The sequence below is a fragment of the Triticum urartu genome, chromosome 6A (genome assembly GCF_056163025.1).
Source record: "Triticum urartu cultivar PI428250 chromosome 6A, HENAU_Tu73, whole genome shotgun sequence".
Lineage (NCBI taxonomy): Eukaryota > Viridiplantae > Streptophyta > Magnoliopsida > Poales > Poaceae > Triticum > Triticum urartu.
This window is the reverse complement of record NC_141878.1, coordinates 77,235,456-77,379,634: the sequence shown is the minus strand read 5'-3', so window position 1 is coordinate 77,379,634 and position 144,179 is coordinate 77,235,456. Positions and strand designations below refer to the sequence as shown.

Below are 144,179 nucleotides of genomic sequence, written 5' to 3'. Positions count from 1 at the left end.
CTGCGTTTCTAGAGATTTCAACACGTGACTAGACTACACCCTAAATGAGTTGTACTAGTACATATGGAGCAAAAAGAGTGAATCTACACTGTAAATAAATACGTAGTACTCCTATATGACTAGCTGCTCTATCTACATGCGGGACATCAAAGCATCCGGGCCCGCAGGACATCCACCAAATCACATCGAGGTGCTACAGTCGAGACTCACCGGTCACCCCGGTGTGGCCGTCATGAACCGCCATATCACAAAACCCACACCTTTACCAGCAGTGGTAAAGTGGCCTCGAAGTTGGACTGGACGAAGCAACCATCATTACACTGGAACGCTCGTTGAAGCCCTTTCTCCCCTTTCTTGAAGAAAACTTCACTCTAGGCTACTCACTTCTGCCATTTTTCTTCTGTAACGACGAAGGAAAAGTGGGCGAATCAGTGATGCTACTATATTTTCATTCGAAGAATCATCTTTTTTGCGAAGCACCGATCGATTCTGACAGCCTATTCTTTTCTCGTTTCATTGCGATTGTCATTTGATACGTCTCCAACGTATCTATAATTTTTTATTGCTCCATGCTATATTATCTACTGTTTTGGACATTATTGGGCTTTATTATCCACTTTTATATTATTTTTGGGACTAACCTATTAACCGGAGGCCCAGCCCATAATTGCTATTTTTTGCCTGTTTTAGGGTTTCGAAGAAAAGGAATATCAAACGGAGTCCAAACAGAATGAAACCTTCGGGAACGTGATTTTCTCAACGAATAAGACCAAAGAGACTTGAACCCTACGTCAAGAAAAGAAACAGGAGGCCACGAGGTTGGGGGCGCGCCTGCTACCCTAGGCGCGCCCTCCACCCTCGTGGGCCCCTTGTTGCTCCACCGCTGTAACCCTAATTCTACCACCGTAACTTTCTGTATCCATGAGATCCCATCTTGGGGCCTGTTCTGGAGCTCCGTCGGAGGGGGCATGGATCACGGAGGGCTTCTACATCAACACCATAGCCTCTCCGATGAAGTGTGAGTAGTTTACCTCAGACCTATGGGTCCATAGTTAGTAGCTAGATGGCTTCTTCTCTCTTTTTGGATTTCAATACAACGTTCTCCCCCTCTCTTGTGGAGAACTATTCGATGTAATCTTCTTTTTGCGGTGTGTTTGTTGAGACCGATGAATTGTGGGTTTATGATCAAGTCTATCTATGAATAATATTTGAATCTTCTCTGAATTCTTTTATGTATGATTGGTTATCTTTGCAAGTCTCTTCGAATTATTAGTTTGGTTTGGCCTACTAGATTGATCTTTCTTGCAATGGGAGAAGTGCTTAGCTTTGGGTTCAATCTTGCGGTGTCCTTTCCCGGTGACAGTAAGGGAAACAAGGCACGTATTGTATTGTTGCCATCGAGGATAACAAGATGGGGTTTTCTTCATATTGCATGAGTCTATCCCTCTACATCATGTCATGTTGCTTAAGGCGTTACTCTGTTTTTTAACTTAATACTGTAGATGCATGCTGGATAGCGGTCGGTGAGTGGAGTAATAGTAGTAGATGCAAGCAGGAGTCGGTCTACTTGTCTCGGAGCTGATGCCTATATACATGATCATACCTAGATATTCTAATAACTATGCTCAATTCTGTCAAGTGCTCAACAGTAATTTGTTCACCCACCGTAGAATACTTATGCTCTCGAGAGAAGCCACTAGTGAAACCTATGGCCCCCGGGTTTATCTTTATCATATTGATCTCCTACTACTTAGTTATTTCCTTTGCTATTTACTTTGCCTTTATTTTACTTTGCATCTTTTATCATAAAAATACCAAAAATATTATCTTATCATATCTATCAGATCTCACTCTCATAAGTGGCCTTATAGGGATTGACTACCCCTATTTGCGTTGGTTGCGAGGATTTATTTGTTTTGTGCAGGTACGAGGGACTCGTGCGTAGCCTCCTACTGGATTGATACCTTGGTTCTCAAAAACTAAGGGAAATACTTACGCTACTTTGCTGCATCATCCCTTCCTCTTCGGGGAAAACCAAGCAGTGCTCAAGAGGTAGCAAGAAGGATTTCTGGCGCCGTAGCCGGGGAGGTCTACACAAAAATCAACATACCAAGTACCCATCACATACCCTTATCTCCCGCATTACATTATTTGCCATTTGCCTCTCGTTTTCCTCTCCCCCCACTTCACCCTTGCCGTTTTATTCGCCCTCTCTCTCTCTGTCCTTCCCCCTCTCTATTTGCCTCTTTTTTCCCGCTTGCTTTCTGCTTGCTTGTGTGTTAGTTTGCTTGCTTGTCACGATGGCTCAAGATAATACTAAATTGTGTGACTTCACCAATACCAACAACAATGATTTTATTAGCACTCTGATTGCTCCTCTTACCGATGCTGAATCTTGTGAAATTAATACTTCTTTGCTGAATCTTGTCATGAAAGATCCGTTTTCCGGCCTTCCTAGCGAAGATGCCGCTACCCATCTAAATAGCTTCATTGATTTGTGTGACATGCAAAAGAAGAAAGATGTGGATAATGATATTGTTAAATTGAAGCTATTTCCTTTTTCTCTTAGAGATCGTGCTAAAGCTTGGTTTTCGTCTTTGCCTAAAAATAGTATTGATTCATGGAACAAGTGCAAAGATGCTTTTATCTCTAAGTATTTTCCTCCCACTAAGATCATCTCTCTTAGAAACGATATTATGAATTTTAAGCAACTTGATCATGAACATGTTTCGTAAGCTTGGGAGAGAATGAAATTAATGATACATAATTGCTCTACTCATGGTTTAAATTTGTGGATGATTATACAAAAATTTATGCCGGTTTGAATTTTGCTTCTAAAAATCTTTTAGATTCGGCGGCGGGAGGCACTTTTATGGAAATCACTTTAGGATAAGCTACTAAACTCCTAGATAATATTATGGTTAATTATTCTCAATGGCATAATGAAAGATCTACTAATAAAAAGGTGCATGCGATAGAAGAAATTAATGTTTTGAGTGGGAAGATGGATGAACTTATGAAATTATTTGCTAATAAGAGTGTTTCTTCTGATCCTAATGATATGCCCTTGTCTACTTTGATTGAGAATAATAATGAATCTATGGATGTGAATTTTGTTGGTAGGAACAATTTTGGTAACAACGCGTATAGAGGAAATTTCAACTCTAGGCCTTATCCTAGTAATCCCTCTAATAATTATGGTAATTCCTACAACAATTCTTATGGAAATTGTAATAAGATTCCCTCTGATTTTGAATCTAATATTAAATAATTTATTACTATGCAAAATAAATTTAATGCTATGATTGAAGAAAAATTGCTTAAGATTGATGATTTGGCTAGGAACGTTGATAGAATCGCTCTTGATGTTGATTCTTTGAAAATTAGATCTATTCCACCTAAGCATGATATCAATGAGTCTCTCAAAGCCATGAGAATTTCCATTGATGAGTGCAAAGAAAGAACCACTAGGATGCGTGCTAAGAAAGATGCCTTTATAAGAGCGTTTTCTTCTAGTTGCTATGAAAATAAAGATGAAGATCTAAAAGTTATTGATGTGTCCCCTATTAAATCTTTGTTTTGCAATATGAATCTTGATAATGATGGGACTTAATATGATCCACCTTTACCTAGAAGGCGTTCCAAGAATTCGGAATTTTTTGATCTTGATGCTAAAATTGATAAAAGTGGGATTGAAGAAATTAAAACCCTAGATGTTGCTAAACCCACTATTATGTATTTCAAGGAATTTAACTATGAAAATTGCTCTTTGACTGATTGTATTTCCTTGTTGCAATCCGTGCTAAATTATCCTCATGCTTATAGTCAAAATAAAGCGTTTACTAAACATATCGTTGATGCCTTGATGCAATCTTATGAATAAAAACTTGAATTGGAAGTTTCTATCCCTAGAAAACTTTATGATGAGTGGGAACCAACTATTAAAATTAAAATTAAAGATCATGAATGCTATGCATTATGTGATTTGGGTGCTAGTGTTTCCACGATTCCAAAGACTTTCTCTGATTTGTTAGGTTTCCGTGATTTTGATGATTGCTCGCTAAACTTGCACCTTGCGGATTCCACTATTAAGAAACCTATGGGAAGAATTAATGATGTTATTATTGTTGCAAATAGAAATTATGTGCCTGTAGATTTTATTGTTCTTGACATAGATTGCAATCCTTCATGTCCTATTATTCTTGGTAGACCTTTCCTTAGAACGATTGGTGCAATTATTGATATGAAGGAAGAAAATATTAGATTCCAATTTCCATTAAGGAAAGGCATGGAACACTTTCCTAGAAAGAAAATTAAATTACCTTATGAATATATTATGAGATCCACTTATGGATTGCCTACCAAAGATGGCAATACCTAGATCTATTCTTGCTTGTTATGCCTAGCTAGGGGCGTTAAACGATAGTGCTTGTTGGGAAGCAACCCAATTTTATTTTTATTCCTTGCTTTTTGCTCCTGTTTAGTATAAATAAATTATCTAGCCTCTGTTTTGGTTGTTTTTTTCGTGTTTAATTAGTGTTTGTGCCAAGTAGAACCGTGGGGAAGACTTGGGGAAAGTCTTGTTGAACTTGCTGTAAAAAACAGAAACTTTAGCGATCACAAGAACTACTGCCATGTTTATTTGGAAAGTTCTATTTAGTTAATTATTTTTGAAGATGATTAATAGATAACTTCATCACGTCCAGAAATTTATTTTAGAATTTTTGGGGTTCAAGATCTTGTGCTAGCTACAGATTACTACAAACTGTTCTGTTTTTGACAGATTCTGTTTTTCGTGTGTTGTTTGCTTATTTTGATGAATATATGGCTAGTAAAATAGTTTATAAATCATAGAGAAGTTGGAATACAGTAGTTATAACACCAATATAAATAAAGAATGAGTTCATTACAGTACCTTGAAGTGGTCTTTTGTTTTCTTTCGCTAATGGAGCTCACGAGATTTTCTACTATAAGTTTTGTGTTGTGAAGTTTTCAAGTTTTGGGTAAAGATTTGATGGATTATGGAACATGGAGTGGCAAGAGCCTAAGCTTGGGGATGCCCATGGAACCCCCAATATAATCTAAGGACACCTAAAAGCCAAAGCTTGGGGATGCCCCGGAAGGCATCCCCTCTTTCGTCTATTTCTATCGGTAATTTTACTTGGAGCTATATTTTTATTCGCCACATGATATGTGTTTTGCTTGGAGCGTCTTGTATTATTTGAGTCTTTTCTTGTTAGTTTACCACAATCATCCTTGCTGTACACTCCTTTTTAGAGAGCCATACATGATTTAGAATTTGTTTGAATACTCTATGTGCTTCGCTTATATCTTTTGAGTTATATAATTTTGCTCTAGTACTTCACTTATATCTTTTAGAGCACGGTGGTGGATTTGTTTTATAGAAACTATTGATCTCTCATGCTTCACTTAGATTATTTTGAGAGTCTTAAATAGCATGGTAAGTTTCTTAAAATCTTAATATGCTTGGTATACAAGATTAATAATAAAACTTTCTTATGAGTGTGTTGAATACTATGATAAGTTTGATACTTGATAATTGTTTTGAGATATGGAGATGGTGATATTAAAGTCATGCTAGTTGAGTAGTTGTGAATTTGAGAAATACTTGTGTTGAAGCATGTGATTCCCGTAGCATGCACGTATGGTGAACCGTTATGTGAAGAAGTCGGAGCATGATTTATTTTTTGGTTGCCTTCCTTATGAGTGGTGGTCGGGGATGAGCGATGGTCTTTTCCTACCAATATATCCCCCTAGGAGCATGCGCGTAATACTTTGCTTTGATAACTTGTAGATTTTTGCAATAAGTATATGAGTTCTTTATGACTAATGTTGAGTCCATGAATTATACGCACTCTCACCCTTCCACCTTTTCTAGCCTCTCCAATACCGCGCACCTTTCGCCGGTATCATACACCCACCATATACCTTCCTCAAAACAGCCACCATACCTACCTATTATGGCATTTCCATAGCCATTCCAAGATATACTTCCATGCAACTTTCCACCGTTCCGTTTGTTATGACACACTCCATCATTGTCATATTACTAAGCATGATCATGTAGTTGACATCGTATTTGTGGCAAAGCCACCATTCATAATTCTATCATACGTGTCACTCTTGATTCATTGCATATCCCGGTATACCGCCGGAGGCATTCATATAGTCATATTTTGTTCTAAGTATCGAGTTGTAATTGGTGAGTTGTAAGAAAAATAAAAGTGTGATGATCATCATTATTAGAGCATTGTCCCAATGAGGAAATGATGATGGAGACTATGATTCCCCCACAAGTCGGGATGAGACTCCGGACGAAAAATAAAAAAAGGAAAGAAAGAAAAGAGGCCATAAAAAAGAGAAAAGGCCCAAATAAAAAAAAGAAAAAGAAAAAAATGAGAGAAAAAGAGTGAAGGGACAATGTTACTATCCTTTTACCACACTTGTGCTTCAAAGTAGCACCATGATCTTCATAGTAGAGAGTCTCTCATGTTATCATTTTCATATACTAGTGGGAATTTTTCATTATAGAACTTGGCTTGTATATTCCAATGATGGGCTTCCTCAAATTTCCCTAGGTCTTCATGAGCAACCAAGTTGGATGCACACCCACTTAGTTTCTTTTTGAGCTTTCATATACTTATAGCTCTAGTGCATCTGTTGCATGGCAATCCCTACTCACTCACATTGATATCTATTGATGGGCATCTCCATAGCCTGTTGATATGCCTAGTTGATGTGAGACTATCTTCTCCCTTTTTGTATTCTCCACAACCACCACTCTATTCCACCTATAGTGCTATATCCATGGCTCACGCTCATGTATTGCGTGAAGATTGAAAAAGTTTTGAGAATGTCAAAAGTATGAAACAATTGCTTGGCTTGTCATCGGGGTTGTGCATGATTTAAATATTTTGTGTGGTGAAGATAGAGCATAGCCAGACTATATAATTTTGTAGGGATAACTTTCTTTTGCCATATTATTTTGAGAAGACATAATTGCTTTGTTAGTATGCTTGAAGTATTATTATTTTTATGTCAATATTAAACTTTTGTCTTGAATCTTTCGGATCTGAATATTCATACCACAATTAATAAGAATTACACTAAAATGATGACAAGTAGCACTCCGCATCAAAAATTATGTTTTTATCATTTACCTACTCGAGGACGAGCAGGACTTAAGCTTGGGGATGCTTGATACGTCTCCAACGTATCTATAATTTTTGATTGCTCCATGCTATATTATCTACTGTTTTGGACATTATTGGCTTTATTATCCACTTTTATATTATTTTTGGGACTAACCTATTAACCGGAGGCCTAGCCCAGAATTGCTGTTTTTTGCCTGTTTTAGGGTTTCGAAGAAAAGGAATATCAAACGGAGTCCAAACGGAATGAAACCTTCGGGAACGTGATTTTCTCAATGAATAAGACCAGAGAGACTTCGACCCTACGTCAAGAAAACAAACAGGAGGCCACGAGGTAGGGAGGCGCGCCTGCCTACCCTAGGCACGCCCTCCACCCTCGTGGGCCCCCTGTTGCTCCACCAACGTACTCCTTCCTTCTATATATATCCACGTACCCCCAAACGATCAGATACGGAGCCAAAACCCTAATTCCACCGCCGTAACTTTCTGTATCCACGAGATCCCATCTTGGGGCCTGTTCCGGAGCTCCGCCGGAGGGGGCATCGATCACAAAGGGCTTCTACATCAACACCATAGCCTCTCCGATGAAGTGAGAGTAGTTTACCTCAGACCTATGAGTCCATAGTTAGTATCTAGATGGCCTCCTCTCTCTTTTTGGATCTCAATACTACGTTCTCCCCCTCTCTTGTGGAGAACTATTCGATGTAATCTTCTTTTTCCGGTGTGTTTGTTGAGACCGATGAATTGTGGGTTTATGATCAAGTCTATCTATGAATAATATTTGAATCTTCTCTGAATTCTTTTATGTATGATTGGTTATCTTTGCAAGTCTCTTCGAATTATCAGTTTGGTTTGGCCTACTAGATTGATCTTTCTTGCAATGGGAGAAGTGCTTAGCTTTGGGTTCAATCTTGCGGTGTCCTTTCCCGGTGACAGTAAGGGAAGCAAGGCACGTATTGTATTGTTGCCATCGAGGATAACAAGATAGGGTTTTCTTCATATTGCATGAGTCTATCCCTCTACATCATGTCATCTTGCTTATGGCGTTACTCTGTTTTTTAACTTAATACTCTAGATGCATGCTGGATAGCGGTCGATGAGTGGAGTAATAGTAGTAGATGCAAGCAGGAGTCGGTCTACTTGTCTCGGAGCTGATGCCTATATACATGATCATACCTAGATATTCTCATAACTATGCTCAATTCTGTCAATTGCTCAACAGTAATTTGTTCACCCACTGTAGAATACTTATGCTCTCGAGAGAAGCCACTAGTGAAACCTATGGCCCCCGGGTCTATCTTTATCATATTGATCTCCTACTACTTAGTTATTTCCTTTGCTATTTACTTTGCCTTTATTTTACTTTGCATATTTTATCATAAAAATACCAAAAATAGTATCTTATCATATCTACCAGATCTCACTCTCGTAAGTGGCCTTATAGGGATTGACAACCCCTATTTGCATTGGTTGCGAGGATTTATTTGTTTTGTGCAGGTACGAGGGACTCGCGCGTAGCCCCCTACTGGATTGATACCTTGGTTCTCAAAAACTAAGGGAAATACTTACGCTACTTTGGTGCATCATCCCTTCCTCTTCGGGGAAAACCAACCCAGTGCTCAAGAGGTAGCATCGTTTCCTTTCGGTTGCTTTTTGTTTGTCAGTTCATTGATGGATCCTGGAGCACTAGGCAAAGAGTTGCCGGTGGACAACCCATCGGAGACAACGATCTCCAGGAAGCGAACACCGACCAACGAGTTGACCACGTTGGCGGGCCAACCCATGGAGACGAAGGACTCCAAGAAACAAGCACTGGCCAAAGAGTTGAGGACGTTGGCGGACGAACTCCTCAAAGAAAGTTGGAAGAATAGCAAGGGCCCCATCGTGCCTACCCCAGAAACTCTAATGGCCACCTATGCGAGGCTCAAGGCCAACTTTGAGGAGATAGTCGTTATTGAGAAGCAGTATTCCCCTGGCAAGGTGATGGCCCCCATCGTGGACGAGGAGATGGCCCCTGGATGGATGGGATCCCCCGATGAGCTGCACAAGATAAAAAATAATGCCTTACCATAGTTGTGGTTTTTGATTATTTGCAATGTGCTTGCTAATATGTTAGGGTTGTGCAGGTGCCGGTGGACGTCCTTGATGATTCTTATGTCGCGACCCGTCATGTGGACAATGCCCCAGAGATCGTTTTCGATGTCGTGGTCTGTCCTGTTGACATCGCCCCGGAGATCGATTCCGATGCCGCTATCCATCCTGTGGACAACGCCCCAGAGATCGATTCCGATGTCACGGTCCATCCTGTGGACATCGCCCTAGAGATCAATTCTCATGCCGCTGTCTGTGCTGTGATCATTGCCCGAGAGATCGATGACAAGAAATAGTTGGTCGCGCTAATCCTTCAGGGTAGTTTGCATTGTGTTTAATTACCAGAAGGATGCGTGTTATCAAACCATGTTAGGGCTAGTGCACTGTCTTGTGTGGGCGGTACTTGCTACTTTTATTTGATAGCGAATCATGCGAACCCTCTCTGAGTTATGGAAACAGATGTATCCTCACCAGCTTTTGATGTAATATATGGCATGCTTAGATGTAAGTCTGAACTGTTTATCATATCAGCAGGGCTTGTTTGATGATTCTTGGTGTTAGTAGGCTAGCTACCGTGCGAGCTATAGTACTTGCAAATCACTCACCAAAGAGAAACGTTGGGTCTGATGAGCTCGTGGTATGCTTATATTGATCCGTTGTCGATCGGCCAATAGCCCAAGCTCCTAAAATTGTAGGCTTAGCGATCGATCAGACAATAGTTGACACGGATAAGCAAAAGTACAGAGACGTACAACACAAAATCATAGCAGTACAGAGACGTACTCCCTCCGTTCCAAAATAGATGACTCAACTTTGTACTACTAACTTTGAAACGGAGGGAGTACAAATCCTAGGTGGGCTAGTTTAGCCTAGTGGGTTGCAGTGATATGACGTGGTACAGTGCCGTCCAGTCTTCGCGTGTCGTAGCAGTATTGCGGGTATAGTAAGTTTTCTTGAAGAAGCGGAATTCAATGAAGTCATGATGGTTCCTTCGTCCAACCAACTTAAAATGGGAAAGGTTGGGCCTGCGCTACGACCAGGGTGGACAAGGATAATTTTATGCATGGCAGGTGGACCATGATGGTCGACGTCCCACATGTCGACGAATGAAAGTATTCTTTCCAATATAGGCCTCATTCGGTTTGGAGGAAACCAAAATGTATGATTTAGGAATAGTAAAGAAAATTGATAGGATGTCACTTGCCATCCTAAGGAATTGTCTTGCCTCGTTCCTACGCACAAAATGAGCTTTGAGTGGATGTGTAGATTCCTCCAAAAACATAGGAAATGAATGGTATTCCTATGAAAACCCCGTATGCGTTTCCTATGAACCGGATGCATCTATAGGAAATTTTCGTCTGGAATCTTTGTTCCTATGCTTTTTGTGTAAAAATCCTTTAAACCGAATGAGGCCATAGAGGACGAGCAACGAGTATTCATTGTTTATTTTTGATGAAAGTTATTGTCTCCACTGTTGCGACCGAGGAGTGTGAAACACGGCAGCCCAGTGAACTTGGCATGTTCTCCACTCCCTCCTTCCTCATGTAATACTACCATAGTGTTGACTATAAGGTTACAAGTTTTTCTCACTTTCTCTCTATCTATTTCCTCTCAAATGTTTTTAACCTTTCTTTTTTAGACACAATTGTTTTTGTGCCTCTCTTTTCTAGAATTAGTTTTTTCATACCTAGGAGCACGTGTAGAGACGAGCTCTTGCAGAGCCCACTCCTTGACTTTGTCAATGCCCTCTCTCCTCCACATAAGCGGGGTTATAGCCCAGTATTTTACTGGTACTACTTGCTATGAATGCGGCGACAGCTAGCGTCTGAGGGGGGGAGCGCAGGGGGGGTTCTGGTGGGCCAAGGCGGTCAGAAGAGGGCTTGGAAGCGGTCCAGACTCCCGCATGGCCCACCTCACATTATCACCATATATTTCTTGGAGTCCGTGCACCGCGGGCGGGCGATCTCTTCTCCCTCCCCCGTCTCTCTCTTCTCAGCCGACGCTCGCCGAGTGATTAGATTTCGGCTACCGACGGTTTATTGAATTGCATTCCCACATGTCAGTGAAAATACAAGACAACGTGTGTCCCCTCTGGTGAGCAGCGTGCGAGCCGGACTGTCAGGGGTGCGACACAAACGTGATGCGTATGAGTCGTAAGTGTGCCGCCTTTTCCTTTTGAACTTGCAAAGCGTAACATTTTTGTGCGATCGATCAATAGAAATCCTGAACAAAATGACGAGGGCGGTGCTTTCCTGCGCGTTAGGCGAGCTAGTTTGAGTGATATGACATACTACAATGTCGTCCACTTGCTCCATTTTTATGTAAGTAAGAGTCTACACTCTTACATGGTAGGAGTGTGATACGTCTCCATCGTATCTATAATTTTTGAATGTTCGATGCCAATATTCTAGAACTTTTACATACTTTTGGCAACTTTTTATACTACTTTTGGGACTAACATATTGATCCATTGCCCAGTTCTAGTTCCTGTTTCTTGCACGTTTTTGTTTCACACAAAATCCATATCAAACTGAGTCCAAACGGGATAAAAACTTCCGGAGATTTTTTTGGAATATATGTGAATTTTGGGAAGTGGAATGAATGCGAGACGATGCTCGAGGGGCCCACAAGGGTGAGGGGCGCGCCCCAGGGGGTAGGGCGCTCCCTGGGCCCTCGTGGCCACTCCATAAGGCGGTTGGTGCCCTTCTTTTGCAGCAAGAAAGCCAATATCTGGATAACAATTGTGTCAAAGTTTTAGCCCAATCAGAGTTTCGGATCTCTGGGAATTTAAGAAACGGTGAAAGGGCAGAAACGGGGAGCGTAGAAACAGAAGGAAACAGAGAGAGAGAGAGAGAGAGAAAGATCCAATCTCGGAGGGGCTCTCGCCCCTCCGCCGCCAGGAGGCCATGCACCAGAGGGGAAACCCTTCTCCCATATAGGGGGAAGGTCAAGTAAGAAGAAGAAGAAGAAGAAGGGCTCTCTCCCCCTCTCTCCTGGTGGCGCCGGAATGCCGTCGGGGCCATCATCGCGACAACGATCTACACCAAGAACTTCACCGCCGTCATCACCAACTCTTCCTCCTCTATGTAGCAGTGTAACCCCTCTTTTACCTGCTGTAATCTCTACTTAAACACGGTGCTCAACGCTATATATTATTTCCCAATGATGTATGGCTATCCTATGATGTTTGAGTAGGTCCGTTTTGTGCTATGGGTTAATTGATGATCGTGATTGGTTTGAGTAGCATGTTTTATTATTGGTGATGTCCTATGGTGCTCTCCGTGTCATGCAAGCGTGAGGGATCCCCGCTATAGAGTTTGCAATATGTTCATGATTTGCATATGGTGGGTGGCGTGAGTGACAGAAGCACAGACCCGAGTAAGTAGGTTGTTTCCGTATGGGAGTAAAAGAGGACTTGATGCCTTATAATGCTATGGTTGGGTTTTTACCTTAATGATCTTTAGTAGTTGTGGATGCTTGCTAGAGTTCCAATCATAAGTGCATATGATCCAAGAAGAGAAAGTATGTTAGCTTATGCCTCTCCCTGAAATAAAATTGCAATAATGATTACCGGTCTAGTTATCGACTGTCTAGGGACAAATAACTTTCTCGTGACCAAAAAGCTCTCTACTGAAACTAACTTAGTTGTGTCTTTATCTAAACAGCCCCTAGCTTTTATTTACGTGCTCTTTATTATCTTGCAAACCTATCCAACAACACCTACAAAGTACTTCTAGTTTCATACTCGTTCTAGGTAAAGCGAATGTTAAGCGTGCGTAGAGTTGTATCGGTGGTCGATAGAACTTGAGGGAATATTTGTTCTACCTTTAGCTCCTGTTGGGTTCGATACTCCTACTTATTGAAAGAGGCTACAATTGATCCCCTATACTTGTGGGTTATCAAGACCTTTTTCTGGCGCCGTTGCCAGGGAGCAATAGCGTGGGGTGAATATTCTCATGTGTGCTTGTTTGATTTATCACTAAGTGGATTTTATTTGATGTTCTAAGTTGTTCTCTATCTTTAGTTATGGATATGGAACACGAAATACAAAAAAATAGGTTTACTTGCTACTTATGGAGATGGGGAACCTCCTAAAACCCTCGATGCTCATTATGTGAAAGATATTATGCACTACTTTAATAATCCTAAGAAAACCCCATTCAATTATATAATGGGAGACACGTTGGATCAATGTGAATACTTTAGGGATTATCGCTTGACTCAAAAAGGGAAACTATTATGGGATCAAACTTATATGTTGCATTAGTAAGCTCGACAATTATGCTTGAGATATGATTATACTTGTTGCTCTAGGATGAAGGCTCCACACCTCCCTTTTCATGCAAATTTAATGATAATGAAACCTTAGCTTCTTATGCAAATGTTATATATGATTACTATGATGTGTAACGAATAGAAGAATTTTTTTCTTTTAAGGGTGTTTGTGAAATTGAATCTTTGTTTAAAGAGTTTGAAGTGATGATTCGGTTTATAGACCTGAAAATTTAGCTATCGTTAAATATTTCTATGAGAATTATAAATACAATTATGATATTGATGAATTTATTGAGAAGGTCTCTGCTGTCCGAGAAGAGATTAATATTTTGTAGGAGTCTATGGAAGAAGAAATTGATGAAACTATGAGCACATTGGATGAAAAATATGATGAGGAGAGCGAAGAAAAAAAGGAGAAAGATCGGATTAGCTACCCGTTCCCACCTTGTAATGAGAGCAACTCTCCAACTCATACATTATTTAATGTCCCTTCATTCTTACTGAAGGATGAATGCCATGATAATTGCTATGATCCCATTGATTCGTGTGAAATATCCCTTTTTGATGAACTTGATGCTTGCTATTCTTGTGGCCAAGATGCCAATATGAATTATGATTATGGAGATGAACTTGCTATTTTTCCTTATGTTAAACATGAAATTATTGCTATTGCACCCACACATGATAGTCATATTATCTTTTTGAATTCTCCAACTACACTATATCAGAGAAGTTTGCACTTATTAAGGATTATATTGATGGGTGGCCTTTTACCATTGCACATGATAATTTTGATGAATATAATATGCTTGTGCTTGCTGCTCCTACTTGCAATTATTATGAGAGAGGAACTACATCTCCGCCTGTCTATGTTTCCAACACGGTAAAATAGCAAGAAACTTATTATGCTATGCATTGGCCTTTACTTGATGTGCATGAATTGTTCTTGTATGACATGCCGATGCATACGAAGAGAGTTAGACTTCGTCATTTCTTGATATATGTTGCTTTTTGGTCACTGCTAAATGCCAAATCATTGCTAATTCAAATTGGCTTTTATATTCCTTGGGATCCGGGTGGATTCATTACTTGAGCACCTTATGCCTAGCTTAATGGCTTTAAAGAAAACGTTCCCAGGGAGACAACCCGGAAGTTTTAGAGAGTCATTTATTTCTATTGAGTGCTTTTATAGAGTTTAAAAACAAAAAAATAAAGAGGGGAACCCAAAACTTTTTAAAAAGGAATGTGAAAGTGAGAGAGACAAGCATTGTTGAAGTGAGGGAGCTCCTTGAACTTTGTTCATGCTCACGGAAACATTGTGAATCTTGATTGCATAATTTTTTTAAAAATAATAATTATCCCCTTGTGCAATTCCATTGTATTATAAAAATAATGAGCCAAGATTTGCCTTTAGGATGTTTATATTGCTTGTTGGTTTCTGCGGTGCAAAACAGAAACTTTGGCTGTAGTGCGCGGTTTTTACATTTTTACCGGAACATCAAACGGTTCTGAAACATTTTGCACTGTCTTTCTACACAAATTTTTTATTTTCCCTATTTTTTCAGAATTTTTTAAGTACCAGAAGTATGGTGAATGTTCAGATTACTACAGACTATCCCGTTTAAGACATATTCTGTTTTTGATGCATTGTTTGCTTGTTGTGATGAAACTATCGATTTCTATCAGTGGATTAATCCATGGAAAAGTTATATTATAGTAGCTACAATGCAAAAACAAAATATGATTTGGTTTGCAACAGTACATAGAGTAGTGATTTGCTTTTTATACTAATGGATCTTACCGAACTTTCTGTTGAGTTTTGTGTGGATGAGGTGATCAAAGATCGAGGAGGTTTTGATATGAGGAGAAGGAGGAGAGGCAAGAGCTCAAGCTTGGGGATGCCCAAGGCACCCCAAGTAAATATTCAAGGAGACTCAAGCGTCTAAGCTTGGGGATGCCCCGGAAGGCATCCCATCTTGCTTCAGCAAGTATCAGTATGTTTTCGTCTTCGTTTCGTTCATGTGATATGTGCAAATCTTGGAGCGTTTTTTGCATTCAGTTTTCACTTATCTTTGATGCACCATGCTGGTGTGAGATATTCCATGGTTGATTTATAGAATTCTCATTGCACTTCACTTATATCTTTTGAGTATGGCCTTATAGAATGCTTCATGTGCTTCACTTATATCATTTGAAGTTTGGATCACCTGTTTCTCTTCACTTAGACAACCGCCATTTGTAGAATGCTCTTTTGCTTCAATTATATTTGTTAGAGCGCGAGCATATCTTTTGTATAAAGAATTAAACTCTCTTGCTTCACTTATATATATTTAGAGAGATGACAGGAATTGGTCATTCAGATGGTTAGTCATAAAATCCTACTTAAAACTTGTAGATCACTGAATATGATATGTTTGATTCCTTGCAATAGTTTTGCGATATAAAGATGGTGATATTAGATTAATGCTAGTGGGTAGTTGTGGATTGTATAAATACTTGTGTTGAAGTTTGTGATTCCCGTAGCTTGCACCTATGGTGAAGCGTTATGTAACGAAGTTGGAGCATGAGGTATTTATTGATTGTCTTCCTTATCAATGGCAGTCGGGGACAAGCGATGGTCTTCTCCTACCAATCTATCCCCCTAGGAGCATGCACGTAGTACTTTGTTTCAATGACTAATAGATTTTTTGCAATAAGTATGTGAGTTCTTTATGACTAATGTTGTGTCCATGGATTATACGCACTCTCACCCTTCCATCATTGCTAGCCTCTTCGGTACCGTGCATTGCCCTTTCTCACCTTGAGAGTCGGTGCAACCTTCACCGGTGCATCCAAACCCCGTGATATGATACGCTCTATCACACATAAGACTCCTTATATCTTCCTCAAAACATCCACCATACCTACCTAGGCATTTCCATAGCCATTCTGAGTATATTGCCATGCAACTTCCATCATCATCATATACATGACTTGAGCATTTATCGTCATATTGCTTTGCATGATCGTAAGATATCTAGCATGATGTTTTCATGGCTTGTCCGTTTTTTGATGTCATTGCTACGCTAGATCGTTGCACATCCCGGTATACCGCCGGAGGCATTCATATAGAGTCATATCTTTGTTCTAGATCGAGTTATAATATTGAGTTGTAAGTAAATAAACGTGTGATGATCATCATTATTAGAACATTGTCCCATGTGAGGTTATCAAAATAAAAGTGGCCAAAGAAGCCCAAAAAAAGAGAAAGGCCAACAAAAAAGAGAAGGCCCAAAAAAATAAAAAAAATAAAAGAAAAAAACAAAAAAAATGAGAGAAAAAGAGAGAAGGGGCAATGTTACTATGCTTTTTCCACACTTTTGCTTCAGAGTAGCACCATGTTCTTCATATAGAGAGTCTCTTGAGTTATCACTTTCATATACTAGTGGGAATTTTCATTATAGAACTTGGCTTGTATATCCCAACGATGGGCTTCCTCAAATGCCCTAGGTCTTCATGAGCAAGCAAGTTGGATGCACACCCACTTAGTTTCAGTTTGAGCTTTCATATACTTATAGCTCTAGTGCATCCGTTGCATGGCAATCCCTACTCCTCACATTGACATCAATTGATGGCATCTCCATAGCCCGTTGATTAGCCGCGTTGATGTGAGACTTTCTCCTTTTTTGTCTTCTCCACACAACCTCCACCATCATATTCTATTCCACCTATAGTGCTATGTCCATGGCTCATGCTCATGTATTGAGTGAAAGTTGAAAAGGTCTGAGAACGTCAAAATTATGAAACAATTGCTTGGCTTGTCATCGGGGTTGTGCATGATGTGAATATTTTGTGTGAAGAAGATGGAGCATAGCCAGACTATATGATTTTGTAGGGATAACTTTCTTTGGCCTTGTTATTTTGAAAAGACATGATCGCTTTATTAGTAGGGTTGAAGTATTATTGTTTTTATGTCAAATGATAGACTATTTCTTTGAATCACTCGTGTCTTAATATTCATGCCATGATTAGATATGTGATCAAGATTATGCTAGGTAGCATTCCACATCAAAATTATCTTTTTTATCATTTACCTACTCGAGGATGAGCAGGTATTAAGCTTGGGGATGTTGATACGTCTCCGTCGTATCTATAATTTTTGATTGTTCCATGCTAATATTATACAACTTTCATATACTTTTGGCAACTTTTTATACTATTTTTGGGACTAACATATTGATCCAGTGCCCAGTGCCAGTTCCTGTTTGTTGCATGTTTTTTGTTTCACAGAATATCCATATCAAACGGAGTCCAAACGGGATAAAAACTGACAGAGATTTTTTTTGGAATATATATGATTTTTGGGAAGAAAAATCCACACGAGACGGTGCCCGAGGTGGCCACGAGGCAGGGGGCGCGTCTGCCCCCTAGGTGCGCCCCTGACCCTCGTGGGCCACCCGTAAGGCGGTTGATGCCCTTCTTTCGCCGCAGGAAAGCTAATATCCGGATAGAGATCGTGTTAAAATTTCAGCCCAATATGAGTTACGGATCTCCGGGAATATAAGAAACGGTGAAAGGGAAGAATCTGAGAACGCAGAAACAGAGAGAGACAGAGAGACAGATCCAATCTTGGAGGGGCTCTCACCCCTCACACTCCATGGAGGTCATGGACCAGAGGGGAAACCCTTCTCCCACCTAGGGAGGAGGTCAAGGAAGAATAAGAAGGAGGGGGGCTCTCTCCCCCTCGCTTCCGGTGGCACCGGAGTGCCACCGGGGGCCATCATCATCATCGCAATCTTCACCAACAACTTCACCGCCATCATCACCAACTTTTCCCCCCTCTATGCAGCAGTGTAACCTCTCTCTTACCCACTGTAATCTCTACTTAAACATGGTGCTCAATGCTATATATTATTTACCAATGATGTATGGCTATCATATGATGTTTGAGTAGATCTGTTTTGTCCTACGGGTTATTTGATGATCGTGATTGGTTTGAGTTGCATGTTTTATTATTGGTACTGTCCTATGGTGCTCTCCGTGTCACGCAAGCATGAGCGATCCCCGCTGTAGGGTGTTGCAATACGTTCATGATTCGCTTATAGTGGGTTGCGTGAGTGACTGAAACACAAACCCGAGTAAGGGGGTTGTTGCGTATGGGATAAAGAGGACTTGATGCTTTAATGCTATGGTTGGGTTTTACCTTAATGATCTTTAGTAGTTGCGGATGCTTGCTAGAGTTCCAATCATAAGTGCATATGATCCAAGTAGAGAAATTATGTTAGCTTATGCCTCTCCCTCATATAAAATTGCAATAATGATTACCGGTCTAGTTATCGTTTGCCTAGGGACAAATAACTTTCTTGTTTGACAACAAACACTCTTAACTAAAACTAATTTAGTTGTGTCTTTATCTAAGCAGCTCCTAACTTTTATTTACATGCTATTTATATTCTTGCAAACCTATCCAAAAACACCTACAAAGTACTTCTAGTTTCATACTTGTTCTAGGTAAAGCGAACATCAAGCGTGCGTAGAGTTGTATCGGTGGTCGATAGAACTTGAGGGAATATTTGTTCTGCCTTTAGCTCCTCACTGGGTTCGACACTCTTACTTATCAAAAACTATTGCGGTCCCCTATATTTGTGGGTTATCAGTGGTGCCGACAGAAGGAAGGGACCGGAGGAGAATGATTGTGGGTCTTTGGCTATGGCTGGGAGCTGGGGCTCAAGTTAATATAGCGGGCGAATGGCAATGAGCCATGGCAGACGGATGGACAGCTAGCGCCGGAGTAGGTTCGTTGGCAGCCAAGTGTCATTAATGTGGGCGGCGGGCGGAAGGATGGCCGTGGTGTCGTTAAAATGCGGAGCAGTCGCTTGCACCAGGATGCCGCGTGGGTGGCGCTCTCTCGGTCGTCGCGCTGCTACAATGCCGACGCCAGTGAGAGGTCGCGTCGAGCATGAATTCAGATGGTGCTCTAGTGACTTAACTGCAGGTGGATTGGGTCACTGACATGTGGGCCCAACGGACATCTGGCCCGTATGTCAGTGACACGCCGACTACACCTGCTGTTAAGTCTGGTGAATGCGGCATTGACGTTCGGGAGAGACAGTGACCGTTTCAGGTGGGAAGCACGCGCTAGCGATGGAAGGGGTTTCAGTAGGCCAGGGCAGTCAGACGCTAGCATGGTGGTAAAATGTGAACTCATGGATGATTAGCCTTTGAAGCGTATGCGCCATGTATTGACAACTAGGCGTCCATGCAACCGCTCTTGTCGCCAGCTAGCCTTCGGACTACCATTAGACACCACACAACCATGCATAACTTACAAATAATGGACGAATCGATCAGACACACACTCGTGTGTAGTGGCACTATGATTGGTCGCTCACGATAGTACATACTCCGTACCATAGTACCCTCTCAAGCTAGGCTGTTTTATAGATTTTCGTTGTGATGGACGATATACATGAGCAAGGTGCCGAGTCACGAGTATGACCGTTGGTGTTGAGCCAGGTGAATATATGCTTGGTGTTCGCGAAGGCCTCCAGCAAACATCTAAACCGTAATGTCAGGTACCACCAGGGCGCGCAGGTGACGGGTTCGCCGTTTGCATTGCGCCATGAGCAGGACTTTGATTGAGAGGGCGACGTGCATGCATTAGCATGGTTTGATAGCGTGAGCGTGAGTGTCTGCGTGCGTACATGCTACTTGCCTCTATGGACGGTGTGCTCTAATGTGTGCATCATGTATAATATAAAAAATCTGTTTGTGCATTTAACGCAAAGTATTTCATTTTCATTTGGCTGACGAGGGTGTGTTGCAGCGATGAGTCTGTGGTTTGATTCTTCACATACGCATAATTTTGGTTTTTATTTCTTTCTCCACTAACAGGTAGGCCCGCATAGATAGATAGATAAAGAACACGAGCTGATGAGGCGCATGCGGACTGTTTGACTAGTCAACCAGACAAATATGGAGCTATACGCTGAGCTAGTGACCGTATAATCACCATATCTCGTATACAATGATCAAAGTGAGCTATCAAGACAAGTTCGATGACCGCCAATGCATTTTACTCGTTAATAAATGACTAGGATTGAAGGGGAATCCAAATTTCCTTCGTCTTCTGTCCTTGAGCTCTTGAAAAACCAATGCACTATACAGTTGTCCGGCCACTCCACCCCAGAGCTGTCACCAAGTGTCGTTCGTGCCACCGCGCCACACACTAACCGGTAAGGGAGCACTGGCATCCCGCCGCGCCGAGTTCCTTGCCGCCCACGACCGCACACAAAATGGTAGGGAAGCGATGGCATCCTGCCGTGCCGAGTTCATCGCCGCTCGCGAACTCACACCTACGTGGGCGGAATTTGAAGAGGCCAAGGCCGAATGGGCGGTAGAGCAAGAGGCGGCCAAAGCCACAAAGAGGGAGCGGAAATGTCAGAAAGCACTCAATAAGAGAGAGGCTCGCTGCCGCAAGAAAGAAGAGGATGCAAGCGCTGCTGTGGAGAGGTCGGCGGAGATCCAAGCACGGTGGGGTGTCGCCGACAAAGCCGGGAAGGAGAACAACGACGTCTGGCCAGCATGTGAGAAGTAGTAGTACTAGTAGTAGTTAGTGTGTGTGTATGTGTCACCCGTACGTTTGTTTAATTAATTACGAGCATGTAACAATACTAGTTACTACTGTAGTTTTTAGAGCAAATGACCAGTACATTAGCCTAGACTCAATGGAAAAATTCCTATCCTATGCATCAAATGGCATCTCTTTCTCTATAGGAATTGAGATGCATGTCATCTCACTTCCTATGATTTTCATATTCCTATAAAATTCCTATCATATGAACCAAAGGAGGCCTCTGCTAAGTAACTACTGTACTTAGCTAGAAGTACTGCTGGTATAGTAGTTTTGTTCAAGAAGCGGAATTCAACGAAGTCATGATGATTCCTTCGTCCAAGAAACTTCACAGTGAGAAAGGTTGGGCATGTGATTTGACATCTCATTAGTCATTATTACTATGGCGCGATGACCGGGGTGACTCTCCCTTGGAGTTCTGCGTGCATGGCAAGTGGACCAGGATGGTCGACGTCCCACATGTTGGTGAACGGAAGTATTCTTTCCGATATCGAGGAGCAAGGAAGCGTGCACTGGCAAGGGAGGGGGGTTGGGTCGGCCAGGGCGGTCAGACACGGGCATGGTGGTGGTATTGGTTTTGAACCGTTTCAGGTGTAGTACTGGCAGTTTGCAAAACTACTCAATTATTGCACCCAGTTTCCTAAGAAATTGTGGTAAAAAATGTTACTCGACAGCCCGCTTCCCTTCTCCTTCCTCTTCCACCGCCCGCGCACGTCAGCGGGAAGCGACCGGTCAACCCTTATATAGGAGTGCTAGCACAAATATAAGCATGCATGACCACTAAAATTTCCAGATTAAAGCGCCGCTTCGGCGGGAGTATGGCGTATGTTGTTACCTTCGGCCGTGCCATGGCTACCGGGCGACGGCGACCTGAGAAGAGGCGGCGGGAGGGGAATGAATGCAGCTACTGTTTGGGTTCGCCGTCCGGCTTAAATAAATGTGCACCATCATGTGTACCCGCGGGTGCACAAATTGTAACATACGTGTCTGCTTAAGTGGGCGTCCCGTAACTGGTGTGTGTGAGAGATTCTAAGAGACAGAGTGCGTGTGTGCGACTCTACTCTTCGGACATGTACTCAACCTTTTGCATCGGGATATATGTATAATGGTATTACACTTTAGCTAGTGATTTACGTGGCCATGTTAACGTGGTTGTGTAAAAAAAATGTCACTTCCTGCTCATGATTTGTGTTATATAATTACTAGCAAGATGCTCATGCATTGCATGGAACATCAATATGAATTTTTTTACAAAACACCTATTGTGATTGACCCATGCAGGAGTAATCCCATGTGTAAAAACTAATGATATCTTGAGAATTTTATCGGAAAACTGGTATCTCGACCATTTCATCAAAAAAAGATGAGAGATAAGGTGAGGAGGAGTGGAGCGTGGTGGTGAATGGCGGTCGGACTGGGCGGAGGCATGGGGATGGACGGAGCCGGTAGGCGGCAGCGGCCACCATGCTAGATTGTTCCAGAGACTTCCTTTTTTAATTGCTCAGCAATGAGATTGTGGGAGAGAGGTGCGGGTATCTTTTGTAAAATTGTCATAGTTTGCTTTCTATCCATCAGATATAGATCGGACGGTCTATATTACAAGATGGCAGGCACACCATCATCACCAACTCAGTTTTTTATATGAGTAGAGATGATAAGTTTGCTAACTACTAAAGTAAAGTGGAATTTGTCCATGTTATACAAGTAAATTAAGGTGATTGTTTATCATACAGGTAAGGTTGGACGAAGGGTGGTAGGAACAAATGCTCCGCCTAGAGCATGTGTGTGTGAGATGGAGTCTTAGTGTGTGTGTGGGGGGGGTGGGTGCGTGCGTGCGTGTGCGTGTGTGTGTGTGTGTGACATGGGGTCCTCAATGGCGGATGTAATTTAAGTGTGCGTGGCTTCATCACAGAGAGGTTATTTGTATGATAGAGGCTACCAACGAGGGGGTGCGAGAGATAAAAGGCTTGTAGAGAGGGAAGAGAAGGCGTGTGCGCGTGAGAGGAGTCGACATCGAGAGAGCGTGTTTGTTCAAGATACACCGAGGAAGACTACTATATATCGATGGTGCATGTAGGCGGGAATTAAACGAAGGGATGGTCTTATTGGTTTCGGCGATATAGGGGAAGAGTGAGAGAGGGGGGTAGCTAGAAGGAGATTGTTAAGTGTGAGTGTGTGTTTTACCCATCCAGGTGGAAGTTATGCGCACACAAGAAGAGAACGATTCGATGCGGCATTAGCGCTGAGGGTAATTAACTAAGTATGGAAAAATAGAAGACCTTGAACGTGCATGTGTGAGAGGTATACATGTATACGTGGGATGTGTGTGTGTGCGCACGCGCTTGATCGAGATAAAAGAAAGAAGACATATATAAGTCATAAGATCAACGACATGGGAGAGAAGGATCGGTATGACAATATGCATGCATGTGAGAGTGGAGGGATGAAGGCCCGATAATAGAGCATGTTTTTTCTTTCAGAGAGGGGGGTAGCTAGAAGGAGATTGTTAAGTGTGAGTGTGTGTTTTACCCATCCAGGCGGAAGTTATGCACACATAAGAAGAGAACGAGTCGATGTGGCATTAGCGCTGAGGGTACTTAACTAAGTATGGAGAAATAGAAGACCTTAAACGTGCCTGTGTGAGAGGTATACATGTATACGTGGGATGTGTGTGTGCGCGCGCGCTTGATCGAGATAAAAGAAAGAAGACATATATAAGTCATAAGATAAACGACATGGGATAGAAGGATCGGTATGACAATATGCATGCATGTGAGAGTGGAGGGATGAAGGCCCGATAATAGAGCATGTTTTTTTTCATAGATAGTGGCGTGGGCTCGAGCATGCTATATGGCGAGCATAGGGAGCGAGACACAACGATTGTGCAAAAGAGATCAACGTATAAATGCATGTATGGAGAGTCATATATAGTGTGGGTGGTAGGAAGCAAGAGTGCATGCGAGAAAGAAATGTTGAAGGAGAAACTACAGATAGATACAAAGATAGAGATGCTAGCTAGAGGGACATCGGCTAGTTTTGAGTGTTAGATGACCGCCGGGTGGTTCAGAGGGTGAAGTTATGTGTGTGTGAGAGAAAGACAAAAGGAGGGCACATGACTGCATGTATAGAGAGAAACATATATAGTATGCGTGATAGGAAGCAAGAGTGAGTGCGAGAAACAAGGTTGATGGAGAAACAGATAAATAGAAAGATAAAGATGCATGCTAGTGTTTGTTAGACATAGGAGTCGAGTGGATCAGAAGGCTGAGTTATGTGTGTGGGTGTGAGATAGATAGAAGAGAGGGTGCATGTGAGTCACATACAAACAAATATCAGAGAGAAATGAGATCCCGAGACACGGAGTTTTGTGTCCGCGAGAGAGAAAGATATTTCACAACAAGAGTGATAGCTAGAGAGACATATGAGGGAATGCAAGATATCTCTAGGGAGAGAGTGTGTGTGAGCAACATACAAGAGAATGGTGGAGAGATATGAAACCCTGGGAGACAGAGTTTGTGTTTGTGTGTGAGAAAGAGATATTTAAGAGGAAGAGTCCTAGCTTCTCATACCTAAGGAGCGAAAGACATCTCTGTGTGAGAGGGGGTGTGCGAGTAGCACACAGGGGAATAGTAGAGAGAAATGAGACCCTGGGAGACGAAGTTTGTGTTTGTGTGAGAGAAAGAGATTCACATGGAGAATCATAGTTAGGGACACATAGCTGGGAGTGATAATCCCCAAGTGCAGGGAATCATCGTAGCAATTTCCAAAGGTGGAAGTGATAAGTATGGAGTGTCGAACCCACAAGGAGCTAAAGGTAAGATCAATATTCTCTCGAGCCCTATCTGCCACTGATACGACTCTACGTACACCGAACATTTCCTTCCAACTTGAAACGAGAAATAAAACTACGTTGTGGGTAGAAGAGGATAACTTTGCATGATATTGGAGAGCTAAAATATGAAAGTGGGTGCTGTTATCATAAATTTACAATATATTACTAAATATTATAAATAGCGAGTGTGGAATAATGATGGGTCGGTGTGCGGAATTGTCTTAGGCAATTGTTAACAAGACCGGTAATCAATATTGCAATTTCATATGAGGGAGAGGCATAAGCTAACATACTTTCTCATCTTGGATCATATGCACTTATGAATGGAACTCTAGCAAGCATCCGCAACTACTAAAGATCATTAAGGTAAAACCCAACCATTAAAGCGTCAAGTCCCCTTTATCCCATACGCAACAACCCCCTTACTCGGGTTTATGCTTCTGTCACTCAAGCAAGCCACTATAAGCGAATTATGAATGTATTGCAACACCCTATAGCGGGAATCCCTCACGCTTGCGCGACACGGAGGGCACAATAGGACAACACCAAAATAAAACATACAACTCATATCTATCTAGATCATCAATCAACCCAAAGACAAAGGATATCTACTCAAAACATCACAGGATGGCAACACATCATTGGATCATAATATGTGGCATAAAGCACCATGTTCAAGTAGGGATTACAGTGGGGTGCGGGAGAGTGGACCGCGTAAAAGAGATGATGATGGTGATGTTGATGAAGACAATCAACGAGGCAATGATTCCCCTCCTGATGGCACTCCGGCGCCACCGAGAGAGAGGAGGAGAGGTTCTCCCCCTTGTGCTTCCTCCTCCTCCCCCTTGGATGGGGAGAGGTTCTCCCTCTGGTCCTTGGCCTTCATGACGACGATGGCCCCTCCGGGATCCTCCTCCATGCCCTCCGGTGATGATGGCCCCCTCCGGCAGGGTGCCAGAGAGGGCCTAGATTGATTTCTCGTGGCTACAGAGGCTTGCGGTGGCGGAACTTCCGATCTAGGTTAATGTCTGGAGGTTTCTGTATATATAAGAGGTTTTGGCGTCGAGAACAAGTCAGGGGGGTCTCCGGGCTGTCCACGAGGTAGGGGGGCGCGCCCAGGGGTGCGCGCCTCCCACCCTTGTGGGCAGCCCGGGACTCTTCTGGCCCAACTCTTTTACTCCACGGCCTTCCTCTAGTCCAAAAATAAGCTCCATCAAGTTTCAGGTCAATTGGACTCAGCTTGGTTTTCCTTTTCTGCGATTCTCTAAAACAAGGAAAAAATAGAAACTGGCACTGGGCTATAGGTTAATAGATTAGTCCCAAAAATCATATAAAATAGCATATAAATGCATATAAAACATCCAAGGTTGATAATATAATAGCATGAATACTTCATAAATTATAGATACGTTGGAGATGTATCAGGGAGCGAGATATACTTATAGAGAGATAGAGTGATGAAGGTCGAGGGAGAGAGTACCGTCAGTGTGTTACGAAGATAAAAGATCATTGTCGACATACAGGTAGCACGAGAGATACCCGAGAGACGATGAACATGTATAGGTCTAGAGAGATACTCCTATATAAGCATTAGTGATAGCTATATGAGACAAATATCTGGATTAAAGGGGATTCAAATATTTAAACTAGAGATCACAACATCGATAATATCATAACACAAATTGGTGTATCAAACATGCATATTCATTTAAATTTGGTGACACGTGTAATGTTATATAGTTTATCAATATTAGTGTTCCATAGATTCTTTAATTAGAGATAATGCATGGTTTATATGCAATTAATGTCTAAACGGGATTACACTATATGTTGCGTGTGTGAAACACATTATACATGTTTGAGAAGTAAAAAAACCGCATGAAACACACATCAATTGGAGACAGTTAGCGAGGAATGCATTCATTGGATTTCAACATAAAGTGGTTTCAAATATTTGAAAATACAAATTAAGATGGATACAACCTTATGAATCTCAGATCATGCCATTTGTAAACCATATTTATGTATAAAGGGTGTTGTGCCTTTGAAAGCATATATAAAAAAATTTATGTATATAGAACTTTATTCCAATCGAAAATGGATGCTGGCCGAACAAAAATAGAGTACAAATTGGATTCGAATTGAGTTGGCACGGTAAACGTGCACTCTTGCTCTGCAAAAATTTGAACGAAGTAGGGAAATTTGCATTAACCGCCCGAAACCAAAATCCGCGAGATGTAAATTACTTCCTATCCCTGACACGCAAAGCCTATCGGCTCGATTTTTATAGGTTTCGATAGGGGTAGGTTTGTAATTTTACTCAAACGTGACATAACCGCCTCTCACCCGTATCCATACATGGTGGGCGCCAAAACAAAGTGTCTCCTCAGCCGAAATTGACTCCCTCCCCGATTCATACACGGTGGGCACCAAAAACAAACTCTCGTCGGCAAATATTCGGTGTATGCGAGATTACCGTCCTATCCCCAACCATCTCATATTGTTGTGATGTAGGAAATTTTAAACGAGGGCTAAGTTTGTAAATTTCCTCGCATTTGAGACAAGCGCGCCCTGAAGACATGGTTCCCCCTTCCTCTCTCCCTCCATTTACCCATTCGTACTCCGTGGGCGCCAAAACACCCTCTCCACCCTAGCCTCCTCCGTCCGCCACCCCATCCACCGCCGTCTTCCTCCACCATGCCCGGGCTGATACCCCGATGCCGTCGTCCATTACAAGGGCTCTAGGTTAATAGGTTGGTGCCAAAAATCATATAAAATAGCATATAAATGCATATAAAACATCCAAGATTGATAATATAATAGCATGAATACTTTATAAATTATAGATGCGTTGGAGACATATCAACATCACCAAGCTTAATTCCTGCTCGTCCTTGAGTAGGTAAATCATAAAATAAATAATTTATGAAGTATGAATGCTAGCAAGTGCATAAGTTTCATCAATGATAGTTTCGATCACTTTTTCTAGCATCATTATATATCATAACAATAGCTCATCTTCATAAAACTTTTCATGATCAAGTAACAAGCTATTCACATGTTAAAGTATAGATCATAAACTTTCTTGAAACTAAGAAACTATATTCGCAGTCATCAAACAATTACAATTCATCATATTTTCAGGAAGGGTCTATGTCAGAGCTTTGATTTAGCAAATTCCACATACTCAACTATCATTTAATCTTTCACAATTGCTAACACTCTCGTGATATTTATGGGTTCAAAGTTTTAATCGGACACAGAGAAAGATAGGGGCTTATAGATTCGCCTCCCAACCTTTTACCTCAAGGGTAATGTCAACAATAATAGTTCATGATAACTTACATCCAATTGGATATATATATATATCAGGATCTTTCCAAGACAATGTGCTTGCCAAAGGATAAAATGTAAAAAGAAAGGTGAAGATCACCAAGACTCTTGCATAAGGGTAGAAGATAAAAGTAAGAGATAGGCACTTCGCAGAGGGAAGGAGAGGTTGTCATGCGCTTTTATGGTTGGATGCACAAAATCTTAATGCAAAAGAACGTTACTTTATATTGCCACTTGTGATATGGACCTTTATTATGTAGTCCGTCGCTTTTATTTCTTCCACATCACAAGATCGTATAAAGCTTATTTTCTCCACATTAATAGATCATACATATTTAGAAGGCAATTTGTATTGCATGCACCGATGACAACTTACTTGAAGGATCTTACTCAATCCATAGGTAGGTACGGTGGACTCTCATGGCAAAACTGGTTTAAGGAATGTTTGGAAGCACAAGTAGTATATCTACTTGGTGCAAAGAATTTGGCTAGCATGAGGGGGAAAAGCAAGCTCAACATGTTGGATGATCCAAGACAATATACTTTATTTCAGATATAAGACAACATAACCCATTACGTTGTCTTCCTTGTCCGACGTCAACCTTTTAGCATGTCATATTTTAATGAGTGCTCATAATTACCAAAGATGTCCAAGATAGTATATTTATATGTGAAATCTCTCTTCCTTCAATATTCTTTCATGAATTGTTCAAGTGACCAATTCTACATTTGCTAACTTTCAATAAGTTTACTACCTATACTTATTCTGTGTGAAGTCATTACTCCCCATGGTATAAGCATATGAAACATATATAAATTCAGATTTATGATATTCAATTATTCAACCATTTACTCATAGGATATACGTGAAGCACGTGAGTAAATGACAAACTACTCCAAAAGATATAAGTGAAGGACACTGATTAGTCAAATAATTAACTAGCCATGGGAGGATTCTTTTTCATTTCAGACTTTAGATCCAATGATTTTATTCAAACAGCAAGTAAAATTGAAAATATGCTCCAAGCAAAACACATATCATGTGACGAATAAAAATATAACTCTGAGTAAGGTATACCGATAGTTTTTGAAGACGAAAGAGGGGATGCCATCCGGGGCATCCCCAAGCTTAGGTACTTGAGTCTTCCTTGAATATTACCTTGGGGTGCCTTTGGAATCCCCAAGCTTAGGGTATTTCCACTCCTTATTCTCCTCATATCGATATCTCACCCAAAGCTTGAAAACTTCAATCACACAAAACTTAACGGAACTTCGTGAGATAGGTTAGTATGATAAGGAGTAAACCATTCACTTTGGTACTGTCAAAGACAAGGATCATAATTTTCACACAGAATTCCTACTGTACCATATCATTTCTACAATTTATATTTAGGAATATAAGCCATAGAAACTAGAAAACACGCAAACTATGCAATGAAAACAGAATCTGTCAGAAACAGAACAGTCTGTAATGATCTGAACACCAACCATACTTCTGCTACTTAAAAAATTCTGAAATAAATTTCTGTACGTGAGGAATTTTTTTATTAATATTCTGAAAAAAGAAACAACTCAATCTCACTCTTCTGTAAAAAAATGTCAGCTAATCTCGTGAGCGCAAAGTTTCTGTTTTTTACAGCAAGATCACATTAACTTTCACCCAAGTCTTCCCAAATGTCTTACTTGGCACTTTATTGAAACAAAAGCTATAATACATGATTAATACAGTAGCTTAATCATGAGAACACACAAAAACAGTAAGGGTAAATATTGGGTTGTCTCCCAACAAGCGCTTTTCTTTAATGCCTTTTAGCAAGGCATGGTGATTTCAATGATGCTCACATAAAAGATAAGAATTTAAACATAAAGAGAGCATCATGAATAATATGACTATCACATTTAAACCTAACCCACTTCCTATGCCTAGGGATTTTGTGAGCACACAATTTATAGGAACAAGGATCAACTAGCATAGGAAGGAAAAAAACAAGGGTAACTTCAAAACTTTAAGCACATAGAGAGGAAACTTGATATTATTGTAACTCCTACAAGCATATATTCCCGCCTCATAATAATTTTCAGTAGCATCATGAATGAATTCAACAATATAACCATCACACAAAGCATTATTTTCATCATCTACAAGAATAGAAATTTTACTACTCTCCACATAAGCAAGATTCTTCTCATTCGGAATAGTGGAATCATTACTAACTAAATTTGACACTCTTCCAGATCCACTTTAGATTGTAGTATTATTCATACCTCAAAAGATATAAGTGAAGTTCATGGAGCATTCTACAATTAATATAGACTAACCAATATCCAAGCTCAAAATATATAAGTGAAGCACACGAAGCATTCTATAAAACCATACTCAAAAGATTTAAGTGAGGCACAAAGAGCAATTCTATAAGATCATACTTAAATAATATAAGGGAAGCACATGAATTATTCTATAAATTGATGAAGGGACATCTCATACTAGCATGGTTCTTAAAGAAAAAGAAAAACACAAAGGACACAAATCATGTGAACAAAACAAAAACCAAGGTATACCGATATTTGTTGAAGAAGAGAGATGGGATGCCAACCAGGGTATCCCCAAGCTTAGATGCTTGAGTATCCTCTGAAATATTTACTTGGGGTGCCTTGGGAATCCCCAAGCTTGAACTCTTGACTCTCTTTATTCTTCTCATCTTTATAGCTCCTCGATCTTCGAACACTTTATCCACACAAAACTGTAACAAAAACTTTGTGAGATCCGTTAGTATAATAAAGCAAATCACTACCATTAGGTACTGTTTAAAACTCATTCCAATTTCATATTAGAATTATATCTACTGTATTCCAACTTCTCTATGGTTCATACCCTCCGATACTAGCCATAGATGCATCAAAATAAGCAAACAACACACGAAAAACAGAATCTGTATAAAACAGGACAGTCTGTGCTAATCTGGAGGTTTAGTAAACTTATGTAACTCCAAAAATTATGAAATAAATTTGATAATTTGAAAATTTTGTGCAGAATTAATTTTCAAAATGTTTGAGACCCATTTTACTTTCCAGTAAAAAATGTAAAAGCACGCGCTACAGCCAAAGTTTCTGTTTTTGTTCTGCACATAGTAAACAAGCAATCTAATCATCCTAAAACCAAAGCTTGGCACATTATTTCTATAATACAATGGATATATATAAGGGGATTGTCGGCGTCCTGGGAACGGGGGTCCCCAGACTTGCCTGCCTGCGGCCCGCGGTGTGGCTGAGCCAGCAGGCCGTACGGCCCATCTTCATCAACAAGGCATCCAAGACCCTCGCGAGGGGCCAAGCCTCGCGAGGAGGACGCCACGAGACCTCCTATGGAGCGGCCTAGTCAGGAAGCCTCACGAGGAGCGGAGATATCAAGGCGAGGCCAACCTCACGAGGCTCTCGTGACGTGAGCCATGACGATCGACACCAGGCGGGCGCCAGCACGCGCAGCGTCCTTGTTTCCTCTTTGGTGCTAAGGAAACAGCGCACGCGAGGAGTACCGAGGCATCAGGAAAAGGTTGCCATTTTGGTGCAACAAGACAAAGACCAGAAGGATGACAAGACGGAGGTCATTGTGGGGCCCAAGACGGTGTCACCACCAGAGGCTTTCGCAGGCGCAGACCACCTTTTGTCAGGATGGCTTGTACTAGCTGCCCCCTTCAAATTAGCCCGCCGTTGTTGGCTCCCTTCCCGCTCAATAATTTGGGAAGAGGACCAGGGCCTCTATAAGTAGGGCTAGCCACCACCATAGAAAAGGGGGGCGAGGAGACGGCATCTTAGATCACTCTCTCACCCACACAAGTTAGCCACACACAAGAACACCTCAACCTCAGGAGGCTGTTCTTCTCCTTGTATTGTTCATCATCAGCCCAAGAGGCAATCCACCACCACACTGGAGTAGGGTCTTACACCAAAACGGTGGCCCGAACCAGTATAAATCCTGTGTCTTTCTATGTTGCGAGTTCGTTGAGTTCGTCCACGAGATCTTAGAGAGCTAGGGCGTAGATCGGTAGGAGGGAAAGACTTCGCGCGCACCCCAGTCACTACAAAAAAATACACTTCCGTGATGATACGTGTTTGTCACACTAGGTCGCATTTTCTGTCATGCATGTACATCCATGACGATTTTATGACAGAATCAAGATAGTCATACCTGTGTTGTCGTAGAAGTGTGTTCCATGACATTACCAAAATTATCATCACGGAAGTGTCCACTTCCATGACGATAAATCCCGCATCACAGAAGTGCTTTCGTCAAGGGTGACCGACACGTGGCATCCACCGTAACGGAATGCCGTTAAGCTATCGAGTCGGGTTTTGGATCCGATAACCCATTAAGAACCCCGACCAATGGGGATTTTCCACGTGTAAAATCACATTGGCTGGAGGAAACACGTGTCGACTCATCATTGGGACAGATGTCATCCACTCATTGGACAGAAGGCGCCTATGATACGTAGACACGTGGCACGGCCCAACAGAGGCCCATTCCTGTGAAAAGGCCGGCCTGTTTGACTTGGTCAAAAGGTGGCGGGCCGGCCCATGTAAAGCCCGTTAACGGCCTGTTCGCATATAGCCCATTTACAGCCTGCTAACCCAAGGCCCATTACGCCCTATCCGAATTAGGCCCAGTAGCGTCATCTAGGCCGCCCAATATGATTCCAACCCATTTTCACTTCTGGCCCATGTATGGTCCATGACGTCTTTCGGACCATATGAGTCCCTATGTAACTCTTGGCCTAATAACGGCCCGTGGTGAAACTGGCCCGTAATGAATAGTGTATCACTTTACACCCATTAACGGCCCGTGGTGAAACTGGCCCGTAATGAACAGTGTATCACTTTATACCCATTAACGGCCCGTTATTCCGTTGCCCATTTCCAGCCCATGTTATCTTTCGGCCTTCTCAGAGCTCATTTATTCTTGGGCTCATTTCCAACATTCGTTTACTTACGGCCGTTTACTGTCATTTTCTGCTTGTGGGCCAAATTCAACCCGTGGTTACAGTCGGCCCATTTGTGGTCGGTTAATACGTTGGGCCGTTTTCATAGCGTCATCAAATATGGCCTATTAACGATGGCCCGTTATGGTTGGCCCATGAACGGACGATTCCAACTCTAGCCCGTTTACGGCCATAATGCGGTCTGTTTGGCCCATGTTTGGCCAATCGATCATACGGCCCGTATAAGGCCAATTGATGATACGGCCCGCAGAAGGCCCATTGTTTCTACGGCCCGTAGAAGGCCCATTGTTTCTACGTCCAATAGAAGGCCCACTGTTTCTACAACCAGTAGGAGGCCCAGTGTCACTACAGTAAATATTAGCCCATGGTTATTGTGGCCTAGTTTTAAAAAATAGGTTATTGCAGCCACTAGCTAACCGCGGAAAAAGAACTGCAATGACTACAAGCAAACAAATAAACAAGACAACAAGGAAATAAATAAGCAAGCAACTAACGCTAGGCTATGACAGCTATTACACATATTACATCCACTAGGCATCAAAGTTCGCCACCAGTGCAAATATAGGGAACAAAGCAGCATATCATATACACTGGTTTTCAAAGTTGGCGACCAGCGCAAATAAACGCCGTAGCAAAACAAATCCAGATCTGAAACCACTTCAGAAGATCTCAAGAAACAATATCCTGGGTACCCATAATGTTGGCAAGATGCTTTGCAAGCTTATTAACTTTCTCTTGTTTGGCGCTTAAATCCTCCAGCGCTTGCTGTTGCACCAGAAAATATGCATCTGAATTCTGCAGGGACTTCCTTAGTCCTTTAGCTTCCTGTCACAGCACATCTGATCGATGTCTTTCAACTTGAAGTTGAGACTCAAGAAGACGAACTGATTCAGGCAGCGAGTTCGAAGAGCTTGTGCCAGCAGTAGTGGCCAGTAACTCGAACACTACATCAAGACAGGACTTTTGGGTTCCCTCACTGTCGTCAAGATAGTTTTTATCAGCTTTCTTGGAGACCAACAGGGATGTCTCACTATCTTTAACCTTATCTGCATTACTTCCTTTACCATTGGATAGCGCGGTACTGTTCTCCAATATTTTGTCCACATTCTACAAGAGAAACAACCAGACACATCACATGTTTACCATGTTGTATATGAAACTCATTTAGGTAAATGAGTTCAGTAGTAAAGTGGATAGGATAACAGCATGAAACAAACATATATCTATGTACCATGGTCACTTTATGGTCTATATCATTCTAGTTTTTGTTGCTAAATCAAGATAGAGACACAGTTCAAATAATATTTGTTCAAGACAAAGCGGAATAGAGAGAATATAAGTGTGGGTAACTATAGAGCAATAACAACACTCATAATGTGCATGACATGAGAACATAACTGTTTATTCAATTGAAACTGAAATCAACATAGAGCAGGATACAACAGCAAACCAGTTAAAGAAACAGGTTTAAAACATACCTGTTGCGCCATTGGAGTTTCAATTCCATCCTTCAAATTTGAAAATAGTTGGTATGAGTAAATACAGTAATGCAAGAGCAAAGGAGTATGAACCATAGCTACAGAACCTGACCTGAGAACAAATCTTCTTCTCCTTTAAGCGTTGAGTTGGGATTTGGAGTGGTGGTCCTCGTGCTTTGGGCATTGCAGTTCCCTTACTAACTGCTCGTGTTTGGGTGCTCTGTGGTGGAGACGGTGATGTGTCAACTGGAACTGGGTTACTATCTGCCGGGGTTGGGGTTAGAAGGGGTGTAGCTGGTTCTCTGTCTAACTGTGTAGGGGTACAATCTGCGAGAGTCTAGGTTATGTGTGGTGGATCTGGTCCTTGGGCAAGTACAACCATGGTTCTATCTGCATCAACTGGTAGCACTATCTTTTCTGAAGACTGTGTTGTTACTCCCTTAGATACTGCCATCACGCTATCCAATTCAAATGGCTGATAAACAATAAAACTAATTGAAAGTATAGACATTGTATGATAGACAGGTGCAATGGATAGTGGGGAATAAAAGAGGGCATGAAATAATTCATATTTGTGTTGTCTAACCAAACAGGATAGCATGACACAATTTCACATATATGATGGCTAACTAAACAGGATAGCATGACACAATTTCACATTATGATGGCTAACTAAAAAAATATGGAAAGACATAGTTCAAAATATGAGACTGTGTAAACAGGATGACATGACATAACTATATAATGTGTTTATTAAATAGGTTGGCATGCCATAATTCACATACATTCACGGATAGAATGCTATAATTCAAAACATGATGACTGTAAGCACTAAACAGGATGAGATGATATAACTATATGATGTCTTTATTAAATGGGTTGCCATGCCATAATTCAGATAGATGATGTGTATGTACTATGTAAACATGATGGCATGATATAATTCAAATATATGATTTATATAGTAAGCAAGTAAGCAGATGGCAATCCATATATGATGTAAAAACTAAGCAATGCAAGACAACATGCATGACATGGGTTATATAACCCTGCCAAGTTTGAGCATAGACCTCAGGGGGGAAATAGGACTGGTCATCAGTCTCTGAATCCTCCTCTGAGGAGCTCTCTGTAACTAGCAAGATGTCTGCTTCAGCAGGTAGCATTGTCTGCTCTAAATACCTTGTTTTCACTCCAGATACTTCCATCACCGCTTCAAATGGCTGATGCACAGGAAGAGTAGTTGAATATACAAACGCCGTAGACAAATGGAACATGTAATACAAAAAAATGATAGCATGATATAATTCACATACATGATGATTGGCTAAACAGCATGGCATTGCATAATTCACATATATAATGTCTTTGCAACAAGATAGCATTATATAATTCATATATATAATGTCTTACAACAAGATGGCAATGCATAATTCACATATATGGTAATTAGACACTCAACAGGTGGCATTCACACAAAGCATGTCTAAACTAATCAAATGACATAGCAATGCGAGACACCATACGCACGATATGAGCAACATAACCCTCAAGCATACACCTCAGGGGGGCGAATAGGACTGATCATCTGTCTCTGAATCCTCCTCTGAGGAGCTATCCATAACCAGCGAGATATGTGCTTCGTTAAATAGCATAGTCTGCTCTGAAGACCTTGTTTTCACTGCAGAATTTGCCATCACCGTGTCAAATGGCTGATGCACACGAAGAGCAGTTGAATGTACTAACATTGTTGACAAATGTAATATGTAACGAAAAAAAGGATGTCCTGATATAATTTACATATAAGATGACTGGCTAAGCAGGATGGCATTGCAAAATTCACATATATGATGCCTGGCTAAACAAGATGGTGTTGCATAATTCACATAAACGATGAATAAACTAAATAGATGGCATTCGCACAAAGGATGTCTAAACTAAGCAGATGACATATTTGATGTATAAAGTAAGCAATGCAAGACACCATATGCATGATATAACCAACATCAGCATGCCAAGTTAGAGCAAAGACCTCAGGGGGTAAATAGGAGTTGTCTTCTCCTTCTGAATCCCCCTCAGAACAGATATCTTCCTCTCGATTACAATCCGAAATGCATGGAGGGGGCTGCCTTTGCGCCTACCATGGAGCGACCTGCATGAAATTTTATTGCCACGCAAGGCTCGTCTCTTTTGCTCTACATGTTCAGTTCCATTGTTTACAATAACTGTCATGCATAGGAATAAAACATAGTGAGATTATGTAAGGAGTGCATGCAAAAATCCAGAGTGATGGTAGCCACCTGTGAATAGACCCAAAACCAATAATAGCAGGAAGATAATGGCTTCAGTTAAAAAATACAGATAATGGCTTCTTTACTGTTTGTTTCCCACCCAACATGAAACTCATAGTAGACACCGGAGATTAACCAGATAGTAGATAGATACTATTGATAGCGGCCCCGATATGTACCCCACAACCATTTAAAAACTCAAGTTTGACCATTAGTTTGGAGCTGACTTAGAGTCTAATCGGTGAACATGACAATAAAGTAGCATGTAATATTAAGCGATGCATAACGTAAGCAGACACGAAAGAGTGCGACCTCTGTTGCGGACCCGTGTAGTCCTCGGGGTCATCTGCTCGGTTGATGATGGTAATGTAGTTTTCATGGCTGCCAGTGGCAGGGCAGAAGATCTGAGGCGGCGAAAGATAGTCTGGAGGCCGGATCCCTGCTGTGCTGGACCCTTCTATCATTGGAGCAGCTGAGCTGGGGTGGACGATGGCGCAGCAGGAGCGGGACAAACCACGCAAGGTTTTATTTGACAACTATCTGTAAGAGAAGTAATTCTGTAAGGGCTCGTTGAATTGGAGGATTCCAACAATGCAGGGATAGGAAATAGACATGAATAGGATAGGAATGCATGTGCAAAATAGATAATTTAAAAACATAGGATTTCTGCCAATCTGGGTGTTTGATTCACAACAATTGGAAGATCACAGGATGCAAAGAAGCATGGTGAGATTAAGTCAAACCACAAGAAACTGTACGGTTATAATGCTATTATGCTACTATCTCTTAGTCTTGTGCTTCATGAATAGGAATTTGAAAAGGAGGACAAGTGAAAATTAAAATTCCTACGTTTTTTCTTTCAAGGAGACACTAAAGGAACAAATCCGTGTGCTCAGTGGACAACATATATAGCATGTAGAGTAAAAAAGAGATGCAACAAGTGTACAACCTCTTTGGCGAAGCCATGTCAATCTCAGCGTGATTGGGTTGGCCGGTGAGGATGCTCTGGCTGACTTTCCTGTCGGAGGAGGGGAAGAAGATCTTAGGCGTCTGGAGATGGATCCCGAGGTACTGCTCCGTTGTGATGGAGGGTTTCGTCGTTGGAGCAGCTCCGGTGAGTTGTACGACGCCGAGGCTGAAGCAGGACAAGAGGGACAACGAACAACATTAACCTGAGTGGAATTCTAATAGAATCTCCAATACATGACGTAAAATACATAAACACAAAGTGCTAGATGTAAAATACATCAGCCGCTCATCTATGAACTTAACTGTCAAAACTGAACTTAACTGTCGAAACTGAACTTAACTGTCGAAACTGAATTTTGCTGTCGAAACTGAACGCACTAGCAAGGTGAGGCTACAAGTCGGTCGACTGACTTTTTCATCTCTGGTCAGTCGATTTTGCAGCCATTGGATACAAAATCAAGGGCATGCGGTTCATCTTCAACCTCCACCCTCCTGAGCCGCCAGCCACCACCGGCCAAACAGCAGCCCCCCGCCGCCCGCGGCCGGCGGTGCGCCGCCCCGCCCGCCCCAAAAACACTCCCCACCGCCGGTCCGCCGCCACCGCGGCCATCCCTCTAGCCCCCCTCCCCCCCCCCCCGTGCCGAGCTTTTTCTCTGGCGATCCCCACGCCAACGCCCCGACACCGCCGGCGACCACCGCCCCCATCCCAAACCCTAAGATAGATAGTGGGGTACCTCTCCGGTGAGCCCCCTCCCCGCTGCGGCTGGTTCTTCCTTCACCCTAGCGAGCCCCCCACCCCCTGAAAATCGACTGACCCAAAAGTCGATTCAGTCGACTAAAGTGTAGCTAAATCGGAGCAGCATCGCAAGCAAGAGAAGCACCGCGAGCAAGAGCAGACCAGGCAGGGGACCGAGAGCAAGAGCAGAGCAGTAGCGCGAGCGAGAGCTAAAGCAGCAACAACTCCTACTGATGTGGACGTTGCCACCGAGGGAGCGACACCGTGGAGGAAGTGGCCGGCGATGCCGCCGTGGATGGAGCCGCACCGTGTTGGCTCGGGACCGAGCGCCGGTAGCACCGTGAGATCGAATCAAGAAGAAAATGCGGCAATTAGTGTACAACCTCTTTGGTGGCGCCGATTAGGCCGCAGCTTCATCCGAGGAAACGGTGATGATGGTGCTCTTCCGGTGGTGCAGGTGAAGACGGCGGTGTGGGAATGGAGGTGGTGCGGAAGACAAGGGGAATGTCGGGGCAGCTCCTTGGAGGTGGAGGACGGGGTGCCTGAACCGGCGGGACGATGAGATCGACGACGGATCCTCATCCAGTACGGTGGATGAGGGATGTCGAGGTGTTGCTGTGGACGACATCGTCGGGGAACAGGCTCCGGCTGGGTGGCGGACGGAGCAGGGTGTGGGGTTTCGTCGCGGGTTTTCGCGGCCTCGGTGTATGAATGGGTGGGCGGATGGGATGGCAGTGGGGAACCATGGCTTAGAGACGCGCTTGTCCGAAATGTGGGGTAAGTTACGAAAGTACCCCCACCAATTTGAGGCGGTTCTTTCGGTTCAGGGGTACCACGGGCATTTCGCATGTCGGGATTTCACAGGAGGTGGGAGTTTTCGCGCACGTTGTAATTTCGGAATAGCAAGGCGCGGGTTGAGATGGAGGGAGTTGTCGGAGCACAACGAGACAAAGATATATCTTAAATATTTCGGGCTAACAAGGCGCGGGTTGAAATTTCTGGACAAGCCTAACGTGTACTGTACCAAATCAATGCGCACTAAATGTCATTGAAAACTTTGAATTCATGTTATGTTGAATTAAAATATTTTGCTACGTGTATAATGCATGCAACCTACTACTCAAATGAACATTTTAGTGCATTCAAACGTATATACTACCACTTCAATATGAACTAAATTTGAATTCGTTTCTCTATTTGAATAAGATCTACAGTAATGATTGTTGTGAAGTCAAAGCATTTGAATTCGTTTCTCTGTTTTAATAAGATCTACAATCATCATTATAGTCAAGTTAAACCATAGTTTGTGTATTATCTTCACAGCACACCACATGATTAGTCTCGAGTTACATATGAACTATGTGTACTATATGAAGTCAAACTGGATTCTTTGAATCCACTTTATTTTGATTTCAAATCACATTACATTTCTAGCTCTAGCTAGATCTTCATAATCTAAACCATGTCTCATATGTATAATGTGTTTATCACATTATGTATGGTGCCCCGCCCCCTATGCCTACAAGTATTTAGATGTGAGTTGCAAACACCACACATTACCACAAATTCAAATAAAATGTGAGAATGATCGATATATAGTATTGTTTAGATTGTTCGATATTTAGTTGTAAGCTGCAAACGCCACACATTATCACAAATTCAAATAAAATGTGAGATTGTTTGATGTATAGTATGGTTTAGATTGTTTGGCATTTAGCTGTGAGTTGCAAACGCCATGCATTATCACATTATGGTATAACATGTGCACAACACGTGTATCACCGCTATATTCATGCATGCAATGTTTAAAACACTATGATCTCCTATTTAAATAGATGAATCCGCTTTCATATCAAATTATGATCTTTGTTAGTCTCTTACACCCACACAATCCTCTAACCTTTGTAGCTACCACTAACTTTCTCTCGTGCATGCACACGCCCTCCTCGCCCTCCCCCTCCCTCAGCATTCTATACACCGGGCACGTTCATTTTTTTATTTAGGTCATTCTCCCAGAGTCTCCACAACTCCTTTCCGACACACACCGATCGATAAACTTCTCCAGCGATGCCTGCCTACAACATACACACACACCTTCAATCTCCTCCTTTATGTGTCCTTGCCTCGTGTCTCCCATATGGTTAGACACACGTGTAAACTCTGGCCCCCTCTTTTCATCATTCTCACAACCGCACACTCCTCCCCCTATCTAGCTAGTAGTTGGGCCTCTCGCACCACCTCCTAGCTCCATTCTCTCTGTCTATCCGTCTCGCTGGGCCTTATTTGCCTCTAACAAATGGACGTACACCGACCGATCTCTCGCTATACATATAGCTAGCTAGGTCCTTATAACTCGTTTTTACCCACACGTCAATCAATCTACCTCATTAGTTGTGTCTCTCCCTTCCTCCGACAAACAACAATTGATCTACCGATCTAGTTAGGTTTTCTTACCAAACACATGGTTCCCCTTCATCATCCATGGATGCGTCCCAACATATCTATCACACACAGGCACACACAGCAACACATCCTCACTCTTATTGATAACATTGCAGTTCCACCCTCAGTTTGTCTAGTTGGCCTCTCCCACCATCTTCGAGAAGCAACTCCATCACCCATCTAGCACTCTACCGCTCTCCCTCCCTCTCCCTCCCTCTCTCTCTCCTCTATCTCTCTGTCCCATCATATTTCCCGTCCTTCAGTTATGTATGGATGCCGACTGATCTCCCTCAAGACATAGTTGGGTCTCTCCTTCTCAACACATATACGAGTCGTTCTACCTCTATAGTAAGGCCTCTGCCTACCCCTCCCCCCACCCCCTCCCCCCACACACACCGATACATCGAGCGCTCTAGTCATGTCTCCCTGCCTAACACAAACTTGACATGTTCCCTCTAACGTTTTGGTAGGCCAGTCACCCTATATCTTTGACTTGCACACACACACAATTTCGATGGCTCTCTTCATCGATCTCGCACCCACCCACTTGATCCTCTCTTCGACTCTGTCGATAGCTATGACCCCTCCCTCTCTTCTCGTGGATTGCCCGACCCTCTATGTATGATATGGATAGGCCTCCATTTCACACACATTGCATGCAAAATTTTGTTTTAGATGTCATCGACACATATTCCCACAAATAATTAACGAAATCAACCCCCCACCCCACCCCCACCCCCACCCCAAACAAAAAACACTCACGAACGCGGTTTGTATCTCTTAGACACACCCACGTAGGTGGGGGACGTGCACGAAGAGAAGAGGTGCATGCACGGCACACGTACTCCCGTCTCTTTCCCAACCACATCCGCGCGGGTACACAGTGGAGCTCATTTCTGTACGAAAAAGGCAGACCACGTGGTAATTTGGCTCGTGTACTAGTTCTCCACTTGGTGGAGGGAGGATCGTCTACCACGGGTGAACAAACAAATTGCGACTTGACGTGTTATGTTAAAAAAAAGAGGCAAACCATGTGGGGCCTACCTTAGAGGCAAGGCTCTATACACTGGAGTACTTTTGATGTGCACCGTCAACTCGCAGAACGAGGAGAAGCTTGCTTAGTACGCCATCTCCCCCGTTCCTAAATATAAGTCTTTGTAGATATTTCACCATGAACCACATGCGGATGTATATAGATGCATTTTAAGTGTAGATTCATTCATTTTGTTCCGTGTGTAGTGGAATCTCTACAAAGACTTATCTACTAGTAATAGCTAGCCACCACTACTAGGAATTCTCTATCCTCTCCTTGAGCCACATCATCAAAATTGATTTAGCCGTTAGATGAAGTAAATCAGTCCATAATAGCCTTCTGATCTAGACGTTGAGAGGTTCCGCACTAAGCCACATGCAAGCATGCAAAAATACCATGGCACATGCATGTGAGTGGGTTTTAAATCACATCAACATGTCTGCATGCAAGCATCCACCGGTAGCATGCATGTAAGTGAGCTTTTAAGTCCCATTAACATGTCAAAAAGAAAAATATAATCCCATTATGCAGTAGGAGTTGGCTGATCTTTTTTCCTTATGTGGGATGATCTAAATGATGATGGGAGTTTATTTAGTTTGGCTACCACATTTGTCATGCGGTTATAGAGTTTTTTTAGTTCTATGAAATCGATAATTTTGCGCAGAGAGATAAACCGCTATTCCGCGGCAATGCGCGGGCACTCATCTAGTAATATTTAGGAACGGAGGGAGTACTATGTAAAGAGTTAGGTGTCGCATGGTGATAGTGTGAGGTGGGCCATGTAATCAATGAGCTTGCGTGTTTTCACTACTCTTGCACGCCTCCGCTGTAAGAATGGAGAAAATTGTAATCTAGTAGTAGTACCTCCTTTCGCCAATAGCGTGGGACATCCAGCAGTCCTACCACCTTAGTAATAAAGACCAATGAGCCGTCAAATCACATAGACCCAGCAGTAAGTTGGACGGACGAAGCAACCATCACTCTTGCGCCAGTGAGAGGTCGCGTCCGCTCTGCCCGGGCATGAATGCGGCACCGATTCTTTGGAGCGACGCTGACCGTTTCGGGCGGGAAGCACGCGCGGGCGATGGAGGGGCTTTGGGTGAGCCATGCTGGTCAGGAGCGGGCGTGGCAGCTGTCCGCATGTCCCTACTAGACACGCCTGGAAACGAGAGGATGCACCGACTCTCGCGGCTAAAATCGTATACTACACAACATCTCTCTGTAGGAGTAGGTCGATCTGTCGCTCTCTCTAACACACACATGATGTTAAACACACACACACACACACACATGCACGCACCTTGGTCCCGTTGCACCTTCTAACGTGACTTATTACACCTAGATGGAGGGAGTAGTAAGTATACGAGATACGGTGGCACACTGACTTAAGTCGAATACAAGTGCCCAAAATTTGTGTGCATGATATAATAAGGATTCACTTAAAATAGTACGTGAGCGAACAGAGGGATCAATTGGACAGTGTTCCCGAGCAGTAGCGAGATGTGTGAGGTAAGAAACACCGCTGGCGCTTTTAATTTTTCTTATTAATTTGTTTGTCTCACCCTTTGACTGGTGGGACCCAACGTACTACGTGGAGAGAGGTAAGGTGACTAAGGCTGCATTATTTCTGCACCACTGTGGATAGTCTTACCACCAAAGCCACATGACACGATTATGATTAAAATCCCAATGAATCCCACACAAAAAAACATGCCATGCTTGTCACACAAATGCAGGAATGTATAAAAGGTTATTTCCCTCTCGTTGAACATAACGGGAGGGTTGTGTAGCTGGTTAGCCTGTTCGCTCATCAAACTTGAGGTCTCGGGTTCGATAACTACACAAAGTAGCTGGTTAGCCTGCTACTTTTGACCATATAAATTTGACATGCAAACTCAAGAACAGGGTCACCTAAGCAGAAAAAATATGCAATGAATAAAACACTAGAACAAAAACTAATTGGACCATTGGAGGAGTTACATACCAAGGAACAATCCCCCAAAGCAGTTTTTTGAATGGAGCTTTGAGCAAGGAGATCGAAAATGGCAGCAAAATGAGCTCGGACTCGGGTTTGAGCTGGTTGGTGATTTTTGTGGGAGGAAGGAGTGTGTGGTAGGTGGAATAAGTGGAGGGGAGCCACCATGGGCCCACGAGGCAGGATCGCGCCCTCCACCCTCGTGGCCAGGTGCTTGCTCCCCCTGCTGTGTTTTCAGTGCCAGATATTCTCAAATATTCCATAAAAAATATATTTAAATATCAGGGCATTTGGAGAACTTTTATTTTCGAATTATTTTTATTATATGGATAACTCAGAAAACAGACAGAAATTACTATTTTTGCTTTATTTAATATAAATAACAAAAAGTAAAAAAAGAGGGTACTGAGAGTTGTGTTTTCTAAATTCATCCATCTCATGCTCATCAAAAGGAATTCACTAACAAGGTTGATCGGGTCTTGTTAACAAACTCATTCCGAGTAACATGGAACCGGAGAATTTTCAAATAACACTAGGTTACCTCAACGGGGATATGCACATCCCCAACAAGAAGAATATCATATTTCTTCTTGACAGTAGGAAGAGGAAATTCTAAACCTCCAATAGTAATTGTTGAAATTTTTCCAATAGAATTGATACTGTGGACTTGAAGTTGTTTCCTCGGAAAATGTAATGTATGCTCATTACCATTAACATGAAAAGTGACATTGCCTTTGGTGCAATCAATAACAGCCCCTGTAGTATTCAAAAAGGGTCTTCCATGAATAATAGACATATTATCGTCCTCGGGGATATCAAGAATAACAAAGCCCGTTAAAATAGTAACGTTTGCAACCACAACAGGCACATACTCACAAATACCGACAGGTATAGCATTTGATTTATCAGTCATTTGCAAAGATATTTCAGTAGGTGTCAACTTATTCAAATCAAGTCTACGATATAAAGAGAGAGGCATAACACTAACACCGGCTCCAAGATCACATAAAGTAGTCTTAACATAGTTTCTTTTAATGGAGCATGGTATAGTTGGTACTCCTGGATCTCCAAGTTTCTTTGGTATTCCACCCTTAAAAGTATAATTAGCAAGCATGGTGGAAATTTCAGCTTCTGGTATCTTTCTTTTATTAGTAACAATATCTTTCATATATTTAGCATAAGGATTCATTTTAAGCATATCAGTCAAACACATACGCAAAAAAGATAGGTCTAATCATTTCAGCAAAACGCTCAAAATCCTCATCATCATTTTTCTTGGATGGTTTGGGAGGAAAAGGCATGGGTTTATGAACCCATGGTTCTCTTTCCTTACCGTGCTTCCTAGCAACAAAGTCTCTCTTATCATAACGTTGATTCTTTGATTGTGGGTTATCAAGATCAACAGCGGGTTCAATCTCTACATCATTATTGTTGCTAGGTTGAGCATCGACATGAACATCATCATTAACATTATCACTAGGTTCATGTGTCATTACCAGATTGTGTTTCAACATCAGAAATAGAAATATCATTAGGATTCTCAGGTGTGTCATCAACAGGTTCACTAGAAGCATGCAAAGTCCTGCCATTTTTATTTTTCTTCCTTTTAGAAGGACTAGGTGCATCAATATTAGTTCTCCGAGAATCTTGCTCAATTCTCTTAGGATGGCCCTCGGGATACAAAGGTTCTTGAGTCATTTTACCACCTCTAGTCATAACTCTAAAAACATTATCATTTTTCTTACTCTTTAATTCATTGAGCAAATCATTCTGAGCTTTAAGTACTTGTTCTACTTGAGTGGTAACCATAAAAGCATGTTTACTAATAAGTTTTAGTTCACCTTTAACATTAGCCATATAATCACTCAAGTGTCCAATCATATAAGCATTATGTTTCAATTGTCTACCAACATAAGCATTTAAATCTTCTTGCTTAACCATAAAGTTATCAAACTCATCTAAGCATTAGCTAGCAAACTTAGTAGGAGGGATTTCAGCTTTATCATATCTATAGAGAGAATTTACCTTTACTACATGTGCCGGGTTATCAAGACCATGTACTTCTTCAACATGCGGTAAATTAAGACCATGTATTTCTTCAATAGGAAGTAAATTCTTAACATCTTCAGCTTTAATGCCTTTTCTTTCATAGATTTCTTTGCCTCTTGCATATCTTTAGGAATGAGAAATAGAATACCCCTTTTCTTCGGAGTTGGCTCAGGAGTTGGTTCAGGAATTGGATCAGGAAGTGTCCAATTATTTTCATTAGTCAACTTATTATTCAATAGAATTTCAGCTTCATCTGGTGTTGTTTCCCTGAAAACACAACCAACACAACTATCCAGGTGGTCTCTGGAAGCATCGGTTAGTACATTATAAAAGATATCAAGTATTTCATTTTTCTTAAGAGGATGATCAAGCAAAGCATTAAGTAATTGGAGAAGCCTCCCGCAAGCTTGTGGGAGACTCTCTTCTTCAATTTGCACAAAATTATATATTTCCCTTAAAGCAGCTTGTTTCTTATGAGCGGGGAAATATTTAGCAGAGAAGTAATAAATCATATCCTGGGGACTACGCACACAACCAGGATCAAGAGAATTAAACCATGTCTTAGCATCACCCTTTAATGAGAATGGAAATAATTTAAGGATATAATAATAGCAAGTTTTCTCATCGTTAGTGAACAGGGTGGCTATATCATTTAATTTAGTAAGATGTGCCACAATAGTTTCAGATTCATAGCCATAGAAAGGATCAGATTCAACTAAAGTAACTATCTCAGGGTCGACAGAGAAATCATAATACTTATCTGTAACAAAGATAGGTGAAGAAGCATAAGAAGGATCATATTTCATTCTAGCATTCGGAGTTTTTTGTTTCAGCTTAGCTAAAATCTTCTTAAGATCACACCTATCATTACAAGCAAGAAAGTCTCTAGCAGTTTCTTCATCCATAACATAACCTTCAAGAACAACAGGCAATTCAAATCGAGGGGGAGAATCTTCATCATCACTTTCATCAATATTATCAGTTTCAATAATTTCATTCTCTCTAGCCCTAGCAAGTTGTTCATCAAGAAATGCACCAAGTGGCACAGTAGTATCAAGCATAGAAGTAGTTTCATCATAAGTATCATGCATAGCAGAAGTGGCATCATCAATAACATGCGACATATCAGAATTAATAGCAGAAGCAGGTTTAGGTGTTGCAAGCTTACTCAAAACAGAAGGTGAATCGAGTGCAGAGCTAGATGGCAGCTCCTTACCTCCCCTCGTAGTTGAGGGATAAATCTTGGTTCTTGGATCTTTCAAGTTCTTCATAATGATACGCAGATATAAATCCCAAGTGACTCAAAGAATAGAGCTATGCTCCCTGGCAACGGCGCCAGAAAATAGTCTTGATAACCCACAAGTATAGGGGATCGCAACAGTTTTCGAGGGTAGAGTATTCAACCCAAATTTGTTGATTCGACACAAGGGGAGCCAAAGAATATTCTAAAGTATTAGCAGCTGAGTTGTCAATTCAACCACACCTGGAAACTTAGTATCTACAGCAAAGTGTTTAGTAGCAAAGTAATATGATAGTAGTGGTAACGATGGTAAAAGGTAATGGTATCAAAAGTAATATTTTTGGTGTTTTGTAGTGATGATAACAATAGCAACGGAAAAGTAAATAAGCGAAGAACAATATATGGAAAGCTCGTAGGCAATGGATCGGTGATAGAGAATTATGCCGGATGTGATCGATCATGTAACAGTCATAACCTAGGGTGACACAGAACTAGCTCCAATTCATCAATGTAAGGTAGGCATGTATTCCAAATATAGTCATACGTGCTTATACAAAAGAACTTGCATGACATCTTTTGTCCTACCCTCCCGTGGCAGCGGGGTCCTAGCGGAAACTAAGGGATATTAAGGCCTCCTTTTAATAGAGTACCAGAATAAAGCATTAACACATAGTGAATACATGAACTCCTCAAACTATGGTCATCACCGGGAGTGGTCCCGATTATTGTCACTTCGGGGTTGCCGGATCATAACACATAGTAGGTGACTATAGACTTGCAAGATAGGATCAAGAACTCTCATATATTGATGAAAACATAATAGGTTCAGATCTGAAATCATGGCACTCGGGCCCTAGTGACAAGCATTAAGCATAGCAAAGTCATAGCAACATTAATCTCAGAACATAGTAGATACTAGGGATCAAACCCTTACAAAACTAACTCGATTACATGATAAATCTCATCCAACCCATCACCGTCCAGCAAGCCTACGATGGAATTACTCACGCACAGCTATGAGCATCATGAAATTGGTGATGTAGGATGGTTGATGATGACGATGGCGACGAATTCCCCTCTCCGGAGCCCCGAACGGACTCCAGATCAGCCCTCGGGAGAGAGTTTAGGGCTTGGCGGCGGCTCCGTATCGTAAAACGTGATGAATCCTTCTCCCTGGTTTTTTCACCCCGAAAGTGAATATATGGAGTCAGGGTTGAGGGCGGTGGAGCGTCAGGGGGGCCACGAGGCAGGGGGCGTGCCAAGGGGGTAGGGCCCCCCCCACACATACCCTCGTGGACAGGTGGAGCCCCCCTGACGTGGATCTTCCTTCCAGTATTTTTTATATATTCCAAAATAATTCTCCGTTGATTTTCAGGTCATTCCGAGAAATTTTATTTCTACACAAAAATAACACCATGGCAATTCTGCTGAAAACAGCGTCAGTCCGGGTTAGTGCCATTCAAATCATGGAAGTTAAAGTCCAAAACAAGGGCAAAAGTGTTTGGAAAAGTGGATGCGACGGAGACGTATCATTTACTGGTTTTTATTTCACGTGTATTTCATATATTGCACCGGTATATATCTGACAAAGATGATTGCAAATATTTACATGCATGCTAGGGGTGTTAAAATGGTTCTTCTATCTTGTAGCTATAAAAAATATGTAAAGTGTAATTCCCGCGATAATAGATTCTTACGTCTTTGTCCAATTCTTATTGCCATGCAGCTCATAGTTCCGTTCATGTCTCAGCTGTCAAAGGTTTTTAAATGAAGTATCAGAATTGTTGGTTCTCTTCTTGCTAAAGATATTTCAAGTGAGAAGAATGCTCGCTAGCTTAGCCGTAAAGTATTGGACCGAAACTATTTTTCGCGAATACGCAAAAGGCTTGCTTATCATTGCATTGATAGGTAGAAGTAGTGATATGTAGAAGAAGTAGCATATAGCAATTACAGAAACCACCTCTGACAAGCACGAACACGCAGTGCGGCATGAGTAAGAAGGTGGGGCTTACAAATAGAATAATGGGGTGTACGCGCCCCCAAGGCGGAAAAAACTATGTCTCCGGCAAAATGGTGCAAATTCCTTTGGCGCCCGCCCGGGCCCAGGCTCTAGCCTCGTCCTTGATCATCGACGAGAGGTGTGGGACAGATGCCCTGTCCCCGTCGAAGACGCAGACGTTGTGTTGCTTCCAGATCCACCAAGCAATGGGCAGGACAACTGAAGTGATCTACAAGAAATATGTCAACTTGTGACATTGACTATTGGTCACTGAATGGTCATTATTTTCCATTTGTAACCTTTCTGTGACCAAAAACAGATGGTCAAAAGCTGGCGGTCGTAAACTGAAATTAACGACCTTCTGTGTGAGAAGGTCGTAGACGTTTACGACCAAAATATGCCTACTATTTTTTTTTTGGTCACTAGCAGCCTCCCCAGGCCACGTAGGCATCCGACATGGCAATCTGATGTGGCACAAAAATCAGCCCGATCCAATTCGGTATTTATATGGGCCAAGCCCATTAATTTGGCCTTTTTAATATTTATTTTTCCTAGCTACATGGGCTGGCCCAGCAATTCAACCTTTTTGCGATCCATTTCAAATTTGGGCCTCACCATTTTTACAGTGCATTTAATTTTGGGGCCTTGGCCTTTTTGCAATCCGATTTTTGGGCCTTGGCCTCTTTGTGATCCATTCTTTTTGGGCTGTAGCCATTTCCACCAGTTTTTCATTTGGTCCAATAGACATTTCGGCCAGTTTTTAATTTGGGCCACGCCTCTTTGTTTCAAATACAATTTACAGCAGAGACATAGAATCAACCCAAATTCAATACAAATATATTCTCTTTTTGACCACTTTCAGTCCAAGAATACATTTCAAGTAAACATAGAATAATATTCCAACGATTTGTACATATATCCTAGCATTTGAACAATAAGTTCAGCAAGCAAATATACACCAAATTCCCAGCAAGATCAACAATACATCCAAATTCCCTAAAAATACGGCATTACAACAAACATATAAAGCAAGTCGTTGACTTGGACTTCCAGCTTCTTCAAAAAAATCAGCACATAACTCTCCTGTAGATGAGAAGAAAAGCCACATGTTCAGTCTTGATATGGGTAATATATGCTAAAAATAAATCCAAGAACCGTGCAAGAGCCCTAGGTTTTACTATCATTTGGACATCCAGATTGGCGATCCTTCCTTACCTAATGTGTGCAAGTCCAAATAAATTAATAAACAATCCATTTGATAGAGCAAATGATACGCCCCCTTTTATCTAAAACTGTAATGTATGCTAGTGACAGAACAAGGGATAAGACTGTTATGATATCCCAGATTGCTAGCAACAGTGCTTACATGCATCTTCATATTTCAAAAGGTAACATGCATCACATCAAAAAATTGTAAGCATTGAACCTGCATCATATCTACAGTAATATCACCAATCAGGTTGCGTGTGTATGCTAGAAATCAAGAATCAAAAGGACTTCAGCTTGTTTCGAATATCTTGCCTTTGTTGCTCCCAGTTCAGTAAAGAAATAGTCGAGCGGTGAGCGCTTCGCCTCATGGACTTGGCAGTGCACAATAGATTTCAGAATGGAGCATAAATAGAATACCTGAAAAAGAACAATAAAGAGCTATACAGTTAAGTAAGCATCCTTGGTTGTTCAAATAAGTGGAGAGAACAATAAAAAGCTATAGTCTAGAATTTCTGTTAAGAAACAGTAACTTGATGTAAAGTCGCTTGAAAATAGAAAACACCTTACAAGCTTGTAAAGCTTACCATGATTTCAAAAGCATGGGTTATATAATCTTTTATGCCATCCTCCCAAAATTTGGCTAGATGATTCTGCAACTGTAGTTGTACCCAGCTGCTCAAAATATAAACATATAGATGAGTGCTTCACACATGTCACCAGAGGTAAATAGCAATACACATTGTCGGGTGGTAGGTGCGACATATGCCAACGGGTGGCTTATCATTGCGAGAGCCAGTAAGACGTCGCCGGTGCCTGGAAGCGGGATGAGGCGAAGACATGCACGCCGGCGTATCTTACCCAGCTTCGGGGCTCTCCGTGGAGATAACACCCCGACTGCTGCTCTGCGGGGTCTCCGCATGATCACTAGATGAATGAGTGGCTACAAGATGCTCCTTGAGCTGTTTGGCGAGAGGAGGAAGAAGGGCACGGCTGTAACGCCCCAGTTATAACTTTCCCAATTTGTACTCCAACTCTTGCCGTTTCCGGCATTAAGTTATATTTATTTCTCGGGTTCGGGTCTTTGTCTTCGTGTGTTGTTTTCGTTTTCATGCATCTCATATCATGTCATCATGTGCATTGCATTTGCATACGTGTTCATCTCATGCATTCGAGCATTTTCCCCGTTGTCCGTTTTGCATTCCGGCGCTTCGTTCTCCTCCGGTGGCCATTTCTAGCTTTCCTTCGTGTGTGGGGATTAAACATTTCCGGATTGGACCGAGACTTGTTATGCGGCCTTGGTTTACTACCGGTAGACCGCCTGTCAAGTTTCGTATCATTGGGACTTCGTTTGATAATCCAACGGTTAACCGAGGGACCGAAAAGGCCTCGTGTGTGTTGCAGCCCAACACCCCTCCAATTTGGCCCAAGAACCACCAAACTCTGCTCTATGCCCTAAAGCGTTCGATCACGATCGCGTGGCCGAAAACCGCACCTCATTTGGACTCTCCTAGCTCTACTTATGCCTATATATACCCCCTCCATTTTGGGATCTCGTCTTCCCCGTCCAAACCCTACCCTAAAAAAAACAGAAACCTCCGCCGACGGACGTGTTCGCCCCCGGCCGGACAGCGTCCGCCGACGCTCGCAGCCACCCACCGCCTGACACGTGGCAAGGCCACGCCGCCGCCGCCTGCGGCCCGGCTGGCCCGAAGCCGGCCCGCACCGCCGCCCGAGCGGGCCACACCCTCCGCCGCCGCTCCGCTTCTTCTTCCTCGTCGCCGGGCCGCCGCCGCCCGTCCTCGGGCATGCACCGCCGCCTGCATCGCCGGCGCCCCGCCGCTGCACCGCCCACCGCCGCCCCGCGCGTCCCGCGCCCGCGCCCCGAGAACCCCGCCGGCCGCTGCCACCACCTCCGCCGCCGGATCCGGCCGGGGCTGGCCGGATCTACCTCTCCGGCGACCTCCGGCGTCTTCCCCGACAACTCCGGCGAGCTTCCCCAGCCGACCTCGGTTCCCGTGCAAATCTGGATCTGAGATCCGTTTTGACCTAACGGTTGACTTTTCCCTCTCCTTCCAGATTTTTATGCCTACTTTGACCGCCCATAACTTTGCATCCGTAGCTCCGATTTGGGCATATAATATATCAAAATCTTCATCTCGACGAGTACATCATTTCATTCCATTGCATCATTTTCATTTGAGTTCATCTTGGTGCCCAAAATGCTGTCAGAAGGAGGCTTCGTGAGTTAATTGTCAGATCTGCTAGTTCATCTTAGACTTTTGTCATTTTTGCCATGATTATTGTGTGCATGATATGCCTGTGAGTCCTTCATATGTTTTGTTAAGGATTTTGTCTTCTTTCCATAGGTGCAACACATGCATTTTTAGGATGTGTGTGGTGACTTGTGCAAGCTTGCAAAGTGAGGCACCCGGGAATCTGTTTTCAGGGACTTAGTTGTTTTCACTAAGTCTGGGATATTTTAGTTCATGATGCCATATGTTCAGCTTGTTTCCTAGTGATCCGTGCCTCTTTTGAGGATGATCATTAAAGGAGTTTTGTTAATCATGTTATTCTCTATCCATCCATGTCTTTGTTTGCAATTATGGAGCACCCTAGCTTGAGTCAATCGAGCTCTACTTTTGCTTCGTGGTGAATCTGGGCAGATCGTCAACTCGTTTGCGGTTTTGCCGATGTTATTGTAGTTGATCCGTACATGCTATGCCATTGTTCTTGCCATGTCTAGCTTGTATTTTGTGCCTTATTTATGGATGTATGCTTGCCTTGCTGTGACTTGCACCATGGTGAGTGCATCGAGCTCGTTTACATGCCTTCGTGAGTTATATTTCAGCATGTCTCAGTTTTCACAAAGTCTGAAAACTGATTGCGTTTTAGCTATGTCCGTGTGCCCGTTAATATATTTTGTGAACCCTTTTGGCCCCAGGTCACTTTGGGTCTTTTGTTAAGCTTGTTGAGTAGCTCCATGCCATGTTCTTATTTGTCTTAATCAACTCATGTATCATGTTGTTTTTCTGCTCCGAAGAGGGCTTCGTGATCTGAAATTTCAGACAAGTGTTAATTTCACTAAGTCTGGAATCTGTTTTGCATTTGCGTTTTTGCCATGCTTGTTTGAACCTCATAATGGATGAATTAGCCGTGGCTCAGTGCTAGTATTTTGTTAAGAATCTTGTGTGCATCCCTTCCATGTATTTTTTTGTCTTGTTTGGTGGCTGTAGCATGTTCATTTTGTTGCATTTAGATGCCTACTTGCTGTAAATCGCAGACCGGTGTCATATCTTAAAACGCTTGCCATTTCCAAACCGTAACTCCGATTCCAATGATCTTTATATCGTTTTCAAGCGATTTCATCCCCTCTATCCAGTGGCACCCTTGGAATTCCATGTTGAGGCTAGGTTCATGCATTTCCTGTCATATCTTGCATTCTGCATCCCGCATCGCATCCCGCATAGCATATCTTCATTTCATCATATTGCTTGGTCTTGCACGTGGTTGATTGTATCCTTGTTGCTTGTTTGTCTTGTTGGGTAGAGCCGGGAGACGAGTTCGCTACCGAGGAGCCCATTGAGTTTGCTTGTGAGGATCCAGTCAACTCTGACAACTGTGCAGGCAAGATGATCATACCCTCGAAATCACTACTATCTTTGCTATGCTAGTTTGCTCGCTCTTGCTTTGCCAATGCTACGATGCCTACCTTTTGCTTGTCAGCCTCCTAATTGCCATGTCAAACCTCTAACCCACCACGTCCTAGCAAACCGTTGATTGGCTATGTTACCGTTTTGCTCAGCCCCTCTTATAGCGTTGCTAGTTGCAGGTGAAGTTTGGAGGCCGTTCCTTGTTGGAACATTTATTTACTTGTTGGGATATCATTATATTGCTATGTTATATTAATGCATCTATATATTTGGTAAAGGGTGGAAGGCTCGGCCTCTCGCCTAGTGTTTTGTTCCACTCTTGCCGCCCTAGTTTCCGTCATATCGGTGTTATGTTCCCGTATTTGCGTTCCTTACGCGGTTGGGTTATAATGGGAACCCCTTGATAGTTCGCCTTGATTAAAGGTTTTCCAGCAATGCCCAACATTGGTCTTACCATTTGCCACCTAGCCTTTTCCTTCCCTTGGGTTCTGCAGACTCAAGGGTCATCTTATTTTAACCCCCCCGGGCCAGTGCTCCTCTAAGTGTTGGTCCAAACTAGAGTCCTGTGCAGCGCCCCCTCGGGGAAACTCGAGGTTTGGTTTTAGTTGTATGGAGCGCTCATCTGAGTGTGCCCTGAGAAAGAGATATGTGCAGCTCCTATCGGGATTTGTCGGCACATTCGGGCGGTGTTGCTGGTCTTGTTTTAACCTGTCGAATTGTCTTGTTGTACCGGGTTACCGAGTCTGATCGGTGTGTCTCGGGTGGAGGTCTATTCCTTCGTTGACCATGAGAGCTTGTCATGGGCTAAGTTGGGACTCCCCTGCAGGGATTGAACTTTCAAAAACCGTGCCCGCGGTTATGGGCAGATGGGAATTTGTTAATGTCCGGTTGTAGATAACTTAAACCTTAATTAATTAAAATGAATCAACTGTGTGTGTTGCCGTGATGGCCTCTTCTCGGCGGAGTCCGGGAAGTGGACACGGTGTTGGAGTTATGCTTGCGCAGGTTGTTTCTCTAGATTCTCGCTTGCGCTTTGCCTCCTCTTCTCGCTCTCTTTTGCGTATAAGTTAGCCACCACATATGCTAGTCGCTTGCTGCAGCTCCACTTATATTTGCCTTATCCATTCCTATAAGCTTAAATAGTCTTGATCGCGAGGGTGCGAGATTGCTGAGTCCCCGTGGCTCACAGATACTACCACTCCAGATGCAGGTCCAGGTGATTCCGCTCCAGGTGACGAGTACGAGCTCAAGTGGGAGTTCGACGAGGACTCTCAGCGTTATTATGTTTCATTCCCCGATGATCAGTAGTGGTGCCTAGTTGTGGTTTGATTCAGGGCCTTGTCGCATGTTGGGTTCTTTTCTATTTTGGCGCCGTAGTCGGGCCATGAGTGTCTGTTTGATGGATGTTATTTATGTACTCTGATGTGACGTGGCGAGTGTAAGCCAACTATGTATCTCCCCCTTTTATCATATATTACATGGGATGTTGTAATGATTGCCTAACTTGCGACATTGTTTTCAATGCGGTTATGTCTCCAAGTCGTGCCTCGACACGTGGGAGCTATAGCCGCATCGAGGGCGTTACAACGGCTCGCTCTCTTCTCCTCCCTATGTGGTGTCTAAAACTAGCATGGATCCACCCTTTGCATGGGTGCCCCGGGGGGCTTATATAGGCTCACCCCCCGGGGGTACAATGGTAATCCGGCTGGGCGTGGGCCCCAGCCGTCTGTGTCTACGCTCGCCGGCTTCTGCGCCGGCTGGTGGGTCCCGCCGGCTGCCGGCTCCTTGGTTGACAGGCAGGCCCCACTGTCCAGGGCCTTGTCGGTGGCTGGTTACTGTTGCCTCGACCTGGTGACGAGGGCTTCGCTGAGGTGGGCGTGGCTACAGCGCCGCCGCCCGGCGGGCGATCGCTGTAGCCTCACCGCGTCTTGCCTCCTTAATGGGGCGTCTCCCTCGAGGGAGGGGGCAAGCCGGCTGCGGGGAGCCGGCCCCGTCTCGGGCCGACTTGGGGAGGCCTGGCCGCCTTCGGGCGTCTCTCTGCCTGAAGGGGCCCACCGCCCATGGGCCGCGCTGGCAGCCCGTCGTGGGTGACATCAGGGTCAACATGGCAACAGTGCCGCGCCGGACGGGTCATGGCCACCCCGTACGGCGCACCGTGCCAGGCGTGCTCCGGGATTTGGGGGCGGCAGGCTTTACTGTAGCCACGCCCCATCACATCGCCGTTATGTGGATGCAGACTTCGAGGGTACGATAGTCGGCCTGGGCCCTGGACAGAGCTGAGGTGGGCCTGGGCCCTCGCTCCGCCCCTCCTCGCCTTCCTTCTTCCCTACGCCGCCGCAGCAACCCATTGCCGCGCCGCTCCGCCGTCGGACCTCTCGGTTCCTTTGGTCCCGCCGTAGCGGGGTCGTGCGCGTCTCCGCCGTCGCATCGTCTTGCTCCTCGCCGCGTCGCTCCCATGGCGTTGTCAAGCTCGTGGGATGGCTCTAACGTCCACGAGGACCACGTCGAGTTCCTCCGCCGGACGCGGCGCCTGCCGGGCGAGAACTACGTGCGGGTTCGTCAAGCGCCGGCGAGGGAGATTTCGCCGGCATCGGAGGAGGGCGAGCGGGTGATCTTCCGCTCGCACTGCCTGCGCGGCTTCGGCCTCCCGGCGAGCGGATTCCTTCGAGCTTTCCTTGAATTCTACCACCTCCAGCCGCATCACCTCACGCCCAACGCGGTGATGCTACTGTCGGCTTTCGTCACCCTGTGCGAGGCCTTTCTTGGGGTTCTCCCCACTCTCGAGCTCTGGGGAGAATTCTTCCAGAGCAAGCTCGGCACCGTTGTCGCGGGCGTGCCCGCCCCCTGCGAAACCTTCATTTCCATGAGGCGGACGGGCGAGAACAATCCGTTCCCGCCCATCCCGCTGATCCAGTCGGTGAAGCTCTGGCAGAAGTCCTACTTTTACGTGAAGAACGTCACTCAGCAAGGCGACTACGTCAACCTGCCGGCTTACGTAGCCAGCCCGCCGGCTGGGAGGCAACCTTCGTGGAGCTACCGGGCCAGGTCGTTGTCTCAGGCCGGGAATGCAGCCGTCTCCCGGCTCCGGGTGATGATCCAGTCGGAGGGCCTGACCGGAGCCGACCTGGTGGCCGCCTTCGTGGAGCGCCGAGTACTTCCGCTCCAAGGCCGGCCTCACATGATTTGCCAGATGAGCGACCGCTTCGACTCGTGCCGGCTGAGCACCAGGGAGATGCCTCATGCAGAGGTGTCTTACATGGTGAACTACATCTCGAACTGCAAGCTCACCGAGGATTGGCGATACGGCAAGGGGCCGTATTCTCGTGCCAACCCTCCGCCTGCCGTAAGTTTTTCTTCTTTTCTTCCTTTTTGTAGCCGGCCTCATGATGGCCGACTTCTGATCAGTTGGTTTACCCTTAGCAGAACCCTCTTCTTCCGCCGACGGTCGGGGCCGCAGGGTTAGAGCGCCAGCTCCTCCCCGACCGCATGGTGGACGACGCCGATGATCCGGACCTGGGAGCGGCCGCCATGGAAGATGCCATCATGGGGAAGGCGACGAGGCAGGAGGCGCGGGGCTCGGGGCCGGCCTAGAGAATTGGGCAGACGACGACGAGGTTGAAGCCGCCCCGCCCCGCCAGCCGGCGCTTGATCATCAAGGCGCGGGCCCGTCTGCCGCGCCAGCTGCACGTGGCGGCGCGCAGAAGCGTCGGGCCGCATCGACCTTTTTCGGCAGCCAGCCGAAGAAATCCAAGGCTTCCACGGCGGCGACCAAGTGGGATGAGGTGGCCGTGAAGGCGGCCCGCTTCCGCAAGGCGGTGAAACAGTCGCAGGCGATCTCGGCGTAAGTCGTCGAACGTCTTGCATATTTTGTTGTTGTCCTCTTCGATTGAAGCTCTTCTAAACCTTTCTTTGCTCACCGGGAAGGGCACCGCTTTCCCTTGAGCGAGGTCCTGGCGGCTCCGTAGTCGGGCTGACTGGAGGGTTCTCAGGCTCCCGCCGCGTGAATCCCCGCGCCGACCTTAGGGAGGCCACGGAGCGGAACGCACGGGAGGCGCGGGAAGAGCGGGAGGCGGCGAAGCGAAGGACCGCCCAGGCGGCGAAGGAGCAGGCCGACGCGACGGCCAAGGCTCGGGCGGAGGCGGAGGCCTCGCACAACCAGCCTCCGCTGCTCGTCGTTCCCCTCCGCGCCGTGGCCCCCGACATCCCCGTGCCCCCGGCGAAGGAGGTTGACCAAGACCCGCCGGTGATGGAGAGGAGGGAGGACCACGTGGTCTTCGTGGAGGGGGCGCCGCAGACGGCGCCGACTGGAGCAGGCCAAAGCGGCCAACCAGCCGCGGCGCCAGAGCAGCCGACCGGGTGCGAGCCGGAGGCAGGGGCCGGCTTCGAGGTGCAGCCGGCATTGCGCCGGCGCGCAGGGGGAGGCACCTCCGCGCCGGAGCCGCACCGAGCTGCGGGCGCCAGCCAGACGGCGGAGGCCCTGGAGGCGGCCAGCGCCAGCACGTCCGAGTGGACTCCTGGCGGGGGAACGGGCGAGCTGAACGCGGCGGCCTAGGAGGTCCGGAACCGGCTTCAAGCCCAGGCCGCTTCGCTGCAGCGATACACCCAAGAGTTCCTCACGACGCGGGCCGTCATCCGGGTGAGCCTTCTGGCCTTGGTTGTTTTGCTCTTTTGATTTCTTCCGTGGGGGTGCATCAGCGCGCCCACTGGGTGTAGTCCCCGAGTTCCGAGTCGGCTGCTACGCAGGCGGCTTGGAACTTACTAGGTCCTGACAACTATCTTATCCTCGCCTCCTGTCTGATCTTCCAGGAGTATCATAACCTCCGCGCTGCTGCCTTCAACTCCCAGGCTCAGGAGCTGGGCCGGAAAACCAAGGACCTGACCAGCAGCCGGAGTGCGTGCTTTGTTTCGTTCATCTCCTGTGGGGGCGCGTCAGCGCACTCATTGGGTGTAGTCCCCGAGATTCGGGCCGACTGCTGAGCAGTCGGGTCGGATCTTTCTTGACGACTTCTTCCTTATTGATTTTTCCTTTGTCTTCATGCTTGCAGGAGCCAATGCCGACTTGAGGGGGCAGCTTAGCGGGGCCCAGGCCGCCCTTCGCGCCAAGGAAGCCGAGTACAACGCCTTGGTCCTGGAGCGTGACCGCCTGGCCAAGAAGTTGGCCGACCAGGAGGAGAGCCACAAGGCGGCCCTGAAGAGGGCGCAAGACAGCGAGGACGCCCTGAAGGCCGAGTTCGAGACCGAAGCGGCGGGCTGGGCTGAGGCAAAACAAGCGCTGAGCGAGGGCTTCGGTCGTATTGAGGATCTGATCGATGGTAAGCCGCCTTCCTCACTCCTTGCTTGCCCCTTGCCCCCTGATTTGTGTTCTGACTTGTGCTGCTTTTTGTTCTCTGTGCAGACTACTTTCCTGGCTACTCCGTCTTCGCCATCGAAACCATCGAGGCCCATCACGAGGCGCGCCGGCAGACGGGGGTTGATATCGCGCCGGACACGAGCCGAACGCTTGAGGAGCAACTCTTGGCGGTCCAAACCCGGCTGCAGCCGGCTCACCGCATGCTCCGCCGCCTCCAGCGCGCCGGGGCGCAGGTGTTGGCCGCCCTCTGGCCAGGCGAAACGATTCCCCGCACCCCGAGTCGGACTGCCGACTGGCTGGAGGTTGCGATTGGCCGCTTCAAGGCTTGAAAGGCATCGGCGGCCCAGCTTGGAGCTGGGCGGGCGCTGGAGTTCGTCCGAGCCTGGTATCCCGGGCTGAACCTGAACCAGCTGCGCACCTGGCGGCTAGAGGCCGACGAGGAGATGGAGGTGCGGCCGGCTATCGCTCAGCGTGCCTCGACGATCGCCGAGTGCACTAACATCAGCGTCTTCGCACCTGAAATAAATGACAACGGCGTTGCCCAGCCGGAGGAGTGGTTCGGGCTGGACCGGGCGGCGGGTGAGGACTCGGCAGAGGAGATCGCTTCCAGTGATGAAGGTGAAGACGACGAAGGGGAGGAAGGCGAAGACATCGAGCCGGCCAGTGAAGCGGCCAGCCAGCCCCAGCCTGACCGTGCCTCCAGCAACGAGGCGCGTGCTAGCGTGCCCTCTGCAGGAGGTGGTGATCATGCCAAGGTTCGCCAGCCGGCCACTCCTCCAGCCAGCGCTGCCGTCTCCACCGACCTGCCCGACTCGCCAGTCGCTCCCTTGGCTTAATCTGCCGTCCTTGCTTTTCCTGCTTGTTACTTTTTGAACAATTTTTATTAGACTTGCGCAGTTCCACCCACTGGGGGTTTATTCAAACTATGTTGAATGCTAGCCTTACGAAGGTCTTTTGTGTAAATATGATCATGTGTGTGTTTGGCTTCCATTCGCATATGCTTTTTATCATTATGTTGTTTTCTTTGCCGCCTTCCCGTTTTGGGAAGGCAAGTACTCGAGCTTTCTTAGATTGAAGCGAGGTGAATGGAAGCCGGCCGGCCGGCTACTCTGGTAGTCGGTCGGTGATGGGAGAAAAACCGGCTCTTGTTATATTAGTCCGTTAGTCCCTAGCCGTTTTCGTGTGAGCATCCTTTCCTGCCTTTAACTCTTGCCAGTCGGACAGCCGGTTTCTTCAAACTGCGACTTTTGGCAAGAGAAGGCTTGGGTGCTGGCACACTACTTGTCTGACCGTGGGTAACATTTCTAATATAACTCGAGGCAGCCAGTCCCCGGGCCGACTAGTCGAACCCAGTGCTGGACGAAAAAAGTGGATGTAATGACATGATCATAAGCATGACACTCTTCATTTATAGATAAAAGACGGCAGTCCCCGAGCTCTCCTCGGGGGGCGTATTGTCTCGTACTTAGTACAAAAGTTAGCGTGATACATACTGCATTTCAACTATAAATTCTTCGGAGGAGGTTGGCGTTCCATGGTCGTTCCGACTCCTTGCCGGAGTCGTCTCTCTTTCGTGCCTTCGGCTTCTGCGCGTCGATCAGGTAGTAGGAGTCGTTGCCTAAAGCTCTGCTGATGACGAAGGGGCCCTCCCAAGGGGCCGAGCGCTTGTGTTGGCCGGCTGTTCGCTGGATCGGCCGGAGCACAAGATCGCCCTCTTGGAAGGATCTTGGCTTGACCTTCCGGCTGTGGTAGCGGCGCAGGCCCTGCTGATAGATGGCGGACCGGCTGAGGGCTAACAGCCGGCCTTCTTCCAGCAGGTCGACGCCGTCTTCTCGTGCTTCCTTGGCCTCCGCCTCCGTGTACATGGTTACCCGAGGCGAGTCGAACTCGATGTCAGTTGGGATGACCGCCTCGGCACCATACACAAGGAAAAAAGGAGTGAAGCCGGTTGACTTATTTGGGGTAGTGCGCAGACTCCAGAGGACGGCCGGCAGCTCATCGAGCCAACAGCCGACCGAGCGTTCTAATGGTACGACCAGTCGGGGCTTGATGCCGGAAAGGATGAGGCCGTTGGCTCGCTTGACTTGGCCGTTTTACTGCGGGTGGGCAACGGACGCTAAGTCCAACCGGATGCCCCGCGTCACGCAGAAACGTGCCAATGCTCCCTTGACAAAATTCGTGCCGTTGTCGGTCATGATGCTGTGTGGCACGCCGTACCGAGTTGTTATATCTGCAATGAATGTCACGGCAGTCGGCCCATTCAGCTTCTTGATCGGCTTTGCCTCAATCCATTTGGTGAATTTGTCCACGACGACAAGCAGATGTGTCATGCCGCCGCGCGCCGTCTTGAATGGACCCACCATGTCCAGTCCCCAAAGCGAAGGGCCAAGTGAGGGGAATGGTCTTGAGTGCCGAAGCCGGCATGTGTTGCTTGGAGATGAAGAGTTGGCACCCATTGCAATGTTTAACTAACTCCTTGGCGTCATCCAAGGCAGTCGGCCAAAAGAAACCATGGCGGAAAGCTTTGGCGACGAGTGATTTTGAGGCTGCATGGTGGCCGCATTCTCCTTGGTGGATGTCTCTGAGGATTGCAATCCCCTTCTCTTGCTCGACGCATCGCTGGAGGACTCCAGTGACACTGCACTTGACGAGTTCTCTGTTGACGATTGTGTATGCTCTGGCTCGGCGTTGGACTTGTCTTGCCTCTGTTTCGTCAGCCGATAGATCTTGGTTTATTAGGAAGTTGAGCATGGACTGAGCCCATGAAGGAGCTGCGACTTTTTCTATTGCCAACACGGCTACTGCGACCAGGGCGGGCGGGCTGGGTGGTGAAATGCTGGAGTCGGCCGCCGCCTGTTGTGTTGGTGCAGTCTCCGGGCCGACTATCGCGGTCCCCGAGCCGGGTGTGGCAGTCCCCGGGTCGGGCGTAACTACGGAAGTCCCCGAGCTGTCTATTGACGTCCCCGGGCCGACTATCGAAGTCCCCGGGTCACCTGCTTGGTTCTTCGAGCCGGATCCGGCCGCGTCGAGGTCAGGCGGCACGAAGATGGAATCGGACTCTGGAGACGGCTTGATAGACAGCTTGAGGAGACGTTGCAGAGAGACACCGGTTGGTATTGTCTGCCGAGTGGAGCCTATTCGAGCCAGGGTATCAGCTGGCTCATTGTCGGCTCGCGGTACGTGGAGGAACTCACATCCTTCAAAGTACCTGCTGATCTGCTGAACGAGGAAGCGGTAGCTTGCCATATTTGCGTCCTTGGCGTCCCAGTCGCCGGATGATTGCTGGACTACCAAGTCCGAGTCGCCGTAACATAGGATCCGGCGTATGCCGAGCTCTTTGGCAAGCCGGAGCCCGTGTATGAGCGCCTCGTACTCGGCCACATTGTTGGAAGCGGCAAAGTGAATTTGCAGCATGTATCTGAGCTTGTCGTCTTTGGGAGAGGTGAGGACGACGCCGGCTCCCAAGCCGGTGCGCATCTTGGACCCGTCAAAGTGCATGCGCCAATGAGTGGAGTCGGGAGCTGGCGGTAGGTACTGGGTCTCGGCCCAGTCGACGAGGAAGTCGGCCAATGCTTGGGACTTGATGGCGGTGCGAGGCTGGTAGAAGATCGTGTAGGGGGCCAGCTCGATGGCCCATTTCGCCACCCGGCCGGATGCATCCCGACTGCCTATGATTTCGGCAAGCGGGGCGATGCATACAACCATGATGGGGTGCTCATGGAAGTAGGGCTTCAGCTTCTTCGCGGCGAAGTACACGCCATAGCACATCTTCTGCTAGTGCAGATAGTTCTGCTTCAAGGTAGACAGCACCTCGCTCAAATAGTACACCGGCCTCTGGACCGGTTGGGCTCGGCCCTCTTCTGGGCGCTGGACTACGATGACGGTGCTGACCACTCGGCTGTTTGCGGCAATGTAGAGGAGCATGGGCTCTTTCTCAGTCGGAGCCGCCAGGACAGGCGGCGTGGCCAACATCTTCTTCAGCTCGTGAAAAGCTTGGTCGGCTTGGTCGTTCCACTCGAAGTGAGTGGTCTTCTTCATGAGGCGGTAGAGGGGGAGAGCTTTCTCTCCGAGCCGGCTGATGAAGCGGTTCAGGGAGGCCAAGCACCCGGTGAACTTCTGGACGTCTCGAAGTTTGGTGGGGATCGCCATTCTCTCAATGGCCTTGATCTTTACTGGGTTGCATTCGATGCCGCGTTCAGAGACCAGGAAGCCTAGGAGCTGGCCGGCTGGCACTCCGAACACGCATTTCTCGGGGTTGACCTTGATCTGGAACCGGCGTAGGTTATCAAATGTTTCCTTGAGGTCCTCCAACAAGGTGTCGCGCTTCTCCGTCTTCACCACAATGTCGTTACATAGACATGGGCATTTCTGCCGAGCTGCTTGAGGAGGCACTTCTGCATGCAACGCTGAAATTGGCACCGGCATTTCTTAAGCCGAATGTCATAGTCAGGTAGAAGAAAGCTCCGAACGGCGTGATAAAGGCGGTCTTCAGGCGATCAGCCGGATCTAGCTTTATCTGGTGGTATCCTGAGTAAGCATCCAAGAAACTCAACAGCTCGCATCCGGCCGTGGAGTCTATCACTTGATCAATCCTTGGCAGGGTAAAGGGATCTTTGGGGCAGGCCTTGTTGAGGCTCGTGTAGTCTACGCACATGCGCCATTTGTTGTTCTTCTTTAACACGAGGACCGGGTTGGCGAGCCATTCTGGAAAGAAAACCTCCATAATGAAGCCGGCTGCCAGAAGCCGGGCTATCTCCTCTCCCCCAATCCTTCTTTTCTCCTCCGACAGTCGGCGAAGGGGTTGTTTGACTGGTTTTGCGTCTTCTCGGACGTGTAGCTTGTGCTCGGCGAATTCCTTCGGAACACCCGGCATGTCCTTGAGGGACCATGCAAAGATGTCCCGATTCTCACGGAGGAAATCGGCGAGCTCGCCTTCCTATTTACTGTTTAGGTTTGCCCTGATGACGGCAAACCTCTCTGGGTGCTCGGGGTCAAGAGGTATCTTCTTCGTCTCCTTGGCCGGCTGGAAAGATCCTTGGGCATCATACTCCTTGGGATCGGGGGACAAGGCCGACTGTTTGCCGGCCATGGCCACGACTTGGTCCAACATCTTCTTTTCTTCGGCAATCACAAGGGACTCGACCAGCCGGCTGCTGGCTGCTGCGCACTCGGAGGACTTCTTGTAATCGCCGGCTATGGTGATGACGCCCTTGGTGCTCGGCATCTTCATCTTGAGCTAAGCATAGTGGGGAACTGCCATGAACCTGGCCAAGGCAGGGCGGCCAAGCAATGCATGGTAGGGGCTCTCCAAGTCCACCACTTCAAACAAGATCGCTTCCTGGCGAAAATGATCCTTATCCCCAAAGAGTACATCAATCTTGATCTTGCCAATGGGAGCGCAGAATAGGCCAGGTACAATGCCATGGAATACAGTCCAAGTAGGCATGAGTTGCCTCGTCTTGACGTTCAGCTTCTCCAGGGTGTCACAGTACAGGATGTTGATGCTGCTCCCGCCGTCTATCAGCACACGGGAGAAACGGGCGGCACGTCTGTCCGTTGCAAGGGTGGCATCCAAAACCAACGCATAAGAGCCGGGAGATGGCATCACCTCTGGGTTGTCGGCCCGACTCCAGCTGATAGGTTGTTCTGACCAGTGCATGTGCTCGGCGGGGTTGGCCGCGACCATGCTGACTTCCTGGTGCTCTCGGCGTCTGCAGCGCCGGTCTTCGGGTTGGCTCGTAAAGATGTTATAAGCGGCATGCTCGTCGGGGAACTCATCGTGCACGGCTCCGACTGCAGGCCGAGCGGTCGGTGGCTGCGGAGCCGGAGGCGGCGGACCGACAGGCGGAGGCGGCGCGAGCCCTTCGCCTTTGGAGATTCGGTTGAGCCAGTGGCACTTCCGGGTTGTGTGGTTGGACGGCTTCGCGCCGCTGTGGAACTTGCACGAGGCGTCGAGAGTTTGCTCGTAGGAAAAGGCCGGCTGCCAAGCCGGCTTGCCGCCCCTCTGCTTCTTCGGTGCGGGCCGGCCTTCGGGCTACTCGTCTTCGACTGTGGACACCTGCCGACTGGTGGAGGGCGGCACGGGGCCCTTGCGCTTGTGGTCGTTCTGGTGTGGGCGTCGGCCGGAGTCCCCAGCCGGCGTCTTGGGCACCGGGTTGAGTACCTTCCCGGACGCGTCTACCCGGAGTTCGGTCTTCATTGAGGAGTCGGCGGTGGCGTACTTGTCCGCTATGACCAGAAACTCGTCGAGGGTAGTCGGCTCGTCGCAGAGGAGCTTGTGCTTGAGGAGGGTGCCTTCTCGGCACCCGGCAGTGAAGTATTCTATGGCTTGCACCTCGTGCACCCCTTCGCAAGAGTTGCGGAGTTCGGCCCAACGCGTGAGGTAGTCGCGAGTGGACTCAGCGGGGCCTTGTACACACAAGGAGAGCTGTCTGGGCTTGGGAGCCCGCTTGTAGGTGCTGGTGAAGTTGCGGACGAAGGCTTCTGTGAAGTCTAGCCAGCTGTTGATGCTGTATGGCTTGAGGCTGTTGAGCCAGGTCCACGTCGTGCCTTGCAGCATGAGGGGCACGTACTTCACGACAACGCACCTGTTGCCGTTTGCTATGCTAACCGCCATGGAGTAGTCGATCCACCAATCTTCCAGCTTCACGGAGCCGTTGTACTTGGGCGTGTCTCTTGGGAGCGAGAACCCTTTGGGGAAAAGCTCGTCGCGGATGCGGGGGCCGAAGCAAGGCGGGCCGACATCATCTTCTTCTTCTAGCGCCAGGGATCGCGCTAGGCGGTCGATCCGATGGCGGGCGTCATTCTCGCCGACTCCTTCGCGGAGACCTAGTCGGCCGCTGAGAGTCGAATGCGTGACAGGCGGCGGGGTGGGATATCTCTCCCCGCGAGGCGGGGGCGGAGGCGGGTTGCCCCGCTGCTCCACGCCCCGGGGACGGCCTTCTGCGTCTCGCTCGATGGAGATTCGGGTTCGGGTTCGGCTTCGGCTGGCAGCCGACTCTTTCTCGTGCCGCGCGCGGGTTTTACCCGTAGTCGGCGTCCGACACGTCGCGCCATGATCTCGGCGTGGGGGAGGGCTTTCCGCACAAGCGTCGGCTTCGTGCCGCTGCGCGGCTGCATCGATTAGCTGCTGGATGCGTCTGGTCATGTGGGGGAGTTCTTCGGCCCCCAGTCCGTCTAACTCGTCTACGGCCGCCTGGGCGGCGCGTAGATTCTCGAGTGGAGTGGCGTAGACTGGGCGGTCGACTCCTAGCGTGTCGGTGAGGGCAGCGCCATGCTGTCTGACAACGTCGGCCCGGCTTGGCCCGCCTGGGGGCGGCGTGCCAAAGGCGGCGCGGTCGGCTTCGCGTCGATGGGCCTAAGTGAGGCGTCTTATGGAAGCCAACTTCCGGCCCTCCGCGAGGAGGGCGAGGCGGCGAGCTTCCAGTGCTTCGGCGTCGGCATCGGCCGGGAAGGGGATGGACAAGTCATGGGCCGCCGCATGCGGGGCGTCGTGGGTGTTTTCGCCAAAAGCGCCGCCGTGGCCGATGACCATCACCTCGGTGGTGTCAGCGTCGCAGCCATCGACCCGGGAAAGCAGGTCGTTGAAGATCGCGACGTTGGTGGGGAAAGTGTCGAGCGAGGCCGTGTCGGAGTCGACAGGCATCGGATCGGTGGAGCCAACAGACTCCAAGTCCACAGCAGGCTCGCCGGAGACGTGGAGCTGGCCGAGGAGGTTGACGAGGTGGTCAATGCCCGCATCAGAGGCGAGCTTGTCAAAGATGAGGGTCTTGTCAAGGAGATCGGCGAGGCCGCTCGCTGCGCAGACGTTGGTGACGCCTTGCAGCGCGTCGCGGCAAGCGCCATCGGGCGTGCCGGGCTGGCTACGCTTGCTGGGGAGGAAGAGGATTCCCGTCCAGAACAGGTCTCCGGACGACGGTGCACCTGGCCCCACGGTGGGCGCCAAATGTCGGGTGGTAGGTGCGACATATGCCAACAGGTGGCTTATCATTGCGGGAGCCAGTAAGACGTCGCCGGTGCCTGGAAGCGGGATGAGGCAAAGACATGCACGTCGGCGAATCTTACCCAGCTTCGGGGCTCTCCGTGGAGATAACACCCCTACTGCTGCTCTGCGGGGTCTCCGCATGATCACTAGATGAATGAGTGGCTACAAGATGCTCCTTGAGCTGTTTGGCGAGAGGAGGAAGAAGGGCACGGCTCGCTTTCTTCTCCTCCCTATGTGGTGTCTAAAACTAGCATGGATCCACCTTTTGCATGGGTGCCCCGGGGGGCTTATATAGGCTCACCCCCCGGGGTACAATGGTAATCCGGCTGGGCCTGGGCCCCAGCCGTCTGTGTCTACGCTCGCCGGCTTCTGCGCCAGCTGCTGGGGCCCGCCGGCTGCCGGCTCCTTGGTCGACAAGCAGGCCCCACTGTCCAGGGCCTTGTCAGTGGCTGGTTACTGTTGCCTCGACTTGGTGACGAGGGCTTCGCTGAAGTGGGCGTGGCTACAGCGCCGCCGCCCGGCGGGCGATCGCTGTAGCCTCACCGCGTCTTGCCTCCTTAATGAGGCGTCTCCCTCAAGGGAGGGGGCAAGCCGGCTGCGGGGAGCCGGCCCCGTCTCGGGCCGACTGGGGAGGCCTGGCCGCCTTCGGCGTCTCTCTGCCTGAAGGGGCCCACCGCCCGTGGGCCGCGCTGGCAGCCCGTCATGGGTGACATCAGGGTCAACATGGCAACAGTGCCGCGCCGGACGGGTCATGGCCACCCCGTACGACGCACTATGCCAGGCGTACTCCGGGATTCGGGGGCGGCAGGCTTTACTGTAGCCACGCCCCGTCACATCGCCGTTATGTGGATGCAGACTTCGAGGGTACGATGTTGACCGCTTGGCGGGAGCCGGCTTCTTGAAGTCGGCCTTCTCGTGGCCGGCTTCTCAGAGCCGGCCCTCCTACGGTTTTCTTCATGAGGGCTAAAGTAGGGCCGCCTTCCGATAGTCGGCCTAGGAGACAGCCGGCAAGAGGAAGACGGCCCCACATCTTGAATTCTTGAGGGCCGGATCGGCTCGTAATTTTTTCAAAAGGGCCAGGGGGAGCCGGCTAGGCTATCCGTGGCTAGGCTACACACATATTCTACAACAAGATGAACCAACAGAAATATATCTTGTAGCCTACAACAATCAAGTTAGAAATCACATCCATTTTCTAATTAACCAGCACCTAAATATATACATGCACTACTTCAGGAAATTTATGACTAGGAGATGTATTAATAGCAGATTACGAACTAATGTACTTGTACTTGATCTAGTTGAATAACTGCAGATTAAGTTCCAGGTACAACCAGCTCCAACGTATGCTACTAGCTATTGACAGAAAAACATAGAGAGAGAGGGGGGGAGGAGATCTAGCGACAGTATGACTATAGCAGGCGACCCCGAGGGAAGATCTGGCGCCCCGTGGATTAGCCATGAATAATCCTGAATTAGCCATGAATAATCCTGAATTTAAAGTGATCCAGGTATCATAGTGCATATGCATCATTTCATGTCTGGTATTCTCACATTGAAAAGACAAGTAGAAAATGTGGCTCAAGATACAAATCAAAAGGTTGTCAAAAATGACGAGAAAGACCAGGCATCCAACAAACAAACCAACTGAACCTATAGCTCATGATGAGCTATCATGAGCTAACTTAAATAAAGACACATAAATCCATAGAAAAGTTCAGCATTATGATTCAGGAAAAGTATGGAAGACAGCAATCAATATAATTTTGCCTTCTCATTTGATTGAAGTTTCATCTTCTGAAATTGTATCCACCCACATTAGTACAGTGTCTATAAGCTAGGATTTTGACATTTTTTTCATCCATGATTGAGATGCACCATAAGCCAGATGAACTTTTAGATCTAGACATGGCAGCTGAACCATATGTGCAGAAATCAATGGCAAGAAAAGATACTCATTATGATTCAGGACAAAGATGTGAACTGCAGTTCCGTGTATACATCATGTGAATATCCACTGATTCCAACCAACAGGCTAGTGGATCTGAGGGGAGGAGGGAGCGAGCATTCGGACATAACCTGGAGGGCAGTGGAGTCGTGGGCGAGCTTGGAGCCTTTGTAGATGAAGTAGCCTACGACGACAGCCGCGGATGCCGCCCTAGTAGACATGACTCGACGTTCCCGAGCGTATTCTTACAGCCACTGCACCACCCGAGCCCTGAACCATCAGTAAGACACAAAAAACATCATATCTGAGCCGTCTGTGCTATGGACAAGCACAAGAAGAAGATGGAGGAGTGGAGGAATTTAAACAGAGCAAACGATGGGAGCTCACCCTAGCCCTCTCCCTCAGCTTGGCAAAGGGAAAGAAAGTTAAGACCAGGTGGTGCAGCGGGCGTTCTATCGAGCACCTGGGGCGCGCTCTGGTTGGCGTAGGACACCCGAACCGGCGCTACGCTCTCCCGGACCGGTGGCTGCAGGGTGCGGAGCCGTTGTACTCGAAGATCTGCGCGGGGGCGAGGAGAGCGAGCCGACAGGCGGGCTGGGAAATCAATATCTTCCCCACCATGTTTGCATCAGTGGTTGTGGAGAGGAAGAACACCAGAGGTAGGTAGAAGAAGAAGAAGAAGGTGAGGGGTCTCACCTGCTGCTGCACCTCTTGCAGGCTCGCCATGGCCATGGCCATGGGAGGAAGAGATGGGCCGCCTAGGCGGCGTCGAGGAGGTTGGACGCGACAGACCTCCACGGCGACCGGAGAGGAGAAGAGGCGGGGCTCCAGCCGGCGGCTGCCTCGACGACGGTGGCTCCTCCGCACTCACCGAAGAGGAGACAGCAGCGGCATCAGGGGCGAGGAAGAAGGCCGGCGTGGGAGAAGCCATCTCTGTAGCCGGATTGGGGATCGAAGAGAGGAAGGCCGCGTGCTGGATCTTGCCGGAGGGGAGGGGAGGGAGGGAGGAGCAGAGCGTGGGTATCTTGGAGCACGCTGGATCTTGGAGAGAGATGGGAGGGGTGGGTGGCGGCGAGGGGAGGGGAGGTGAGAGGGATCGCTAGGGTCCGCTAGGGTGTGCGGGGGACGAGGGAGGAGTGCGGGCTGTGGCCTGTGGGTTGTTGGGATGAGGTGAGAAGGTGAGGGGGAGCGCTGTCGTTGGACCCAGGTGGATCGGACGGTGGTCGATCCATGATCCACGGGTCATGCTTCTGAACCAATCAAAACAGAGTATATGTGTGTGACGTTCATGACCATACAAGTAGGTCATAATTGGCTAAAAATAAAGTGCAGATCTTTTTGTCTAAGAGAACCGACTCTTTTGGCGCCATCTTTCGGCGGGTCCCCTCCGCCGGTGACTTCTTGGTCGTCGGTGATGAGGAGGGTCGTCGGATTTCACGTGTGTGCATCATTTTAACTTTTGATTTTAGGGTCCTAGTAGTTTAGGTTTTTGGATCATTCGACGTCTCTGGATTTTTATCCGGCAAGGCCGCCAGCAAGGACCTCGGCACGTAGAAGAGCAGGGCATCGAGGAGGTGGTCGCAAGCACGGAGGTCGTCATCGTCACCTTCCCGGTGACAGGAGACCAGTAGTCATACCCGCCGTTTTGACAGCATTTTCAAAGAAATTCAAAAAAAGAAGAAAAAAAATAAAACTTTCGCATTGTGACATTATATCTGACCTAGTTTACAGGAAAAATAATAAACTTTGACTATGGTAAATGTCTTAATAATAAACTTTCAAGCCAAATGATCAATTTTATGGCCACTTTCATGGCATAGTTTGTTCAAATAATCTCATATTATGCACAAGGGTGCATATTGGAATGGCAAACAATGTTGCCTAAGAGAGTTTTCATTTTCTTTGCATGGAAAATTCATTTTCCATTTTTTGAGTGCCCGGATTGAGTTCTTTTTGTGAAGGACCTACCATATATTTGTTGCAAAATTTGAACTGCAGCTGCCTCATAGTTTGCTCTTTATTTTTTCACAATTTTCTAAAATACTAGGCCATATGGTTGCTCTTTATTTGCCTCATATAAATTTTCTAAAATACTAGGCCATATTTGATTCACAATTGATCAAATGGTTGGGTGTCAAAAGAGTTGATCCACCTCTCGTGAAAAAGACAAATTTCCGCTGATTCAGTAGGAAGCGGGTCAAATTTGAACTGCAGCTACCTCATAGTTTGCTCTTTATTTTTTCAAAAAATCATTTCTAGATACATACGTATCTATTTAATCAGAGAAACATCAAAAGTTTTCCAAGATTCAACCACTAGCTAGGAACAGTCAAACCCGCTGTTTTGATCGCATTTTGAAACGGGCATAAAAAATTAAAAAAAACAAAAATTTAGAAAACCTTCGCGTTGTACCATTATATGTGAGCAAGTTTCCAGGAAAAATAATAAACTTGTAATACGGCAATTATTTTAAAAAAGTGTTCTCAAAAATGAGCTATCATGCGTGAAGATTCATGGCTTTCAAGCCAAATGATCAATCTTATGACCACATTCATGGCATAGTTTGTTCAAATGATCTCATATTATGCACAAGGGTGCATATTGGAATGGCAAACAATGTTGCCTAAGGGAATTTTTATTTTCTTTGCACGGAAAATTCATTTTCCATTTTCCGAGTGCCCGGATTGAGTTCTTTTTGTGAAGGACCTACCATATATTTGTTGCAAAATTGGACCAAATAAATTTTCTAAAATACTAGGCCATATTTGATTCACAATTGACCAAATGGTTGGGTGTCAAAAAATTTGATCCACCGCTCGTGAAAAAGACAAATTTCCACCGATTCAGTAGGAAGCGGGTCAAATTTGAACTGCAGCTGCTTCATAGTTTGCTCTTTATTTTTTCAAAAAATCATTTCTAGATACATAAGTATCTATTTAATCAGAGAAACATCAAAAGTTTTCCAAGATTCAACCACTATCTAGGAATGGTGAAACCCGCCGTTTTGACCGCATTTCGAAACGGGCATAAAAAATTCAAAAAAAATCAAAAATTTGGAAAACCTTCACATTGTGTCAGTATATGTGACCAAGTTTCCAGGAAAAACAATAAACTTGTAATATGGCAATTATTTAAAAAAAAATGTTCTCAGAAATGAGCTATCATGCGTGAAGATTCATGGCTTTCAAGCCAAATGATCAATCTTATGGCCACATTCATGGCATAGTTTGTTCAAATGATCTCATATTATGCACAAGGGTGCATATTGGAATGGCAAACAATGTTGCCTAAGGGACTTTTTATTTTCTTTGCACGGAAAATTCATTTTCCATTTTCCGAGTGCCCGAATTGAGTTCTTTTTGTGAAGGACCTACCATATATTTTTTGCAAAATTGGACCAAATAATTTTTATAAAATATTAGGCCATATTTAATGCATAATTGACAAAATGGTTTGGTGTCAAAAGTTTTGACCCACCACTTGTGAAAAAGAAAAATTTCTGCCGATTCAGTAGGAAGCGGGTCAATTTTGAACTGCATCTACCTTATTGTTTGCTCTTTGTTTTTTTCCAAAAATCATTTCTAGTTACATAAGTATCTATTTAATCATAAATACATGGTTTGGTGGCGATACGTCGAGGTTTGGATGTGGCCCAGGGCCCCAACTCCAAAGCGCGTAAACTCGCATGCCCGTCGCGTGGTCACCGCGTGACCTTGGCGTTGACATGCTTTCTGGGAGGCCTAGCCATGTCTAGTGGGTTGGGCACTCTCCAGGTAGGTGCTAGGAAGAAAATTACAACATAAGAATCTCACGAGGAGATTGACCTATGCTCAAAGATAAATTAGCAGCCATGTGTTTGATTAGCGGTATGGGAAATGCACATGGCCAATGGGCGTGAGTTTTGGCTGAGGATGATCATCTACTAAGGAGAATGTCTTCACAAATTTTTAGCTCAAAAGGAGGATCCTAGGTGGTACTTGCTTTGCAAAGTACCACGCTGGACAAAAATATGAATGTTGAAGCTGGGCTCAAAATAATGAATGGATTGAGCTGAAATTTGGTGGAGGATGGTTATTTGGGCATAGGAAAGCATTGTAGAAAATTGATACCATTTGGACATGCCAAAGTAGTATTTCCTTCACAATGCTCTTCTATGGACAAAAACTTGGGAAAACTAGTGGGAGAGATTGGATGAATGAAATGAGCTAAAAATTGGTGTAGGTAAGTTGCATAGGTATGGTCATGCGCTGGTAAATTTTCAGATCATTTGGGTAAGCCTAGCTAGTACTTACTTCACAAAGCTTCTCTCGAGGTAGAAACTTTGGAAATTTCCTGAGAAAGATTTACTAGGAAAATTGAGCTGAATATCATCATGTGGCAATCATTTGGGTATGGAAGAGTGCCCGAAAGTTTGAGGGTAATAGGAGGGGTCTATATAACACTTGCTTTGCAATGTGCCAATTTGGCCATAAAATATAAATTGAACCTGGGCTCACATAGATGATTTGACTAAGCTGCAATTTGGAGGAGGGTGATAAATTGGGCATATGAAGGAACTGTATAAATTTCATGTCATTTCGATATATAAAAAAGGTACTTCCTTCACAATGCTTCTAGGTGGAATTTTTTTTTGGAAATTTGCCGAGGAAGATTTGCTAGGCAAATGGAGCTGAATTTTATCATGCGGTAATGATTTGGATAGGAAAGAGTGCCCAAAAATTCCGAGGGCAATCAAGAATATATAAATAGCACTTCCTTCATAAAGTGCTATTGTGAACAGAATAGAAAAATGAATATTTTTGAACTAGGCAAGGAAGGATTTTTACATATTTGATGAAGATATGACCCAAAGAATTTATGCGATTTTTTTGGGAATTTTGGGAATGACAGAAATATAGGTTGCTTCACAACCTAGGGCAAAAACTGCCACATGGACATGACACATAGGCAAAACTGATGAGGTGGCGCCTAGTCATAGCAACCCACCACAATTTACAAGGTTATGACCATCTATATTGGTCATGATCAGCTAGAAATAAGGCAACAGACCAGTGCTATCTTTTTTATGACCATTTCGTGTAAGGAAATTACGAGCTTTCTGACCAAAATGGTCGTTATAGTTTAGGGTTTGGAGCCCCCGAACAGCTTTTGACCAGTTGGTCTGAAATGGTCATAGATCTATGACCAATTCTTCCAGAGTCACTGACAGAAGGTCACTAGTTGACATATTTCTTATAGTGTGAAGCCTCGACGTAGACAATGCGGGGAGCTAGCAGTGGATGAAGTGAGCCAGTCGAGGAAGGGGACGTTTGCAGAAGGAATGGAGACCGGAAGCCGACACCAACTCAAGATAGCTTTTGGCATCAATAAGTATCGAGCACGATCGATGTGGTGGGCCGCCTACATTTGATTAGCTAAGAGAAGATCTCATGGAATAAGAGACAATGGCTAGCTGTCGGGTACAGCCCCAACAACACGGTGATTACGAGATGCCACTAAGACGCTTCTGTTTCATGTATGAAGCTTGCAATCTCATTTTGTAAGTCATCTACTTGCCTACCTCTTCACCGCGAGGCATTCCTTTCAAAAAAAACTTGCCTACCTCTTCTACTTGCACTAAATTGTCTCTTGCTGAGCATGCATCATATGATGTAGGGAGTAGCAAATGAATTAAATTGCCGCTATACCATAGAGATATTGAAAGCTAGTGTTTTTTTTGGAAATGAAAGCTGGTGTGTGCAGCTGCATTGTCTGTACCATTGATTTTATAATGATGCTATCAGCTTGTAACAACAGTAGTTCATCCTGATGTTTTCAGATGTTTCTTGAAGTTCCCTGATGCTCACATATCACTGGTCCAAGGTGCGAAATGGGTTGTGCTGGAAATGAAAGCTAGCTGTGGGTGCTGCCCCGGGATTGTGCTGGAACTCAGCTCTATTCTTCTGATTGGTTGCACACCATATTCATGGATTGCAAATTTGGGCCATGAAATGTTTGGCCTTGGTACTTCTGTAAGAATAGCGTAGGATTGGTACACAGATCAGTCGTAGAATCAAGATAGGGTAAAAACTATCACTGGACATGAAACTGTAGAAAGACAAGTAAACATGGTGGTGAAGAATATGAAATGAGAATTTTAGAATGTTTTGAGGAGACAACAAGCTTACAACCATAAAGCCATAGATCTCCTGGAGCAGAGCAGCCTAAACAACATCCTCAATAATAACATGGAATTGTAAGCACATGAAAAAGAAGTAGGTTGTAATCAAGTAAAAATCAAGGATGAAGCTAGTGAATGGGTTTAGACAAGTAACCTGCATTTCAGGCTTCCGGTTGTATCTAGCTGATTTTTTTTTCTATCTCATTTTCGTTTCGGGTTGTTGGATGATCTGGACTTAAGACTTAACCCTCGGCCGCAGTGTCATACCTTTGTTCGCTACATTTTAGTACACAGACCTCAAGAAGCTCAACCTAAAATCCATTGTCAATACCCTCCTGGAGTGAACTCATCGCATTGTACTAAAATATGTACTATTGCGTCCATTTGTCATTTTTGTACAGGTCGCATATAGTCACCTTTAAGATTCAAATTTTATACACAGAAACTTGTATCCATCCTCTATGAGCATATTTCTTTTTTATTTCTTAATCGAAAAACGAGCATGACTTATTTTATTTTTAAACATATGAAGCGTATTTGTGAGGCATATGACAGTATAGGCTTTAGATGTCCTTAGGTTCAGAAAATTATTTCTAAACAGAAGAGTAGAAGTAATGAATGCTAACAGTCTCTGAATGCCTAAATGTAGAGTGCCAGCCACTTGCTATTTGTTTCTCAGTCATAAGAGGGTTATCATTAACCACATGTATAATGATCAATTACAGAGCACTGCATCAAAATAATAATGACACGATGCAGCTACGCGACTACACCTACTACTGAGCACATAGTTTACGCACAAAAATAAGAGGAGGCTGGAATAGAAAAAAGACCACACAACAGGTCAATCATCCACCCTGTACATTAAGCAACAACATTTAACTTCTTCATGCCCTCTACTTGGTCTTGTCCAGACCATGATTGTGAAGCTTATGATTGATCTTGATTGCAAATGATCTTGTCGGCTGAATTTCTACAAAACTTCCAGCAACTGGTTTTGCAAATAAAAAAGTGCATTTTTCTGTTCCGTAAGGTAAACGGTGTATCTTGAAGTAATAATTTAGGTCAGTGGTAGTGGGGGCAGGTGAGATTTGATTAGTGAGGCCAGTAAGAGAAGTGATGTCAGGGCAAGTAAACCAAGGCATGTTGTAGAAATTTACCAAGGATTGAGTCAAGGATGACTAGAAATCCACAATGCATTTCATGTAGATTGGGCAATTGACTTCTTGCAGCATGGGACCAATAGTGAAGCACTGAAACATCAGCGTAAACTACTTGGAAGCTACCCATTGGGTTGGGGGTAGTTGGGAAAAAAAATCCAATTTTCCTGAGCCAGAATTTTTTGTGGTGACTAGGACTATAAGGGACAGAACAAATAGGAGCAAGATCTGCTTCTTTCTTTCATGATTAGATCACCTTGATGCTTTACCCAGCCAAGGAACAACATAAGCTCCAGTCCCCGTGCTAGTTCCACCAAAAAATAACATGCAGCCACTCCATTTTTCCAACAAGACATACAACAAGATATTGCAGCTTGGCTTTGCTCTTGTGCTGCTGAACTGCTTGGCCTCTCCTACCAGTTCCTGCACGGAGCAGGAGAAGGGCTCCCTTCTCTGTTTCCTCGTCGGGCTCTCACAACACGGTGACCTCGCTGCGTCTTGGCAGCATGGCACGGATTGCTGCCACTGGGAAGGGATCACCTGCATTACGGATGAGATTGTTACGGATGTCTTGTTGGCTTCTAGGGGTCTTCAAGGGCACATAGCTCCTTCCCTTGGGAAGCTCCCTGGATTACTGCGCGTCAACCTGTCAAACAACCTGCTGTCTGGTGGTCTCCCGCAAGAATTGGTCTCCTCTAGCAGCATCCTCAACCTTGACATCAGCTTTGACCGCCTAGAAGGAGACCTGCATGAGCTGTCATCTACCCCTGCCTGGCCACTAAAGGTGCTGAACATCTCGAGATATTTGTTTACAGGACAGTTTCCACCCTCCACATGGGAGGCCATAAAAGAGTCGGTCGCAGTCAACGCCAGCAACAACAGCTTTACTGGGCAACTACCAACTCATTTCTGCACCATCTTTCCATCCTTGGTTGTGCTTGAGCTCTCTTACAACCAATTCAGTGGGAGCATCCCCCCCGGAACTAGGTAGCTGCTCCATGCTCAGAGTGCTCAAGGTTGGCCACAATAACCTGAGGGGGACTCTCCTAGATGAACTCTTCGATGCTACCTCATTGGAGTTCCTCTCTTTCCCAGGAGTGGTTTACAAGGAACACTTGAAGAAACGAATATTGCCAAACTCACCAATTTGGATACCCTTGATCTAGGAGAGAACAACTTCAGTGGCCAGATTCTGGAGTCTATAGGTCATCTCAAGAGATTGGAGGGGCTCCATTTGAACAATAATAACATGTATGGGCAGCTGCCATCAGCTTTGGCCAACTGCACAAATCTCATAATCATCGACCTCAGCTACAACAATTTGAACGGGCAACTCACCAAGGTAAATTTTTCCAACCTACGAAATCTCATGTCTTTAGATCTTATACAGAACAACTTCAATGGCACAATTCCAGAAAGTATTTACACTTGCATAAATCTAGTCGCACTGCGACTATCTTACAACAATTTCCATGGCCAACTAGCCAAAGGGCTCGGCAATCTGAAGTCCCTGTCGTTCCTATCACTTTACTATAACAATCTTACAAACATCAAACATGCACTTCAGATTCTTGGGAGCTCCAAAAACCTCACCACTATTGGGCGCAACTTCCAGCATGAGACCATGCTAGTCGATGACATCATTGGCAGTTTTGAAAATCTTAGGTTTCTTGCTATAGGTAATTGCCCAATATCTAGAAAAATACCTTTCTGGATATCAAAGACAGAAAATTTAGAGATACTAATACTGTCTAACAATCAACTCACCGGAACAATACCAGCCTGGATCCAAGCTCTACGCCATGTCTTCTATCTTGACATATCAAACAACAGCCTCATAGGGGAAATTCCGGCAGCATTGATGGATATGCCAATGCTAAAGTCAGCAAACCCAAGGGTCTTCATATTGCCTGTTTATCCAGCTCAAACACACCAATATCGCCAAGCCTTCGCTTTCCCTATATTGTTGAATCTAAGCAACAATAAGTTCACTAGTGAGATTCCCTTGGAGATCGGTCAGTTGAAATCCCTCCATTCACTTAATTTGAGCTTCAATGACTTAACATGACAGATCCCGAAACCAATATTCAATCTCATAGACCTGCAAGTTCTAGACTTGTCCAATAACAATCTCACAGGTGCAATCCCAGCTATGTTGAACAACATGCACTTCCTTGCAGTGTTTAATTTTTCTAACAATGATCTAGAAGGTCCTATTCCATCTGGAGGCCATTTTAACACATTTGGGGCTTCGAGCTTTGATGGGAATGCAAAGCTCTTTGGGTCTATGCTCATTCATGAATGTGGTTCAGCAGAAGCACCTCCAGCCACTGTTCTATCAACAGAACAAACTGATTACAAGGTGGCATTTGTGATTGCCTTCAGTGCGTTCTTTGGTGTAGGGGTGTTGTATGATCATATAGTCCTATTGAGGTATTTTGGCTAGTACCCCTAGTTGGGTATCTGTTTATATCAACTTCGGCAGTAAATAAGCTTCTCCTCTAGGTACGATTCATAAAATCATAATTAGGTCTACATAATTTTCCAAGATTAAGGGTTATTGTATTTCTTGGAAATGTACAAATATGTAATATGTGGGACAATTTAAACTGAAGCGGTATAAACTCGTCATTTTCGACTCTGTGCATCTCTGAAATCTTTTAGAACAGAAAATGCATTGCAATTTTCATTTTGTTATTTAATCTCATCTTTTAGTTAGTTAATTAGCTAGCTTTTTGTTTCTAGAAAATGACCGCAAGTTTACCCATGAACGTTGCTGGTTGTGGCATGCATGTAGTGCCCAGACCAATTCTTTAGCTCCCAGTTAGCATACCGAAAAGGCTTTCGACCCGCTTTATTATATATAAAGCACCGAACCTCATACATCCGAACCATACAACATGACACCCCAAACACACACACCCAGAGGAAGATACAAAGGTGTCGAAGATCAGCTAAGCCAACTCGAAGCAAACAACAGATGTACAACAAGCATCACTACGAAGATGACGGAGCCCTCCACCGAGAACAAGCCACCGTGAAGGACGTAGCTGACCGCCGACGAACCTTGCGCCCCAAGGTAGTGCCTTCAGGAAGGACACGACACCATTGCGCCGCCACCACCCGATCCAAAGGATCAAGATTTTCATCGAGAGCAACACGGGGGATCAGGAGAGACCACGACGGAGCCTACAAGAAGGGGATGACGCCCGCGGACGCCACCATCGTTGGTCTGACCATAGTCAGACAGGGATTTCACCCCGGCATGCCACTCCACCACTGACCAGGGTGCACCACTGCAACAGATCGCCATGCCAGAGCCACCCCACCGCCTACGGGACCGGGGCCGCCAGTCCGCACCCGAGATGCGAGCTCCGCCCATGAACATCGCAGCTCCCACCGCAGAGCCACCGCCCTGCCACCCGACACCCCCAATGGCCGCCCAAAGGAGCGAATCTCCACCACCAGTAGACCCCTAACAACATCAGAGCAGCCAGTGCCGACAAGCCTTGACAGATGGGGCCGGAGGCAACCAGGCCAGGGGAAAGAGGAAGGGGCGGAGCGGTGTGAGACCTCGACCAGCACACCCCCAGGACGGTGACGGGTGGGTAGACCACCCATCCCTCCAGTCAGCTTCCTCACGTTGCCCCCTGCAACGCCCCACCACGGCATCCAGACAGATCGCAAAGAGCATGCCGGACACCCGCCGGACGATGAGGACGCCCGGATGGTATAGATCGGCCCCATAGACGGTGACAGGAGGTGCCCCGCCGGGCCTCACACACTGGCCACCGACAGCCGCACGAGCAGCAGTAGACACGCCCGCGCCCCGCCGGCAGGCGCCCCGCGCCGTCCGTGGCCACCAGGCAGCAGTTCTGGCCGAGCCAGACCAGGCCACTTTCGCTCCTACCAAGGACGCGCGCGTGCCCACGAAGCCCACCACGCCGCCGCAACCCCGCCGCTAGCGCCCACCGCCGCGCCCCTCGTCAGCACGACACCACGCCCGCCGCCGTCGGCCCGCACCAGCCGCCACCGAGAGAAGGGAGGAAGGGCCCCGCTTCTACCGACGCTGGCGGGCTTCGCTCGTCATCGCGCCCCAGCGGCGGCGAGGAGAGGAGGGAGGGCTGAGGCAGCGGCTAGGGTTTCCCTCCCGGGTCGCTCGTGGGAGCGACACGGGAGGGGGAGGGGGAAGGGTCCCTTCTCTTATGTTTTATTTCCTTCCAGTTAGCATAGAGAAAGGTGTCGACAAGTTGGTCGTGTGATGGCGCGACAATGGCGGATCATGACCGAATAAGTAGGGCAACTGGCAAATTTTAGTTCTTGCACTGAATAAACGGAGAAGAAAATAGAAAAGTAGCAATTCAGTATGCTACGCAAAACCACTCGTGCCCTTGTTGTCTTCATCGAGCTAGAGCACCACTTCAACTACAAGTGGTATCAAAACTCCATTTGGGTCCATGGTGGGCTAGTGGTTAACACACTCCAGCCCACGAACTCGCTCTCGAGCTGGCGGGTCATTCACCCTGGCGCCGGTTACAGGCCGATGCAGATCATCGCCATCTCCAGTTGCACATCACAGATGCGGTCCGACGTGTTGCAGCAGGCATGAACTGATGGTGTGCAAGGGAGTAGTGATGCTGTGAGGGAAAGTTGTAGGGTTGCTCAATACCCAACGCTCACGCGCACCAGCTACACAGATGATGTCTACTACACAACCTTCTTCTTGTAGACGTTGTTGGGCCTCCAAGTGCAGAGGTTTGTAGGACAGTAGCAAATTTCCCTCAAGTGGATGACCTAAGGTTTATCAATCCGTAGGAGACGTAGGATGAAGATGGTCTCTCTCAAGCAACCCTGCAACCAAATAACAAAGAGTCTCTTGTGTCCCCAACACACCCAATACAATGGTAAATTGTATTGGTGCACCAGTTCGGCGAAGGGATGGTGTTACAAGTGGTATATGGATGGTAGATAAAGGTTTTTGTAGTCTGAAAATATAAAAACAACAAGGTAACTAATGATAAAAGTGAGCACAAACGGTATTGCAATGATAGCAAACAAGGCCTAGGGTTCATACTTTCACTAGTGCAAGTTCTCTCAACAATAATTACATAATTGGATCATATAACTATCCCTCAACATGCAACAAAGAGTCACTCCAAAGGCACTAATAGCGAAGAACAAACGAAGAGATTATGGTAGGGTACGAAACCACCTCAAAGTTATCCTTTCTGATCGATCTATTCAAGAGTCCGTAGTAAAATAACACGAAGCTATACTTTCCGTTCAATATATCATAGAGTTCATACTAGAATAACACCTTAAGACACAAATCAACCAAAACCCTAATGTCACCTAGATACTCCAATGTCACGTCAAGTATCCGTGGGTATGATTATACGATATGCATCACACAATCTCAGATTCATCTATTCAAACCAACACAAAGTACTTCAAAGAGTGCCCCAAAGTTTATACCGGAGAGTCAAGACGAAAACGTGTGCCAACCCCTATGCGTAGGTTCATGGGCGGAACCCGCAAGTTGATCACCAAAACATACATCAAGTGGATCAATAGAATACCCCATTGTCACCACGGGTATCCCACGCAAGACATACACCAAGTGTTCTCAAATCCTTAAAGACTCAATCGGACAAGATAACTTCAAACGGAAAACTCAATCCATTACAGGAGAGTAGTGGGGGAGAAACATCATAAGATCCAACTATAATGGCAAAGCTCGCGATACATCAAGATCGTACCACCTCAAAAACATGAGAGAGAGAGAGAGATCAAACACATAGCTACTCGTACATACCCTCAGCCCCGAGGGAGAACTACTCCCTCCTCGTCATGGAGAGCGCCGGGATGATGAAGATGGCCACTGGTGAGGCGTTCCCCCTCCGGCAGGGTGCCGGAACGGGTCTAGATTGGTTTTCGGTGGCTACGGAGGCTTCTGGCGGCGGAACTCACGATCTATTGTGCTCCTCGAAGTTTTTAGGGTATATGGGTATATATAGGAGGAAGAAGCACGCTGGTGGATATTTGGGCTGTCCACGTGGCAGGAGGGCGTGCCTAGGGGGTGGGCGCGCCCCCCACCCTTGTGGGCAGCCCGGGACTGTCCTGGTCCATCTCCAATACTCCGTGGGCTTCTTCTGGTCCAAAAATAATTTCCGTGAAGTTTCAGGTCAATTGGACTCCGTTTGATTTTCCTTTTCTGCGATACTCTAAAACAAGGAAAACACAGAAACTGGCACTGGCTCTGGGTTAATAGGTTAGTCCCAAAAATAATATAAAAGTGCATAATAAAGCCCATAAACGTCCAAAACAGATAATATAATAGCATGGAACAATCAAAATTATAGATACGTTGGAGACGTATCAGCATCCCCAAGCTTAATTCCTGCTCGTCCTCGAGTAGGTAAATGATAAAAACAGAATTTTTGATGTGGAATGCTACCTAACATATGTATCCATGTAGTTCTATTTATTGTGGCAAGAATATTCAGATCCATAAGATTCAAGACAAAAGTTTAATATTCACATAAAAATAATAATACTTCAATCAAACTAACAAAGTAATCATGTCTTCTCAAAATAACATGGCCAAAGAAAGCTATCCCTACAAAATCATATAGTCTGGCTATGCTCCATCCTCACCACACAACGTATTTAAATCATGCACAACCCCAATGACAAGCCAAGAAATTGTTTCATACTTTTGATGTTCTCAAACTTTTTCAATCTTCATGCAATATATGAGCGTGAGCCATGGATATAGCACTATATGTGGAATAGAAGGGTGGTTGTGGAGAAGACAAAAAGGGAGAAGATAGTATCACATCAACTAGGAGTATCAACGGGCTATGGAGATGCCCATCAATAGATATCAATGTGAGTGAGTAGGGATTGCCATGCAACGGATGCACTAGAGCTATAAGTATATGAAAGCTCAACAAAAGAAACTAGTGGGTGTGCATCCAACTTCTTGCTCACGACGACCTAGGGCATTTTGAGGAAGCCCATCATTGGAATATACAAGCCAAGTTCTATAATGAAAGATTCCCACTAGTATATGAAAGTAACGACATAGGAGACTCTCTATCATGAAGATCATGGTGCTACTTTGAAGCACAAGTGTGGTAAAAGGATAGTAGCATTGCCCCCTCTCTCTTTTTCTCTCATTTTTTTTGTTTTTTTGGGGCCTTCTCTTTTTTATGGGCTTTCTTTTTTTTCGTCCGGAGTCTCATCCCGACTTGTGGGGGAATCATAGTCTCCATCATCCTTTCCTCACTGGGACAATGTTCTAATAATGATGATCATCACACTTTTATTTACATACAACTCAAGAATTACAACTCGATACTTATAACAAAATATGACTCTATATGAATGCCTCCGGCGGTGTGCCGGGATGTGCAATGAATCAAGAGTGACATGTATGGAAGACTTATGAACGGTGGCTTTGCTACAAATACGATGTCAACTACATGATCATGCAAAGCAATATGACAATGATGGAGCGTGTCATAATAAATGGAATGGTGGTAAGTTGCATGGCAATATATCTCGGAATGGCTATGGAAATGCCATGATAGGTAGGTATGGTGGCTGTTTTGAGTAAGGTATATGGTGGGTTTAAGGTACCAGCAAAAGTTGCGCGATACTAAAGAGGCTAGCAATGGTGGAAGGGTGAGAGTGCGTATAATCCATGGACTCAACATAAGTAATAAAGAACTCACATACTTATTGCAAAAATCTATTAGTTATCTAAACAAAGTACTACGCGCATGCTCCTAGGGGGATAGATTGGTAGGAAAAGACCATCGCTCATCCCCGACCGCCACTCATAAGGAAGACAATCAATAAATAAATCATGCTCCGACTTCATCATGTAACGGTTCACCATACGTGCATGCTACGGGAATCATAAACTTTAACACAAGTATCTCTCAAATTCACAACTACTCAACTAGCATGACTCTAATACCACCATCTTCATATCTCAAAACAATCATCAAGTATCAAACTTCTCATAGTATTCAATGCACTTTATATGAAAGTTTTTATTATATCCCTCTTGGATGCCTATCATATAAGGAGTAAATTCATAACCAAAGCAAATTACCATGCTGTTCTAAAAGACTCCCAAAATAATATAAGTGACGCATGAGATTTCATCTATTTCTATAAAATAAAACCACGCCACTATGCTCTAAAAATATATAAGTGAAGCACTAGAGCAACAACAAACTACTCCGAAAGATATAACTGAAGATCAATGAGTAGTCGAATAATTATGCAACTATATGAAGACTCTCTAACATTTAAGAATTTGAGATCTTTGTATTTTATTCAAACAGCAAGCAAAACAAAAGAAAATAAAATGACGCTCTAAGCAAAATACATATCATGTGGTGAATGAAAATATAGCTCCAAGTAAAGTTACCGATGAACGAAGACGAAAGAGGGGATGCCTTCCGGGGCATCCCCAAGCTTAGGCTCTTGGTTGTCCTTGAATATTACCTTGGGGTGCCTTGGGAATCCCCAAGCTTAGGCTCTTTCCACTCCTTATTCCATAGTCCATCGAATCTTTACCCAAAACTTGAAAACTTCACAACACAAAACTTAACAGAAAACTCGTAAGCTCCGTTAGTATAAGAAAATAAATCACCACTTAGGTACTGTTGCGAAATCATTCTAAATTCATATTGGTGTAATATCTACTTTATTACAACTTCTCTATGGTTCATACGCTCCGATACTACTCATAGATTCATGAAAATAAGCAAACAACACACGGAAAACATAATCTATCAAAAACAGAACATTCTATAGTAATCTGGATCAAACGTATACTTTTAGAACTCATAAAATTCTCAAATAAATTGATGGATGTGAGGAATTTATCTATTAATCATCTGCAAAAATAATTAACTAAACAGCACTCTCCAATAAAAAATGGCAGCAATTCTCGTGAGCGCTAAAGTTTTTGTTTTTTACAGCAAGATCGCAAAGACTTTCCCCAAGTCTTCCCAATTGTTCTACTTGGCACAAACACTAATTAAAAGCATAAAACCACATATAACAGAGGCTAGATGAATTATTTATTACTAAACAGGAGTAAAAAGCAAGGATCTAAAATAAAATTGGGTTGCCTCCCAACAAGCGCTATAGTTTAATGCCCCTAGCTAGGCATGATGATTTCAATGATGCTCACATAAAAGATAAGAATTGAAACATAAAGGGAGCATCATGAAGAATATGAATAGCACATTTAAGTCTAAACCACTTCCTATGCATAGGGATTTTGTGAGCAAACAATTTATGGGGATGATAATCAGCTAGCATAGGAAGGCAAAACAAGCATAACTTTGAAACTTTAAGCACATAGGGAGAAAAGTTGATATTATTGCAATTCCTACAAGTATATATTCATCCCTCATAATAATTTTCAGTAGCATAATGAATGAATTCAACAATATAATTATCACATAAAGCATTCTTTTCATGATCTACAAGCATAGAATTTTTATTACTCTCCACATACGCAAACTTCTTCTCATGAATAATAGTGGGAGCAAACTCAACAAAATAATTATCATGTGAGGCATAATCCAATTGAAAAATAAAATCATGATGACAAGTTTTATGGATATCATTATTCTTTATAGCATACAAGTCATCACAATAATCATCATAGATAGCAACTTTGTTCTCATAATCAATTGGAACCTCTTCCGGAATAGTTCACAAAATAAAGTCATGACCTCTCCAAATCCACTTTCATCAATATAATCATCATAAATAGGAGGCATGCTTTCGTCATAATAAATTTGCTCATCAAAACTTGGGGGACAAAAAATATCATCTTCATCAAATATAGCTTCCCCAAGCTTGTGGCTTTGCATATCATTAGCATCATGGATATTCAAGGAATTCATACTAACAACATTGCAATCATTCTCATCATTCAAATATTTAGTGACAAACATTTTAATGCATTCTTATTCTAACACTTTGGCACAATTTTCCTTTCCATCATACTCACGAAAGATATTAAAAAGATGCAGCGTATGAGGCAAACTCAATTCCATTATTTTTTTGTAGTTTTCTTGTATAAAATAAACTAGTGCTAAAACAAGAAACTAAAAGATTTGATTGCAAGATCTAAAGAAATACCTTCAAGCGCTAACCTCCCCGGCAACGGCGCCAGAAAAGAGCTTGATGTCTACTACACAACCTTCTTCTTGTAGACGTTGTTGGGCTCCAAGTGCAGAGGTTTGTAGGACAGTAGCAAATTTCCCTCAAGTGGATGACCTAAGGTTTATCAATCCGTAGGAGGCGTAGGATGAAGAAGGTCTCTGAGGGAGTCCTAGATTAGGGGGTGTTCGGGTAGCCGGACTATACCTCCAGCCGGACTCCTGGACTATGAAGATACAAGATTGAAGACTTCGTCCCATGTCCGGATGGGACTTTCCTTGGCGTGGAAGGCAAGCTTGGCGATGCGGATATTCAAGATCTCCTACCATTGTAATCGACTTTGTGTAACCCTAACCCTATCCGGTGTCTATATAAACCGGAGGGTTGTAGTCCGTAGGACAGAATCAACTCCATACACAACAATCATACCATAGGCTAGCTTCTAGGGTTTAGCCTCCTTAATATCGTGGTAGATCTACTCTTGTACTACCCATATCATCAATATTAATCAAGCAGGAGTAGGGTTTTACCTCCATCGAGAGGGCCCGAACCTGGGTAAAACAAAGTGTTCCCTGCCTCCTGTTACCATCCGGCCTAGACGCATAGTTCGGGACCCCCTACCCGAGATCCGCCGGTTTTGACACCGACATTGGTGCTTTCATTGAGAGTTCCTCTGTGTCGTCGCCTTTAGGCCCGATGGCTCCTTCGATCTTCAACAATGATGCGGTCCAGGGTGAGACTTTTCTCCCCGGATAGATCTTCGTCTTCGGCGGCTTCGCACTGCGGGCCAATTCGCTTGGCCACCTTGAGCAGATCGAAAGCTACGCCCCTGGCCATCAGGTCAGGTTTGGAAGCCTAAACTACACGGCTGACATCCGCGGGGACTTGATCTTCGACGGATTCGAGCCACAGCCAAGCGTGCCGCACTGTCTCGATGGGCATGATATAGCTCTGCCGCCGAACAGCGCCTTGGAGGCCGCACACGCATCGGTTTTGACCATTGATTCAGAACCTACTACGCCGATCGAGGATCAACGGTCGGATGCTGCCTCAGGGGCTGCGATCTCAGAGGCGATCGAGCCGAACTCCAGCCCCGCACTCCGCATGGCCCGTGACTCCGAGGAGCCGGATTCCTCTCCGAACTCCGAGCCCCCCGCGCCCCCGCCAATCGAATCCGATTGTGCGCCGGTAATGGAGTTCACCGTCGCGGACATCTTTCAGCATTCGCCTTTTGGTGACATCCTGAATTCTCTTAAGTCCCTCTCTTTATCAGGAGAGCCCTGGCCGAACTACGGTCAGCAAGGGTGGGATACGGACGGTGAGGAAATTCAAAACCCACCCACCACCCACTTTGTAGCCACTGTCGACGATTTAACCGACATACTTGACTTTGGCTCCGAAGACATCAACGGCATGGACGACGATATAGGAGACGAACAGGAACCAGCACCTGTAGGGCGCTGGAAGGCCACCTCGTCATATGACATATACATGGTGGATACTCCAAAAGACGGAGATGGCGATGGAACAGTGGGGGATGACGCCCCCAAGAAACAGCCAAAGCGCCGGCGTCAGCGGTGCCGCTCTAAATCCCGCCAAAGCAAAAACGGTGATTCCGGCATGGGAGATAATACTACCCCCGGATAGCGCCGAAGAACACCCACCCCAGCAAGATTCGGCATAGGAAGATGGAGAAGCCAGCCCTCATGAGAGAGCGGCAGACCGAGAGGTCGAGGATGATAACTATACGCCTCCCTCCGAAGACGAGGAAAGCCTCGATGACGACGAATTCGTCATACCATCAGACCCCGCCGAACAAGAGCGTTTTAAACGTTGGCTTTTAGCCACGACAAGCAACCTCAAGAAAAAGCAGCAACAGCTTAGAGCTGCCCAAGATTTGCTAGCTGACAGATGGACTGAAGTCCTTGCAGCCGAAGAGTATGAACTCGAACGCCCCTCCAAGAGTTACCCGAAGCGCAGGCCGCTACCCCGATTAGAGGAGGAAGCACCTACATCACCAGCGCATGACATGGTAGACCGTCCACCTCGCGGCTGTGACAGAGAGGCCTCTCAGCCCTCCACCCAAGCCATGCCCCGATGCCACTCAACCAAGGCACGGGAAAATGCGCCCGACCTGCGAGGCATACTGGAGGATAAGGCAAGACAAACAAGATCGATCTACGGATCGCGCAGGCGCCCTACGGCATGTGACAATGATCTTCACGCCGGATACAACAAATCCGGCCGGGCCGAACACAACAGACATAGCTCTTCCGAGCTGCATCGTGATATAGCCCAGTACAGAGGCGCCGCACACCCGCTATGCTTCACGAATGAAGTAATGGATCATAAAATCCTAGAGAGCTTCAAACCCGTAAACATCGAATCATACGATGGTACCACAGACCCGGCGGTATGGATCGAGGATTATCTCCTTCACATCCACATGGCACGCGGCGATGATCTACACGCCATCAAATACCTCCCGCTCAAACTCAAAGGACCGGCCCGGCATTGGCTTAACAGCTTGCCAGCAGACTCAATCGGTTCTTGGGAGGACCTAGAAGCCGCATTCCTCGACAACTTCCAGGGCACTTACGTACGACCGCCGGATGCCGACGACTTAAGCCACATAATTCAGCAGCCAAAAGAATCAGCCAGACAATTCTGGACACGGTTCCTAACAAAGAAAACCAGATAGTCGATTGTCCGGACGAAGAGGCCCTAGCAGCCTTCAAGCATAACATCCGCGACGAGTGGCTAGCCCGGCACCTGGGACAGGAAAAGCCGAAATCCATGGCAGCCCTCACGACACTCATGACCCGCTTTTGCGCGGGAGAAGACACTTGGCTAGCTCGCAGTAACAACTTATCAAAGAACCCTGGTAATTCGGATACCAAGGACAAAAGTGGCAGGACACGTCGGAACAAGCAAAAACGCCGCGTTAACAGCGACAGCAATGAAGACACGACAGTCAATGCCGGATTCAGAGGCCATAAATCCGGTCAGCGGAAAAAGCCATTCAAAAAGAATACTCAGGGCCCGTCTAGCTTGGACCGAATACTCGATCGCTTGTGCCAGATACATGGCACCCCCGAAAAGCCAGCCAATCACACTAACAGGGATTGTTGGGTGTTCAAGCAGGCAGGCAAGTTAAGAGCCGAAAACAGAGACAAGGGGCTGCACAGCGACGACGAGGAGCCCAAGCCACCGAACAACAATGGACAGAAGGGTTTTCTCCCACAAGTGCGGATGGTGAACATGATATACGCAACCCACATTCCCAAGAGGGAGCGGAAGCGTGCGCTACGGGACGTATACGCGATGGAGCCAGTCGCCCCAAAGTTCAACCCATGGTCCTCCTGCCCGATCACTTTTGATCGAAGGGGCCATCCCACTAGCATCCGTCATGGCGGCTTCGCCGCATTGGTTCTTGACCCAATCATCGATGGATTTCACCTCACAAGAGTCCTCATGGACGGCGGCAGTAGCCTGAACCTGCTTTATCAGGATACAGTGCGGAAAATGGGCATAGATCCCTCAAGGATCAAACCCACAAGAACGACCTTTAAAGGCGTTATACCAGGTGTAGAAGCCAACTGTACAGGCTCAGTGACACTTGACGTGGTCTTCGGATCCCCGGATAATTTCCGAAGCGAAGAGTTAATCTTCGATATAGTCCTGTTTCGCAGTGGCTATCACGCCCTGCTCGGACGAACCGCATTCGCAAAATTCAATGCGGTGCCGCACTACTCATATCTCAAACTCAAGATGCCAGGCCCTCGAGGAGTAATCATGGTCAACGGAAACACCGAACGCTCCCTCCGTACGGAGGAGCATACGGCGGCTCTCGCAGTGGAGGTACAAAGTAGCCTTCTTAGGCAATTCTCCAGTCCGGCCATTAAAAGGCCAGACACTGCCAAGCGCGCCCGGAGTAACCTATAGCAGGACCGCCTGGCACACTCTGAGCAAGCGTAGCAATGCGGCCCCAACCCCAGCTTTCGCGACCTAGTGAAACCAGTACCTCGCGTACATAACTACGCCCTTGAAATACCATGGGCACAGGGGAAGGGGCACAATAACGGCACGCCCAAAATACGGCTTAAAACGTACCAGGGGCTGCCGGATTCTTTTTTTAATTTTTTCTTACTTTCAGGACTCCATACTTTGGACGACCTGTTTGGCAATTCGACTGCCGCACAAACGATGCAAGATCCAGGGAGGCAGACAAGCCATGCCGCATTATGGAACTCCCAGGTGGTCTCTGTTACGAGCGGTATACCTGCTTTAAATATAATTCCGCGGCCTGCCCCTGGTCAGGGCATACTGAATAGTCCAATATCTTTTGCTTACCGCACTATTTGTATCATTCGGCTTTGATAAATAGCCTCTCTACAAACAATGCTTAGCTTTTTGTCTATTTTTTGCATTACTCTTTTCATATATATGTTCATTAATGACATGTTGCACCCGTACACTTTGGTACGGCAAGTACGCTAGGGGCTTCAGTACCCTTTAATATGGTGTGAGAAGTCCGTACACTTTCACAAGTGCGGCACCCCGAACTTATAGCACTATATGCATCGGCTCCAAATCATGATTTGGGTCAATAGTTGGGTTTGCCTGGCTCCTATGTTTTGGTGTCTTACGTTCCGTTATATCGGCTAAGGTAGCACTAGGAGAACCACTACGATTGTGCCCCGGTTGAGCTGGTTTAAGCACCTCAGTGGAGAAAGCTAAAACTGACTGTCATGATGAGGCGAGAGACCGGTCGCTGTTCGAGATGTTTTTCGAGTCCCTAAAGGCTTATGCCGCTTCGAGCGAGGACCTGGATAACCCCAGCCAAGGCGTGGATAGCGCCCCGAATTCGGTCTTCCGAACTAGGGGCTTCGCCGAAATTTAAAATTATAAAGTTCTATGGCTAAGTGAGAGTGTTCAAGCATTATAGTCCGATTGCCTGGTTCGTCGTGCTGAGCGCCTCCCTCGAAGGACCCAACCATGGGAAAAAGAGTGCCCAGGTTTATCACCGAACACCCTAGCACTAGCGGCATGGGGGAAGAAGCCGACGACTGGCCATCTCTCAATTTTTGATAAATGGCCGCACAGAAAATAATATTTTAAATTCAATAAGCATTGCTTAGCGCATATGAACAAGTTTTCAGTGCACAGGATAAACACGAGCGAGTTCATTCAAAAATTACATCTTTGGTACATTCATCCGCCACAAGGCGGGCACCCGCAAGAACATCCTTATAGTATTTCTCGGGTTTACGATGCTCCTTCCCCGGCGGCGGCCCCTCCCTCACAAGCTTCTCACCGTCCATCTTACCCCAGTGCACCTTTACACGGGCAAGGGCCCTACGGGCACCTTCGATGCAGACGGAGTGCTTAATGACCTCGAGCCTTGGACAGGCCTCCACTAGCCGCCGCACCAGCCCGAAGTAGCTCCCAGGCAGGGCCTCTCCGGGCCACAGCCGAACTATGAAGCCCTTCATGGCCTGTTCGGCCGCCTTGTGGAGTTCGACCAGCTGTTTCAGCTGGTCGCTCAAGGGCACAGGGTGTCCGGCCTCAGCATACTGAGACCAGAACACCTTCTCCGTCGAGCTGCCCTCTTCAGCTCGGTAGAATGCGGCGGCATCGCATACGCTGCGGGGAAGATCTGCGAATGCCCCTGGAGAACTCCGGATTCGGGTAAGTAACAAGTAGTTTACTTTTATATTTCTGCTTTGCATAAAGAATGCCTTACCCGCAACTATCTTCTTCATATCCTCCAACTCTCGGAGGGCCTTTTGGGCTTCGGCCTTGGCAGACTTGGCAGTCTCAAGGGCCGTCGCGAGCTCGGACGCTTGGGTCTTTGACACAAGCTCCAAACTCTCATGTTTTTTCATGAGAGCCTGAAGCTCTTGCTGCACCTCGCCGACCTGAGCACCAAGTTTTTCTCGCTCGGTGCGCTCCGCGGCCGCTTTCTTTTCGGCCTCGGACAGCGCCTGCTTGAGGGTCGCCACCTCAGTCGTGGCCCCTACAATAAGCAGTACAATCCTGTTATTTTTTGCAATCACGCCTCTCTATAGGCACCTTTTTTGTAAGGTATTTCTTACATTCTTTCTCCTCGAGCTGCCGCTTGGCAAGGCCGAGCTCTTGCTCGGACCGCTCGAGTCCCTGTTTCAGGGCACCCACCTCCGTAGTCAGTGCGTCAGTGGCTAGCAGCGAAGCCTGCATACGCATATTGACTCTTTATTGTTAGACTCCTGCGAAATTTAATAGATCCTCTATTCGGCTTTTCTTTTCGAACGCCAAACAGAGCATCAAGGGCTACTGTCTATGCGGTAATATTTTTACATAATTTTTACTTACCTCGAAGCCTGTTAGGAGGCTATCGCAAGCTTCACTCAGCCCGCTCTTGGCGGACTGAACCTTCTGGATCACCGTACTCATAATAGTATGGTGCTCCTCGTCGATGGAGGTGCCTTCAAGCACCTCCAGCATTTTGTCCGGCGCCTCCGGTTGGACTGAGGCTTCCGGCTCAGAAGGCTTGCTCCTCTTGGAAGGAGTTCGCCTGCCGCGGTCCGGAATTGTTGAAGATTCCGGCACGGTGTCCGGCTTAAAGCCGGACTTGGAGCCCTGGGGGGTCTTGTCCCCTTCACTCCTGGGGTCCAGGAGGTCGCCTTGCGGCTCCTCCAGGACCACCTCCTCCTGTCCCGGAGCTCGTTGCGACGCCACTTCGGCGTAATCCGCAGTGCGGGGGGAGACAGCGGGCGGAACGGAGTTCACATCCAATGAATCCAGGGAGCCGCTCGACGACTCGTTGAGTATGGCCCAGGGCGGGCTGCATGATTATATTCGACGTTAGGGAAAGCTGTGCAACAAAAGGAATATCATGAGTTACTCTGGTATCTGAACACTTATGATTTCGCCGGATGCCTGGCCCTGTCTGGCCACTCCTCTTCGCCCTCGTCGGCGTCGGGGGTGTAGTCTGGCGGAGGGGTTTTCCTCTTCTTGGACCCTTCGGCCCCCCTCTGGGGCGGCCTTCCTTTGTTGGAAATATGCCCTAGAGGCAATAATAAATTGATTATTATTATATTTCCTTGTTCATGATAATCGTTTATTATCCATGCTAGAATTGTATTGATAGGAAACTCAGATACATGTGTGGATACATAGACAACACCATGTCCCTAGTAAGCCTCTAGTTGACTAGCTCGTTGATCAATAGATGGTTACGGTTTCCTGACCATGGACATTGGATGTCATTGATAACGGGATCACATCATTAGGAGAATGATGTGATGGACAAGACCCAATCCTAAGCCTAGCACAAGATCATGTAGTTCGTATGCTAAAGCTTTTCTAATGTCAAGTATCATTTCCTTAGACCATGAGATTGTGCAACTCCCGGATACCGTAGGAGTGCTTTGGATGTGCCAAACGTCACAACGTAACTGGGTGGCTATAAAGGTACACTACAGGTATCTCCAAAAGTGTCTGTTGGGTTGGCACGAATCGAGACTGGGATTTGTCACTCCGTGTAAACAGAGAGGTTTCTCTGGGCCCACTCGGTAGGACATCATCATAATGTGCACAATGTGATCAAGGAGTTTATCACGGGATGATGTGTTACGGAACGAGTAAAGAGACTTGCCGGTAACGAGATTGAACAAGGTATCGGGATACCGACGATCGAATCTCGGGCAAGTATTGTACCGATAGACAAAGGGAATTGTATACGGGATTGATTAAGTCCTTGACATCGTGGTTCATCTGATGTGATCATCGTGGAACATGTGGGAGCCAACATGGGTATCCAGATCCCGCTGTTGGTTATTGACCGGAGAGTCATCTCGGTCATGTCTGCATGTCTCCCGAACCCGTAGGGTCTACACACTTAAGGTTCGGTGACGCTAGGGTTATAGAGATATTAGTATGCGGTAACCCGAAAGTTGTTCGGAGTCCCGGATGAGATCCCGGACGTCACGAGGAGTTCCAGAATGGTCCGGAGGTAAAGAATTATATATAGGAGGTGCTATTTCGGCCATCGGGACAGGTTTTGGGGTCACCGGTATTGTACCGGGACCACCGGAAGGGTCCCTGGGGTCCACCGGGTGGGGCCACCTGCCCCGGGGGGCCACATGGGCTGTAGGGGGTGTGCCTTGGCCTATATGGGCCAAGGGCACCAGCCCCAAGAGGCCCATGCGCCAAGAATCAAGGGAGAGGAAGAGTCCTAAAGGGGGAAGGCACCTCCGAGGTGCCTTGGGGAGGAGGGACTCCTCCCTTGGCCGCACCCTTCCTTGGAGGAAGGGCCAAGGCTGCGCCCCCCCTCTCCCTTGGCCCTATATATAGTGGGGGAAAGGGAGGGCAATCTAACCTAAGCCCTGGCGCCTCCCTCTCCCTCCTCCCGCAGCGCTTGGCGAAGCCCTATTGGAATCCCGCTACTTCCACCACCACGCCGTCGTGCTGCTGGATCTCCATCAACCTCTCCTTCCCCCTTGCTGGATCAAGAAGGAGGAGACGTTGCTGCTCCGTACGTGTGTTGAATGCGGAGGTGCCGTCCGTTCGGCGCTAGGATCATCGGTGATTTGGATCACGACGAGTACGACTCCATCAACCCCGTTCTCTTGAACGCTTCCACGCGCGATCTACAAGGGTATGTAGATCCACTCCTCCCTCGTTGCTAGATGACTCCATAGATTGATCTTGGTGACACGTAGGAAAATTTTGAATTATTGCTACGTTCCCCAACAGTGGTATCAGAGCTAGGTCTAAGCGTAGTTTCTATGCACGAGTAGAACACAAAGTAGTTGTGGGCGTTGATTTTGTTCAATATGCTTACCGTTACTAGTCCAATCTTGATTCGGCGGCATTGTGGGATGAAGCTGCCCGGACCGACCTTACACGTACTCTTACGTGAGACTGGTTCCACCGACTGACATGCACTAGTTGCATAAGGTGGCTAGCGGGTGTCTGTCTCTCCCACTTTAGTCGGATCGGATTCGATGAAAAGGGTCCTTATGAAGGGTAAATAGGAATTGGCATATCACGTTGTGGTTTTTGCGTAGGTAAGAAACGTTCTTGCTAGAAACCCATAGCAGCCACGTAAAACATGCAAACAACAATTAGAGGACGTCTAACTTGTTTTTGCAGGGTATGCTATGTGATGTGATATGGCCAAAAGGATGTGATGAATGATATATGTGATGTATGAGATTGATCATGTTCTTGTAATAGGAATCACGACTTGCATGTCGATGAGTATGACAACCGACAGGAGCCATAGGAGTTGTCTTAATTTATTTATGACCTGCGTGTCAACATAAACGTCATGTAATTACTTTACTTTATTGCTAACCGTTAGCTGTAGTAGTAGAAGTAATAGTTGGCGAGGCAACTTCATGGAGACACGATGATGGAGATCATGATGATGGAGATCATGGTGTCATGCCGGTCACGATAATGATCATGGAGCCCCGAAGATGAATATCAAAAGGAGCAATATGATATTGGCCATATCATGTCACTATTTGATTGCATGTGATGTTTATCATGTTTATACATCTTATTTGCTTAGAACGATGATAGTAAATAAGATGATCCCTAACTAAAATTTCAAGAAGGTGTTCCCCCTAACTGTGCACCGTTGCGAAAGTTCGTCGTTTCAAAGCACCACGTGATGATCGGGTGTGATAGATTCTTACGTTCGAATACAAAGGGTGTTGACGAGCCTAGCATGTACAGACATGGCCTCGGAACACATGCGAAACACTTAGGTTGACTTGACGAGCCTAGCATGTACAGACATGGCCTCCGAACACAAGAGACCGAAAGGTCGAGCATGAGTCGTATGGTAGATACAATCAACATGAAGATGTTCACCGATGATGACTAGTCCGTCTCACGTGATGATCGGACATGGCCTAGTTGACTCGGATCATGTAATCACTTAGATGACTAGAGGGATGTCTATCTGAGTGGGAGTTCACAAGATGAACTTAATTATCCTGAACATAGTCAAAAGTTCTTCGCAAATTATGTCGTAGCTCGCGCTTCAGTTCTACTGTTTAGATATGTTCCCAGAGAAATTTAGTTGAAAGTTGATAGTAGCAATTATGCGGACTAGGTCCGTAAACTAAGGATTGTCCTCATTGCTTCATAGAAGGCTTATGTCCTTAATGCACCGCTCAGTGTGCTGAACCTCGAACATCGTCTGTGGATGTTGCGAACATCTGACATACACGTTTTGATGACTACATGATAGTTCAATGCGTAATGATAAATGGTTTAGAATTGAGGCACAGAAGACGTTTTGAAACGACGCGAAACATATGAGATGTTTCGAGGGCTGAAATTGGGATTTCAGGCTCGTGCCCACGTCAAGAGGCATGAGACCTCCGACGATTTTCTTATCCTGCAAACTAAGGAAGAAAAGCTCAATTGTTGAACTTGTGCTCAGATTGTCTGAGTACAACAATCGCTTGAATCGAGTGGGAGTTGATCTTCCAGATGAAATAGTGATGGTTCTCCGAAGTCATTACCACCAAGCTGCTTGAGCTTCGTGATGAACTATAATATATCAGGGACATATATGATGATCCTTGACATATTCGCGATGTTTGACACCACAAAAGTAGAGATCAAGAAGGAGCATCAATTGTTGATGGTTGGTGAAACCACTAGTTTCAAGAAGGGCAAGGGCAAGAAAGGGATACTTCATGAAATGACAAGTCAGTTGCTGCTCAAGTGAAGAAACCCAAAGTTGAACCCAAGCCCGAGACTAAGTGCTTCTGTAATAAAGGGGAACAGCCACTGGAGCAGAATTACCCTAGATACTTGGTAGATGAGAAGACTTTCGATAGAAGTATATTGGATATACATTATGTTAATGTGTACGTTACTAGTACTCCTAGTAGCACCAGGGTATTAGATACCGGTTCGGTTGCTAAGTGTTAGTAACTCGAAATAAAAGCTACAGAATAAACGGAGACTAGCTAAAGGTGAGCTGACGATATGTGTTGGAAGTGTTTCCAATGTTGATATGATCAAGCATCGCACGCTCCCTCTACCATCGAGATTGGTGTTTGCGTTGAGCATAGACATGATTGGATTATGTCTATCGCAATACGGTTATTCATTTAAGGAGAATAACGGTTACTCTGTTTATTTGAATAATACCTTCAATGGTCTTGCACCTAAAATGAATGGTTCATTGAATCTCGATCGTAGTGATACACATGTTCATGCCAAAAGATAGTAATGATAGTACCACATACTTGTGGCACTGCCACGTAAGTCATATCGGTATAAAACGCATGAAGAAGCTCCATGTTGATGGATCTTTGGACTCACTCATTTTTGAAAGGATTGAGACATGCGAACCATGTTTGTTGGTAGATATGCATGAAGAAACTCTATACAGATGGATCATTTGGACTCACTTGATTTTGAATCACTTGAGACATGCAAATCATACCATATGGGCAAGATGATTGAAAGCCTCATTTTCAGTAAAATGAAACTAGAAAGCAACTTGTTGGAAGTAATACATTTTGATGTGTGCAGTCCAATGAGTGCTGAGGCGTGTAGTGGATATCGTTATGTTCTTACTTCACAGATGATTTGAGTAGATGTTGAGTATATTTACTTGATGAATCACGAGTCTGAATTATTGAAAGGTTCAAGTAATTTCAGGGTGAAGTTGAAAGATCGTCGTGACAAGAGGATAAAAGATCTATGATATGATCATAGAGATGAATATCTGAATTACGAGTTTGGCATAGAATTAAGACATTGTGGAAATTGTTTCACTAGTAATACAGCCTGGAACACCATAGTGTGATGGTGTGTCCGAACATCATAACTGCACCCTATTGGATATGATGCATACCATGATGTCTCTTATCGAATTACCACGATAGTTTATGGGTTAGGCATTAGAGACAACCACATTCACTTTAAATAAGGCACCACGTAATTCCGATGAGATGACACCGTATGAACTATGGTTTAGAGAAACCTAAGCTGTCATTTCTTAAAAGTTTGGGGCTGCGGCGCTTATGTGAAAAAGTTTCAGGCTGATAAGCTCGAACCCAAAGCGGATAAATGCATCTTCATAGGACACCCAAAACAGTTGGGTATACCTCCTGTCTCAGATCCGAAAGCAATAAGGGATTGTTTCTAGAATCGGGTCCTTTCTCGAGGAAAAGTTTCTCTCGGAAGAATTGAGTGGGAGGATGGTGGAGACTTGATGAGGTTATTGAACCGTCTCTTCAACTAGTGTGTGGCAGGGCACAGGAGTTGTTCCTGTGGCACCTACACCAATTGAAGTGGAATCTTATGATAGTGATCATGAAACTTCAGATCAAGTCACTACCAAACCTCGTGGGATGACAAGGATGCGTACTACTTCAGAGTGGTATGTGATCCTATCTTGGAAGTCATGTTGCTAGACAACAATGAACCTACAAGCTATGGAGAAGCGATGGTGGGCCTGGATTCCAAAATGGCTCGAGGCCATATAATCCGAGAGAGGATCCATGTATGAAAACAAAGTGTAGACTTTGGCAGAACGGCTCGATGGTCGTAAGGCTGTTGAGTACAGATGGATTTTAAAAGGAAGACGGACAATGATGGTAGGTATCACCATTAAGAAAGCTCGACTTGTCGTTAAGATGTTTTCCGACAAGTTCAAGGAGTTGACTACGGTGAGACTTTCTCACTCGTAGCGATGCTAAGAGTCTGTTGGAATTATATTAGCAATTACTGCATTATTTGTGAAATCTTGCAGATAGGATGCCAAAAACCATTGTTTCCTCGACGATTTTTGATGAAAGGTTGTATGTGATACAACCGGAAGGTTTTGTTAATCCTGAAAGATGCTAATAAGTATGCAAAGCTCCAGCAATCCTTCTAAGGACTGGAGTAAGCATCTCGGAGTTGGAATGTACGCTTTGATGAGATGATCAAAGATTTTGGGTTTATACAAAGTTTATGAGAAACTTGTATTTCCAAAGAAGTGAGTGGGAGCACTATAGAATTTCTGATAAATATATGTTGACATATTGTTGATCAGAAATGACGTAGAATTTCTGGAAAGCATATAGGGTTATTTGGAAAGTATTTTTCAATGGAAAGCCTGGATTAAGCTACTTGAACATTGAGCATCAAGATCTATAAGGATAGATCAAAACTCTTAATGGTGCTTTCAAATGAGCACATACCTTGACATGATCTTGAAGGTGTTCAAGATGGATCAGTCAAAGAAGGAGTTCTTGCCTGAGTTGTAAGGTATGAAGTTCAGACTTAAAGCTCGCCACGGTAGAATAGAGAGAAAGGACGAAGGTCGTCCCCTATGCTTAAGACATAGGCTCTACACTATGCTATGCTGTGTACCGCACCTGAAATGTGCCTTGCCATGAGTCAGTCAAGGGGTACAAGAGTGATCTAAGAATGGATCACAAGACAGCGGTCAAAGTTATCCTTAGTAACTAGTGGACTAAGGAATTTTCTCGATTATGGAGGTGGTAAAAGAGTTCGTCGTAAAGGGTTACGCCGATGCAAACTTTGACACTAATCCAGATTATCCTTAGTAGTAAACTGGATTCGTATAGTAGAACAGTTATTTGGAATAGCTCCAAATGTAGCGTAGTAGTTGCAACTACAAGATGACATAGAAATTTGTGAAGTACATACGGATCTGAAAGATTCAGACCCGTTGACTATAACATCTCTCACAAGCATAACATGATCAAACCCAGAACTCATCGAGTGTTAATCACATGGTAATGTGAACTAGATTATTGACTCTAGTAAACTCTTTGGGTGTTAGTCACATGGGGATGTGACCTTGAGTGTTAGTCACATAGTGATGTGAACTGGATTATTGACTCTAGTGCAAGTGGGAGACTGTTGGAAATATGCCCTAGAGGCAATAATAAATTGATTATTATTATATTTCCTTGTTCATGATAATCATTTATTATCCATACTAGAATTGTATTGATAGGAAACTCAGATACATGTGTGGATACATAGACAACACCATGTCCCTAGTAAGCCTCTAGTGGACTAGCTCGTTGATCAATAGATGGTTACGGTTTCCTGACCATGGACATTGGATGTCATTGATAACGGGATCACATCATTAGGAGAATGATGTGATGGACAAGACCCAATCCTAAGCCTAGCACAAGATCATGTAGTTCGTATGCTAATGCTTTTCTAATGTCAAGTATGATTTCCTTAGACCATGAGATTGTGCAACTCCCGGATACTGTAGGAGTGCTTTAGGTGTGCCAAACGTCACAACGTAACTGGGTGGCTATAAAGGTACACTAATGGTATCTCCGAAAGTGTCTGTTGGGTTGGCACGAATCGAGACTGGGATTTGTCACTCCGTGTAAACGGAGAGGTTTCTCTGGGCCCACTCGGTAGGACATCATCATAATGTGCACAATGTGATCAAGGAGTTTATCATGGGATGATGTGTTACGGGACGAGTAAAGAGACTTGCCGGTAACGAGATTGAACAAGGTATCGGGATACCGACGATCGAATCTCGGGCAAGTATTGTACCGATAGACAAAGGGAATTGTATACGGGATTGATTAAGTCCTTGACATCGTGGTTCATCCGATGAGATCAGCGTGGAACATGTGGGAGCCAACATGGGTATCCAGATCCCGCTGTTGGTTATTGACCGGAGAGTCATCTCGGTCATGTCTGCATGTCTCCCGAACCCGTAGGGTCTACACACTTAAGGTTCGGTGACGCTAGGGTTATAGAGATATTAGTATGCGGTAACCCGAAAGTTGTTCGGAGTCCCGGATGAGATCCCGGACGTCACGAGGAGTTCCGGAATGATCCGGAGGTAAAGAATTATATATAGGAAGTGCTATTTCGTCCATCGGGACAAGTTTTCGGGGTCACCGGTATTGTACCGGGACCACCGGAAGGGTCCCTGGGGGTCCACCGGGTGGGGCCACCTGCCTCGGGGGGCCACATGGGCTGTAGGGGGTGCGCCTTGGCCTATATGGGCCAAGGGCACTAGCCCCAAGAGGCCGATGCGCCAAGAATCAAGGGAGAGGAAGAGTCCTAAAGGGGGAAGGCACCTCCGAGGTGCCTTGGGGAGGAGGGACTCCTCCCTTGGCCGCACCCTTCCTTGGAGGAAGGGCCAAGGCTGTGCCCCCCCTCTCCCTTGGCCCTATATATAGTGGGGGAAAGGGAGGGCAATCTAACCTAAGCCGTGGCGCCTCCCTCTCCCTCCCATGACACATCTCCCTCCTCCCGCAGTGCTTGGCGAAGCCCTGTTGGAATCCCGCTACTTCCACCACCACGCCGTCGTGCTGCTGGATCTCCATCAACCTCTCCTTCACCCTTGCTGGATCAAGAAGGAGGAGACGTCGCTGCTCCGTACGTGTGTTGAACGCGGAGGTGCCGTCTATTCGGCGCTTGGATCATCGGTGATTTGGATCACGACGAGTACGAGTGCATCAACCCCGTTCTCTTGAACGCTTCCGCGCGCGATCTACAAGGGTATGTAGATCCACTCCTCCCTCATTGCTAGATGACTCCATAGATTGATCTTGGTGACACGTAGGAAAATTTTGAATTATTGCTACGTTCCCCAACATCCTTTTCTTTCCTCCCCCCGCTGGAGGGGGAGAGGTTTCTTCTTCCTCCTCCTCGTTTTCACGGGAAGAGGGCATCTCGGACTCGTCGGATGACGAGTCCGACAGCACCACATTACGGGTACTCTTTCGAGTCCCCGTGGTCTTCTTCTTCCTTTCCTTCTTCTCCGGCACCACATAAGGCGCAGGAGCCAGCAACTTCACTAGTAGAGCTGGGGCTGGATCTTCGGGCAGCGGAGCCGGACAATTAATTGGTTTGGCTATCGCCCGCCAAGCCTGTCAAAGGTAAGGGAGTTTAGATCCCGCATAGAGTCAAACTATGAAAAAAGCTTAACATCCTGTAAAAGGTGTAGATGGCATACCTTGCTAGAGTGACGCTGCAAGCTGTATCCGCGGTCCTCGGAGGCGGATGCGGGAGCCTCGGCAGCCTTGAATAGCATCTTCCAGGCGTCCTCGTACATTGTGTCGAAGAGCCTGCTGAGGGTTTGATGCTGCACCGGGTCGAACTCCCACAGATTGAAATCCCGTTGTTTGCACGGGAGGATCCGGCGGACGAGCATAACCTGGATTACATTAACTAGCCGGATTGGCTTGTTCACCAGGGACTGGATGCATGTTTGCAATCCGGCCACCTCATTTTCGTCACCCCACAACAGGCTCGTCTCTTTCTAGGACACAAGCCACGTGGGGGGTCCGGATCAGAACTCGGGGGCCACGGTCCATTCCGGATCGCGCGACTCGGTGATATAAAACCACCCGGATTGCCATCCCTTTAGGGTCTCCACGAAAGAGCCCTCGAACCATAGGGCGTTGGCCATCCTGCCCGCCATGGCACCTCCGCACTACGCCTGGCTGCCGCTCACCACCTTGGGCTTGACGTTGAAAGTCTTGAGCCAGAGGCCGAAATGGGGGCGGACGCGAAGAAAAGCCTCGCACACGACGATAAACGCCGAGATGTTGAGGATGAAGTTCGGAGCCAGATCGTGGAAATCCAGGCCGTAGTAGAACATGAGCCCCCGGGCAAATGGGTGGAGTGGAAAACCCAGTCCGCGGAGGAAGTGGAGGAGAAATACCACCCTCTCATGGGGCCTTGGGGTGGGGATAAGCTGCCCCTCCTCGGGAAGCTGGTACGCGATGTCCTTGGACAGATACCCGGCCTTCCTTAGCTTCTTGATTTTGCCCTCCGTAACGGAGGAGACCATCCATTTGCCTCCCGCTCCGGACATTGCTGGAGAAGGTTGAGGTGGGAAGTGCGGGCTTGGGCGCTGGAGCTCGGGTGCGCGAGAGATGGGTAGGCAAGGGAGGAAGAAGGCGTAGGTAAGAAGGGTGGATCCTTATCCCCTTATATAGGCGGATGCGGTTATGCGTCCCCACCTGCCTAATAAAACTCGCTCGCCTCCCGAGCGCCGTGATAAATGGCGCGGTTGGGTTACCCATGTCCGTATTGATGAGAATCCCGTAAAAAGGGTGCACGATCTCTGCCTGGACAGGACGTGCCAAGGAAACCGCCTCGCAAAACATGCTGAGGTGGAAAAGTAAAAACGATTCGAGTAAACGACTTGGCTGTAGTGTGATGGTACACTGCAGAATACGTCAGCAGATTTGATTTGTGTTAATATTATTCTCTCTATGGCAATATGTGGAAACTTATTTTACAGAGCCGGACACTACTCTTGGTGTTTACAATCTTCTATGAAGGACTTGGAGGAGGAACCCGCCTTGCAATGCCGAAGACAATTTGCGCGCCGGACTCGTCGTCATTGAAGCCTGGTTCAGGGGCTACTGAGGGAGTCCTGGATTAGGGGGTGTTCGGGTAGCCGGACTATACCTCCAGCCGGAATCCTGGACTATGAAGATACAAGATTGATGACTTCGTCCCGTGTCCGGATGGGACTTTCCTTGGCGTGGAAGGCAAGCTTGGCAATGCGGATATTCAAGATCTCCTACCATTGTAACCGACTTTGTGTAACCCTAACCTTATCCGGTGTCTATATAAACCGGAGGGTTGTAGTCCGTAGGACAGAATCAACTCCATACACAACAATCATACCATAGGCTAGCTTCTAGGGTTTAGCCTCCTTGATCTCGTGGTAGATCTACTCTTGTACTACCCATATCATCAATATTAATCAAGCAGGAGTAGGGTTTTACCTCCATCGAGAGGGCCTGAACCTGGGTAAAACAAAGTGTTCCCTGCCTCATGTTACCATCCGGCCTAGACGCACAGTTCGGGACCTCCTACCCGAGATCCGCCGGTTTTGACACCGACAGTCTCTCTTAAGCAACCCTGCAACCAAATAACAAAGAGTCTCTTGTGTCCCCAACACACCCAATACAATGGTAAATTGTATTGGTGCACCAGTTCGACGAAGGTATGGTGTTACAAGTGGTATATGGATCGTAGATAAAGGTTTTTGTAGTCTGAAAATATAAAAACAACAAGGTAACTAATGATAAAAGTGAGCACAAATGGTATTGCAATGCTAGCAAACAAGGCCTAGGGTTCATACTTTCACTAGTGCAAGTTCTCTCAACAATAATAACATAATTGGATCATATAACTATCCCTCAACATGCAACAAAGAGTCACTCCAAAGGCAGTCATAGCGGTGAACAAACGAAGAGATTATGGTAGGGTACGAAACCACATCAAAGTTATCTTTTCTGATCGATCTATTCAAGAGTCCGTAGTGAAATAACACGAAGCTATTCTTTTTGTTCAATCTATCATAGAGTTCGTACTAGAATAACACCTTAAGACACAAATCAACCAAAACCATAATGTCACCTAGATACTCCAATGTCACCTCAAGTATCCGTCAATCTCAGATTCATCTATTCAAACCAACACAAAGTACTTCAAAGAGTGCCCCAAAGTTTCTACCGGAGAGTCAATACGAAAATGTGTGCCAACCCCTATGCATAGGCTCATGGGCGGAACCCGAAAGTTGATCACCAAAACATACATCAAGTGGATCAATAGAATACCCCATTGTTAACACGGGTTTCCAAAGCAAGACATACATCAAGTGTTCTCAAATCCTTAAAGACTCAATCCGATAAGATAACTTCAAAGGGAAAACTCAATCCATTACAAGAGAGTAGAGGGGGAGAAACATCATAAGATCCAACTATAATAGCAAAGCTCGCGATACATCAAGATCGTACCACCTCAAGAACACGAGAGAGAGAGAGAGAGAGATCAAACACATAGCTACTGGTACATACCCTCAGCCCCGAGGGAGAACTACTCCCTCCTCATCACGGAGAGCGCCGAGATGATGAAGATGGCCACCGGTGAGGGGTTCCCCCTCCGGTAGGGTGCCGGAACGGGTCTAGATTGGTTTTCAGTGGCTACGGAGGCTTCTGGCGGCGGAACTCCCGATCTATTGTGCTCCTCGAAGTTTTTAGTGTATATGGGTATATATAGGAGGAAGAAGTACATCAGTGGATCTCCGGGCTGTCCACGAGGCAGGGGGGCTCGCCTAGGGGGTTGGGCGTGCCCCCAACCCTCGTGGCAGCCCGGGACTCTCCTGGTCCATCTCGGATACTCCATGGGCTTCCTCTAGTCCAAAAATAAGTTCCGTGAAGTTTCAGGTGAGCTGGACTCCATTTGATTTTCCTTTTCTGGGATACTCTAAAACAAGGAAAAAACAGAAACTGGCACTAGGCTATGGGTTAATAGGTTAGTCCCAAAAATAATATAAAAGTGCATAATAAAGCCCATAAACATCCAAAACAGATAATATAATAGCATGGAACAATCAAAAATTATAGATACGTTGGAGACGTATCAACAGACTAAGCGATGGTGATGTGGGTGTAGCTGCAGGCACAATGTCTTTGGTAAGCCATTGAGACTGGTGATGCTAATGATCACGACTGTTGGGGATATAACTATTAGGTATGGCCCGCCTAGGAGGGGCCGGGTCATCCCTATGGCAATGCATCTCAATGAAGCCCAAGAGCATGTGGCGGTTCATAGATAGGCTTGGTAGAGGGCCCAAACCTGAAGGCGGCTTAATGCCCACGAATATAAACCGCCATGTATGTAGACTTGTTTTGTAAGGTAGGAAAGAAAGGTCACCGAGCCGGTTACGTTGTATAAGTCGGCCGGGACTCTGTAGGCCGCAGGGCATCAACCCGTGTATATAAGGGGATGACCCAACGACGGCTTAGGACAAGAAACAACAGATTGAGAGCCGGCTCAAGCGTATTCGCTCCCTGCTCATCGAAACCCTAGCAATACCACCTACAACTGGATTAGGCTTTTACCATCACCGTAAGGGGCCGAACCAGTATAAACTCCCCGTGTCCTTTTTCCTGATTAACCCCTTTAAGCTAACCTCATCGCGATGGCTCCATGACTAAGTCCTCACACTAGCACATCTGCCGTGACAATTCCAGGACAGTTGGCGCCCACCGTGGGGCTATCGCACGGTTTCAATTTCTTAGAGGGCAACTTCGAAGGGATCAAGGGATACGCCATGGGCCGGATAACAAAGCGTCGCTGCAGCAAGCTCTACATCGACAACGTGGGCTGGGGCCCCGAGGCTGGCTCAATTGAGTACGGGTACCGGGTCCCCTTTGGCGGAATTCACGTCTTCATCGACAAGATCGGCGAACGGGGTGAGGGAGTCCTGGACTAAGGGGTCCTTGGGTGTCCGGCCGATTAGCCATGGGCCGGACTGACGGGCTATGAAGATGCGAAGACCGAAGACTGTACCCGTGTCCGGATGGGACTCTCCTTGGTGACCGGATATGTAGATTCCCTTCTTTCTAGCCGACCTTGTGTAACCCTAGATCCTTCCCGTGTCTATATAAACTAGAGGACTTAGTTCGGATAGGGGAGATTCCTTATCATAGCCATACAAGCTAGACCTCTAGGGTTTAGCCATTATGATCTTGAGGTAGATCAACTCTTGTAATACTCGTATTCATCAATATCAATCAAGCAGGACGTAGGGTATTACCTCCATAGAGAGGACCCCAACCTGGGTAAACATCGTGTCCCTTGTCTCCTGTTACCATCGACCTTAGACGCATAGTTCGGGACACCCTACCCGAGATCCGCCGGTTTTGACACCGACATTGGTGCTTTCATTGAGAGTTCCACTGTACTGTCGCCAAAAGGTTTGATGGCCCCTTTAATCGTCAATCATGATGCTGTCCAAGGAGAAACTTTCCTCCCCGGACAAATCTTTGTGTTCGGCGGCTTCGCATTGCGGGCCAATTAGCTTGGCCACCTGGAGCAGATCGAAAGCTACGCCCCTGGCCACGGACGTCCGTGGAGACTTGGCCTTTGCCGGATTCGAGACCACGGCTACAGCCCCCGGTCACCCCGATGATCATGACCTAAATTTGTCATCAGACCACATCCAGGAGATCACTCCTATAACCACTCTGGCCTTAGAGCCGGAGCAGACTGCGCCATCCAAGGACGGGAGGATCAACCCAACCACGGAGGCCATAGATTCTACGACATTGGAGCCGCACATAGACTTAACCTCTCACGACATCTTTGTCACCAGAACTCCAGACTCGTCTCCGGCTATAAGTTCCGAGCCACGTGAGCCCGCGGATGCCAAACTTGATCGTTTATCGATCTCCGAGTTCGGCGCCATAGACATCTTCCAGCACTCGCCTTTGGGCGATGTGCTAAACTCGTTAAAGAACCTGTCCTTGGCAGAGGACTCATAGTCGAACTATATTCGGTTCGAACTAGGGGCTGACGGTGAAGAATTTTGCTTCCCACCCGCCACCCACTTCATCGCCACGGTCGAGGATTTGACCGACACACTTGATTACGACTCCGAGGACATCGACGGTATGGACGACGATGCCGGAGAAGAAGAGGCCCAGAACCCGCCATTCACCGGACGCTGGACGACCACTTCCTCGTATGATGTATATATGGTGGATGCACCAAAGGAGAACAAAAGCAATGACAAGGAAGATCCAGCCAAGGATAAACCTTCCGAAATACAATCCAAGCGCCGGCGTCAGCGGCGCCGCTCTAAGTCACACCGAAGTAAAGACAGCAACACTGACACAGGAGAAGATAATACTCCAAAAGGTGCCGAAGACAACGAAGACCCCGTTGAAACAGCTAATGAACAAGATGAACAGGAAGATGGGTAGGCTAGCTCTAGCAAGCAGGCCATGCACGAAGACCTAGAGGACGAAAGTTATCTTCCGCTCTTCGAGGATGGGGTGAGCCTCGGCACCGACGATTTCATCGTGCCTGAGGAACCTCTGGAGCAGGAGCGCTTCAAGCGCCAGCTAATCGCCACGGCAAGGAGCCTGAAAAAGAAGCAGCAACAGCTTCAAGTTGACCAAGATCTGCTCAATGATAAATAGACAGATGTCCTAGCAGCCCAACCAAAAGCTACCCAAAGCGCAAATTGCTACCTCAGTTTGACGAGGAGGCGCCGAACTACATACCTCCATCGTACAATGCGGCTAACCGACCACCACATGGTCGAGACAAAACGGCAACTCACGCCGAACACCAGCCATCCCCGCCTCAGCACACAAGTAGAGGTAAATTAGCCCACAGTCATGCATATGACCTCCGGCAAAACCTGAACAATAAAGCAGGACATACTAGATCAATCTACGGATCGCGAGGACGTGCCTCGACACGCGACGACGGCCACCTATTCAAATGTGACAAACTTACTCATGCGCAGGATGAAAACCGCAGACGGACTCCGTTAGAGCTACGTCACGATACGGCCCGATATAGAGACGCCACACACCCTCATTGCTTCACCGATGAGGTCCTGGATCATGAATTCCCAGAAGGGTTCAAACCCGTGAATATAGAATCATATGATGGAACCACGGACCCCGCGGTGTGGATCGAAGACTTCATTCTCCACATTCATATGGCCCGCGGTGATGACCTCCACGCCATCAAATACCTCCCTTTAAAACTCAAGGGGCCAGCTCGACACTGGCTCAACAGTCTGCCTGCAAATTCTATTGGCAGCTGGGAGGACTTGGAAGAGGCCTTCCTCGATAACTTCCAAGGCACATATGTTCAACCTCCGGACGCTAATGACTTAAGCCATATTGTTCAACAGCCCGGAGAGTCCGCCCGGAAATTCTGGACTAGGTTCTTAACTAAAAAGAACCAAATCGTCGATTGTCCGGATGCCGAAGCCCTAGCAGCCTTCAAACACAGTATCCACAACGAATGGATCGCTTGCCACCTTGGCCAAGAAAAGCCAAAATCCATGGCAGCCCTCACGACACTCATGACCCGCTTTTGTGCGGGCGAGGACAGTTGGTTGGCCTGTAGCAAAAACAATACAAGCGACGCCGGCACCCTTGAAGGTAAAACTAGCAAAGACAAGTCTCGACGCAACATATACAAGCGTTGAAACAATAGTGATAACACCGAGGACACGACAGTCAATGCCGGATTCAGGGGCTCTAAGTCCGGTCAGCGGAAGAAGTCGTTCCAAAAGAACAATTCAGGCCCATCCAGCTTGGACCGCATACTTGATCGTCTCTGCCAGATTCATTGCACCCCAGACAAACCACCCAATCATACAAATAGAGATTGCTGGGTTTTTTAACATGCTGGCAAATTAAACGCCGAAAATAGGGAAACGGGATCGCAAAGCAAGGACAATGACGAAGAGCCCCGGCAACCGAACACAGGGGGACAGAAGAAGTTTCCCCCTCAGGTCAAAACAGCGAACATGATATACGCTACCCACATCCGCAAGAGGGAGCACAAGCGTGCACTCAGGGACGTCTACGTGATAGAGCCAGTCGCCCCAAAATTTAATCCATGGTCGTCATGCCCGATCACTTTTGATCATCGGGATCATCCAACCAGTATCCATGATGGTGGCTCAGCCGCACTGGTCCTAGACCCAATAATTTATGGGTTCCACCTGACTCGCATCCTTATGGACGGAGGTAGCAGCCTCAATCTGCTCTATTAGGATACAACGCGAAAAATGGGCATTAACCCATCTCGGATTAAGCCCACTAGGACTACCTTCAAAGGAGTCATACCAGGTGTAGAGGCCCGCTATACGGGCTCAATCACACTAGAGGTTGTCTTCGGATCTCCGGACAACTTCCAAAGCGAGGAGTTAATCTTCGATATCGTCCCCTTTCACAGCGGCTATTATGCGGTGCTCGAACGAACCGCGTTTGCTCGATTCAACGCAGTACCACACTATGCTTATCTCAAGCTCAAGATGCCCGGTCCACACGGCGTCATAATAGTCAACAGAAATACGGAACGCTCCCTCCGTATAGAAGAGCACATAGCTACCTTAGAAGGAGAAGTACAGAGCGGCCTTCTGAAGCAAAACCTTAATTCGGCTGCCGAGCCCACAGACACTGTTAAGAGGGTCCGAACTACTCTGCAGTAGGAGAGCTCGGCTCGTTAGGAGCTCGACTAGCAATCCGGCCTCCGTCGCAGTTTCGATCAAGTAGTGGCATTCGTGCCGCGCGTACATAACTATGCACTCAAAATCCCATGGGGATCGATGGAGGCATAGCTAGCTTGTGGTCCGTAGTACGGCTCAACCGACATCGTATACACACATACTTTCACTTTTACTTGTTTCCTTTTCAGGTCCCAATCCCACAGGCACCATCTGGTGGTCTGGTCATCGGTCCTCTTGAAGGATAAACACACCAAGACGGCGAGAAACGCAGACATATGGGGGACTTTTTAGGTGATTCTGTTAATGTTAACTTTACCTGTTTTTTAGGACCCAGATGCAGCTCTCCCTTGGTTTTGGCATGTCAAATAGCCTGTTGCTTATCGCACTACCTGTATCAGTGCGCCTTGACATACTAATTAAATTACAATGAGAGCAGTTTGCGGCTGGAGCTGTAGGACTCCAGCCTTTTACCTTCGTACCTTTTCTATTTTCTTTCCTTTTTAGCTCCCATGTGGATAATCCTATCAGGTAGCACCTGTACACTTTGGTACACTCGATGCTTGCCAAGGGCTTCATAGCACCCCACATTACGGCAAAAAAAGTCTGAACACTTTTTACAAGTATAGTTCGGCACCCCGAATTTAGCATTATATGCATTGGCTCCGAATCATGTCTTTGGTCAATAGTTGGGTTGCCCGGCTCCTATGCTTGCTACCTTACATTCCACTATATTGGCTAAGGTAGTAAAGGGAGAACTACTACCATTGTGCCTTGATTTATCCAAAGGAGCCCCTCAGTAGAGAAAGCCAAAAACTGACTGTCATGATGCGGCGAGAGCCGGTCAGCTATTTGGAGGTTGCAAATCGTTGGAGATTTCTTCCGCATTACGCAAAGGATCGGTACTTCCCGATCAGACGCTTAAAGCACTCTAGTTCGGATACTAGGGGTTGCGCCCATGTTTTTATTGTCGCACTCCTATGGCTAAGTGAGGGCGTTACAACCGCATAGTCTGGTTGCCTGGTTCGTTGTGCTAAACAACTCCTTCAAGGACCATCTAATTGGATCAAGATTGTTTAGATTCCATCCCGAACACCCCCCATACTACCTACATGGGGGCAGAAGCCGACGACTGGTTAACCCTCAGATTTCATACAACACGGCCGCACAGGAAGTAAAAATTTAAAAACATAACAAGCATTATATTGCATAAACACCTTGTTTTATCATACAAGGCAGAGGGATATCGCATACATTCATTCAAAGATAGCTTCTTTCGCACAGTGATCGGCAACAATGCGGGATCCCTCCAGGACACCATCAAAATACAACTCGGGTCGGCGGTGCTCCTTGCCCTCAGGTGGCCCCTCGGTCATTAGCTTCTTGGCATCCATCTTCGCCCAATGTGTTTTGACGCGGGCAAAGGTCATCCGTGCACCTTCGATACAGACCGACCACTTTATAACCTCAAGCCGGGGGCAGGCATCAACAAGCCGCGTCACAAGTCCGAAGTAGCTGCTAGGTATCGGCGCAGCAGGCCATAGTCGGACTATCATCTCCTTCATGGCTAGCTTGGCCGCCTTGTGCAGCTCGACCAGCTGTTTCAGCTAGTCGTTGAAGGACACCGGATGTTCGGGCACAAGATATTGAGACCAGAACAGCTTCTCCATAGAACTCCCTTCATCGGTTCGATGGAACTCGGCAGCGTCTGATACGTTGCGCGGCAAATCCGTAAACGCCCCTGGAGAGATCCAAATTCGGGTAAGTAAAAGGAACGCTTCCTTCACATACTTGCTTTGAATAATGAAAGCCTTACCCGCCGTGATCTTCCGAGCCGCCTGGATTTCCTGAAGGGCGCTCTGGGCTTTGGCTCGAGTCTCTTACGCACTCTGGAGGGCCTTCGCAAGTTCGGACGCTTGCGTCTTGGAATCACGCTCCAAGGACTCGCACTTCTTGACTGCGTCCTGGAGCTCTTGCCGAACCTCGCCGACCCGGGCCTTGTGCTTCTCACGCGCGACACGTTCCTTGGTCGCTTTGTCCTCGGCCTTCTCTAATGCCTTCTTGAGGGCCTCCACCTCGGTCGTGGCCCCTAATAAAGTTCAGGGCACTTTAGTCAGCACGAACCATTCATCCTTCCTAAATATACACGCAGGTTACTGCATACCTTTGCTGTCCTCCAGCTGCTAGTTCACGAAGCCGAGCTCTTTCTTGGCCCGCTCCAGGATCTGCCTCAATCCGGAGACCTTCGTAGTATGAGCGGCAGCAGCCAGCAGCGACACCTGCTTATTCACATAGACATATTATGTTAGACTCCTGTGAAAATTATTTTGATCCCATGTTCGGCTTTTCCTTTCCGGACACCGAACAGAGCATCAGGGGCTACTGTCCACATTGTGATATTTTTTCTACAATTGTTACCTCAAAGCCTGTTAAAAGGCTAGTGCAGGCCTCAGTCAGTCCGCTTTTGGCAGACTGAACCTTTTCGATCACTATACCCATAAGGACACGGTGCTCATCTACAATGTAGGCACCTCGCAATGCTTCCCGCAGATTATCCGGTGCCTCTGGTTGGACAGAAGTCATCGGTGGAACAAGGACACCTCCTCCTTTCGGGGAAGGCAGTTCGCTGGACTCCGGAGCTGTGTAGGTCTCCAGAATGGTATCCGGCTGAGGGTCGATGGGAACTTGGCCCCCATTGCTAGTCCCCATGGGGGCCTTTCCCCCATGTGTCCGGCAGCCAAGGAGTCATCCTAGGGCGCCACCTTAACGATTTATGGAATCTCCCCTGGTCTGGGAAGGTCCTTTGGGACGCCACCTCGTCATCACCCTTGGGCGAATGAGCGGGCGGCGGAGACATGTAGACATCTCCTTTGAGTCTAGTGAACCCTCTGTCGAGGATCGCGGAGAGCCGTCGCAGGCCGGACTGTACTGGCATAGTTTAAACATATTAGTATTACTAGCACAAAAGCCCATGCGTTGCAACGAGAGAAAGAAAACTCTCTCTAACCCAATGAGGCTTCTTTCGTCCATGTCTTGTATTTTTAACATGACATCTATGTCAACATGATAGCCCGCCCGTGTTGCCACTTATCCTTCATTAAGTTCTTACAACGATGCTTGTGTTGTTTACCTGATCAAAGCATGTTGGAATGCAATCAATTCCAACGTGATGAGGTCAACCACCACATGACACACTTTTGATTGAAAAGCTCAAGGAAATGTTTATAACTTCAAATAATAATCGCGTCAAGCTAGATATGAGGGCCGCCCTCTGTGAGCTAGTCCTGCACCTAGTCTGTACACTGATCTACTCATGCATCAAGTCCATATAACGCCCCGATACTCCCGCTCGCTTTTGACTTGTAATGTTGTGGACCTGTTTCCTGGAGGGAGGGTGAGTCATGCGCGTGTGCCCACATGCCTATTTAGTTTTTGGCTACGTAGAAAACACCAAAATTTTCCTTAATTTCCAATAATACAATTGGAGATATGTTCACCACAAATAGTACACAAATGTTCATCTAGAACATCCCATTCGACTATACTACAATAATCTAATGCATCTTAGCTAAAAATATATTATCAAAATCTACGTAAAAATAACTGACCAACACAAAGGTAAGAAACTTCTCAACAAATAAAAAGTGATAGTGCACGTGCTCATGTAGACTCTTTTGACCATAAAAGAACAAATATATTGATGGTGGCCTTATTCTTGGAGCATTTCTTCAATTACTTGGGAAACCAAACTTATGTAGTGTCAGGAATTCCATTTGAATTTCTACATACTTTCTCCACATAGCCTTGTACTGGTTGAAAGAAAAAACTCTATAGTGATTACATAGAGTAAGCACATAGAAAATGACAGTCATCCACACTCCCCAAAGTAAGCAGTTAGTTAGCATAAATTGCTAGTCATTGATCATAATTTCACTAATCTAGTCACCATAAGTGAGAACAATATTTTTCCGCAATAACAACACAAACTCAATTGCAACTGAATCAAAGCCGACACAACACACAACACTTGCCAGATCAAATAATTTCATGGTGGTGTTGTTTAGAGCGAGTGTTTTTCAGTGGAATAAAAGAGTCATCTGGAGAGAAATTTTGGGATGCCTACACACTGTACTATTTTAGGATGACATAGTAGATAAGTCATAATACAAGTAGAAGTGGCAACTGACAAGAAAACATACTTAAGTACTTAAATGCATAAATAATGTCAATGACTCACCAATTAAAGTACCGATCAAGCTATTTTATAGGGTGCTCTAGTATTCTTGTGTATACCACAGCTAGATGACTCCATGCTTGAAGTGATTCTTCATTCTTGATGTACTCATCCCACAAAGAATTGGAACCATAATCTGTTCCAACATATGCCAAACCCAGATTAAACAGTCTGTGGAAAAAAACAGTGGGTTTAGTTGCTGATGAAAGAATGAAACAATCAATCCCTAGAAAAAGAAACATTACATAGTTCCAGGAACACTAAATGAATGATGGCTTGTACGGTCAAACAGTGAAAGCTACATTTGCAACGAAGGAGGACTGTATTTTTCTTGAAAGATCTAGACTTCAATACTTTGTATAGCACAAACATGTGATCTCCAAATTGGCCACTTAGTTAATGCGCTAAATGACTAATATTGGCTATATGAAACTACTTATACTCCCTCTATCCAGGTTTATAGGGCATGAGCAGATATTTTACGAACTCGACAATTTGACTAACAAAACATATGTATATAGCAGCAAAAGCATATCACTGGATTTGTATTCGAATGAAGTTTCTAGACATACTTTCAGTGGCATATAGCATGTTGAGGACCTAAAAGCCTGTGCAAGCCCTACGAACCCAGATGAATGGAGTATAGATTATAGCTGTGAGGGAGTCCTAGATTAGGGGGTCTCCGGACAGCCGGACTATCTCCATTGGCCGGACTGTTAGACTATGAAGATACAAGATTGAAGACTTCATCTCGTGTCTGGATGGGACTCTAGTTAGCGTGGAAGGCAAGCTAGGCAATACAGATATGGATATCTCCTCCTTTGTAACCGACCTTGTGTAACCCTAACCCTCTTCGGTGTCTATATAAACCGAAGGGTTTTAGTCCGTAGAACAACAGCAACCACAACATACAATCATACCATAGGCTAGCTTCTAGGGTTTAGCCTCTCCGATCTCGTGGTAGATCTACTCTTGTACTACCCATATCATCAATATCAATCAAGCAGGACTTAGGGTTTTACCTCCATCAAGAGGTCCCGAACCTGGGTAAAACATTGTGTCCCCTGCCTCCTATTACCATCCGGCCTAGACGCACAGTTCGGGACCCCCTACCTGAGATCTACCGATTGTGACACCGACATTGGTGCTTTCATTGAGAGTTCCTCCGTGTCATCGCTGTTAGGCTTGATGGCTCCTACTATCATCGATAGCGATGCGGTCCAGGGTGAGACTTTTCTCCCCGGACAGATCTTCGTATTCGGCGGCTTTGCACTGCGGGCTAATTCGCTTGGCCATCTGGAGCAGATTGAAAGCTACGCCCCTGGCCATCAGGTCAGATTTGGAAGCTTAAACTACACGGCCGATATCTGTGGAGATTTGATCTTCGACGGATTCAAGCCTCTGCCTTGTGCGCCACGCGGTCACGATGAGCATGACTTAGCTCTCCCATTGGACAGTGTCAAGGAGATCGCACCGGCAGCCGCTCCGACCCTCAATTCAGAGCCAGTCGCGCCTTCCGCGGATGGGTGGATGGACCCTGCCACGGAGGCCTTACCCTCAGCGGCGATCGAGCCGAACATCGACCTTGCCTTGCACGAGAGCCGTGTTGTTAAACTGCAGGATCCTTCTCCGGCCACGGACTCTGAACCGCCTGCTCCCGTTGCTATCGAATCCGATTGGGAGCCGATCATGGAGTTTACCTCCGCGGATATTTTTCAGCACTCGCCCTTTGGCAACATACTGAACTCATTAAGGTCTCTCTCCTTGTCAGGAGAATCCTGGCCAAACTATATCCGGCAAGATCGGGATGCGGACGACGAAGAAATTCGGCGCCCACCCACCACCCACTTAATAGCCACTGTCGATGACTCAACCGACATGCTCGACTTCGACTCCGAAGACATCGACAGTATGGACGACGATGTGGGAGGCGAAGAGGAACCACCGCCCACAGGGCGCTCAACGTCCACCTCATCATATGACGTATACATGGTGGACATACCAAAAGAAGACGACGATGTGGAACGGAAGGACGCAACGAAGGCTTGTTCCCTTGAGAAGCAGTCAAAGCGGCGGCGTAAGCGCCGCCCCAAATCCCGCCTCAGCAGAAATAACGATCACACAGACCCAGCGTTGGAGCAGGGCGAACCACCGCCGGGCCACGGCAATACGGAGAATCAAACTGAACAAACCAATTCTATCAAAGATAATAGTCCGGACGACATAACGCCGGACAGGCACCCAGAGCAGCAGAATGCCCATCAAAGGCATGTTGCCACCGCGAGGAGTCTGAAAAAACAGAAGCAAAGGCTCAAGGCTGCGCAGGACACACTCCAAATCAGATGGAGTAAAGTACTCAACACATCAGCGAAGTACAGCGGCAATCGCCCCACCAAGAGCTACCCAAAGCGGAGGTTGCTACCTGAATTCGATGAGGAGGCCTTAGACCCCCCACAACCAAAAATTAAAACATCCATCTGGCCGGATAGACGACCTCACGGCCAACACAAAGTGGCAAGCAATGCCGCACATATGCCAATACACGGTCTACGCGAGGACTCGCATCAAAAGGACGGCGAAACCAGATCCATCTATGTACCATGCAAGCATGCTCCAGCATACAATGCAACACAACAAACATCTGAACAACGTGGTACACCTAGATATAGGGGTGCCGCACACCCCCTATGTTTCACCGATGAGGTGCTGGACCATGAATTTCCAGAGGGATTCAAACCCGTAAACATAGAGGCATACGATGGAACAACATACCATGGGGTCTGGATCGAGGACTATATCCTCCATATCCACATGGCTCGAGGAGATGATCTCCACGCCATTAAGTATTTACCCCTCAAACTCAAAGGGCCAGCTTGGCACTGGCTTAAGAGCCTCCCCGAAAGCTCCATTGGAAGTTGGGAAGAGCTCGAAGACGCCTTTCGGGCAAATTTTCACGGGACTTATGTCCGACCTCCGGACACGGATGATTTGAGTCATATAACTCAACAACCCGGAGAGTCAGCCCGAAAGCTTTGGAACAGGTTTCTTACTAAAAAGAACCAAATTGTCGACTGTCCGGACGCCGATGCCTTGGCAGCTTTTAAGCATAGCGTCCGTGACGAATGGCTTGCCAGACACCTCGGCCAAGATAAGCCGAGAACGATGGCAGCATTAACAAACCTCATGACCCGCTTTTGCGCGGGTGAGGATAGCTGGCTAGCTAGATGCAGCACCAACGACCCCAGTACATCCGAAGTTAGAGATGAAAACGTGAAATCACGGTGCAACAGCAATAACAAACGCCGGAATAAAGAAGACAAAACGAAGAGCACGGCAGTAAACGCCGGATTCAAAAGCTCTCGGCCAGGTCAGCAAAAGCCGCCCTCTAAAGGCGCCAGAGACGAACTGTCCAGCCTAAACAAAATTCTAGACCCAATATGTCAGATCCATAGCACCCCTGGTAAACCCGCTAATCATACCCACAGAGAATGTTGGGTCTTCAAGCAGTCTGGCAAGCTCAACGCCATACACAAGGGGGAGGATACACCAAGCGAAGACGAGGATGCGCCTCTCAAGCAAGACACTGGGGAACAAAAGAAATTTCCACCAGAAGTCAAAACAGTAAATGTGTTACACGTGATCAAGGGGAGAAACAAAACGGCACTCCCAGAAAAATATGCCCAAGGGCCTATCACCGCAGAGTCCTGCCACTTGTCGTCTCAACCGATCACTTTCGACCATCATGATTACTCAGCAAGTATCCGGCATGCAGGATGGGCTGCCCTGTTATTAGACCCAATAATTGACGGATACCACTTCACACGAGTCCTGATGGATGGTGGCAGCAGTCTAAACCTGATATACCAGGATACAATCCGCGAAATGGGGATAGACCCAACAAAAATTTGCCATAGCAACACTACCTTTAAAGGAGTAACGCCAGGCCCAGGGGCTCATTGCACGGGCTCCCTGCTACTAAAGGTTATATTCGGCTTCCCCGATAACTTCCGTAGCGAACATTTAACCTTCCACATCGCTTCGTTCCAAAGTGGCTATCAAGCACTACTTGGACGCGAAGCTTTCGCTCGCTTTAACGCAATACCGCACTACGCTTCCCTCACACTCAAGATGCCCGGCCCACGTGGCATCATTACAGTGAACGGAAGTATTAAGCGATCTTTGCGCGCCGAAGAGAATGCGACTGCCTTGGCAGCCGCACACTGAAAACGGCCTCACCAACTAAAGCATTTGATAGGTCGTCAATACCACGGACGCGGTTAGACGAGTCCGACGCTGCTATACGTAATTTGTACCAGCTTAATGGCCACACCCGTATTACAAATACAAGGGGCCCAACGCGCGTAGACAAGTGGCAATTTATACTCATTTCTAGTTATACATGGTTTCTTTAAAAACTATCTCTCTGCACGACAACTTTTTCACCTAAATTCCTCTCTTTTACAGATGACCATCGTGCTACACCCGTCCAGGATACGGCACAACGGAGACACAGGCGCAGACGTGCAGTAGGGACCCGTTCCAAGGATTCTTTTTAGATTAAGACCCTGCGTAAAACTTTTTTACTGTCTCTTGTTGATACACATCCACCGAATTCTCAGCACAATTGAGAAGGATGCTGACGTCTTGGCATGTGGCCACGTCATAATAATGCACGTACCTGGACACAAGGGGCTTCTTACAAAGGGCACTATTTAGGCCCAGTTTAAACCATAAAGACCGAACACCTTAGGTTGTGTTCGGTGTCGCGAGTTTGGCCTTATATGCATTAGTTCCGAATCATTGTCTTTGGTCAAATGTTGGGTTTGCCCGGCTCTTGTGTTTTGGTGCCTTACGTTCCACTTTATCGGCTAAGGCAGCACCAGGAGAACTACTGCGATTGTGCCCTGGTTCATCCGGACGAGCACCTCAGTAGAGAAAGCCGAAAACTGACTGTCATGATATAGCATGAGACTGGTCAACCACTCGATGACCTATCGGAATGTTAGAATTCCTCCGCCTTAATGAAGGGCCGTTTTCCGGCCAGGCATGTACGCACCCCGAGATCGGGAGAGTGCAGAGCCACCAGGGGCTATCTAGTAGCCCCACTATCAAACTCCTATGGCTAAGTGAAAGTGTTAAAGCATTATAGTCCGGTTGCCTCGTTCGCTGCACTATCACCTCCTTAATAGGACCAAGACGTTGGGTTAAGTGTGAACACACATTTTTTGCGAGCACCTCCGCATTATATGCGTGGGGGTTGAAGCCGACGACTGGAATCTTTCAGGTTATACACATGTATACATAAACGGCTGCACAAGAGGCATCATATTACTTTCGGGCAAAAGTATAAACACAGCCTTATAAAATTTCATAAAAACATCGTGTTTACAATGGGAATACATGTCACTCAAACATAATATTCTTTGAGCACTGAGCCTCTATCAAACAAGCACCCTCGAGAACCTCCTCGAAATAGTGCTCGGCAGCCACTCGGCCTATGGCCGAACCCTGCGCCGCAACAGTGGTAGCGTCCATCTCCGCCCAGTATGCTTTAACATGGGCAAGGGCCATCCACGAGCCTTCTATGCACGCCGACCTCTTCATCGCATTAATGCGCGGCACCGCACCAAGGAACTGCTGCACTAAACTGAAATAGTTGTTCGGCTTTGGCTTTTTCGGCTATAGCTAATGCACGACAGACCTCATGGCGAGTCTGGACAACCTATTTAGTTCAGCCCATTTGGCTAGCTGATCAGTCAATGGAAGCGGACGCTCTGGAAATTTGAATTGCGACTAGAACAGCTTGTCCACTTCACGATCTGTTTGACCTTGGAAGTATTTGGCTGCATCGGCAGCGCTTGCCGCCAAGTCCATATACACATCTGCTGAACTCCACAGCCGATCCAGAGGGGCATACCGTGGATCTCCGAACTTCCTCCGTAGCATGAAGGCTTCCCAGCCGCAATATCCCCGGCTTCCCGCAGCTCCTCCTTCTTCGCTCTCATAGCAGAGCGGGTGTCTTTGTCCGCCATCATGGCCTTCTCAAGGTCCGTTGCCTTCGCTCGGTTTTCTTTTTCAAGGAGCCGGCAACGGTCGGCAGTGTCTTTTAATTCTACAGCCATCTTGGCCATCTTCTCTTGGCTCTCGCAATGTGCGGCCTTCTTGGCTTTCAACTCTTCGGCCGCCTTTAAAGCAGCCGCATTACTAATCCTCGCTTGTTCCTTGGCTCGGGCAAGTTCTGCTCGCAAGGTTTCCACGATGGCAACTCCATCTGCAGTCACAACATATTAAAGATACTGGGATCATGCTGCTCTTACTAAGTGGCATTCCCCAGAAAATAACACTTACCCTGTGCCTCGTCAAGCCTCTTGTTAACAAGCTCGATGTCGGCGTCCGCCGCATCGAGTTGCCGTTTTAATTCGGCAAACCCACTAGTCCGGCTAGCCACCGGAGCTTCCACCGCCTGCACATAAAGGCAATCTGGTTATTTCATTGGACTATGATCCTCTGTTCTTCACCGTTCTCGTCGACAACCAGAGTCTCAGGGGCTACTATCTACACAGGGCACACCTAACATGTGCGGTACTATCACGTACCTCAAGGCCTATCAGCGGACTCATAAAGGATTCATGTAATCCGCTTTCGGCGGACGAAATTCTTTCCATCACCGTACCCATCAACGTACGGTGTTCTTCTGAGATGGCCGCTCGCCCCAACAGCTCCCCCAGAACGTCCGACCGCATACCAGACAGTGCCGGACTCTTTTGTTCGCTCTCCTCGAGAGCCGGACACTAGGGACTTCGGGGGTCTATGTGATTATCTTCTGGCCTCACTGGATCCGGAGAGGCCCTCCGTGATGACACTTCAGGGTCACCCGCTTCTTGAGCGGAGGAGTCCAGGGGAGGCGTTTCGCTCTCCATCATCTCCGGAAGAAGATCCCCCGAAGACGAGCTCAGCTGAGAAGGGCTAAGACCCGAACTGCAAGATATATGCGGCAGTTATTTTCTCAGAATAAAGATACTATACCTTCACTATTAAAGTATTTTTTGGATCACTTACGACTCGTTGGAGGGCTGATCCCCCCGCAGACTTTGTGCGGCAAAAGCACCCCCCGAGGCAGGACCCTCTGTGGGAGACTTCTTCTCCCATTTGGAGGCCTCGGCTTCCGGATCCTCGGAAGCAGTCCTTTTCCTCCCCCGGTTATCCTCCTTCATGGAGACACTCATTCCCTCGGTTGGATCTGGCAGCGATGGGGGCCCGCGTCCGCCCGTATTATCCCCCCGTATCTTCCTTCGAGGGCTCCGGGCAAGGTGCGAGCTCGAGCATCTTTTCCAATACCGGATTTTCCAAACCCTCAGGGAGGGGGGCTAAACACCGAATCATCTTCACCTTTGTTAGCCAGTCCTGGTCAAAGAGCGAACTCTCAGAAATAACTTCATGATGAATAAAAGACAATGTGTTCGGCTAAAGGATTTCTTACTTGTTCGGCGGCGCGGTTACTGCTCAGGCCCACGTCCTCGGTAGTATCCGGACACTCTATTTGAGGTCCGAAGAATGACTTGTACATCTCCTCGTGCGTCAGGCCGAGGAAACTTTGAATGGCACGTGGTCCTTCTGGGTTGAACTCCCACAAGCGAAGGGGCCGGCGTTTGCAAGGCTGGACTTGACGAACCAGCATAACTTGTATTACCACGACCAAATTAAAATCTCCCTCGAAGAGATCTCAAATGCGGCTTTGCAGTATAGGCACGTCCATGGCTGGACCCTAGCTCAGACCTCTGCTAATCCATGACATTAGTTGTGGTGGGGGGCCTAGCGGAAAGCGGGGGCAGCCGCCCACTTGGCACTTCTGGGAGCCGTGACGTAAAACCACTCCCGTTGCCATAATTCGGACACCTCTGGAAAGGAACCTTTCGGCCATGGATCTCCTGCCATCTTGCCTATTAATGCACCTCCACACGCTGCATGTTGCCCCTCGATCATCTTCGGCTTCACTTCAAAGGTCTTGAGCCACAGGCCGAAGTGAGGGGTAATGCGGAGGAAGGCCTCACACACGACAATAAATGTCGAGATGTGGAGAAAGGAGTCCGGAGCTAGATCGTGGAAATCTAGCCCGTAATAGAACATCAAACCCCTGACGAAGGGATCCAGAGTGAGGCCTAGGCCTCGGAGGAAGTGGGAGACGAACACGACGTTCTCGTTGGGTTCGGGAGTAGGGACGACCTACCCTCGAGCAGGTAGCCGATGCGAAACCTCGGCGGTCAGGTATCTGGCCTCCCTCAACTTCTTGATGTCCTCTTCCGTCACGGAGGAGGGCATCCATCGGCCTTGAAGGTTGGATCCGGACATGATTGAAGATCTGGAGCACCTAACCTGGGCTTTGGGTGTTGGAACTCGAGGCGGGGGAAGGGTTCGATTGAGCACGAGAGGGAAAAAGTGAAAACCTTGTCCCTTCATAAAGAGGGTGAATATCAAGCGTCCTCTCCGTAGCCGTTTGGGACTTGCCTATAATCTAGGAGTCCTAGACACGGTTGGGTTACCCACGACCGCATTAATGAGAATCCCGTAATTGGGGGAACACGATCTCTGCTTTGACAAGACGTGTCAAGAAACCGGCTCACGTTATGTGTGGAGCTGGTTGAAGAAAAACGGTTCAAATAATCACCGGGCCATGACATAACGTCATGCTGCCAAAACAAGTCAGCAAATTGGATTTGCGAAAATATTATTCTCCCTACGGTGGTATGTGGAACTTATTTTGCAGGGTCGGACACTATCCTCGTATTCAAATTCTTCTGTGATGTATTCGGAGAAGGAACCCGCCTTGCCATGCCGAAGACAATACTGCGCGCTGGACTCATCGTCATTGAAGCCTGGTTCAGGGGCTACTAAGGGAGTCCTGGATTAGGGGGTCTCCGGACAGCCGGACTATCTCCATTGGCCGGACTGTTAGACTATGAAGATACAAGATTGAAGACTTCGTCTCGTGTTCGGATGGGACTCTACTTAGCGTGGAAGGCAAGTTAGGAAATACGGATATGGATATCTCCTCCTTTGTAACCGACCTTGTGTAACCCTAACCCTCTCCGGTGTCTATATAAACCGAAGGGTTTTAGTCCGTAGAAAAATAGCAACCACAACATACAATCATACCATAGGCTAGCTTCTAGGGTTTAGCCTCTCTGATCTCGTGGTATATCTACTCTTGTACTACCCATATCATCAATATCTATCAAGCAGGACATAGGGTTTTACCTCCATCAAGAGGGCCCGAACCTGGGTAAAACATTGTGTCCCCTGCCTCCTGTTACCATCCGGCCTAGATGCACAGTTCGGGACCCCCTACCCGAGATCCGCCGGTTTTGACACCGACAAGCTGCTACAAAAGGAAAAAGGTCAAACAGATTATGTACTTCATGGGGAGAGATTAGTCATTACAACTAACAGACATGCATGGAGTCTAAGAACACACTGCCTAAGCCAAAATTTGAATATATGCAACATCTCCATGGCCTACACTATCATAACTAATGCGAAAATACAGTGCTATAATATAAAGCATTTCATCAAGCATTCATATTCAGGTACTAAGTATTGTAAAATCACTTCTCGTCATGTATTCCTGTATATATATATACAACCTAAAATGCATTAGTTAACAAAAGTCAAGACATAAAAAGAGGTTAAAAACTTCATCAGAATAGTTTGGGTATTCAATTGCTACCTTCTGATGACATATGGGTCATTTTTTGTTGAGATCGCAAACTGACAATAATTAGACCATATGTCCACTGAATAAGTAACTGCAAGAACTGCGCGTTCATACACCTCAAAAACTTTATTGACACCATCTAGACGGCCTTCATGATCTGCATATTTCTTCCAATAGCCAAAGCACAGAGGGAACTCCGCATGGAATGCATCATACACTTTCCGTATTTTTAATATGTCGCTCTGACGAGGAATACACAAAAATATGCCATTAGCATAAATTTGTTTATCATTAAAAATCCATTTTATTTTATTAACCAAACAAAAAAAATTTATATCTAGTGTTGTAAATTAAAACACGAATAAGGACAGATTGACAAGACTACAGTATGACAATGATGAAACTACTACAGGGAACAAGGCCCATGAAGTCAAAAAGAAAATATACTGGGATCCTACAAGACAGAGTAATGTAGAAAGAAAATGTGCTAAACAAAAACAAGGGAGCGAGTGACCATCCATGCGTAACAAATATTGGCATAACTTTGTGGTCCACAAGATACAGATGGATTGCAGATGACCACCGGAATATGTAACACATGTGGGCACAAAAATAGGATAAGCTACTGAAAATTATGACACATCCAAACAGCAAGTTGCAAAAAGGAGAACAATGCACTGTATGGTAAGGCAACAATTTCAATTTCACCTCAGCAATCCTCTCCGTCTCTTCAATAAGTGCGGTCCAAGCATCGACGTCTAAGCAATCCAAGGTGACAACATCCCATAACCTAGCCTCTTCCACTGAAAGCAACAACCTATTAGCAACAAAGTAGCAGGCAGGCAACGAAACCAGATAAAGAAGGCTTCTGCCTCAGCAACATTACCATCCTCATACGACTGCTAGGGGACCATGGGATCGGCCATCTCGACGGTGCCGACACCGTCCTCCGTGGCCCACGCGGCCTGGTAGCCTCCTACCTCGCTGGAGGTCCCGTACGCGGATAAGCTGGCTGTCTGTGCCCTGTCGTATGGCCCCCCTGGGAGATGCGGGGGTGGCGGTGGGAGAACCTCGGCCGGGTCGTTGCCTAGACCCGCCTCCATGGCGTCCAAGGGCGGCAGTGGGGGAGCCTGGACGGGTCGCTGCCCAGACCTGCCCCCGCGTCAGCTTCTGTGTGGCCGTCGGGGTTCTCCATCCCCGCGTGCCCACGAGCAATGGTTCGGGCTGGTGTCGTGGAGGCCGGAGTGGGCGGCGGCATTGACCCGCCGGTCCTCGGCCTCCAGCAAGGCCCAGTTCGCCGTCCCGGCATGGCGGCGGAGCGGCGGGGGAGGAGGCGCGTGGTGGCTCGGGAAACGGCCGGGGAAGAATACCGGCCACGCGGCTGCGCGAGGTGGTTGCGCCGGCACCGGTGTCGTAGGCATCGAGGAGGAGAGCCTGTGCTGCTATACCCGTGTTGCTGTATTTCTTTTTAAAGAACTCCTTCCTCCGTGACCGTGAGTCAGCCTAGACCACGAACGAAACGTGAAGTCCGGATCGGGCATGTATTTTTCGTGGAAAGGGTCAGGTGGGACGAAGGCCCAACCATTCAACGCACGAAGAAACACACGTGACATATCAACAGAAGGACGTGCGGACCCCAAATTAGTACCACCTCGTTTATACTATGATTTTGTCTTTACAAATCGTAAAACCGTATTATGACACGAGAAGAAAGCGTATTGTGATGGTGAACCCAACAAAGTCAATCCGTGCTTTATTATTAGGGAAAAGATAAACTGGAAAGGCCAGGTATTAGGAGGTGTGTAGGGGTTTGGTACTTACGAGGCAGCCCGAGGCTTGGTCCGGGGCATTCGCTCCGGACTGCTTTCGACATCCCATGCGGAGTTATACGCAAGGGAGCCCTTCCCCCTCTTGGACGCCTTCGCCTCCAGATTAGTGGAGGCCTCTCTTTTCTTCTTTCCTTCCTCCGGGGGGAAGCCGCTTTCTTCTTCCTCCTCGCCATTGTCTTCGGCGACCGAAGAGTCAGTCTCGTCTTCGGACGACATGTCTGAAGCACCCTTCTGGCGAAGGCCACTCCTGCTCCCTTTGGACGTCTTGTTGGCCTTCTTCTCCGGGAATAGCATCTTCGTTAGGAGTGGGGTTTCCTCATCTCCGGGAAGTGGAGCTGGACAATTAATCTGCCCCGCTATGTCGATCCAGGCCTGAAAATTGATAGGAAGGCTTAGACTCCTTCCCAAAATATGCCAGTAAAGGCTATTCCTTGAATACATGAAAGAACTTATTGAATTTTCCTGGCGCTTTAAGCTGAGCCCACGATCTTCGGTCATGGGAGGTGGTGTCTCGCCGGCCTTGAAGAGAACTTTCTAGATATCTTCGTGTGTTGTGCTGAAGTGCTCTAGTAGCGTCTGGTGCTTGGCCGGATCAAACTCCCACAAATAGCAAGTTCGGCGTTGGCATGGAAGGATCCGGCGAATGAGCATAACCTGGATCACGTTGACGAGTTTGATCCTCTTGGTTATCATGTTTTGAACGCACGTCTGGAGCCCAGTCAGCTCGCTTGAAGAGCCCCAGGCGATGCCCTTCTCTTGCCAGGAGGTGAGCCGCAGCGGAGCTCCGGATCAAAATTCGGGGGCCGCCGCCCAGCTGGTGTCGCGCGGCTCGGTGATGTAGAACCACCCCGACTGTCACCCCTTCATCGTCTCCACAAAGGAGCCTTCGGGGCATGTAACGTTGGTCATCTTGCCCACCATGGCACCTCCTCACTCTGCCTGTTGGCCTCTCACCACCTTCGGCTTTACATTGAAAGTCTTCAGCCATAGGCCGAAGTGAGGCGGGATACGGAGGAAGGCCTCGCAAACGACTATAAATGCCGAGATGTTGAGGTTAAAGTTGGGGGCTAGATCATGGAAGTCTAGTCCGTAGTAAAACATCAGTCCGCGGACAAACCGGTGGAGAGGGAATCCCAGCCACGGACGAAATGTGCGAGAAACACAACCCTCTCATGGGGCTCTGGGGTAGGGACGATCTGTCCCTCAGCTGGGAGACGGTGAACGATCTCCTTGGCCAGGTATCCGGCCTCTTGAAGCTCCTTGATGTCTTTCTTCTTAACAGAAGAAGCCATCCACTTACCACCTGCTCCGGATCCGGACATGGTTGGAGTGTTCTCTCCGGCGAAGGAAGCTAGGCCTTGGGTGTTGGAGTTCTAGAATGGATAGGCAGAGGAAGGAGAAGGCAGGGGTGAGTGAGGACGAATCTTTATCCCCTTATAAAGGCCGCGAATATCAAACGCCTCCCTGTTCGCCTTAAAACTCGCCTATTCCCAAGGGTTGTGTAAATGGCACGGTTGGGTTACCCACGCCCGTATTGATGAGAATCCCATAATAAGGGGACACGATCTTTGCTTTGACAAGACATGCCAATGGCAACCGCGTCTTGAAACGTGGAGGGGCAGACGAAAAATGGTTCAAAATTATGACCGGACGGACGTGATGTCATAAGTTGTCGGCGGATTGGACTCGTGGATTATTGTATTCTCTCTAAGATTGCGTGTGGTGTGCGTTACAGGTCCGGACACGATCAATTCGTCCGAAGACTATTTTGGAGTTCGGAAGGAGGAACCCACCTTGCAATGCCGAAGACAGAACTACGCGTCGGATATCTTGTCATTGAAACTAGGTTCAGGGGCTACTGAGGGAGTCCTGGACTAAGGGGTCCTCGGGCGTCTGGCCTGTTAGCCATGGGTCGGTGTCGGGGGTTTGGAGCGACATATGCCAACGGATGGCTTATCATGGTGGGGGCGAGTAGAACGTCGCCGGTGCCTGGAAACGGGATGTGGCGAAGACATGCACGCCAGCGAATCTTACCCAGCTTCGGGGCTCTCCGGGGAGATAATACCCCTACTGCTGCTCTGCGGGGTCTCCGCATGATCACTGTGGTCAAGTGTTTACACGGTTGCTCCTTGAGCTGTGTCTGGTGGTAGAAGAGGGCAAGGCTAGCTCTCTCCTTCTATCTGGTATGGTATAGAACTACTGGGATCCAACCCTTTGCATGGGTGCCCTGGGGGTTTATATAGGCCTACCCCCCAGGGGTACAACGGTAATCCGTCTGGGCGCGGGCCCATCCGTTAGTGCCTCCGACCTCCGACTTCTCTGCCGACTGCTGGGGCCTGCCGGCTGGTGGGCCCCGCCGACTGGTCTGGTACGGAGCCGACAGGCCGCGTCCGCCGCGGGCGGGTCTTGCCGGCTGCCGATTACTATAGTCGTGCTTCTGATGACGCAGGCTTGGTCAAGGGGTCGTGGCAACAGCCCCTCCGCCTGGCGGGCGATCACTGTGGCCATTCCCCATCTCATCTTGATTAATGGCGCGTGGGCCCCGGGGGAGGGCTCTGCGACTCCCCCGGGCCGACTCCCGACGGGTCCGACTGGCGGTTCTCCCTCCGTCTCCCGAGGTCTTGCTGACTGGTGGGCCCTGCTACCTCCGGCCGTACAGACAAGCCGTCGTGGGCGCAGGACTTGGTACTGTGGTGCTGATGTCAGGGCCGGCCGGGCAACAGTGCCACGCCGCACGGAGATCTTCCCGGGTACGGCGTGCAGTGGCCATGCCTGCCCTTGGTAAGGGGCAGAGTGGGTTTTACTGTAGCCACGCCTCTGCCCTGTCCCCCTCAATGGGGTCATGGTTCGTCGGAGTCTCCGGCCGACTCCCCCAAGCCGGCTTCTCTGGAAGTCGTCCTTGGGACTCGGCCGTGAGCGGGCAGTCGGCCGCCCTGCCGTCGACTCCTCAGGAGACGGCTCTTCGCCCTAGGGTCTTGAGGGGCGCAGCCTGCCCCGATGTCTTGAAAGGTTATGGGACTCGGGTTGGCCTACCCATGGCCCATTACTCCGACAGTAGTCCCCGAAGCTGGTGAGGCGCCATGGACGATCGGCCGAGAAGCCTCAGCAGTTTCTCTCTCCGAGTGCTCGACACATGGTCTTGATTGACTTCTGTCGGGCCGTCTAGAAGGAGTCGGACTTGCTCAACTTGGACTTCACTCAATTTCGACTTGCTTGATACTTCGAACGTCGTGGCGGGATCTCAAGTGGCGTGCTAGCTAAGCCTCCAGGCCGCCGCCCGTTCTTGGCCTGTCACGCGAGGGCACGTGGCCAGGCCATCCTGCCAGCCTACGCGCGCGACGGGCAGGCCCATAGGCGGGGCCCACCACTACCGCGCCTTGGTGCCCGAGCGGATCCGCTGTGGCCCCGGCGGAAGGTTGGGATTCCTGTGGAGTTACTGCGCGCAGTAACTTTACAGGGATCATGGGGGTCGTGGGGTTGTGGGCGCAGTAAATCCCCACGTCCGCCCCCTCGGCTTCGCAGCCCACGGGGCTATAAGTAGGGGGAAGAGGGGGGCACGTGCGCCCCTCCTTCCCACTACCCCTCGTTCTCTTCTTCCTTGGTGCTCCTTGCTCTCCTCCTTCCTCTTCTCTTCTTCGCTCCGCCGCACGCCCAAGCTCCGGCGAACACCGCGGTGACGGCTCGCGATGAGTTCTTCCTCCGCTACCGTGCCTCCCCCAGTGCGCTCCGGCACTTGGGACGGTTCCGAAGTCCATGAAGACCACATCGAGTTCCTCCGCCGGACCCATCGGCTTCCCGGCGAGGATCGCGTGCAGGTGCGTCTTGCGCCGGAGGGGGAGATTTCCCCCGCCCCGCAGGAGGGCGAACGGGTCATCTTCCGCTCGCACTGCCTGCGCGGGCTGGGGCTGCCGGCGAGCAGCTTTTTCCAGTCTTTCATGGAGTTCTACAGACTCCAGCCGCACCACCTCACCCCCAACACCGTGGTGCTGCTGTCCGCCTTCGTGGCCTTGTGCGAAGGCTTCCTCGGAGTCCTCCCCACCCTCGAGCTCTGGGGGGAGTTCTTCTTCTCCAAGCTCGGCACCCAAGCCGCAGGCATGCCGGCTCAATGCGGTGCCTTCATCGCCGTGCGAAGGTCAGGAGCCGACAACCCCTTCCCCTCCATCTTGCTGATAAAGTTGGTGAAGATGTGGCAGAGGTCCTACTTCTACATCAGGAACGTCGCCACGAGCGGTGACTGGGTCAATCTGCCGGCTTTCGAAGCCGGCCCGCCGGCTGGCAGACTGCCCAACTGGTCGTACCGAGCCAGGTCGCTGCCGCCTGCGCGAGCCGGCGCCATCACGCGACTCCGAGTGCTGACGCAGTCGGAGGGTCTGACTGGTCCAGACCTGCTGGCCGCCTTCGTGTCGCACTGAGTTCTTCCACTCCAAGGCCGCCCTCACATGATATGCCAGATGAGCGGGCGCCGCGACCCGAGTCGGATGTGCACCAAGGACATGCCTCACAAAGAGGTGGCCCTCATGGTGAACTATCTTTCGGACAGCAGGCTCCCGGAGGACTGGCGATTCGGCAAGGAGCCGTACTCCCGTGCCAACCCCCCCCCCCCCCCCCCCCCCCCCGTGGTGAGTCGCCTTTCCTTTCTTTCTTTTAGATTGTCTTCTTCTTGCTGAGTTTTGTTTTGACCAGTCTACCTTGGTTAGAATCCCCTTCTTCACCCACCAGCCGGCACCTCGGGGCCGGCCCGTGAGTTCCTCGCCGACCAGGCGGAGAGCGACGTCGACGACCCCGATCTGGGGGCGGTGGCTCTGGAAGACGACGCCGAGGGAGGAGGAGGGACTGCAGGCGACTTCAGGCCTTCGCCTACCTTCGCCGACTGGCCTGAAGACTGCACCGAGGGAGAAGTCGCCCCTCGCCATCGGCCAGGAGCCAGCCAGCCTGGCGCGGGCTCTTCTGTCGCGCCGGGTGCTCCAGGCGGCAGGAGGAAGCGCAGGGCCGTGCTGACCTTGTTCGGCAGTCGGCTGAAGAAGCCCAAGGGCTCGGCTGCGGCGACCTGGCGGGACGAGGCAGCCGCGAAGGCCATCCGCTTCCGTAAGGAAGTGAAGAAGCCGCCGTTGGTCTTCGTGTAAGTATTCTGTCTTCAAAGTTTTATTCTTTCTTCGTGATTTGTCTGAGTCTCTGCTTGCCCCTCTTTCTTCAGGGCTCCCCTCTCTCTTGAGCGGGTGGCCGCCGCCTCTGTCATGGGGTCAGCGGAGACGTCTGCCACCACTCGGCGAATTGACCCCGCTGCTGACCTCCGAGAGGCGACGGAGCGGAATGCGCAGGAGAGGCGCAACGAAGAAGAGGCCCTCCGCCTGGAGAAGGCGGAGGCCGATAGGGCAGAGGCCTCCGCTAAAATAAACTAGCGGAGGCCGAAGCCGCCACCGCGGCGAAGCAGCAGGCTGAGGAAGCCGCACGCCGCCAGTCGGCCTTGCTCGTCACCCCGCTGAACTCTGCGTCGCCGCCTCCGGAGCTCGCGGGGCTGACTGGAGAAGCCGGCGGGGAGAACCTTGTCGAGGGGAGGGAAGGCGGCGACCCCTCTACTCCGGTCGCGAACGTTCCGCCGCCTCCGCCGCCGTCTGAAGGCGCGCAAGGCGAGCAGCCAGCGGACCCTCCGGTGCCGCCGACCGAAGACGAGGCCATGGCGAGGCTACTCCTCCAAGTCGGCTTGCCAACGCGCCGTCGTCTGGAGAAGGCAACTTCGGCACCCCTCCCACTGGAAGCCGGCACCGCCAGCTCGGCGGCCCCAGATGCCGAGGCGACGAGCGCTGCACCCGTTGGGTGGGTGCGAGGAGGCGGCATGGGGCTGCTGAACCGGGTGCTCCTGGACGTCCAGGTGAAGCTCCGTGCTGAGGGCGACGCTCTCCAGAGTTGCACCAAGGCGTTCCTAGCGTCACGGGCAGCCGTCCGGGTATGTCTTTTTCTTTGGTATTTGTTTTCTTGCTCCTCTCTGTGGGGGCGCGCCAGCGCACCCACTGGGTGTAGTCCCCGAGTTTTGGGCCGGCTGCTGAGCAGGCGGCCCGGAACTCCAATTGATGAACTTCTGGGTACTAACTTTGTCTGAAATGCTTGTCGCATGATTACCACAACCTCCGCGTCACTGCCTTCAACCGTAACGTTGAAGAGCTGGGCAAGCGGACTGCCGACTTGGCGGAGAGCCGGAGTAAGTCCTTTTTTCTTCTCTGCGGGGGTGCGCTAGCGCACCCGCGGGCTGTAGTCCCCGATATTCGGGCCGACTGCTGTGCAGTCGGGCCGGATCTCCCCGGCGACCTACTTTATTGACGAATGTTATCTTTCTTCCTTTCCTTCAGGAGCCAATGCTGCTCTTCAATAGCAGCGGAGCGAAACCAACTCCACCCTGCGCGCCAAAGGGGAGGAGTGCAGCAAGCTCACCACAGAGCGCGATCTGCTGGCCACTCAGTTGGCAGAGCAGAAGGAGCTGCTTCTGAAGTCGCAGAGGGAGGCGGAGGAGACATAAACCGCCCTCTTGGCCGAGTTCGCGAGCGAGCGCTCCTCCTGGTCTGACAAGGAGGTGCTGCTGTCCTCCGGCTTCCACGAGATTGAAGACATTGTTGATGGTGAGTCTCTTTATTTTCTTTCCTCGAGCTACTGATTTAAATAATGCCGACTCCTGGTTTTTGACTTGCTTCTTCGTTTCTTCGTGTTTGTGCAGACTTATTCCCTGGGTAGTCGCAGGCCGCCAAGCCATCGAGGCTGACCATGAGAGTCGGAGGGCGGAGGGCGCCGAGATCGCCGCCGATGCCCCTCGAACTCTTGACGAGCACATCCTGAGCATCGAGGCTCGCCTCCGACCGGCTCACCGGATGCTGCGCCGGCTCCAGCGCGTCGGTGCCTAGGCGATCGCCGCCCTTTGGCCGGATATGCAGGCTCCGCGCACCCCCAGCCTGACGGCCAACTGGCTGGAGGTCGCGGCTGGTCGTCTTGAGGCCTGGAAGGGCTCTTCGGCCCGGGCTGGAGGGCGCCGGGCCTTGGAGTTCGTCAAGGCGTGGTACCCGGGGTTGGATCTAGACCGGTTGGCCACGCTTCGGTCGGAGGCCCAGCCGGAGCTGGCGGCTGCAGAAGATGCCCTTGTCAAACGTGCTACGGCGATCGCCGAGTACACCGACACCAGCATCTTCGTCCCCGAGCGGTCTGAAGACGGCGAGGAGGTACCGCCGGAGTGGTTTGGGATGAACCCAGACTACGACGAAGACTCGGCGGAGGTGATTGGCTCCAGCATCAAGGAGGAGGACGAAGCGGAGGATGGAGGCGAGGCGGAGGCCCCAGAAGACAGAGCAGACGGCCAGCCTCAGCCCGACCGCGCCTCCAGCAACGAGCCGTGTGCGACCGCGCCGACTGCTGCCGGAGGTGATCAAGCCGAGACTAGCCAACCGGCTGCCCCGACGCCTGACGCTGGCGTCTCCTCCGACCCTCCGAATCCGTCTGCCGCCTCCTAAGCTGCCGCTGTATCTTTTATTTTATCTGCTTCAGTAGTCTTTGAAGAACTTATTAATTCGCACAATTCCACCCGCGGGGTGTATTTTGAACCTCTACTCGACAATTCGGCCAAGGGCCTATGTTATGTAAATATATATATCTATCTTTTCTTGGTCATTGCTCTTTTGGCTTTTTCCTTTGCCGCTTTCACTTAGTTGCCTGCCTTGCCAATCGGACAGCCGCTCTGCGGACTGTTTGCTGGATCAAGTGCTAGGCTACTTTGGGAAAGCAAGTACTTAGCCGATTTCAAGATTGTTTGAGCAAGTTGGATTGAAGACGACAATCCGACTATCCGAGAGTCGGTTTGTGAGAGAGGCTGGAAGCCGTCTTGAGCTATGTTTTATGCTTTGAGTCCTTTGCCATTTTTCATGCGAATGCCCATTCTACCTTACTGCTGCCCACCGTACAGTTGCTCTGCGAGCTGCGGCTTCTGACAGGAGACGGCTTAGGTGTTTACACACTACTTGTCCGACTGCAGGAAGCATTTCATAGTGCAAGGCGGCAAGTCCCCGGGCCAACTTGTCGAGCCCGGTGCCGAGCGGCATGACAAAGAGTAGCATACTTGTAGGCATAATTTTTATCATACAGACAAAAGAGGGCAGTCCCCGAGCTCGTCTCGGGGAGCCTGAAGTCTTGATACTTAAATACAAAAGGTAGCGTGGTACATACTGCATCAACTGTAAAATCTTCGGAGGAGATTTGCATTCCATGGCCACTCTGTCTCCTTGCCAGAGTCGTCCCTCTTGCGTGCTCAGGGCTTCTGAGCATCGATCAGGTAGTAGGAATCGTTGCCCAGTACTTTGCTGATGATGAAAGGGCCTTCCCAAGGCGCCGACAGCTTGTGCTGGCCGGCTGTTCGCTGGATCAGCCGGAGCACAAGGTCGCCTTCTTGGAAAGATCTTGGCCCGACCTTCCTGTTGTGGTATCGGCGCAGGCTCTGCTGGTAGATGCTGGACCGGCTGAGTGCCAACAGCCGGCCCTCTTCCAGCAGATCGACGCCGTCTTGTCGTGCTTCTTCTGCTTCCTCCTCGGTGTACATGGTGACTCGTGGGGAGTCAAACTCTATGTCCGTTGGGATGACGGCTTCGGCACCATAGACGAGGAAGAAGGGCATGAAGCCGGTTGACTTGTTTGGAGTCGTGCGCAGACTCCAGAGGACGGCTGGCAGCTCGTCGAGCCAGCAGCCAGCCGAGCGCTCCAGAGGCTCGATCAACCGAGGCTTGATGCCGGACAGGATGAGGCCGTTTGCTCGCTCCACTTGGCCGTTTGACTGCGGATGGGCGACGGATGCTAGGTCCAGTCGGATGCCCTGTGTTGCGCAGAAACGGGCCAAGGCGACTTTGGCAAAATTTGTGCCGTTGTCGGTGATGATGCTGTGTGGTATGCCATACCGAATTGTGATATCGGTGATGAAGGTCATGACAGTCGGACCATTCAGTTTCTTAATTGGCTTCACTTCCACCCACTTGGTGAACTTGTCCACTGCGACAAGTAGGTGAGTTAAACCACCTCGTGCTGTCTTGAATGGTCCCACCATGTCTAGACCCCAAACTGCGAAAGGCCAGGCAATGGGGATGGTCTTGAGCGCAGAAGCCGGCTGGTGCGGCTTGGAGGTGAACTTCTGGCACCCTTTGCATTTTTGGACCAACTCCTTGGCCTCTTCCAAGGCAGTCGGCAGAAGAAACCATGCCGAAAGGCTTTGGCGACGAGTGCTCTTGAAGCTGCATGGTGGCCGCATTCGCCTTGATGGATGTCTTTGAGAATCGCCTGGCCTTGCTCTGGCTCTATGCAGCGCTGGTAGACACCAGTGACGCTGCGCCTGACCAGCTCTCTGTTGATTATGGTATAGGCTGCCGCCCGGTGTTGTACTTGCCGAGCTGAGGTCTCATCAGTTGGTAGCTCTTTGTTTACCAGGAATTTGAGGATGGGCTGGGCCCATGAGGGTGCTGCTATTTCTTCGACTACCAGAACTGCGACTTGGACGAGGGCAGCTGGGCTGGGAGGCGGCGGGCTGGAGTCAACAGCCGCTTGCTGGGCTGATGAAGTCCCCAGGACAACTGGCGCGGTCCTTGGGCCGAGTTCTGGAATCTTCGAGTCCGCCACCGCAGTCCCCGGGCCGGGCTCGACTGTGGCAGCTTTGGAGTCGCCCGCCAAAGTCCCCATTCCGTCTGCCGGAGCTCTGGAGTCGGATCCGCCGTCTTCGGGAGGAGCCGGCACAAAAATGGAATCTGATTCTGGTGAAGGCTTGATGGACGGCTTGAGGAGGCGTTGAAGGGCGACACCAGATGGTATTGCTTGGCGGGTAGAGCCGATTCGTGCCAAGGCGTCTGCTTGGTCGTTGTCGTTTCTTGGCACATGGAGGAACTCGCACCCTTCGAAATACCCGCTGAGTTGCTGCACGAGGAAACGGTAGCTCGCCATGTTTGCGTCTTTCGCGTCCCAGTCGCCAGATGACTGCTGGACCACTAAGTCCGAGTCGCCATAACACAAGATGCGGCGGATGCCATGTTCTTTGGCAAGCCGGAGCCCGTGAATGAGCACCTCGTACTCGCCAACGTTGTTGGAGGCGGCAAAATGGATTTGCAGTGCATATTTGAGCTTGTCGTCTTTAGGAGAGGTGAGGACGACGCCGGCTCCCAAGCTAGTGCACATCTTGGAGCCGTCGAAGTGCATCCGCAAATGGGTGGAGTCAGCTGCTGGAGGCAGGTACTGGGTCTCGGCCCAGTTGACGAGGAAGTCGGCCAGTGCTTGTGATTTGATAGCGGTGCAGGGCTGGTAGTAGATGGTGTAAGGAGCCAACTCTATGGCCCACTTGGCCACTCGACCAGAGGCATCTCGGCTACCGATGATCTCGGCAAGTGGAGCCGTGCAGACCACTGTGACTGGATGCTCTTGAAAGTAAGGCTTCAATTTCTTGGCAGCAAAGTGCACGCCATAGCACATCTTCTGGTAGTGGGGGTAGTTCTGCTTGGAGGTCGACAGTACCTCGCTCAGGTAATATACTGGTCTCTGGACAGGTAGCGCCTTGCCTTCCTCCTTGCGCTCTACTACAATGATTGTGCTGACTACTCGGCTGGTGGCGGCGATGTATAGGAGCATAGGTTCCTTGGGAGTCGGAGCCGCCAGGACGGGTGGAATAGTCAGCATCTTCTTCAACTGGTGGAAAGCTTCATCCGCCTTATGGTTCCACTCGAAAAAAGTGGTCTTCTTCATGAGTTGGTATAAGGGGAGGGCTTTTTCGCCCAGCCGACTGATGAATCGGCTGATGGATGCTAAGCAGCCGGTGAACTTCTGCACATCCAGCAGTCGGCTGGGTACCTCCATTCTCTCAATGGCCTTGATTTTTACTGGGTTGCATTCTATGCCGCGCTCACAGACCAGGAAACCTAGCAGCTGGCCGGCTGGTACTCCGAAGACACACTTCTTGGGGTTGAGCTTGATCTGGAACCGGCGTAGGTTCTCAAAGGTCTCCTTGAGGTCTTCCAACAGTGTTCCCCGCTTTTCCGTCTTCACCACCACATCATCTACGTAGACGTGGGCGTTCCTGCCGAGCTGCTTGAGGAGACACTTCTGCATGCAACGCTGAAAGGTGGTGCCGGCATTTCTCAAGCCGAACGTCATGGTGAGGTAGCAGAATGCTCCAAACGGCGTGATGAAGGCGTTCTTCAATCTGTCAGCCGGGTTCAGCTTGATCTGGTGATATCCTGAGTATGCATCCAAGAAACTCAACAGCTCGCATCCGGCTGTGGAGTCTATCACCTGATCGATTCTTGGTAGAGCAAATGGGTCCTTGGGGCAGGCCTTGTTGAGGCTCGTGTAGTCAATACGCATTCGCCACTGCTTGTTCTTCTTTAGCACCAGGACCGGATTTGCCAGCCACTTCGGAAAGAAAACTTCCATAATGAAGCTGGCTGCTAGGAGTCGGGCTATCTCTTCTCCGACGACTCTTCTCTTCTCTTCTGATAAGCGGCGCAGGGGCTGCCTGACCGGCTTTGCATCAGATCAGACATGTAACTTGTGCTCGGCGAAATCCGTTGGTACACCTGGCATGTCTTTGGGAGACCATGCGAAGATGTCCTGATTCTCACGGAGGATATCGACGAGCTCGCCTTCCTATTTGCTGTCGAGGTTTGCACCTACGACGGCGTACCTCTCTGGGTGCTCCGGATCAAAGGGTATCTTCTTTGTCTCTTTGGCCGGCTTGAACGAACCTTCGGCTTCCGACTCCTTTGGGTCGGGCGATATCTCCGGCTGCTTGCCGGCCATCGCCACAACTCGTTCGAGGAGTCGCTTCTCGGCCGCGATTACCAGGGACTCGGCCAGCCGACTGCTCTCAGCCGCGCAAGCGGACGACTTCAGGTAGTCGCCGGCCACAGTTAGAATTCCCCTGGAACTGGGCATCTTCATCTTGAGGTAGGCGTAGTGGGGGACCGCCATGAACTTGGCCAAGGCGGGTCGGCCAAGCAACGCATGGTATGGGCTCTCAAGGTCCACCACCTCAAACCAAACAGGCTCTCTTCGGAAGTGATCTTTGTCCCCAAGGAGGACGTCAATCAGGATCTTGCCGATTGGTGAGCAGGAAAGCCCAGGAACAATGCCGTGGAACACAGTCCGGCTGTTCTGAAGCTGTCTTTGCTTGATTCCTAACTTCTCCATGGTGTCCTTGTACAGGATATTGATGCTGCTGCCCCCATCTATCAGAACTCGCGAGAAACACGCGGCCCATTTGTCTGTGGCAAAGGTGTGTGACACCCCAAAATTTTGACCTTGTTTTAATAAATTAAAATTTTGCGAGGAATTAAAAACTTTTATTTTCTGGACTTCCTTTTGAGTTTAAACCTTTTTCTCCCTTGTTATTATGGAGTTTTCCCCCAAAATGAAAACTTTTCAAATATGTTATTGGACTTGTTTAACCTCTCAAGAAAAACTTTTCTTTTATTAGTAGAACTAATTACATAATTAATTTACTTAATTTGTATCTTCTTGAAAAATGGTTTTCCAAGGTTATATGGCCATATTTGAACTACAACCATTTGATAAATTCACTTAAAATTCCAACCAAAATTTGGAGATGTCATGTGATGTTTTTAAATCACTTTTATGCAAAAATATCTTTTATTCATGTAATATTTTGAGCTCTGCATCAATTTTTCTTCTCTGGTCCAGAGTGCAATTTTGCACTGCAACCCATTTAAATATTTCCTTCTGGCCTCCACCAAAATTATGGGATGTTGGTAGTAGCATATGATTCAACTTTATGCAAAAACCTAGTGATGTTATTTGAAAAATTTGAGTGAATCAACCTCATTTTCATTCTGGTCCAGCCTTGTGATTTCTACTACAACCCTATTTAATTTGCTCCAATGATCTTGTGTTTTCTCCTACTTGTAGACAGCCCTACCAAACCCCTAAGTCCAGGAGCATATTTTTGGTTCATAAAATAATGCCATTCACATCCTGTCCAGATTTGAACTTCTGCAAAACTTGCACTAGCAAGTTTGTGCTTTTCACAAACTAACCTCACCACCCTCTTGTACATCTAAAGAGACCCCAATCTGGAAGTTTTGGCCACCCCAAGAGATGCCTAGGTGCATGTGGCATTCTATCGAGCACCCTGTGGGCATGGACAGATTTGGCATGGATTGTAGTTAGCAATGTGAACCTGATACACTGACCCATCAAGCTTGTCCACTGATCTCCTTGCAAGCCCAAGCCTAGACCTGCTAACCCCCAGCTCCAACAGAGCCACCTAGCACGCCTTGGCATTTCGCCGAGCAGCTGGTGGGCGTGCACTGGGCGCGCCCAGAGCGCGCCAACTGCAGCCATGCACACGAGCCGCCGCGTCGCGCACCCCTGGCTTGGCCCACACTGCAGAGCCGCGCCACGCGATCCCCCTCTCGCCACAACACGCCAGCCGCTCTGGCCCCCTACAGCGCCGCCGTTAGGGCACTCTTGGCGGCACACCGGCGTCGGCAGTGCGCCTCTGCCATGGGCAGCGCCGCCCGAGCCTCCTCCGTTCGCCAGCTGCCCTCGTGTACAGGCCGTCCTCATCCGCTTGCCCTCCCGACCCCGCTAGCTTCCACCACGTCACCCTGCCGCAAACAGAGAGACGGTTCACCGGCAAGCTTATCCGCGGCCACGGGAACCGACCTCGCCGGGCTATATAAAGCCCTCTCGATCCTGCCTAGGCTCATCGGCGGCCTCACGCGAGCCGTAGGAAGCCTTCCCCCTCCCCAGTTGGCCAGGGGCCACTCTCTTCTCCAACTCCGGCAGGATCGGCCGCCACCTCGCTCCGGCAAAGTACGACCAAGGCCAAAGCCCCAGAACCCTCTCGTGCTTCCATCCTCCTCCCCATGACCCTACGGAGCCGCCCAACACCTCAGACCCGCTCGAGAACCACCATAGCCAGAAGCCCCAAAAAGCTCCCGAGGCCACCTCCGCCGAGGAGCTCACCGCCGGCGGCTCCCTCCATCCCCACCTGCCTGGCGACAACCAGGAGAACCGCCCTGGAGTGGCGGATCCATCCCCGCCCTCGGGGCCCCGCGAGGAGCCGCCAATCGCCGGCGACGATCGCCGGAGTTCCGCCTCCGCTCGGGACAGAGGAAGAAGAGGGAGAGGACTAGTCAAACCTGACCAGTGGGCCCCCCTGGACCCCCTGTCAGTGACCCACCCCGCCGCCACGCGTGTTAAGTGAAAGCGTAAAACCCGCAAGTACGTAACCCCTACTTAGAAAGCGTATTCGTGGCTGAAACGTTTTCTTTTTGTTTTATTTAAAAAAAAACAGATTTTGACCAGAACTTTGAGTGGTTATATCTTTTTAAATATAACTCCAAATGAATTAATTCTTTTTCCTACATCTCTCAAATATTGTCTAGTTTATTTTAAGATTTATTTGAAAATTTTCCAAACAACTTTTTTGTACTGTTTTTGAAATATGTGTTATTTGCATATTCTTGAAAATAGGATTTTTGGGAGAGAAAGAAGCTTTCAAAAATTTTTGGAGAGCACCCCCCACCTCTCCACACCATGAAGGCAAGAATCTTGAACCCTGGCATAATATTTTTGATGTGTTGGTTGACATGATTATAACACCACCTTATTTCGGAGAACTTGTTATTTTATGTGATGATGCGATCATTTGCATGAATGCATATTAGTGATTTCCTTGCTGTTGGAAATGAATATACATGTGATGGTAATCATCCTCATGTGCCTTGCATGCATGCCGGAAAGGAACCCGGGAAAGCTTCTGCCTTGGGTAGGCGTGAGCTTGTCGCCGGTCTCCGTCGGGACGGTTATGTCCGGTATGGCATAGTAAGGTATAATGGGTGGTGATTCTGTTGGTTGAAATATATTTGTTATACATGTCATGCAGGGAACTTATAAGCCTCCAGAGTCGGCCGTAGATCGAGTCTTGTTCCGGTAACCCCCATACTTGTTTCGTACTGCCACTGGTCCCTACCGTAGGTGGGGTATGGTTCAGTAAGTTGTTAACCCTTGTCTTGGCACACATCGTACAGAGAGGCCATGGTGGAAGATACCGGTTGTAGCCGGTAGGCATGCCACCTGGTCCGGGGGCATGGGTGTATCCGGTTGGGACCGAGAGGGGGGCACCCCTTAGAGCGCGCGATAGAAATTTGATCCCATGCTACGCGAGGTTGTAGCCTCCCCACTTAGAGTTTTGCTTAACAGGTGTTATGGGTGATTCCAGACACGAGTAAAAGCTGGTGTGTGCAAGTCAGGTGTGTTTTCAATTAAAAGACCATAGACGGAATTAGTCCCGATGGACTAAAGGAATCCGTTACTCGTGGGTAAAGAGTACACCAACTGCAGAGATATTAAACCTATTCGAATAGCCGTGTCCATGGTTAAGGATTACAGTCTGGGATGGGTCAAGTGTCGGTCTTAGTGTCGGTCTTCAGAGGAGAAACCACTAAACTCGAATATTGATGATGACATGTGATATATGATGGTTATGATTGTTATCATTATGGACTAACCGTTTGCATTGTTTGAAATAATGAATATCCCTGGGACGGTACCACCTCCTGGATATTCACTATGATTATAAGCCCTTTATGCGGCGTCGCTCAGATGCCCGACTGTGGCATGTTCGTTATTTCATTTTCATATAAGCCCTTTATGCGGCGTCGCTCAGACGCCCGACTGTGGCATGTTCGTTATTTCATTTTCATATAAGCCCTTTATGTGGCGTCGCTTAGACGCCCGACTGTGGCATGTTTGTTATTCCATTTTCTCATAAGCCCTTTATGTGGCGTCGCTCAGATACCCGACTGAGGCATGTTTGTTATTTCATTTTCTCATAAGCCCTTTATGTGGCGTCGCTCAAACGCCCGACTGTGGCATGCTTGTTATTTTATTTACTTTATAAGCCCCTTACGTGGTGTCACTAAGACGCCCGACTGAGGCATGCTCACTTTTACTATCCTTTCGAGACGTCGCTTCAGGAATCCGATCGGTGCATTTTATTTCTATTCTGTCATTGCATATTTCGGTTGCATATAAATAACCTGCTTGCATCCATCAAGATTTTATTTATGACTGACGATGTGATCATAGAATATTTCAGTGTATGTTGATCAATTATATTATACCTGTGTTCTTAATGTTTGCGAGTACATTCAAAGTACTCACTGGCTTGTCCCTGGCTATTGTCTAGGCCAGATTGCTTGCTTGGAGAGGAGCGTGGCGATGACAGCCTCGGGACCTAAGCAACGCTGATAGCAGCCTCGTGAAGATAGGAGTTAACCTAGTCAGCTGTTCCTGTGGGAAATGGAGTCCCATAGACCGTGGTGATCCACAAACCGCTTCCGCCCTCAACCACTAGAAACCATTTGATGTACTCATAGGCCACAATGGTCTTGTACTATATATTTTGCACTTTTGCTTGGAATTTCTGTAACAAGTTGGTGCCTCATCAGCTAACAGTAATCCTGGGGCTGGTGAGCACAACGGCCCTTTTCTGGGATTTAATACCCGGAAAACCGGTCGTGACAAGGTGGCGTCCAGGACCAAGGCGTAGGAGCCTGGACTCGGCATCACTTCTGGGTGGTCAGCTCTACTCCAGCTGATGGGCCTCTTAGACCAGTGCATGAACTCTGGCGTCTCTGAGGCTACTGCGTTCACCTCTTGTCGCTGCAGCCGCCTGCTATGTCAATCATCAGCCACACTGCTGAACACCACATAGGCTCCATGCTCTTCAGGGTATTCGTCTTGTACTGCACCAACTGGCCTGACTGCCGGCTGCTGGGGCGGAGGCGGAGGCGGCTGCCCAGCAGGCGGGGGCGGCAGGAGGCCGTCTCCCTTGGCGATCCTGGTGAGCCAGTGGCACTTCCGGGTGGTGTGATTTGACGGCTTCGCGCCGCTGTGGAATTTGCAAGGTCCGTCCAAGGTCTGCTCATAGGAGAAGGCCGGCAACCAGTTCGGCTTGCCGCCTTTTTGTCGCTTGGGCGGAGGCTGCTCTTCTGGCTGCTGGGCTTCAACGGTCGTGACCTGCCGGCTGCTGGAAGCCGGCTGCGGGGCCTTGCGCTTGTTGTCGCCCTGCTGTTGTCGCCGGCCGGCGTCTGCCGCCGGAGTTCTTGGAGCTTGAGGAGCTACTTTGCCAGTCGTGCTGATTTGAATTTCCGCCTTCATGGAGGAG

General features: G+C 47.6%; 1 protein-coding gene and 2 pseudogenes across 8 annotated transcripts; 1 reads left to right on the top strand and 2 right to left on the bottom strand.

Annotated features, from left to right (window-relative positions):
* Window positions 1-50,256: 50,256 nt before the first annotated feature.
* LOC125515490 (uncharacterized) lies at window positions 50,257-70,816 on the bottom strand. 8 transcript variants are annotated; one of them, XR_015607361.1, is made up of 6 exons: window positions 70,359-70,806; window positions 70,050-70,271; window positions 69,794-69,932; window positions 51,315-51,402; window positions 51,043-51,147; window positions 50,263-50,604 (listed from the first exon to the last, which is right to left on the bottom strand). XR_015607361.1 is itself a non-coding variant. In XM_087526679.1 (3 exons), the coding sequence occupies exon 3, from the start codon at window positions 66,875-66,877 to the stop codon at window positions 65,765-65,767; it is 1,113 nt and encodes a 370-aa protein (XP_087382805.1). In that variant the 5' UTR covers window positions 66,878-69,932; window positions 70,050-70,256; window positions 70,359-70,816; the 3' UTR covers window positions 65,159-65,764. The 8 variants fall into 8 exon arrangements, 4 of the variants coding, with proteins under 4 accessions (XP_087382805.1, XP_087382806.1, XP_087382804.1 ...); XR_015607362.1 differs by lacking the exon at window positions 51,315-51,402 and having other exon boundaries at window positions 50,257-50,604; XR_015607360.1 differs by lacking the exon at window positions 50,263-50,604 and having other exon boundaries at window positions 50,611-51,147; window positions 70,359-70,805.
* Window positions 70,817-77,307: 6,491 nt separating this feature from the next.
* On the top strand, window positions 77,308-79,527 carry LOC125516558 (uncharacterized; annotated as a pseudogene).
* A 33,566-nt stretch (window positions 79,528-113,093) lies between these two features.
* LOC147964052 (uncharacterized) lies at window positions 113,094-126,580 on the bottom strand (annotated as a pseudogene).
* Between the last annotated feature and the right edge of the window lie 17,599 nt (window positions 126,581-144,179).

What these genes read in the sequence shown, in the direction of transcription:
- LOC125515490 (XM_087526679.1), bottom strand. Translation starts at nt 66,877, where the DNA reads ATGACCAGACGCATCCAGCAGCTAATCGATGCAGCCGCGCAGCGGCAC.